The 144,179-nt window shown below is 42.8% G+C and overlaps 1 protein-coding gene and 1 long non-coding RNA gene across 2 annotated transcripts; one reads left to right on the plus strand and one right to left on the minus strand.

Annotated features, from left to right (window-relative positions):
- Positions 1–218: 218 nt before the first annotated feature.
- Positions 219–84,389, minus strand: LOC119655772 (aquaporin AQPAn.G). The gene is made up of 7 exons (XM_038061831.1): positions 84,104–84,389; positions 1,569–1,765; positions 1,309–1,452; positions 1,045–1,254; positions 900–980; positions 586–672; positions 219–515 (listed from the first exon to the last, which is right to left on the minus strand). Exons 1-7 carry the CDS (start codon positions 84,114–84,116, stop codon positions 465–467), a joined length of 783 nt encoding a protein of 260 aa, XP_037917759.1. The 5' UTR covers positions 84,117–84,389; the 3' UTR covers positions 219–464.
- Positions 84,390–98,553: 14,164 nt separating this feature from the next.
- LOC119655777 lies at positions 98,554–99,247 on the plus strand. Its single transcript, XR_005249954.1, has 3 exons — positions 98,554–98,657; positions 98,721–99,055; positions 99,121–99,247. It is a non-coding gene; the product is annotated as an uncharacterized LOC119655777 (long non-coding RNA).
- The last annotated feature ends 44,932 nt before the right edge of the window (positions 99,248–144,179 follow it).

The raw sequence follows: 144,179 nt of genomic DNA on the forward strand, positions 1-144,179 counted from the left end.
TGAGCTTCCTCACAACGATAAAGTAGGTAATCGTCGAGGAAGTTAAATAAAGAAATGATTATTCTAAAAAATGTTTGAGCTCGCTGCATGTAAATGATATCACAGACAACGTGTTCTCTCGAATTTCATGATAATAGTTTCTGTTGTTTCCGATTAGGTAGACATTGAATCGATTTTGATAGGGTTTTTCTTTACACAGAGCCTTAAAAACAGTTACCAATCTTGTAATTTCAATATTATTATTTATTCTTATTATTAACACTAAAACAAATCACTAGATCACTAGTCGCCCTTATCAAACCCCCCGTTTTCGAAGTGTTACAATTTTCATTTTAAAAATTAATAAAAATTCCAACAATACAAACAAACACTTACAAATATAAATTATAAATACTAAAGTCTACATAATATTGCAGTATTTATGTGTACATTAGATTTGATGATATCTGGTTGTGGTTAGTCAGTTATGCCTCTTGTTGAGCCCGGGCATCCCTTCTGAATTTCTCTTCACTCTGCTGAAGACAAAAATAAATGGAAATATTCTCACATCGTATATTCCTGATTTTAAAAATCATATGAAGATACTTGATCGTCGCCTTTGCGTGCCTTGAAGAGTAGCCTGTAAATGATACCCGCACATATACCACCGGCTATCGGTCCCACCCAGTACACCTGCAATAATATATTCAGAGTTAAATAAATATCTTTTTTATAAATTTAATTTTTTTTAAATTTAATTTTTTTTTAAATTTAATTTTTTTTAAATTTAATTTTTTTTTAAATTTAATTTTTTATAAATTTAATTTTTTTTTAAATTTAATTTTTTAAAAATTTATTTCTCAAATTATTAAAGGTTAAAAGTTCCTTTAGTCGCTATGGTTAAAGGAGACCTTGCTTACCCAGTGATTGACCCAGAAGTCCATTATTACAGCTGGTCCAAAACTCCTTGCTGGATTCATACTAGATCCAGTGAATCTTAGCTGTTTTTGGAAAAGTATTAAAATTGAATTTATTAAGTAAGTTGGCTTTTATATTGTTTCTTACCGCTGCCAGATGACCAGTCGTAATTGACAGTCCAATAGCTAGAGCTGCCGAGCCCTTAATGTCTGTACGTTTTCCATCTGAGACACTTTGAACAACGAACACTAGGACGAACGTAATCAAGGCTTCGATAAGGACACCTTGTCCAGTGGTTACGTCAGTTGCAAGGCTTGTGTTGCCAAGCGTTTCGACGAAAGGTTCTGGTCTCGCTGCCTACGGTTAAGGTTGAATTAAAACATTTTACGTGAGTGTAATTTCAATGCTTACCCTTGCAACTGCAGCTCCTGCGATAGCACCAACACATTGGACTATTATGTAGAAGAGACCCTTAAGTATACTCATCTGGCATGTGATAACGAAACTGATTGTTATGGCTGGGTTGATGTGGCAACCACTAATGTGCCCAAGTGCCTGGAAAAAAAGTCGGTTTAGTAGAGAAGAAAAAGCTTGTTCGATAACTCCTTTTGGTAGCTCCATTACAATAAGGTGTACCAATTTATGCGCTTTGTTCCTCCCTTGATACTCACTTGAGCCATTGTTGCAACAACTAAGCCGAATGTGAATCCGATCTGAACCACTGATGGAGTTTCTAGTGGGCCGAATGCTGTCGTGCTGCACACACCAACAAATACCAAAAAGAAGGTCCCTACAAACTCTGCACACAGAGCTCGCCATATGCTAAAGCCGTTTGTCACTTCCTCCACACCAACCATTCGTTGCATACCTGGAAGCGAGAATCAAGCCACGTGATAAAGTGAGTCAGTATATTATCTTTCTCGCTTTAATATAAATGTAGATATGTATTATAGTTCTTCTTTTCGTTGCTATGGACGGCATAAATCGCTACCAATTTATTAAGTATCTGGTATTGGATTTTTAACACGATTATCAGAATCCGTTGGCTAATTTTCTAATAATTATTAATCTATAAGTTCAAAAAGTTAATAATTAAACTCAAAACGAATCAGATGGTCTGGAAACAATACTCTCTCCTGCAAATATTGCAATTTGCGAAATATTAATCAGTTTTTTTTGCATTTTAATTGATAGAACTTAAAGAAATTTTGAAAACATAATCATGGATCAATTAGTATTTGTGCTTGAAAACAGGGGGCACTCAGAGAGAAGTTAGCATTATCATCGGGTACTACTCTCTTGATGTCGGATTTATGCCTAACTATGTTTTGATTAGACAGTCATTTGTATTATTCTTAATTTTTTTAGATATTTTTGGATAGAAAGGATGGTATCGGTGAAAAGGTTGGCGCCATAAAAATACCAAATGGATGGTTTGCTTGTACGGAGATGCTAGCTGTGCAGATGATAAGTTTATTATGATTTTCTTTTTTTAAATTTCGAGTAACTTGTTTCTACTGAAAAGAACATGATGTTTAATATGGCTCGGCAGATTAAAAGCATCAAATTTGCATTTTGTATGGTGTCTGACGTTTACAAGCGCAACTACTTAAGTACTAACACCGAGTCATGGTTACATAACAATTATGTGGCTTTCTGGGTTATTATTTTGCATGCCAGACATAACTTCACCATGATAAATTCTATTTGATCTTTTTTGGTGATAGATTCTGCAACAGGTCGATGAAGGAATGCAATTACTGCCTAATTAACGAAGATGCCATGACATTAACTTGGAAATACTGGTAAGACAATCCCCGATTCAGTACGATAGGGTTGGTTTCGGTGCTGGGGAGAAATAAGCAAGAGTTTTTAATGCAAGGGAGGCTTCAGGACATAAAAAAAGGTAGCTTAAATACGAGAGCTAATGGGTCAGCAAGATATGCATACTACCACCTTGTTCTTTAAGATGTGAACCTGCTAATTTTCTCGCTGTTCAGGTAGACTCTCTCGAATTTTCAATGTTAACTGAGGGGGACTCTTAGAAGCTATGAAGAAAATAGCTGAACATAAAGGACTGGCCTTGATAATCTTTTAAGGCAGTAGTCTCTACGCCCTGTACGCTCCAAAAAAAGAAAATTCTACGGGAATGAACATTCCAAAAACGAAGAGGAGGAAACTAACCAAGCTAAAACTTCAACATCTGCAAGAAAACTTCGTACAAGCAACCAACGTTCCTTCCACATCACAGAACTTTATGTATGTCATTTTGGAGTTCTTCTCGGTGTTTAGTGTTCTTTCGGAAACAGCCAGTTGTGGAAAGTGTCATGAAAAGTGCAGTTGGTGATCTCTCAGGAACGTGAACTAGGATTTAAAATAAATCTTCAGGGCAGTCCAGGAAAGTGCAAATCTGTTGAGATACCATCTTGTCCCTTTGTAAAGAATAGTTGTGAGGTCAACCTAAGACTGTTTTGCTATGAGGTTGCTTGGAATAGATCAGTGGTGTTACTTTGTTTTGTGGAATTATGTACATGCACATGCCAGTTGTCAAAAGTTACTTCTATGAGCTGACTAAGAAGATATGAGAAGCTTCTAGTGTAGTTGCAGATTATTGTATGAACAAAGCTACAGAGGAAAAAGAGAAAACTGTACTCAGGTCAGGCTACTGCAGTTTGAGTTGATGGATCCTGGATGAAGAGATAATTTTCTTTTTTATTTTGTGTTGTAGCTGCTGGAGTGCTGACTGTAAAAGTGACAGACATGTCAGTGAGTAGCATGTTTTGCAAAGCATGCGAAATTTGGGAAAAGGCACTGAAGAATATAAGGACTTCATCGATACCCATTGGCCTAAGTACAATGCTAACTATGAAGGGAGCAGTGAAGGGATGGAGGTGAAAGGCATTCTTGAAATTTTTAAAAGGTCAGTGCCACCTGGACTACACAGCTGATGGTGGCGCAAAAAATCATAAAGCAATTTCTGCGGCTAAATCCGTTAAAAAAAGAAAATGTTAACCATGTTAGCAAAAGAATGGACTCGAGATTTAGGAACTAAGTAAAGCTTCACCCTTCTTTGAAAGGGAAACCAAATTGATTGGAGCGCAGATAGACAGATTGTCCAAATATAATGGAAATGCAATTAAAAGCAACCCTTTTGAGGTAGAGGAAATAAAAAAGGCCATAATGGCCACCTATTACAACAGCAAATCAACTGACAATGACCCTCAGCACTTTTACTGCCCGCAAGATGAAACCTTATGGTGTGGCTGGCAGCGGGCTATGGCAAAAAATAAAGAATACAAGTACCAGGATGTCCTTCCCTATGAAGTTATAGCAAATTGCATCAAAGACACTGTTCAATGACAAAGTGGTAGCTGAAACTGCGTGCAACATTACTCTCTGTCTGTTCTGCCTCTGTGAAGTACCCCACTCTCATGAAGATCATGGAAGAGTTAGGTGTGACTACAGGAAGCCAATGTTTCAGTGCAATGGGAAAGAAAAATGCACAAAGGATTGCAAAGTCAGAAGCCCAAGCAGTAGCTGCAACAAAAGAAGCGAGGATCTCCCTTAGAGAAGCCAGGGGAAGAGCTCAGGAGGAAGCCATTGAAGAGGATGGAGTACTGTGTCCTGAATACTAAGAATTTTGGTTGTTGCGTTTCAGACCGAACGGAGGACTGCAATCGTGTCCGTTAATGTAAACCGTTTTTTTACACGCCAAACGGTTTTGTAACGTAGAGGGGGCAAATGAGGAACTAGGAAGGTCTTTTTTTTAAATCGAAGCCAAAAATAAACAATAAATATTTAATTTGCCAATTTTAGCCTTGATTTACTTCCGAAAATAGACCTCATTTAGACCTTCTACACTGTACTCCCCCCTTCAGGACCAATTCCAATACTCATTTAGAGATTTTCCTGTTTTCGGCTCAACGTCTTGTGTATACAGCCAAACTTCAAACATATATATTCCGGCCGATTTCCGTAAGGAAATATTTCACGCCGTTCATGGTGTATCGTATCCAGACTTATTGCCCGTTTATTTACTGTAAAGTATTCCTGGCCGTCCATGAACAAGGATACCAATTTTTGGGCCAGGAGGGCATCGTATGTCAGAAATGCAAAACTACAAAACATGTGAGGAACGAGGTGGGCGTGTTCACTCGGTTTACCAAGCGCTTCCATACAATCCATTTCGATTTAAATGACCTTCTGGAGAGTCGCACAGTTTCAGATATTGCGTGACAATCATCGATGGGTTCACGCGGCGACCTGAGGCGATATCTCTGAAAGATAGTTGTGCAATTATAACTAACCAAGAAATGCAGTTTGAGTCCTCCCTTTTCCCTTGAACTCTTAATAGTTTGTGGTGCGAATGCTCAGCATATTTTTGGAGATTTTATCACTTCAGCTGATCTGATGACCGTGAACGTAGTGTGCGCCCCTTCGCTCGTGCGGCCAAGAAGAAGTGAAGTAGTTGACCTAACAATCTGTACTTCAAAGTTGTTAGAGTTGATTAGAGACTGGCGAGTGCTAGATGAAGTCCCACTCTCAGATCACCGTTACCTAGAATTTAGTCTGACAATTTCAGGCGAACAGTCTGTAATACAAGGATGGAATTCTAGGAAAACGGGTTGGACAAATTTCAATGATCTTCTTGACCATAAAGTGGAGTTCTCTAGGCTATTAAGGAATTCTTTGGCGATAGAAGATCCACTGGAAACTCCGAATCGCATATTTTAGATTCCTTTGAAGAGGCTTGTTTTATTTTCCGAAGCCAACGCGGTAAAATGGTTCCATGGTTTCCACCACTAAACTTCTTCTAAATCGTGCTTGCAAAAGCAATAAGGAAAAAGACTGGTGAAACTTCGGGAACTCACAGCGTGAATATAGGAGGCTTCTGAAACGTTCGAAACGGGACTCTGTTAGACCATACTGTGAGGAACTGGAAGGTGACTTGCAGGCTGTGCAGAGTCTTTAATAAGGATGAGTCGGCTAGGTTGAGCTCTCTGAGAAAACCGGATGGTACTTTCATGAACTCCAGAGTTGAGTCTAAACAGACTCTCTTGGAGGTACACCATCCGGAAAAACAGGTTTCAGAAGGGGGGAGGAAGAGAATTGGCAGTTTTGGCAAATCCTTTCGACATGAAGTTGTTGCAAGGAGAATTGGGATACTACGAGAGCGGTTGTTACCAATGGAAAGGCGAGAGCTACTATACTATCATTTGGACACTTCAAAGCACCTGAAGGAGGGTATAAAGCACTTCTAAGAAATATTATTCATGGATGTCTTGCTCTGGGCTACATGCCTTTCTCTTGACAGAAGGTTAAGGTGGTCTTCATATCTAAGCCTGGGAAAGATGACTATTTCAATCCAAAGAACTTCAGGCAAATCAGCCTAGCATTAATTTCGCTGAAATGTCTGGTGAGACTTGCTGAGCGTCACATTTCCGAGAAAGTACTAAGGTCGCACCCACTAAATGAAAACCAACATGCTTACCAACATGGAAAGTCATATGAGTCTGGTCTGTGATGCCGCCAGAGAGCATGGTGCTGATAAAACTTTAATTAAGTGGATCTACGCTATGCTAACGCAGAAATTGCTGTGTGCTAAAGTGGGTGCTGATCGCTACCTAAAAACGGAAGGGGGGGGGGGGGGAAGGGATGCTATCGCTACCTCTGTGGAGTATGTTGATCAACTCATTACTATGCGAACTGCAAAATCTGCCAATACACGCTTAAGCTTATGCAGATGACGTGCTTGTGCTAGCTGTTGGTCGAGATCTCGGAACGGTATGTAGAAGTACTCAACACGCCGTTGATTTGATTGACAGTTGGTGCCTCAGCCGTGGGTTTTCAACAAATTCAAATAAAAGCAGAATGGTATTATTTACAAAAAGGAGGAAGCTGAATGGTCTTTGTCTTCCATAGATGAGGGGTGCAACCTTTCAATTCTCTGAAATATCTGTGAGTTATTCTAGACAAGAAGCTTCTTTGGAACAAACATGTAGAGGTAAAGATGAAACGAGCTCTCATAGCTTATGGGCTGTGCAGGTGGACTTTTGAATCTACGTGAAGACTTAGGCCTCAGGTAGTAATGTGGATCTATGTTGCTATCATTGTTATCATCCATAGTGTGGTGGGTTAAGGTGAAACAAAAGAGTTTTCGCTGTAAACTAGCCACACTGCAAAGAACTGTGTGTCTGGGTATCACCGGTGCCATGAGCACGACATCCGATGCAATTTTGAATGAATTACTCAATTTGCAGCCGTTGGATTTGTTTATTCAGAGCACTAGAATGCATTGTAATGATAGCAGCTCATATACTAATTCGATAAGATCTATAGGAAAACAATGGACACGGGGGACAGAGAGCATTGGAATAGTTATTGGGAGAACTGATTCTCAGATCCCTGTACATCTGTTTGGTAAAAGATATGAAGTTATCTTGAAACGAAGAGAAAACTGGGACGAACTAGAAGAATATGTGTTAGGATATATTGACGTCTTCTATATGATGGCTCATAAACAGAAAAGATTTCTGGAGACGGAGTCTACCTCTCGAATAAAAACGAGAAGTGGATTTTTCCCTTGGGAGAATTTACAACGGTATTTCAGGCATAAGTTTATACGATCCTAAAAGTGGAAACCTGGATGATTGACGAGCGGTTGAATGGCAGGCGCATTGCAATTTGTAATCTGATAGTGAAGCTGCATAGAGAGCGTTGAGTAAAATCGTTCAGGAATGTAGAAATCGATTAAACTCTGTTTCAATACGGTGAAACTACTCTGGGTACCCGGTCATTTTGGTGTAGGGGGAAATGAAATTTCGGATGCTTTAGCAAAAGAGGGTTCAATTTCTCCCATGTCCGGACCACAAGCAGCAATTGGGGTTTCAGTAGCATTAGTTAATGCTACCAAAAACTGGGAACAAGCTTCTTATAATGACATGTGGCAGAGCTTTAACACTGCTGAACACACCAAAATTTTCCTGTCAGAATCAAACAAACATACTGCAAAGTTTATCCTTTTGAAAAGCAAGAAGACTTGCAGAAGTATTGTGGGCATTCTGACTGGCCATAATCCACTAGCTGGGCAAATGTTCAGAATAAGAATTCTCCAAGATGATACGTGTCCTACCTGTAATGAGGAAGCGGAATCCACGGAAGATTTTCTATGTGTGTGTCCCGTCTATGGACGTATCAGACATCAGATTTTTGGTGCAGATGTGCTACAACTACAGCGGGTAGCTTCACATCCATCAATGCAAATTCTGCGATACCTAAACGAATCCGGAATATTCCGTTAGACGGGGAAATCGAGTACAATCGACCACAAGGTACTGAATGCTCGGAGGCTTCGCCTCTGCCCGCACCCCAAACACACACACACCTCCCTTTCCCGGAGCAAGGCTCAGCACATCACCCACAGTACAATAGGATGCTTGAAAGATGGCACGAGATGCTAAAGGCCGCTATAATGGCCCGTTGATGACTCTTCCTGATTGCAGGTCCTACCACTCGTTCTACTTGGCCTTCCGAGAGCCAATCACAAAGAATTTGCTGCAAGTGCCGCGAAGCCGATATACGTGGAGAACTTTAGACCCTTCAGCGATCCTGTACCTGACATTAGGTTGAGGTTTAACTGCAAAGGAGTGTTGCTTCTGTTCAAGGATGCAGTGCGGAAGCTGAAGAAACCAACGCCCACCAATCCCGGAAAAAAGTGTTGTTAATTTAAAGTTAGAGTAAAAATAAAGTTTGTAACAATTATGCTGGTATGAACGCCTAATACCTCCATCGATGTGTGCTCGAACATTGCAGAGGTCTGTTGTTCAAACGACCGAATTGGGAGTTACAATTGAGATGCAAAAAATACCTGAAAACATCCTGCAGCATAAGTTGAAAATGATGCACTTCCTCCACATTTTCGCAAGATGCAAACCCGTAAATATAAAAAAGCACTGGGTTCCACCTAGATTCCAGGAAGTCTCCTAAAAGAATGCTCGTCTCTGGTATACTGTTCCACTGAATACCGAAACACCTTTATTACTTCAATGATGGATTGGTCTTGCACTGTGCTCTACGAGGGCGTTCACTAGGCTTCATAATTAATTAAAAAAAGTATCTCGTGTTTGGCCCCCTTATTGACATACACTTTTGAGCAAACACCGAATTGACGGGAGGTGTTCCCCTTCACAGTGATCTAAACTATGGAACTATCAATTATACTTTGTGGCCTGATACCTTCTTAAAACCGAATCGTCGGTAATTAAATTCTCGTAAGTGGAAACTATGGCCAATGTTTTTACCTGTCACACAAACCAATCAATTCCGAAATCGCGCTGAACAACTTGATGTTCTGTTCATATTCCTCTTATCGCATGACAGTAAGGATAAACTTGTATTTACCCTCTCACGGCTCCATTATTGAGTACATGCTCCATTAATTATCATTCATTTTTCACAAAACATTAATAAATGTCTTATCAAAACGAGCACTTAACAACTGTTTTAAAGTAGTCATAAGTCTCAGCGAATGTTACGGCTTGGCTTGATTAAGATTTATTTTGAAAATAGATGAAAAAATGCGAGTGGAATGGCCGCATTAGTCAGCGGAGACACACCGGTATGCATACAGCAATGGATTAACTGATAATTACTCTTTGATTTAATTCATAATTTTCGGGGGTTTATATTCGAGGGTTCTGCACCCTCTGAGTCAAGTACTCGAAAAACGGAAATCTGATTTCGCAAAAAACCGTTTAGCTTATCTGGGTCATGTTAGATTTCACGATTTCCAATTTTGATTAGTCTGATTTTATTCAAAAGTATCTAATTATGAATTATAGTGAGGTATGCGCTGATATATGAAAGGAATTTTTCAAACCTTACTGGAATGACGCCACCCATTTAATTTTTTGGTTTTGCATTTTTTTGATAAAAGATAGATTAGAAAAGATAGATAGATTCATCAGCTTTTGTTCACATTTTTTTTTTGCGAGTTTTGAGTGATAAGGATATAATTCAATTTTCAGTAGGAGTTTACCGTTAGCTTGGTTAATCGGCTAATCGGGCTTTATGAATCATAAATAAATAGCACGAGAAAGCCAGAAACGTCTAGATAAAGGCGTCCAGGCTGACGTTTTATCGAAGAGCTTGTGTGAAATTCCTAACATTGTAGAAGCTGTCCTCGCATTTGATCCGTAAAGATAACTCTGTTGAAAGAATACAGCTTTTGACATGTTTTTGATTAATTATATCGAAAATAAACTGGGAAGTGTTTTTTTTTTACTGCTACCCATGATAAAAGAATTGAATGTAATACTAACGTAAAGTGGGTTCAATCAGAACAGATAAGAAGCGGCTTAATGACGACAACATTCACGGGTTTAGTTTGGCAATCAATTTGTAGGCGATATGAAACAACATTGCTTCCCGTTATAATCAGTGTTTACTTGAGTGAAGATAGAGTGGAAAATATTTTAGGATATCCTGGAAACTATAAGTTCTCCGTTCTATCTTCCATCTTAGGCAGGGTCTGCCTCGTCTTTATTTTCTATCATAGATATTGCCCTTATAGACTTTCCGCGCTGGATCATCCTCATCCATACGGATTAAGTGACCCGCCCACCGTAACCTATTGAGCCGGATTTTACCCACAACCTGACGGTCATGGTATCGCTCATAGATTTCATCGTTATGTAGGCTACGGAAACGTCCATCCTCATGTAGGGGGCCAAAAATTTTTCGGAGGATTCTTCTCTCGAAAGCGGTCAAGAGTTCGTAATTCTTCTTGCTAAGAAACCAAGTCTCCCAGGAATACATGAGGACTGACAAGATAGTACAGTAAGAGCTTTGACCCTATGGTGAGACGTTTCGAGCGAGCTTGAAACATGAGCACAAATATTATCAAGGAAATTGGGTTCGAGGTGAAAATTAGTCTTCTTTTTCTTCAGCCTTTGTCCCGTTCACAAGCGGGGTCGGCTCGTCGTGATCGGCTTCGCCATTTGGCTCTATCTAATGGCTGATCTGGGTGCAATCTCGAGGCTTTCAAATCCCCATCCAGCGTATCAAGCCACCGTTGCTTAGGTGTGCCTTTTGGTCGTTTACCATCGACTTCGATGTTCAGACCAATCTTGGCAAGTGAATTCTCGTTTGCACGAACTGCGTGACCATACCATCGAAGACGCCTCTCTCGCAACTTTTCCACGATCGGTGCAACCCCATAACGATCGCGGATATCCTCATTTCGGATGTGATCTAAACGTGTGACGCCACTAGTCCAATGTAGCATCTTCGTCTCCATTACCGCAAGACGCCGTTCATTGTCTTTTATGGTTGGCCAACACTCAGAACCATAGAGAGCGACTGGATGGACGACATTGCGGTAAATTTTAGATTTGAGACATTCGTTGATACGTCGATCACAAAGGACACCAGTTGTGGAGCGCCACTTCATCCAGGTTGCGTTAATGAGTGAAGCAATTTCATAACACAGTTCTCCATTGGCTGATAGCGTTGACCCGAGGTATTTAAATCGCTCAGTTCTGGGCAGATCACTCCCGCTGACAGTGATTGTGCCTGTTTCATGGGGATCGGTCGTCAAAAATTCAGTTTTGTTTAAATTCAATCTGAGACCGTGTTGCATGAGGCCATCATTCCATTTTTGAACAAGTTGCTCGAGATCATTTTTGCTATCAGATGCCAGGAAAACATCATCTGCATAAAGCAGTGTGTAGGGCGCTGGACGTTGGATATCCCGTGTGACGGTGTCCATAACAAGGACAAAGAGGAGTGGTGAGAGGGCACTTCCTTGATGAACACCAACAGAGACACGAAGCGGTTTTGATACACCTGCCATACTTCGAACTTTACTTTTCGGATCGTGGTAGAGCAATTGAACCCAGCGCACGAGTTCTTCTGGCACGAAGTGTTGTCGTAAAGCATACCAGATGAGTTCGTGTGGTACACGGTCAAACGCTTTCTCTAGATCCAGAAAGGCAATGTAAAGAGGGCGATGCTTCTCACGGTGTTTATCCATGAGTAACCGCGCAGCGTGTATTGCGTCAGTAGTTCCGCAGTTCTTGACAGATCCTGCTTGATTCACGGTTATTTCAACGATTTCGCGAATACGGTTGTCAAGAATGCGTTCAAAAATCTTCATAGTATCGGAAAGTAACCGGATCGGACGGTAATTTGAACATTCTGCTGGGCTACCTTTCTTTTTCCATATTGGAACAGTGGTACTTTCTTGCCAGTCAGATGGTGTTCTTCCTTCCTGAATAACCCGGTTAAAGAATTCCCTGAGCCACAGTGTTGGGTCCCAGCTCTTCGCTTTCCAGAGCTCAGATACGATGTCGTCAGGTCCTGTTGCTTTCCCCGATTTCATTTGTTTTATTGCCTCCTCGACTTCAGTTGCGCTGACTGGTGGAACTGCTCCAAATGTCGGCAATGATTGTGGAAGTGGAGGATGAGCAAATTCTTCCAGGTGAAAATTAGTATTAGTCCTTTATTTTAGTAAAGTCGCTATTCTACACTCCTGCAAGAAATTTCTGTTCAAGAGGAATGATTGCGTTTTCCTCCCTCTCTCTCGGCGGATCTGCTACTGCAAGAAAGCGCTTTCAGTGTCAAAATTGTGATATGTTGCACTGAGTCTTTTTGCGTCCTTGAAATAAGAAATCTAGATGAGAAAAAAATGTGCAGTAAGCGACAAAACAAGGTCATCCATATGTGGCGAAGTGGCCAACGTTAAAAAAAGTATTGTGCATAAAATTCAGGAAACATATCGGTGCATCAGCTGCACTTCTAGGGAAGACTTTTTTGAAGCAGACCCCTCCAGAGAGATCGCAGAACGCGAATGATTCTGCGGGGATCGGAATAGAGGTGACTTTAACAAAATTAAATTAGGTGTTCAATTGGTCGGAAGGAAGTATAATTGTCACCCCGCGGCCAGGTCCCTACGACTCTGCCCGTGGTACACATATGCTTGGTGAAATGGCCTCATCGGCTTAGTGAATTAGGCGTCCTTACTAGAAGACCTTTTAAAAAATGAGAGACTCATACAGGAAAAAACCATTATCGTTATTCCACAAGCTGAAGCCAGAAGTTATGGAAAAACGGCCACATTCGAAAAAAAAAATTCTGTTTCACCAAGACAATGCGCCGATTCACATCTCTGTGGTTGCCATGGTGAAAATCCAAGAATTACGGTTTGAACTGCTTGACCACATTCCTTATTCACCAGATCTAGGTCAAAAAGACTTCTCTCTTTCCCTAAATTAAAAACTCCACTCGGAGATAATGAGTTTTGTCAAATGAGGAGACCATCACCTTCGTGAACAACTACTTTGCAGAGAAAGACGCCAAGTACTATTTGGACGGGTTGAAGAGATGGGAGCATCTCTGTAAAAAGCGTGTAGACTTACAAGGAGACTATGTAGAAAAACAAAAATAAATTTAAAAACAAGTCGGGAAACCGGAAGCTGGGCGCTTCAGGTATGAAAGGTTTTGTTTGTTTCTTGTGTGAGTATATTTGAGTGTAGAACTATCCCATTTGTACGTAGCCCGTTCAGAAAATACATTTAGCATTCAGTACTTTGGGTTGTAAATTTAAACGGTAAAGACAACTTTGAGCTACTGTAATTTTGTTACTGATGGTATGATTTTGATCAAACAGATGCAGATAATATGCTTCATATTATATTTTATACTGCCACCAACTTTTATAACTCTGAGATAAACTTAAGGGGGGTTTTATTCGATTTCCTCAAAAATAGGGTAATATAGTATTATTAACTTAATTTGAACAGATATCGATATGAAGAGCATTTTGAGGCCTGGGCTCTGTATAGAGGCAGCTTCATGATTTTTTTCAGATTTTTCGGTTGGGTAGTTTCTGAGAATGGCTCCGTTAAAGAAATCATCATTGTGCACCCCTCCCACTCCCCGCCTTTTTAACAAATCTCAAAACTAAGACCGGCTTCGAAAAGTACTAATCGAGACCTTTCATTTGAAACCCCACGTGATTATATTTGTTAAAAAAAATTTTACACCCCCCTTTAACATGTATGGAGACTCCCCCTAAATCTCAACGTAGAAGGATATTACTCACTGCATGTCTGGGAGTCCACCTTCTCACCAAATTTCGTGTCAATTGGTATAGCCGTTTCTGAGAAAAGTGCCTGTAACAGACAGACAGACGGACAGACAGACAGACAGGCGCCTATAAAACCGTAATATCGAAAGTTAAAGGCAAACGCTCCCCGCCGATCTCTTCCCCTACTCTGCTTGATGAAATAGTAACGGATCTTTTCCCACAGAATGTGAGTACCGCTAACCTTCCCACTGTTGAGATAGACACCGCCGAAGTTCCCATGGTAAGCGAAAAGGAGGTCCTCGAAGCTGCGGATAAAATTGTTGGAAATAGAGCGCCTGGCTTGGATAGCATCCCCAATAAAGCTCTGAAGGCAGCAGTAAAAATAGCTCCAAATATGTTTGCCGAGGCGTTCACCACATGCCTTAAAGAAGGAGTATTTTCTACACAATGGAAGAAGCAGAAATTAATTCTAGTCCCCAAGCCAAACAAACTTTTGGGTGAAGCTTCGTCCTACAGGCCGATATGCCTTCTAAATAATACTGGCAAACTATTCGAACGAGTAATCTATAACAGATTAATTCGAATTGCCGAAAAGGATGGCGGTCTCTCCGCAAATCAGTTCGGTTTTCGAAAGGGGAGGTCTACAACGGATGCACTTGTCCTAGTAGCTAACACAGCTAAGACCGCACTTGACGAGGGCAAATGTTGTGCAGTGATTACACTTAATGTGAAGAATGCCTTCAATTCCGCTAGATGGAGCAAGATACTTGAGTCCCTAATTAACTTAGGAGTGGCGAAGTACCTGGTGCGTATTGTTGCCGACTTCCTAATCGATAGGACTCTGCGCTGCGAATCAGATGAAGGAATGAAACCAAACGACATGCGGAGTTCCACAAGGGTCTGTCCTAGGGCCACTCTTGTGGATTATATAGATGTATAACGGGGTACTGACCCTAGACCTTCCTACTGGTGTGGCCTCCATTGGTTTCGCGGACGATATTGGTGTGACGGTTGTTGCACACCTTCTCGAGGAAGCCGAGCTCTATGCAAATGAAGCAGTCTATGAGATTAAATCCTGGTTAGAGAATGTTGGTCTACAGCTCGCAGAGCATAAGACGGAAGTAGTACTTATTACCAAGCGGAGAAAGTGCACTTCCATGAAGATCAAAGTTGGAACGTAAACAATTTATTCCAAGCCTGCACTTAAGTACTTAGGTGTAATGATTGACCAGAGGTTGAATTTCAGATTGCATGTGGAGGGTGCAGCAACCAAGGCATATAACATCGGAGCGCTGGTTGCGAGAATGCTACCAAATATAGGTGGCCCAAGGCCGAGCCGTCGACTCCTTATTTCAAGGGTGGTCAGTTCGATCCTACTGTATGCAGCCCCAGTATGGGCAGATGCACTGGAAAATATAATAAATAAGAAAAAGACTGGAGCTGCGTATCGTATAAGTGTACTCCGAACATGTTGCGCATACAGAACAATTTTTAATGAAGCAGCTTGCGTGATAGCAGGAATGATCCCAATTGAGATTCTGGCGAAAGAAATGGCAAGAGAAGTGAGACGAGTCAGAAAAAGGCCGTTGGACTCACAAATCATATGGGATATCCGGAAATGGATCGAGCGACCTCACGGCGAAGTAGGTTTCGACCTAACTCAATTCTTGAGCGGACACGGAGGCTATCGAGCATATCTGTATTGATTTGGGCGTGATGATTCGCCATATTGCCCACAGTGTGCAAACATTCCAGAGGACGCAGAACACGTCTTATTTCACTGCCCCAGATTCGAAACCCAAAGGGCTCCATTAGAAGCTACAACCGGGGAGCACTTTACATCCGAAAATATCATGGAGCTTATGGTGAAAGCCAAGGGGATATGGACCGAAGTTGAAAAAGTGATTGCAGCCATCGGAAAGAGGCTTAGCCCCGCGACGCAATACCAAATGGGAGTCCTGCGGGGAGAGTGGAAGGAGAAGGAGGTGGTTTTAGTGGGTAAGAGTCCCACATAACCGTGTGGCAGGAGCCTGCGGTAGCTTTTGAAGCTTTCCACCTTCCATCGGGGGAAAAAAAAAAAGACAGACAGACATTGAACCGATTTTAATAAGGTTTTGTTTTCTTTCTTTTTCTTAAGACCCGGACGCAGAGAAAGAGTCGGTCACTGAATGCCCATGGCTTTCAAATACTTGTGCTTAACAATGAAAACATAAAGTTGCTGACAAGTAATCGAAAGAGGTAGACAAAAGGGTGACTCCCCTAGATCCAGAGTTTTTAGGACCTGGGTGTACAGAATTTAATAAAATTAAGTCGATTTGATGTCTGGTAGTGAGTGCTTTTACACCAGGATTGAATTTTGTCAGCACGACTCACGGTTTTCCTTGTATTTAATTCAAAGTTTAATTTCAAGAATAATTTATTTAGCGAGCTAGATTCATCAGAAAAATTATTAAAAGTGTCAATAGTCGCTAGTGGTAAGAAACAGACCCGGGAGGAATCCCCAGTTAAAATTTTGTTGCAGGACAAATTAAAAATGTCCAAAATGGAGAAAGGCACCCGATTGTCGTCATAAAATCGCTTTTCAGGTTTGGCTGAGCAGGTCATTGATCCTATGGTGGACGATGGGGAACAAGCGGCCAGAAAAGTATAGGTAGCCCCAATTACGTTCACTGAGATGAAACGAGAGACAATAACCGCACTACTTGCTGAACTGAAAATTGAAACGCCTTTTGAACATTTCCTGCCAGTGTCCCCAAAATTGCTTAATATCAATTTGGGAATGTTCTTTTTCCATCTGAGTTAAAAAAAAAACTCATTGCCCAGAGAAATGCCTGTAGAAGGGATTGGCAAAGGCATAGAGGCGCTAGCTCGAAAATTATATGGAAGCAAATAAATGCACTTATTCAAGAAATACTCATTATCTTTAGAAATAAAAGATGGAATCTAATTTTGAGTAAATGAAAGAAAGGAAGCAAACCCTTCTGGAACATTGCAAAAATTTAAGAAAAAAACCAAAACAAAAATATTTCTCCTTCGAAAGATAATAGCTAAATATATGTTACCATAAAAGGAACAAGTCGGGAAACAACAAACCGAACCATACGCTGCAGGTATGAAAGGTTTTGTGTATTTCTTTTATAAAGACATTTGAGTGTGAATTTGTCCCATTAGTACGTAACACGTAATATACGCATATACAAAGGTGTCTCAAAAGAAATTTTATATTTATTTAACTTACTGCGTGAACGCAACGTATCCAAGGGGGGAGGGAGGATTATGTCAATCGGTAGCCTGCCTCTTGGCAATTCAGTCGCTATGGAGCGTTTCTCGGGAGCACATCACGCGTTGTGCGTGCGCGAGTTTTACAAAAACGGCGATTCGGCAACTGTAGCGCGTAGAAAATTCTGCAGTATTCGAGGTTTTCGCCGCTTAAATGATGCGCCAAGCATTCCTCTCATTCGACATTGGGTTAAAAAGTTTGAAGAGACTGGTACAACGCTGGATAAATCAAAATCCGGGCGACCTAGGTCATCAAGAACGGTAGAAAACGTGGAGAATGTTAGTCAGTCTGTTCGTGACGATTCGAATCTTTCAACTCGGAAGCGCGCAAGTGCTTTAAATGTGCATAGATCATCATTACATCGCATTATGCACAAAGACCTAAAGCTGCACCCCTACAAAATTCAATTGTTGCAAGAATTAAAGCCCCAAGATACCAATCAGAGGCTTAATTTCGTAAATCAGGTGATTGAGCGATTTTCAACGTTTACCAACATTTTGTTTTCGGATGAAGCCCATTTTCATCTCAATGGCCACCTAAATAAGCAGAACTACCGCTACTGGAGTGCAACGAATCCGAAACGCAAATATCAGAAAACCCTACATTCGAATAAATTGACCGTATGGGCTGCGATATCGGCGCGAGGAATTATCGGCCCTTACTTTTTTGAAAAGGAAAGGGAGCGTGCAGTTACAGTGAATTCAGAGCGTTATGTGGAGATGTTAGACAACTTCTTGGTACCTGAACTGCAAGACTTTTCTGGTTATAACCAAAGAACATGGTTCCAATAGGACGCAGCAACTTCACACACGCCATGTGGTCGTGAAATTTTCTCAGGCAAATTGATCTCCCGGAGAGGTGACATAAATTGGCCTCCATGCAGTCCAGATTTAACCCCTATGGGGATATCTTAAATCTAAAGTTTACGCCAATAAATCAACTTCACTGGCGCATTTGAAAGAAAATATCCGTCATGAAATGGCAACCATCCCCTGAGTCCACCTGCCGTTTTGAGACACCTTGTATTATGTGAGAATATCCTTGTACTATGTGAGACCACTTTCGACCCCTCGAAACGCCCCCCCCCCCGCCTTTCCAGCAAATATGAAAATTAAGACCAGTTTCGGAAAGCATTAACCGAGACCTTTCATTTGATACCTCACATGACTATATTTGGTGAAAAGAATTTACACCCCCCTTTTGCATATATGGGGACCGCCCCTTAAATTTGACGTAGAAGGATGTAACTCATTGTATGTGAGCGTTCACAGTTCCCGCCTTTCCACCAAATTTGGTCTCAATCGCTATAACCGCTTCCGAGAAAAATGCCTGTGACGGACAGACAGACAGACCGACAGTAAACCGATTTTAATAAGGTTCTGTTTTTCACAAAACCTTAAAAAGCGAACCATTTAGCGGATACTTTTGCTAAAAACTTTGGTGTTAATGATGTTGCAACGGAACTAAATTTTGGCAGTGTAATTAGAGGATATGGAACAGCGTCGGGCGGTTTTGATAATATGCCAAATATATGCCTGATCTGATGCACATTTTCAATGCATGCATCAGGTTTGCCTATTGCCCGACTTTGTGGAAGTCGGCAAAGATCATACCAATCCTAAAACCTCAAAAGCCATTTCGTCTTTCTAGTAGTTATAGGCCTGTAAGTCTCTTCATAAACATGGGAAAAATATTCGAGAAGGTGATCTATCAGCGTCTATCAGAGTATGTTGATAGTAAAGAAAAGTAACAATTTGGTTTCAGGCAAAGACACTCAACAACCTATCAGTGCGGTCGATCTATGGCTACGGTATCTTTCAACACTGAAAAAACTTTTGATAGGGTGTGGCACAAGGGTTTGCTTTATAAACTTATCTCATTGTATGCATCTCATTAATATGTTCAACAGCGTCCTCAGCGGGAGGTCACTTAAGGTCTCCATTAACAATGCCGTTTTGGAGCTCAAGAATATTGAGGCTGGAGTTCCACAAGGATCAGTCCTATCTCCACTCTTGTATCTCATTTATACTCACGATTTCCTAGGGTCTAAAAATGTACAATTTTTGTAACAGTGTATTCCAAAATTCAGCAAGTCGGCCTAGCAATGCCTTACCTTAATAAATCGCGCCGACGTTGCAGACGAATTTTCACTAGATCTTTCACTTAAACCAATAACAAGGAAGCGAATGTTTTGGCTGTGAGATCTGACAGCCGAACTGCACCACAATATACAAGTGACCGTAATTGTAGTAGTGGCATCATAGCTAGGGTTGCTGGCGATGAGCCTGAATCTGGTCTATGCCAAGGATCCATTTCATCTCAAAAATGTCAAGCGATGACGGTTTTACGGTTTCTTACCAGGGCAGAGGGAAATCGTCAGACGCTGCCTCACCTCTGCCCTGGGAGCAGCGTGATTGTAGCGGCTCACACGCTCGCGACATGACTACGAATTATATTGAGCGCAAATCCGCCTTATTGACCAGGGCTTGACCAGAGCTGAAAATATTTTTTTTGAGAATGATGGGGTCCTAAGTCCGCATCAACTTAATGCTGGACCAGACCAAATGGGGAGCAGCTCACTCCTTCTTTTCTGGTCTGGGCGTCTGATGATTTGCCTCTGCCCTGGTAAGAAACCGTAAAGCCGTCATCGCTTGACATTTTTGAAAAGTTTGGGTGCAAGCCCTAAGCGCGGGGTCCGTGGACCAGGAAAGAGGGAGTAAGTTGCTCCCCATTTGGTCCGGTCCAGCATTAAGTTGATGCGGACTTAAGATCCCATCATTCTCAAAAAAAATAAAACCATTTCATCTGTTGCCTATACGAACCTGCTGAAGTGGTCGCCACAGATTGTGGGGAATTAACTACAGCAGGCTATTGCTGTCAGTTACCCGCACCTGACAATTCGCCTTCTCCTCACTTTATGGATGTGCATTTTATACCTCATTGCCAGGTGTTTTGATAGCTTCCTAATTGAGCACTCTACAAGATTAAACAATTTTTGTACTTTTCTCACCTACCACTCTCAGATGTTGGGGTTGCTTACAGCGATTGAGACCGAAGGTGCCCATATTTCCTCTTTTCAAAACCGGGTTTGGGACCCGTTTATAATTACTGGTTGGGAATGCAACCAGACGATGGGAGGGTGTTAGACAGTTGCTTGACTAGGATTTGATTTAGTCGTGATTTTCAAACCGAAATTCAAGTACAATAGCTTGTCAAAATCATAGCTTAAAAAAAAATAGATAGTGAGAAACGGTCGAGAAACAGAATCACTTTTCTTGCTCAAGGATACCCTTCAAATCTAATTGATTGGAAGATAAATGCTGTGATTGATATTTTGCATTGGATATCCCTGGAACTGCTTGATAAGAATTGTTCAGGACCTTTATTTTCCGGTTTAATCCACCTAAAATTTTAAGGAATGTTGGCTTGCATTATAGAATATTTTCACTTTTGACCACTCATCTGGACCGAAAAAGGGTTCGTACTGAATTAGCTATCTGGCGCTTACCGGTGAAACAAAGTAGAAAAGTTACATTCCCCAAGAATATCATACGAGGCTGGCTTATTTATCTCACACACTTGGTAGATGAGAGGTTTCCTATAATTTGATATAACATGATAAACTTACACACTGGCGAGTGCTAGACGAGGTCTCACTGTCAGATCACCGATATCTAGAATTCAATTTGACTATTGCGGGCGAACAGTCTGCAGTACAAAGACGGAACCCTAGGAAAACGGATTGGGCAAAGTTCAATGAACTTCTTGGCAATAAAGTACAGTTCCCTAGGCGACTAAGGACTCCTTTGGTGCTGGAAGATGAATTGAAAACTCTGAACGGCACACTTTTAGAGTGCTATGAAGAGGCTTGTCCTATTTCCCGAGGCCAAAGCGGTAAAACGGATCCTTGGTGGAACCGAGAACTGCAAAAACTCAGGAAATCAACCAGGCGACTTCTAAATCGTGCTTGCAAAAGTAACAAGAACGAAGACTTATTAAATTTCAGGAACTCACAACGTGAGTATAAGAGGCTCGTGAGGTGCTCGAAACGAGACTCTTTTAGAGCGTACTGTGAGTAACTGGAAGGCGAAAGGGAGACTTCAAGGCTGTGCAGAGTCCTCAAAAAGGATGAGTCGGCCAAGTTGGATTCTCTTAGAAAACCCGACGGTACTTTCACGAGCTCCAGATTGGACTCAGTACAGACCCTCCTGGAAGTACACCAGCCGGGAGAACGGGTGAGAGAAGTGGTAGGGGGAGAGTTGACGGTTCTTGCAACCCCTTGAACACGCAAGTGTTGCAAGAGGAATTGGAACACTGCGAAAGCGGTTGTTACCCATGAAAAGGTGAGAGCTGCCATACTGTCCTTTGAACATTTCAAAGCACCTGGCATGGATGGCATCTATCCGGCAATGCTAAAGGAGGGTATGGAGCATTTAGAGCGACCTCTAAGAAATATTTTTCGAGGATGTCTTGCTCTGGGCTACGTGCCTTCTTCTTGGCAACAGGTTAAGGTAGTCTTCATACCGAAACCTGGGAAAGATGACTATTCTAATCCAAAGAACTTCAGACAGATCAGCTTGACTTCATTCTTGCTGAAGGTTTGGAGAGACTGGTGGAGCGTCACATTCGTGGAAACGAACTTAGGTCACACCCACTTAGTGAAAACCAACATGCTTACCAACGTGGAAAGTCCTGTGAGTCTGCTCTTCATTCTTTGGTCACAAAGATAGAGGATGCAACTTTGAATGGTGAGTACGCGATGGGGGTGTTTGTGGACATTGAAGGGGCTTTTGACAGTGCGCCTTTTCAAAAACTTTGTGATGCCACCAGAGTGCATGGTGTTGATGATGCTTTAATTAAGTGGATCCATGCTATGCTAACGCAAAGATTGCTATGCGCTGAGGTAAGGGTCGATCGCTACCTGACTAGGGAAGCAACGAAGGGCTGCCCCCAAGGAGGTGTGCTTTCGCCACTTCTGTGGAGTATGGTGATCGACTCACTGCTATGCGAACTGCACGATTTGCCAATACACGCTCAAGCTTATGCTGATGACGTGGCTGTACTTGCTGTTGATCGGGATCTTGGAACGGTGTGTAGGAATATACAGCGTGCCGTTGATTTGATAGACAGCTGATCTGGTCTGGTCTGTCAGTTAATCCAAATAAAACCACAATGGTTTTATTCACAAAAAGGAGAAAACTGGATGGACTTTGCCTCCCTCAGATGAGGGGTACTACCCTTCAACTCTCCGAAGAAGTGAAATATCTGGGGGTCACTCTAGATAAAAAACTTCTTTGGAACAAACATGTAGAGGTAAAGATGAAACGAGCTCTCAAAGCTTATGGGCTGTGCAGACGGACCTTTGCCTCGACATGGGGACTCAGGCCTCATGTGGTAATGTGGATATACGTTGCCATTATTAGGCCGATGTTCGTATATGCATCCGTAGTGTGGTGGGTTAAGGTGAGACAAAAGGGTTTTCACCGTAAACTAGCCGCACTGCAAAGAACTGTTTGTCTGGGTATCACTGGTGCCATGAGCACGACATCCGGCGCAGCTCTGAATGCACTACTCAATTTGCAGCCCCTGGATATATTTATTCAAAGCACTGCAATGAGAGTAGCTCATAGGCTAATTCGATTAGATCTATGGGAAAACAACGGATGTGGGGGCACAGAGCATTGGAAGAGTTACTGGGAGGACTGAATCCAGTTCTTACAATGCCTTCCGATTCTCCTGTCCACATACATCTGGTTGGTAGAAGATATGTAGTTACCCTGAAGCATAGAGAGAACTGGGAAGACCCAGAGGAATGCGTGGAGGGATATACGGAAGTCTTCTACACCGATGGCTCAAAAACAGAAGAGGGTTCTGCAGCCGGAGTCTACCTGTCGAATAAAAACGAGAAGTGGGCTTTTCATTTGGGACAATATGCAACGGTTTTTCAAGCCGAAGTTTATGCGATCCTAAGGGTGGCAAACTGGGTGATTGACGAGCGGTTGAAGGGCAGGCGCATCGCAATCTGCAGTGACAGTCAAGCTGCACTGAGGGCATTAAGCAGTCCTTTGATCACCTCGAAAATCGTTCAGGAATGCTGAAACCGTTTGAACTCTATGTCTAGATTCAATACGGTGGAACTACTCTGGGTACCTGGTCACTGTGGCATAGAGGGAAATTAAATCTCGGACGCTTTAGCGAAAGAGGGGTCAATCTCCCCTATGCCGGGACCGGAGCCAGCAATTGGGGTATCAGTAGCATTGGCTAAATCTGTTTTCAAAAACTGGGAACAAGTTTCCTATAATGACAGGTGGCAGAGCCTAAATGCTGCTCGACACACCAAACTTTTCCTGCCAGAACCCAACATACGTACCGCAAAGTTTATCCTGTCGAAAAGCAGGATGACTTGCAGGTGTATTGTGGGCATTCTGACAGGCCATAATTCAGTAGCTGGGCATATGTTCAGAGTAGGAATTACCGAAGGTGATACGTGTCCCTCCTGTAATGAGGAAGCGGAATCCACGGAGCATTTCCTATGTGAATGCCCCGCCTATGGACGCATCAGGCATCAGATCTTTGGTGCCGATGTTCTCGAATTGCGGCGGGTAGCATCACATCCACTGACGGAAATCCTGCGATACGTTAACGAATCCGGAATATTTCGTTAGACGGGGGTGGGGAGTACAATGGGCCAACACGGCCTGAGTGCTCAGAAGCTGTAGCTTCTTCCCCACCATACACGCACACACACACATGATACACTGAAACAGTTGAACACAGTAGCACTTAATTACGTCACTAGGGGGTAGTGAAGTACGTACGACAGTTACCACGGTTATCCGTAACCCCTAATATATACGAGTAGCCCCGATGTAGATATTTACAATGTAATAACTCGCAATCGTCAGCTTTAATATTTCAATCGGTTTCAAAAAGGTGCATCAACGTACTTACGGGGGAATAACAGGTTGACTGAAGTCAAAGGTGAAATAAATTATCTGCACTGCCAATATTAGCAAGGGTGTCTTCAAAAGTGACGTTGAACATAGATTAAAATTATCAATAATTGCATTGAGACAGTTTAATATTATCTGGAAACTTGGGTAATCAGAAAACAATGCAATGCTATGTCGAGGTAATTGTGATTTACAGCAATTTGACTTGTTTTACTCAAAAAAGTATTCGAAACGCACATTAGTATTGGCCAATAGCTGGAGGACCTCGGGGGTTACGTACTTGCCGTTCAGGATTTGGGACAGGGTTAAGTCTACTTCTGATACATATCAAGATAACGAGAATGTTAGTACAAAACAGGTGTGACAGAGGGGCGTCAAGAGAAAGTCCGAGAGAGAGAGTGGGGTAAACATTTTGTAGGTCCTCATATTATCCTTTTTTCATTGAAATTTCTATTCTGGGCCTCAGAGAAAACTCCGGGCTGGGGGATCCTCATTTTTCCACCTCCTTTTCGTTGGGCCTGGTTAGATAGACAGTACAAGGGGCAAGCAGAAAGTTAGGTGTTGACAGTTCATCCTTAGCGGGTGAGTTCTCTTCAGAACGAACTTGGTATTATAACGTATTACTCTATTGATGCAAAGTAACATCTTTGCTTCCATTACCGTGGCGCGCTGTTTATTGTCTTTAGATTCCGGTCGAAACAACGATGGCTTGATAGGCTAGTTGGGGATTTGAAAGTCTCGAGATTGCATCCAGATCAGGCTTTTGATAAAACAAAATGGCGAAACCGATAACGACTATCAGCATCTGAGTAAAGACCCTCGGCACAACCATAACGTCGATCTTTGACCAATGAGTAATTTTGACAGACCGATATATCGTTCGTTTTGAAAGAAATATACTGAGTCCCGGAGTTACACCTGGTGAATGTCAACAGTTGTCACTGGTTCTCTACTTCTAGAAAACCGACCCGAGGTTAAGGCAGAAATTGCTAGGTCACAACATCCATCTATCGAAGTCACTTGGAGGTAACAGTCGAGAAGGTTAGAAAACAAAAAGAACAGAAAAGTGACTGGTGGTTTGGTCTAGGGTAGAGGCAACTCGTCAGACGCTGCTTCACCCCTACCCTGGGAGCAGCTTAATAAAAAGTGATTGTTAGGTGTTAGTTGTTCCATAGATATATTCGGAGGCATGGCATGAGAACGGAACGAGAGTTAAGAGAAATGTGGTCGCAAATATCAGATCGTGTAGTATGGGGAGAAAATTTGGTGATCAGTTATGAAGGGGCTGTAAGGCAGATCGGCAGAAACGTTAGTTTGGGGTATTGACTAGTGTGATCCAGAAGACCGTCCTTTCGTGCTAAAGTAGTCGTGTCGGGAAGACTTCATTGCGATATAAAAATTATTTGAGGGTTTCAGTTTTGTTTCCGAAATCCGAAATCATACTTGCGGTGGTACAGAATTTTTACAAACTGAGGTTTATGTATCTTGAAAACTCTTACCTCAGTGTTTATCCAAAAAGCAAAGCATCGAAGGCGACGCCGTGAAAAGTGCTGGTGAGGAATTTTCTTCAATGAAGAAGGAGTGTATTAGTGGCGCGGGAAATAATAGTGAATTCATATAAGAAGGTGGAAGGTTGCTGATTTGGAAGGAGCTTTTGAAAGAGACATCCAAGACAACAAGACATTTTGGAAAACCGTATGTCATTTTCGATGGGAGGTGAACCATTAAAAGACAATGAAATTTGTTGTTTTCCGAGTGGCTACCTGAAAAATGGCAGGATATTTAATTTTTTTTTTCGTTCCAAAAAATCTTTCAGATTTCTGACGAGGCTATAACCAGGGCTCCTGTTACATTTTTTTTCCAAATTTGTGTATGTTCGACTTTGTATAATTTTAAAAATTAAAGTGAATTTGTAAAACCGAGAGTGTATTAAAGGGGCAGGTTAAGAGGGCATGAAAGTCCTGGGGGTTTAACGTGAGTACCTGCCGTGTAGGCATAATCCCACGGTCTTCGTCGGACATGGATTGATTTTGGGACCACAATCAGAACCCCGCCATGCAAGCACAGCGGTCCTGGTTTATACTGAGTGCAGGCTCAGCATTCATACCAGTGGATGCGAGACCTATCTAACACCTCTACCGCAACTAAGGGGTACGGCGCCCGAGTTGTACAGCGCAACTCCACGTTTGAGCTCCGAGGAGCTCTGCCCGCGATGTAGGCATAACCACAACCACCATGAAACCCCCACTAGGGGGCCAACCGCAAATAACTGGGCCAAGAACACATCCTCCAGGAATTCTCCTGGAGCATATGCTCTCAGAGGGCTGTCCCGGTTCCCATGGTACCAGATAACCTCCGGTGAGGCTTCGTAGCCGAAGCCACTTCAGATGAGTCCCTTGCAGATTCGGGTCTGATCGCCCTCCTCGAGTATGTGGGTACGGAAAGGTTAAGAGGGCAGACCAGTATACAATTTCAAAAAGGTCTATTTTTTTATTAGCTTGAAAAATCTCCGTTTTTTTCCTTTGGAACGCGACCTCTTCGGCCGCTCAATTCAAAATACTTTTACCACTGCTGCGCACGCCGTTGACGTCAAGCCCCAACACTAGAATTGCTCTACAAACTGATGTGGTTACGCCGAGGTACAAGAGAACGGTGAGGTCTACAGGCATCCCAAGCATTTCCTCGATGCTATCATAAAGCCGGGGAAGGTGCATTGGTGGGTTGACCCAAAACAATAATGAGAGTTTCAATTCCATTGTATGGAAGATTGCCCCCAAATCCAAGAACTCTGGAGCTACCATTGTTGAAACTCCCATCTATTTGGCAGCTTCCATTTTCAACAATGACTATACCATCTTGGCAATCGTGGCAGTGGGCTCACACTGTCTGGCAGAGTGCCAGAGGAGGGATGAGGAATGTATCAACTCACCCAACCGCAAAACTGCCCTAGCAAGCAAGGAAGTCCGAACCGCCATCAGGCAAACAAACTCAGCAAGATGAGGGTGGCCTGTATGTTCCTGGAATATAACAATGGTGACAAAACTTCAAAACTTCAATTAATTTTTTTTCCAAAACGCCTTTTTTGAATTTGTGTACACTCTAGCTAAAAAAGCGTAGCAAACTGAATTCAGAAATTTTCCAGGTTTACACTTGAACACTATCTGTCAAACCAAAAATTATTGTCCCGAAAATTCAGTTTGCCTGTACCTGTGAGTTGGGGCTTAAGAATACACTCAAAGTCTTCCCTGTTTGTCGTAAGAGGCGAATAAAAGGGATAGAAATTTGTGGGCTAGCAACCTGCAAATCTGGAAATTTTACTGCTACCGAAATGCCGATAGCATCTTGGATAGGGACTGATCTCACAGGAACGATCTTTGGCTATTGAAAACGGAATATTATTGGTTTCTGGAATGTGCCCACATTGCCCGGCAAAGGTAGCGAGGGTCCTCAGAACGCTCGTTTTTTCCAGCTTGAGCGGGAATTCTAGCGATATAGGCTGGACACTCTGGGCCTAAGCGAAGTAAGATGATGGGATTTTGGAGATTACTTTTCTTCCTCCTGCGGCAAAGTGCTTTTGTACTCTGAAAAGCGAAGTGGTAGCAGACGTAAGTCTGGTGTCCGTTGCTTCCGGCTTCTAGCTCAAAGCGCGCTCTCTTGACCTGGGAGCCGATTTCTGACCGTCTTCCAGCTTCAAGATTTCGCTCCAGGCTAAGGAGCATCATAATTGTATAATGTTACCCACCAACGGAGGCTTCTGATATAGTAGAGAAAGGTGCTTTCTACGAGCAATTAAACGACCACTTCGCGATCAGCAGTAGATGTAGAAGCTGTCTGCTGGATGTGCTTAACAAGAGAGGCACTGACATTGGCCTCAAAGGGGATCAGAATCTGATGGTTGCTTACGTTCGCTCCCGTGTTGCGTATACCACTTCTCGCGGGATTCGGGTGCTGCGAGCCCACAAGTTCAACATCGACCGCTTGTATGATCAAACTGTCGCTCGACAGTGAGAAAGCTATCTTGCTGATCGAACGACAGATACACTGAGTAACCCGCCGGAGAATGTAGATGAGCATTGGGCCACCATCAATATTGTTCTTTTCTCGGATGCTAAGCAGGAGCACGTCCCGAAGGGGTGGCCACGTCATGAAGGGGTGATACAAGATCTAGCTGACTGTAGAATCGTGGAGGCGGATCGATGAACGCAAGGGGTTGAAGGCTCTACTGACAGCTGCGAACGATGGAAAGGGGGGAGGGTGACGCGCTCGAACTCCGATGTCGGACGAAATCCCGAGAATTTCAGCGTAGTGCACACCGTGACAAAAGAGAATTTACTTTTGCGCTGGTCAGAGAAGCGGAACCATGAAAGAGTTAGCAGTTGGTCGTAAATGTTTGGATTGTTCCGTGAAGGACGTCAACGGTCGACTTCTTATCCACGCTGACGAACAACTGAAGAGGTGGAAAGAACGTTTCACCGCGGTCCTAAATCCTATCACATCCGGTGGAATGAAGTTCTCTTGTCGATTAAATAGCTAGTCACTGTCACAAGCGAATACAGACTGTTCCTCCAAGCAGAAGAGAAATCATTTCGTCCATCAATGCACTCAAACGGAGTGAAGCCGCTGGGCTTGACGGTCTCTTCGTAGAGTTATTTATCGATGTACCTTCAGTTAATGCTAATCTTTCCACTCGTACAGAAATCTTAGGAATCCGAGGTTTTTCCCAGAGAGTGGAAAAAGGGGATGATCGTCAAGATCGCAAAGAAGGCGATTCGTTTTGACTGTGACAATTCGAGGGATATCTGCGTGCCGTTGCAAAGTTAATAGCTACAAAAATTTTGGAACACATCAAACAACATCTCAAAGTTTTCGAGATCGACAGAGAGTAAAAGACTGGTTTCCGATCGGGATCCTTCTGCATCAACCACATAAACACCCTACGGATCATTTTGGAACACTGCATAGAATTTAGATCTTCGCTGCACCTGCTCTTCATCGATTTCGGGAATGCTTTCGATAGCGTGAAAAGGAAGTGTATCTGGAGTGTTCTGCGCATTATTCTTCTCCTTATCGGTGACGCTTTGTATACTGCCTTGTCCGGAGGACGTGGAGGAGTTCTTAGTCTGATGTGTCATGGCACTTTCCCCTATTTGCATTAATGGGCAGAGCATCGAAGGCGTCTATCAATTTATATATCTAGGAAGCGTGATTTCATGGCTAGATCCGCTTTCGCTGCCCTGTCTAAAATCTTAACACCAAGGTCAAGTTTAAATTAATGTCCATGTTTTTTTTTTTGACAGTTCGTATATAAGTTGAAAAAAGAACTAGGTGTTTTTCCTTATCCTGTAAATATTTTTATTTTTTACCTAGCTCTTTTCTTAACTTATATACCAAGGTCAAGTTGAAACTGTTCTGCGTTAGTATTGTTTCTGTGTTGCTATATGGGAGTAGCACATAGAAAATGCACTCTTACTCAAAAACTCCAAGCTTTCGTCAATACCTGTCTGCGTCGTGTCATCGGAGTGCGGTGGCCTGATCCTATTTCAAACGAAGAAGTTGGTCGGCGCACACTCCTGCGAATCGTACGCACTGAGAACGGAACTCGGAAAGTGGATAGGTCACACTTTAAGGAGGCGCGACAATTACATTGCGGGTTCTCCATGCAGTGGAATCCTTTCTCCCGCTAGGCGCAGATCAGTAGAGGGGGAGTGCAAGCGTCTCAGGAAGTCATGGGGGGAGCTGGAACGCATTTCAGGTAACCGCGAGGAATGGCACGTAGGTGTGGTTGCCGTATTTGCAGTTTAAGCAGTTTAAAATTTAAATATTTTTCATCTTTATAGACTTGAGGGCACTAATAAGACTTTTAACTATATTTCAGAACCTCGATATGCATGCCAGAGCGTGCAGAAAAGATTTTCTATCAATTTTTCAAATTAATGTAGGGTGATCCATTTTGGTGTTAGAAAATTGATTTCTGGTGCACTATTTTGTATTGAATATTATCAGTAAAATTTTGATTAATTTTTGATCAGGAGTTTAAAACTTATTCAACCCTTAAAATACCTATTACGCGGAAGGTCAGACAGTGGACAAGGAATATTATTATGGCATTATGAGTTGGCGTGAAGCAATTCATGGACAATCGAAGGATGTGTGAACAATCAACTCGTGGATTTTCGACATAACACCCAACGAGTGCCATTCAGCAGCCACAAATTCACCTGATTTCCGTATGTGGATCCCTTTCTTTCTGTTCATCCCTAGATCCTTTTCTTTCTGTCCAATAGAGTCGAAAAAATATTACGATGAACGCGTTTCAGTAACCGACAGAAGGTAGTGGAAAAATCGAAGATGGCTATGAAGGACATACTAAACACAACGCTACCATAAGTCCGTATTTCGGCATGTCTAAGTAGTTTGCTGAATGACGGTGTTTAACTTGAAGAGGTCTTAGGGAACAGGGTTCCAATGCACTGACTGCATATAGCAACGCGATCAGGGAAGCGAAACGGAACAGCTTTAGGGAATTCTGTGAAGGGATTGAACAGATCACAGAAGCAACCAGGCTGTACAAGGCTGTAGCCAAAGACGGGGGAATATCCTCTGTCTGCTTGAAAAAGGAAGATGGAACATTCACCGAGAATGAGGAGGACAGGGTACACCTGCTTCTCAGAACTCACTTCCCGGGGTCCTACCCCTCGGCGGCAGGCGCCAACAATCTGCCTGACACTCCAACAACGAATAAAAGGGGAAGGAAAGAGAGCTGGAAACTAGCAAAAGAGGTATGCTCAGAAGCTAGGCTAAGATGGGCAGTGGGAACTTTTAAACCAATGAAATTTCCCGGAGTAGATGGCATTTTCCCAGCACTTATCCAGAGAGGCCTAGGAATTATCTTAGAGTCTCTTCTGAGGGTGGTAAGGGGGAGCATAGCATTGGGTTACATACCAAGGGCATGGAGACGGGCAAAAGTGGTCTTTATTCCGAAAGTGGGTAAAAAGGATCCTTTTCACCCTAAATCTTTTAGAGCAATCTGCCTAATATCGTTCGTACTGAAAACGGTGGAGAAGGTCATAGACAAATATATTAGAACTAACGTTCTAAAGCGTAATCCCCTACATCACTGTCAACACGCTTACCGGGCAGGACGGTCAACTGAAACTGCTCTGTATCAGCTGACAGAGGTACGGGGGACAGGGTGGAGTACTATCGCCGCTGATGTGAAGTATGGTAGTGGATGAACTCCTGGACGTGTTAACTAATACTGGAATACAAGTCCAGGGCTACGCGGACGACATTGTTCTAATCTGTAGGGGCAAATATGAAGATACCCTATTTGATAGAATCCAAACTGGATTAAGGGTTACTAGTGCCTGGTGCAGGAAGGTGGGACTGCGGATTAACCAAACCAAAACCACCATAGTACCATTCACTAGGAGGCGTTGGATCACCTGAAAGCCATAACATCACATGATATGGAGGTGAAACGAGAAACAGAGGTGAAATATTTGGGAATCACGCTAGACCAAAAATTACTTTGGAAAACACATGTGCGAAACACTTGTCGGAAAGCCACGAGGGCTCTGATGACTTGCAGATCCATAGCAGGAAAAAAATGGGGTTGCAGCCCGAAGATACTACTTTGGATATATACTGCAATAGTAAGGCCAATGATTACCGATGGAGCGGTAATCTGGGCAGAAAGAAGCCAGCTCAGCACACAAGCCAGGGAATTACATAAGCTCCAAAGGCTGGTTTGCGTGTGTATCAGTGGGGCAATGAGGACATGCCCAACGGCATCCCTGGAGGTCCTTCTGGCATTAACCTCTCGTCATCTGCACATACAGATGCACGCAAAGAGATCAATATTCAGGATGGCCGGTAGTATGAGTGAGGCGGGGAGCTGCCTAAATCGAAGGAAGATTGATATCCTTTCTAGGCGGTATCCCGAATTACTGATACCGAGGGACAACATGACAACAAGGTTTCACTTCGATAAGAAGTTTGAAACACGTTGGAATAACAAGGCAAACTGGGAGAGCGTGGCTGCGACATACGGCTTAAACCAGCAACTGATTACTTGGTACACTGACGGATCCCTCACAGCAGAGGGAGCGGGTTCCGGTGTCATTGGTCCAAGGAAAATGTACTTTGAGCCAATGGGCAGGTACACTAGCATATTCTAGGCGGAAATTTACGCCATAGACAAATGTGCTTCCTTTAATCTGCAAAGGAACTATAGGGGGCAGAACATAGCTATTCTCACCGATAGCCTAGCAGCGATCAAGCCACTTAGGTCCAACCAGGTGAACTCTAAACTGGTATGGGAATGCCTTGAGAGACTGAATACACTCGGCTCGTCCAACAAGGTCTGGATACTTTGGGTTCCAGGCCATGCTGGGTTGGAAGGCAATGAGGCAGCGGATGAACTAGCCAAAAAGGGAGCAGGGATGCCTTTACACGGGCCAGAACCCTTCTGTGGAATTGGAAACGGTTTCATGGCTATGAATCTAAGAAACGAAGAGAAACGGTTGAGGTAACTATATTGGGCGGGCCTATCGGGGATGGAGCAGTGCAGGGTGCTTATTAGGGGATACGAACCCATGCGTAATTAAAAAAATACCCAAATTAAGTCGTCAAACAATTTACTTTTCAAAGGGACCTTCGCATGATGCTCAATGGTGGTTAGTGAAGCTTCAGATTTAAGTGATTTTCTGTTTATGTTGTATCTAAATTTCCAATTAGTTTGAAGAAATGAATGCCAGGAATATATATAATTTGGATTTTTCTACTTTTAAAAGATGAATTCACGAACATTTTCAGTTTTTCAAAATTATGCCGTTCCCATCCAGCGCAACACGCTATTGACTCGACCACTGAATCAACATTCGCGATGGAACTCTAATTCGCAATAATTCTTCAAATTGATGCCGAGCAGTATTCTGAACATGCGATGGAATTCATCTTCTTAAATGCCATAATATCTCACTTTTTTAAATCCAATTCAGTAAACAAACCAATTATAATGTCCATGGGTAATTAATGGTGACAATAAGGTGCGCCAATTAACACAACACATGGCCTATGTTTTTCAGGAGAATTAATACATAGTTCGTGTGCTACAGAATTTCTGTGATATATTCCTATAATTATTTCAATGGACACTGTGTTGGGGAGAATTATAATTCATAGGAAAATGATATATCAGCGAACAGAAGATACTGTCAAAGAATGCATTACTGGATTCTAATCGGGTACAAAGTTGCATATACCTGTAGACGATCCCCTTCAGACAGGTAAACTTAGTAGAAACTTTTTTTTCAGAATGGCTTAGGAACATGAAAGTAATTTTAACGATAAGAATAATTTGTCACAATTAGGGGATTTATACATCAAATTGCTTGGACGCAGAATTAATCAATTACACTCCGTAAAGTTGGGCTGCTCAAAACGGAAAGACTTATGTGGTTATTTGGTATTTTGGGGCGTAAGAATGCAATAATCTTGACCCGAAAATCCATAAAGTTATGTAAATATATAAAATGAAATGTGAAACTGAAAAAAAAAGAATATATTTTTTAAAATGAAAGATTGCCTTGGAAGATATTTTTAGTATTTATTGGCTAAAAGTATCTAATCTATGCAAATGCGTATTTCGGGGACCAATTGTCACCTTCTTCAGTGTTTTTTCCTTCCACCAAGGTGGAAAAATTGTTATCCATGTCCATGTTTAGCCTTTTTTCCGGGGGAATTTTCGTGATGTGGAGGCTCTTGTCGAAATCTAGTCTCCTAACGTCATTCACTTCTTTCAAAATATTGGCGTTGTTCAATGACAAATGGTGTGCCTGCTCTATTATATGTCTGGGAATCGCGGACCTTATGTTTTGGAGACTAGAAAAAAGGCAGGACTAGGAAGGACTAGGAGAAGAATAGAAGCTTAACGAAGATATTATAATCACAGGAAAGCTTTAAAAACCCAAAATGTAAAGGAAATTTTTTTAGAAGAAAAAACACTGAAGAAGGATAATTGAGGGGTCCTAAGTCCACAACCACTTATTGTTGGACCGGACCAAAGGCAACTCGTCAGATGCTGCCTCACCTCTGCTCTGGACGAAACCGTTTGTCCTATAATTTTTTTAATGCTTGGGTGCCATGCCCCAAACGAGGGATCCGCGGACCAAAGAGACGTGGGAGTAAGTTGCTCTCCATTTGGTCCGGTCTAACAACAAGTGGGTGTGAATTTAGGATCCCCTACTTATCTTAAACGATTAATTTAGCTTTAGCCAGCTCAGGTTCAAACTATTGGTTTCTATTGGATATAATTCGCACCCTTGGCGTGTATATAAAGGAGCGTTTTCCATCTGATGCCACGCACGGTCACGCTGCTCCCAGGGCAGAGGTGAGGTAGCATCTGACGAGTTGCTTCTGCCTTGGACGAAACCGTTTGTCCTATAACTGAAGAAGGTCCTCGACATACGTATTTGTAAAGATTAGATACTTTTAGATTAGAATACGCTTTGAGAACGAGATCTGTCCCATTTTACACTTTTTGTGCCTAAACACACCAATCTTTCAGCTTGTAGTAGACGTTTCCTTTGATATAGGGCTGTATTCTCGGGGAAAAAAAAAAACTCACTTCCCCTTTCGCATGACAGACAGACTGAGACACAAAATCTTAGACCTCACATAAAAAATTAAAACAAAAGGGAAAGAAATTTTTGAGCATTTTTTTGTCTCTTACATTCTAGTCTGTGCGTCGTTTTCAAAACATCCCTTATTTATGGCGATTCACTTACTGTAAAAGCTGTGTTTTGTCTGTCAAATCAGTTTTAGCAATACTTACCTTTTCTAGTATATTTTGTGAAGCTGTTGACTTCAAAAACAAGTAAGTATCTAACCCTTTCGAGTACAAATAATCATAATCAACATTCAGCTGAGAAACAAATCATGTTTTTCAGAGGAACTTTAGGTGTACTACAGATTATTAACTATTTCGTTACAACCGTTTTACGAGAAAAATATAGAACTATCTCAAATGGCGACTAGCTGGGTAGAAAACAGTGCTGAAATCCAAACTACGACAAGTGGAATAGAAATCGAGAAAAAAGGAGTACTACAGAAGTACAGTTGCCGCGACGATTACCTACCTTGCCCAAGTGAGAGAGCCCAGTAAGCGCGGCATACTAGACAATACTTTCAACGTGCCGAACTATCTCTTACGGATATTGAGGGACTATCTGAGGAACCGCTCCCTGCTGTATGAAGCACTAGAGGGTCAAAGGTGAATGGATGTCACGTCGGGGGTAGCACAGGGATCCATCCTAGGGCCGGACCTCTGGAACGCTACCTATGACGGTCTACTTAAACTCAACATGCCAGAAGAGTCGCGCCTGGTCGGCTATGCAGATGATGTCGCAGCGCTTGTTGCGCACTGTTGAACAGGCGCAAAGCAGACTCGGCATATTGATGCGACGGGTAAGCGGATGGATGACTACTCATGGTTTCAACCTTGCACTGGAAAAAACCGAAGTTGTCTTCCTGACTAAAAAGAGAATTCCGATCCTGTGTCCCATATCGTTCGGCGAGTCGATAGTCGAGTTAAAATCAGCGGTAAAGTACCTCGGGTTGACTCTTAACTCAAAGATGAGCTTTTCTAAGCAAATCAAAACAGCAGCGAACAAGGCTGCAGCTGGAGTCTCGGCGTTAAGTAGGCTAATGGCAAACATTGGGGGTCTTACGTCTAGCAGGCGACGTCTCCTGATGAGTGCAACGCAGTCTGTCCGGCTCTACGGCGCAGAAGTATGGGCTGGTGCTCATAACAAGGAGGTATATCGTAAACGCCTCGCGCAAGTACAGAGACGGGGAGCTTTGTGGGTGGCGTCTGCGTACCGTACTGTCTCTGAACCGGCCGTGATGGTGATCGCGGGAGTGATCCCCGTTGTCCTTCTTGCTAAGGAGCGTCAGGCCATATACAAGCGCAAGGGAGATGAGCCAAGGGAGGTGGTTGTTCGCGAAGAACGGCAACACACTCTAGACGGTGGCAGCTCTCGTGGCAAATTTAAACTAGAGGCAGATGGACTGCGCGGCTCATCGGTAACTTAGGTGCGTGGCTGAATCGGAAGCACGGTGAGACTGACTATTTCCCCCCAAAAAAAAAAGCGCGGCACTTTGGGGAACTACGGGTGATTTGAAGCTAAGCGGTAAGCAAACCCTAAGTTAAAGAGCGACTGTCGTACACCGGCTGAGTAGTCACAGGAGGGGGACAAGGGGAGTAATGTCGTCGTTATGGACAAAGCTAAGTATGACCAGGCTATTTTTCAGAAACTGGAGAGTGGAAACTTTTTTGAATTGCGAAGCAATCCGCTTCCCGAATCTATTAAAACGGTTGATCGAGCGCTGAAGGAAGCTATTGCGATATTCTCAAATATTGGGCGATTCTGAATGCCAAATCCTGCATTTTCAAGAATCAGATGTCAACCGAAAATCTAAAAGGAGGTGGGCGAGATACGAGAAATCATTGTCGATTTGAATTTATCGACGTACCGACGTATTTACGCTAATGAGTAGTTGTGGTATGGTTGATCAATTAGTGTCAGGCCCTTGGGACGACAGGAAGTAAGTACTCAGTTGCTAACTCCCATGAACTAATGCGGAAGCTGCAACGCATTGAGAGGATCGGTGTGGACCAGGTGATGGTATGTTCGACGTGAAGGCATTGTTTCCCAACACGACAGTGAAAGAGTCAATTTTTGGGCTCGAAAGATGCCTGAGCCAGTTTGGTTATTGTCCCGAATGAAGAAGAAAAGTTCGAATTTATGCAAACCTTGCCAGGGTCTGCATGAACGAGAACTATTTTACGTTTAGGGATAGATTCTACAAAACCATTTTGGGGGGTAGTGATGGGGAACTCCCTCTCACTGTTACTCACTGAAAGGTTCAAGTCATCAATCGAAGAAGAAATTGAGTCAAGGGGAATAATGCCTAAAGTATTGTTTAGGTATGTAGACGGCGTATTTGTGATTGTTAGAAGTGACGATATCGATAAGGTCATCTCCTCATCATAAAATCGAGTTTACACTAGAGGTAGAGAGGGATGGTGCTCTACCATTCCTAGACCTGAACATCGTCAACTCTAGCGGGCAGCTTGAGTTCGAAATATACCGGAAGCCAACAGCAACGCAACCAACAACTCCACAACATACATTTTCCCAAAAAATGGCAACCTATAATTGTATAATTCACCGACTGATCAGATACTCTCTTTCGAAGCAACATCAGATGAAGAATGGGTATAATCCTCAGACCTCAAACTCGGAAGGTGACCAGATCACAAAGCAGTACTCGACGGTAATACTCACGAGGGAATTGAAAAGAGCTAAGGAGAGTTGGAAGGAGTCAAAATCAGAGGAGGAGCGAAGTAAAATGCCTGACAATTTTGCTGCTCGATTGGTGACTTCTTGGGAATGGATGTCGAAGCGGAGTTTATTGTCGAAAGTGACTCCGAGGTCCTCCGAGTGGAATTTAGGTACGATAAGGGATGAAAGTAACTTTATATTGATGAAGGGGGTAAGTCGCTCCCGAAATACTATATATATTTACATTTAAAACTAAAAATTGTAGTTTGGAGGAAGCTACCCCTTGTCTATCAATTTAAGGAATGTCCGTTATGAGAGTAGGAGAGGGAAGTGGATGAGGATTTAAGTGAGTAGCACATTGAGTGACACTTTCTGACGTTTAGCGTTAAGCCATTAGCAGAGAACTAGAGTCTCTAGATTATATTGAAGGGGGATACAGGGGAAGGGAAATACAGTCCATCGGCAGAGAGCAAACAGGAACAAGTAAGGAGGGAGGAAGGTCGTTGATAAAAAATGAAAATAATAAAGGACCCAGAACAGATCCCTACGGGACGCGAGGGGAGGGGGAGAATGAGCGGTTGGAAAGGTAAGAGGTAAGCCATAAAACAAGTGGGAACGCTTAGAGACGGGAGTTTGTATTAAATTATCTTGTAATTTACAGTGTGGAAATCTTTAGCAAAGGCAGCATAAATAGTATGCACTTCGTGCCGTGAATTTGGTATTTACAATGACATTTAGCGACGAAGTTGGTAAAGTCGAGGAAGTTGGAGGCGTGGACCCTTTACCCTTAATAAAGCTGAGCAATACGGCTTCGTTATGTGGTGGCCAAATCAGGCGGGCAACCAGTCGCTGACATATCTTTCCAAGATTTTGGAACAGGTGGAAAGGAGGGAAATGGGATGGTAAATCTCGGCGAGCATACGATAGCCACGTTTGTGAATGGGGATGATGAAAGCCCCTTCCTACAAGCCGGGGAATGATTCTCTTCGACGTTTTTGTTGAAAATAATGGATATGGAAAGGGAGTGGGACTAAACAGCAAAAAGAGGTTTGGGAGACCATCTTAGCTAGGGCCGGTATTGGTATTACGTTTGCCAAAGAGGTACTCGACAAGGAGAAGGGTAAGAAGATTAAATCACAAGATAGTTGGGGGGAGTTAGCTGAGGAGCCAGAGAATTTATTGGTGGAGGGGATCGCTGGGCAGGCCAGCAGGAGTTGTTAATGTGGGACCAGAATGTTTTGAGGTTTCTGCGCTTTAGTGAGTCTTCAACATTGGTCAGACATTCGTTTCCGGACTTACGTATTAAGGATTTGATCGCAGCACGCAGAGTTTTGAAAAGACAGGTTTTGAAGACAGGAAATTCTTCCTAGCAGTGTGTTTTTGACGATGTTTTTTGTGAACTTTAATGGTGAATCAGACAGGGTAAGACCGTAAGCACTTAGGAGAGAAGAGGACGTAAAAGGGAAGAAGATCAGATAAAGTGGTATAGAAGGTGTTGAGTGCTTGGTCACACGTTAATGAGGAGAGGAAGGGAACCCAGTTGATTGCTGCCAGGACTGAGTTCAGAACTTTGAAGTTCTCTTTACGAAAGTTAAACTTGGTAGGCTTGTGCACGACAAGGGATATCTGAGTATAGAACTGGAGGGCAGGATGATAGGCGTCAGAGCGATATAAGAGGGGGCATGAGGGGATTGGGATCAAGGCAACGCACAGGAAGGTTAGAAAGGATAAGATCAAGACTGCGATCTAAGTGTTAGGTTAAATTGGAGGGCGGCAGACGTGTCCATGATGATGGATAAAAGAATGGATTTATTAGTGAGGGATTGAAGAAGTAGGAGACCAAGAGAGCATAGGAAGATTAAAGTCGCCAAGGATGAAAGGAAGTGAGGAGATTAAAACGGTTAGAACTTCTGATAATCTGTCGAAGAAATCCTCGGACAGAGAGGAGGGGCTGAGGTGTAGAAAATATACTCAGGATATAATAAAGGGGCATGCGTACGTATGGTGACATAATCGTAGGTGGAGGACGAGAAGGAAATGATGGTTTCGACACGGAGAGAGGACTTAACAGTTATTAGGGCACCTCCACCAGTTATCCTGCCAAACGCAGCACAGTCTCTATCACAACGAAAGACGGAGTAACCTTCAAGGAGATCGGAATCTAAAATCCTGTTGTCGCGCCAGGTTTCAGAAGTGCAGTTGACGTGATGTTGAAATGCTAAGGCAAAAAGTTTGAAACCCGACAGCTTGGTTCTTCCACCTTTTACATTTTGGTAAAACAGTGTAAAGTTTTGAAAATTATTTAAGTTCGGTGAGGCAAGGGGGCGGTCCTCTGATAAGGCTTGGTGAAGACCACCGGTGGCTAAAAGGAAGATTGGACGGTAGCATCGAAGTTGTGGAGATACGTCACTTTAAAGGAAGTGGTGGGGTACGTTAGCCTTGTCACAAACAGTTGTTTCGGTCGCGAGGCAATGCTCAGCAAGGGGCCGCTCGGGCGATATGAGATAGGTAATGCCACAGGTCGGGCTTGCCGTTCAGTGGTGGCGGGCGTCGATGATGTGGTGTAGGAAGCGTGCGGTGACGGTGGTTCTCCTCTTATTATCGTCATTGGTAGTGTACACTTTTTTGCAGCTTCAGCAGGACAACAGAGTCCTTGTGCAAGAACTTTTGCGCACGATCTAACATAGTACATAATGTGAGAGAGACTGGATTGATTATTTTCACCAAGAATGTTGAATGGGGTAGTTGCCAGCTATTGATCCCGAAATAAAATTAATTTTTATTATGTATATGTATATATGTACGCGAGCGATTTAAACTGTTTTTCAGTACATTTGCTATTAACTATAATACATAGTTTACAGTTTAAGCTGAAAAATTTCAGATTTGCTAATCTAACTATCGTCACAGGCAAGAATGTGTCTAATTAGGCATTCAAGGGACAGTATGATCGTCACAGGCTAGAAGGTGTCTAATTAGGCATTCAAGGGACAGTATGATAGGCAAAATACCATATATGAGGATTGGGCGATTAGAACTGCAGCTCGCGTCACCTTAACCTAATATAAGTTTGAAAAGGAATGGAAACCTTCTCTATGTATTTAATATTAAAAAATAACAAATTCGAAATATGCCACGGGATGCAGCCTTAGAAATCCGACTATGGCCCGCCCGCCCGCGGTACTATAGCCCAAATCTACCCGCAAACGGAAGAGGAAGGCTCGGCAAAAGGAAACTTCGGCCACTAAGGAGGGGGGACTACAGGCTGAATCCTGCCTGTCAGAATCTTTTCCTTCATCCTTACCGGGAAGAGGGGAAGAATTTGTGGTGACGTGGCCACTACTGGTTTAACGCCAGTATGTGGAAATGGATCCAAGCGGCCCGGACACGGTGAACCTGGAAAGGCCCCAAGCCGACGGCAGAAGAGAGCACTGCCAAGGAAGATGAAGCACCTTGGGAATGAGGACATGGACGTGGCTGTACCTCTAGGCGCGGTAACGTCCAGAGAAATGGGACGCAAGGAAGCGGAATCTCCGGCGGAAGGCGGGGATAAACTGGAAATCCCGGTAAGATCCACACTGGACGCACTAGACTCTTCTGTCAGCGGTAATGCGCGCAAGAAACGTAAGACCAACACATCTGCTGTGGCCAACGCTTTATTCTGCCCCGCACCAGGGCTTATATCCACGCGTCTCGCGGGGATTAGGAGCAGTGTGCCGGGAGGTGATCAAATCAGCGAGAGAGATCTCAATGAAGCTAGTCCGTATGCGACGTATGCGCAAGCTGCAGCCTCTGACTGCTGCCGTGGGAGTTTCCTCCAAGGATGGCAAAATGTCAGAGGGACAATTTACCATTCTCCGAGGATGAGTCGGCCAAGTTGGATTCTCTTAGAAAAGCCGACGGTTCTTTCACGAGCTCCAGACTGGATTCAGTACAGACCCTCCTGGAAGTACACCACCCGGGAGAACTGGTGAGAGAAGTGATAGGGGGAAAGTTGACGGTTCTTGCAACCCCTTCAACACGGAACTGGAACACTGCGAAAGCGGTTGTTACCCATGAAAAGGTGAGAGCTGCCATACTGTTCTTTGAAAATTTCAAAGCACCTGGCATGGATGGCATCTATCCGGCAATACTAAAGAAATAAAGAAATATTTTTCAAGGATGTCTTGCTCTGGGCTACTTGCCTTCTTCTTGGCAACAGTTTAAGGTAGTCTTCATACCGAAACCTGGGAAAGATGACTATTTTAATCCAAAGAACTTCAGACAGATCAGCTTGACTTCATTCTTGCTGAAAGGTTTGGAGAGACTGGTGGAGCATCACATTCGAGGAAACGCACTTAGGTCACACCCACTTAATGAAAACCAACATGCTTACCAACGTGGAAAGTTCTGTGAGTCTGCTCTTCATTCTTTGGTCACAAAGATAGAGGATGCAACTTTGAATGGTGAGTACGCGATGGGGGTGTTCGTGGACATTGAAGGGGCTTTTGACTGTGCGCCTTTTTAAAAACTTTGTGATGCCGCCAGAGCGCATGGTGTTGATGATGCTTTAATTAAGTGGATCCATGCTATGCTATCGCAAAGATTGCTGTGCGCTGAGGTAGGGGTCGATCGCTACCTGACTACGGAAGCAAGGAAGGGTTGCCCCCAAGGAGGTGTGCTTTCGCCACTTCTGTGGAGTATGCTGATTGACTCACTACTATGCGAACTGCAAAATTTGCCAATACACGCTCAAGCTTATGCTGATGACGTGGCTGTACTTGCTGTTGATCGGGATCTTGCAACGGTGTGTAGGAATATACAACGTGCCGTTGATTTGATAGACCGCTGGTGCCTTAGACATGGTTTGTCAGTTAATCCAAATAAAACCACAATGGTTTTATTCACAAAAAGGAGAAAACTGGATGGATTTTGCCTCCCTGAGATGAGGGGTACTACACTTCAACTCTCCGAAGAAGTGAAATATCTGGGAGTCATTCTAGATGAAAAACTTCTTTGGAACAAACATGTAGAGGTGAAGATGAAACGAGCTCTTACAGCTTATCGACTGTGCAGACGGACCTTTGCCTCGACATGGGGACTCAGGCCTCATGTGGTAATGTGGATATACGTTGCCATCATTAGGCCGTAGTGTGGTGGGTTAAGATGAGACAAAAAGGTTTTCACCGCAAACTAGCCGCACTGCAAAGAACTGTTTGTCTGGGTATCACTGGTGCCATGAGCACGACATCCGGCGCAACTCTGAATGCACTACTCAATTTGCAGCCCCTGGATATATTTATTCAAAGCACTGCAATGAGAGCAGCTCATAGACTAATTTCATTAGATCTTTGGGAAAACAACGGTTGTGGGGGTCACAGAGCACTGGAAGGGTTTCTGGGAGAACTGAATCCAGTTCTTACAATGCCTTCCGATTCTCGTGTCCCCATACATCTGTTTGGTAGAAGATATGAAGTTACCCTGAAGTGTAGAGAGGACTGGGAGGACCCAGAGGAATGCGTGGCGGGATATACGGAAGTCGTCTACACCGATGGCTCAAAAACAGAAGACGGTTCTGGAGCCGGAGTCTACCTCTCGTATAAAAACGAGAACTGGGCTTTTCCTTTGGGACAATATGGAATGGTTTTTCAAGCAGAGGTTTATGCGATCCTAAGGGTGGCAAACTGGGTGATTGACGAGCGGTTGAAGGGCAGGCGCATCGCAATTTGCAGTGACAGTCAAGCCGCATTGAGGGCATTGAGCAGTCAGTGCTTTGATCACTTCGAAAATCGTTCAGGATTGCAGTAAACGTTTGAACTCTATGTCTAGATTCAATACGGTGAAACTACTCTGGGTACCAGGTCACTGTGGCATAGAGGGAAATGACATCTCGGACGCTTTAGCGAAAGAGGGGTCAATCTCCCCTATGCCGGGACCGGAGCCAGCAACTGGGGTATCAGTAGCATTGACTAAGTCTGTTTTCAAAAACTGGTAACAAGCTTCCCATAATGACAGGTGGAAGAGCCTAAATGCTACTCGGACACATCAAACTTTTCCTGCCAGAACCGACCATACGTACCGCAAAGTTTATCCTGTCGAAAAGCAGGATGACTTGCAGGTGTATTGTAGGCATTCTGACTGGCCATAATTCACTAGCTGGGCATATGTTCCGAGTAGGAATTACCGAAGATGATACGTGTCCCTCCTGTAATGAGGAAGCGGAATCTACGGAGCATTTCCTAAGTGAATGCCCCGTCTATGGACGCATCAGGCATCAGATCTTTGGTACCGACGTTCTCCAATTTCGACGGGTAGCATCACATCCAACGAAGCTGGGGATTGACCCACCATTTTTTCAGGAAGACTGTTTTTGAACACCATGTTCTTATCAGACAAGGATGGTCCAAATTGAATTGAATTCAGAAGAATATTGGCAGAAGAGGTTTCCGTCGATCTAAGGGATGGTATACAGTACGGGGAGCCTGCTAGCCTCATCACAGCTGTGATTAATGCATGTTCATGCCAAGGTCAAATCCGAACTTTGATTGCTTCTTTAATGGTGATGGTCACTGTCCACTGAAATTAGGGTAATAGGAGCAATTTGACGATAATCAACTGGTGTAAAAGTGGGTAATTCGCTCCAACGAAAACACAATGTCACATCCTTATCAAGTCATGGCTAATATGCATAGTTCACCGGATTTGTGAAAGCCATGTTGACTGTCGAGAAGTGAATTGATCGAACACTTGTTAAACGTTGCATTATTAACTCATTCTCGAGTGGCTATTAGACGAAGGTTACGCCATGCTCGAAGGGTTAGCCGCTAACCTTTTCTCGTTTTGTTTGGGCCATTTTTGATTGATGGGTCGAATATTGTACAATGGGTGACTATTCTATTGTGCACGTTGTACCCATTGTTAAATTGCCCTGACACTGGACCATGTGAGTGATGTGAGTGATTTGAATGATTCCAACGGTTCCGACCTACCCATATGCCAAAAAAAACGTGATATTGCTTTCAATAAAGTGTTTAAGTGTAACAAATATCGAGTCAATATCAAAAGGCCGCTAAGCGATATGGCGGCTACGATTATGCATGAATGCGTGTGTGGCGATCGCGTCGACATGATCTTTGGATTGTATTCTTTCTCGGATTCAAATCTCGGAGCTCTTGACTCGAGTGCCACTAGGTAAGTGTATCTAGCAACTTGTGATTTCAATAACTATCATATTTTCGGCTTGTCGTAGTCATTACAGCCGTAGGCATTCTATAAGTGATGTTGTTAATTGGTCGTCGCGGCACTAGGTGGCATTTTCAATGCCTTTTGTTTTTCATTTTTTCCAATCGTTTTTGATATTTCATTTCTAGATTTATTTTGTGCAGATTTTGACCTTGACCAAGTTTCCTAAGGCTAATTTAGTCACAGATATTTTCTTTTCGAGATCGAATTAAGCAGATATCGCATGTAACCTCACGCTTTTGATAAAGGTATTTCCATTGTAAATGGCAGCGAAATGACGAGGATTCGCTGGCCCTGCTTTATTGTTTTGAGACACTCATATTTCCAGCCCACATACGGTAGCCGAGACCGCGCTAGGCTACTGTAGCCTGCCGTCCTACACTTGTATCTTTATATTTTTATAAGACTTCATTAGAGAGTCAATCTGGAAATCTTGATTAGAAGATGCAACGTAATGCAAAAGATGTGTTCACTTATCATGGGGCGAACCTTGCGGGCAGATTTAATGTAGGTTGAGCCTTTGCCGCTTCGCTAGTCGGTATTGGGAGTAAACCTCTCCGAAGTGGGCTTTTTCGCTGCTACCGATTCTAGCCTACATCCATCGATTTCTAAGAGAAATTCTACTTTTATTAGCGACATGCACTTGAAACAACAATGATTGTGTGTTTAAGCAAACATCGCTTTTATGACTTTACTGCTTCGTTTTGTTGCCGCAAACACCAATTACATACATAATACTATGCAATTCAAGCAATTGCCAATAAATTTCAGTAAAACAATCTTTTGTTTGTCAGAGATAACTGTGTTTGGTGCTAATACGAATATGATGTGAGCTACTTAAATTTCACTCCTGACTGAATTGGCTCCGAGCGACCAAGCTTATCTTGTGACTGGATCTTATGATATTTGTTTATTTGGCTTTCGGCAGATAAGCTCATCATGATAGTAAAATTCTTCCAGTAGCGATTTTTTTGGAAACTCAATTAATCTAAAAGAATGTTGGAAAAATGATGACTGTTTATTTTTTCAAGTTTTCATTTATAAAAGTTGTTTGCGTTCTACCAATTTGGTTCATGCGCCAAAGTTCTTACCCATACATCTTCCATACATCATCATCATCAACGGCGCAACAACCGGTATCCGGTCTAGGCCTGCCTTAATAAGGATCTCCAGACCTCCCGGTTTTGCGCCGAGGTCCACCAATTCGATACCCCTAAAAGCTGTCTGGCGTCCTGGCCTACGCCATCGCTCCATCTCAGGCAGGGTCTGTCTCGTCTTCTTTTTCTACCATAGATATTGCCCTTATAGACTTTCCGGGTGGGATCATCCTCATCCATACGGATTAAGTGACTCGCCCACCGTAACCTATTAAGTTGGATTTTATTCACAACCGGAGGATTCTTCTCTCGAACGCGGCCAAGACTTCGCAATTTTTCTTGCTAAGAACCCAAGTTTCCGAAGAATACATGAGGACTGGCAAGATCATAGTCTTGTACAGTAACAGCTTTGACCCTATGGTGAGACGTTTCGAGCGGAAAAGTTTTTGTAAGCTAAAATAGGCTCTGTTGGCTGGTAACCGTGCGCGGATTTCATTATCGTAGCTGTTATGGGTTGTGATTTTCGACCCTAGATAGGAGAAATTGTCAACGGTCTCAAAGTTGTATTCTCCTATCCTTATTCTTCTTCCTGTTTGACCAGTGCGGTTTGATGTTGTTGGTTGGTTCGTCTTCGGTGCTGACGTTACCACCATATATTTTGTCTTGCCTTCATTGATGTGCAGCCCAAGATTTCGCGTCAATCGACGCCTGCTCGATCTGGATGAAGGCAGTTTGTACGTCTCGGGTGGTTCTTCCCATGATGTCGATATCGTCAGCATAGGCCAGTAGTTGGGTGGACTTAAAGAGGATCGTACCTCTTGCATTTACCTCAGCATCACGGATCATTTAGAGGTATGCTTCATATAAGGTAGGATTCCATACTGTACCCTGTCAAACCGTCCCGGTATGAACATTTTTGTCGGTTTTTTTACGTAAGAATATTTGGGTGCTCGACGATTGTAGTGTATATGTATGCATTAAATCAGACTATTGGCCTTAATGTGATACTGACGTTGCCTTGACCTGAGTTGCAAACGCAGAGCTGCATGCGACCAGGCGCGTGTCATGGGCTGCGGATAATGACATGACCCACCGGGTCAGCTACGAATATCGCAAGTTAATCTTGTAAATAAGTAGCCGCGAACAAGCAGAACGTTTCCTTTTGTGTTCGTCCTCCCTTACCGATTCTTCCCGTTCAGGGGGAGTAAACCTCCTTAACAAATCCGTAATCCGGGGTGAAGGGATCGACGCGCCTATGGGATGAATGCAGTGACGTTACACTGTATTTCAGCGGCTCCCTTCCAAATACCTTCCCTACCTTTGGAGGTAACCATGAGGCATTGCAGCATTGGGGCTCTGTTGCAGGGTTGACTGCCTCCCCAATACTCGTGGGAACAAAATTGGGGAAAACAATTCAAATTCTTTTAATGGGACCCCAGGGACACGAAGACAGTACCCAACACGGTTAAGGGTCGTTCAACAACATCAGAGCGGCTCTTCGTCCTTGGATGTTTTGGCGGTTATGCCTTCAACCACCAGGGACGGGAGACTTAGGCGTCGTATGGTTTGGACAAACCAACTCGACGAATCTATCGTCCGCGCCTATTACCGTGTCACGGATTTGGAACGGAACCCATCAGGGTACAGACATCGACTACATGACGCGTTCATTACCCGATTTCCGGAGCTAAGTCATGTTCCGGAACAGAACGTCGTCAACCAGTACCGGGTGATCGTGAATAACAACCGAGTTGCCTTACCAACTAGGCAACAAATCTTCCAAGAGGTTTCACTTGAGCTCGGGCTGGAGTCATCAAATTACCGGACTAGTCAAAGGAGTAACACAAGTACTCCACCTGTAAGGCACTCCATGAATCCAGTAGTCAGGAGAAGCTTAGTAACTCGGGATGTCGACCCAATTTATAATGAGGCTTTGACCGCATTCCAGGTCGCATTCACAGAATATACTGAGATTCTTCCAGACGCTAGGCCAAAGATCCCAAAACTGAAGTTTACTTCGGCAAGTACTAACATCATTGCTGCCGTTGACAGAATTTTGGCTGATCTTTTGGCTAGCGAGATTACTGCTACAGAGGTTCACAGCCTGATCTACGTTGCAGCTGCCACGGTTATTCGTCTCCATAATCAACATCTTAGAGCGAATAACAGAGGTATGCGCAGAAGGACTTTACCGTTTTGGGTTTTTCGACTCAACAAAAGAGTCGAAAAGTTGAGAAAGGAGATTGGTCGTGTCACGCAAGCACTCCTTGGAAATCCATCACCAAGAGTGCATAGATGCGTTGCGAACATCATTGGAAACTACCATCTACCATGATATGCCAATCAAAGAAATCCTCGAAGTGCTGAAGCAGAAACTTGCGGTATGCTCCAATCGCATCCGTAGGTATCAGAAAAGCTTTCAACGATGGACAGACAACACCTTGTTCTTCCAGAACCAACGGGGATTCTACAAAAATCTCACCAACTCAGATAGGAAAAGTAACCTCGATCTGGATCGGGCAGAAGACTTCTAGAGAAGTGTTTGGAGCGAATCCAGCCGTTGCAAATTAGAAGCAGCGTGGCTCCCACACCTTATGCGTTCATGCGAGGCCCTCCCCGAAATGACCATGCCTGACGTAACTGAAGTCGACGTTGGAGCAGCCCTTGACAAGGCAGGTAACTGGAAGGCGCCAGGAGTTGACAAGATTCACAACTTCTGGCTGAAGCGGTTCAAGAGCACTCACAGGATATTGGCAAATCAATTTAATCAGATGATTGCCGGTCCTGATTTAGTTCCATCATTTTTCACCAAGGGGATAACTTTCCTCATCCCCAAGGAACAGGGTGCGTCTTGCCCGTCAAAATGTTGATCAATTACTTGTCTTCCTACCATCTACAAGGTCTTCACTTCAGTTCTGTGTGCGAATATTTCAAAACATCTTGATGTTCATAAATTGATAGCTGAGGAGCAAAAAGGATGCGCAAAGAACAGCTTATAATCGATACGGTAGCTGTAAAGCAGGCTATCCACCAAAAACGAAACATCTCCACAGCCTACATCGATTATAAATCAGCCTTTGACTCCATATCACATTCGTGGTTACTACAAGTGTTACGCTTGTATAAAATCAACCCGAATGTTGTTCTTCTACTGAGAACAGCAATGAAGAATTGGAGCACGAAGCTATCGGTATCTTCGCAAACATCAGGAGAGATACCAATCAGGCGTGGCATTTTCTAAGGCGACTCTCTAAGCCCACTGTGGTTTTGTTTGGCTTTGAATCCGCTATCCCATCTTTTGCATGAAAGCAAATACGGGTTCCAAGTCAAGCATGGCATATTGTCGAAATGTACATTAAGCCATTTAATGTACATTGACGACATCAAATTGTGTGCCAAAGACGAAAACCAACTTCGCTCCTTGCTGGACATCACCATCCAGTTCAGTAGGGATATCGGCATGCAGTTGGGTTTGGAGAAATGTCGCATAAAAACAATTGTTCGGGGAAAACACACCGACAACGAAGGATACAGCCAAAATAACATCCGAATTGAGGGCATGGGTTCGGACGACGTCTACAAATACCTCGGCATATTGCAAGCAACAACACCTGCTGTGGCAATAATCAAATCTAAGTTGCTGGGGGAATTTGAACGGCGTCTGGATCTTGTCCTTAAAACTGAGCTGTACGGGAAAAATAAAATCATGGCAATCAACACCTTCGCCATTCCCGTCCTTCTATACACTTTCGGTGTGATACAGTGGAGTAATACTGATTTAGAATCTGCCAATAGACGGGTAAGGGTAGTTCTTGCAAACAACAACATGTACAATAGAGCTACCGAAAAATTGAGGATCACTATTCCACGTCATCAGGGAGGAAGGGGGGTACTTGATTTAAAAACGTTGCACTACAATCAAGTGCATTCTTTTCGTGAGTTTTTCTATGAGAAACAATCCTCTAGCCAAATACATCAGGCTACCGTCATAGCAGATAATAAATTATCTCCTTTGAACTTGAGAAGCAGAGAATGGGATCCCATGTCGAATGTTACTTCAGTCCAACAGAAGATCGACATGTGGAAAGAGAAACCCATTCACGGAGGTCATATCAAAAATTTGTTGTTGTCAGGCATTGACATCGAAGCCTCCAACAAATGGTTGACAAATGGTGTACTTTTCTATGAGACCGAAGCATTCCTAACTTCAATTCAGGATGCTTCGCTCCCAACAAAAAATTATAAACGGTACATTCTTCACGACTCCTCAATCACCAACTCCAGTTGTAGGTTATGCAACTGTGAAGAGGAGACCATCCAGCACATAACATCTGCGTGCGGGATGTTGAGCGGTACCGAGTACACCAATCGTCATAACTCCGTCTGCAAGATTCTCCATCAAAACCTTGCGTTGAAGTATAACTTAGTGACAACCTACCATCCTTACTATAAGTATACTCCGCAGAGAATCTTGGAAAATGATCGGGTCAAACTACTGTGGGATCACACTATTGCCACTGACCACAGACCCGATCTAGTTCTGCTTCTGAAGGAAGAACGAGCGTGCTTTATAATCGATGTAGCCGTACCGTTGGACCGGAACACTGTTGAAAAACAGCACGAAAAAATCCGGAACTACGGCCCCTTGGCAGACGATATGAAGCAGATTTGGCGACTACAAAAGATCGAAGTAGTCCCAGTAGTAATTTCAGCGACGGGATTAGTCCCGCAGAACTTACATAAAGCGCTGAAAACACTCGATCTTAGGGCTGGACTATACATGGAGATGCAAAAAGCGGTTATCCTTGCAACCTGTGCTATAGTCCGAAGAGTCCTGTCCAGTAACAATCTGACCTAATGGGTTTCAGTCTTGATCCGCACTGTCTTCGATATAAGATCCATGTCTCTGTAGTGTAGAACCTGCGCGTCATTGGCTGAAGTGTCTGCGACAATCGGGATGTAGTAATACATTTTCGCATGGTCGCACACACTTTGCGTTAAAACGCATCATCGCTGTGATGCGGGCCTTTGGATGTTGCCTTCAGCCCATCCTTAGGTTGGTCGCCCCTCGGTCCGGTTGGGTGGGAAGAGGGTCCGTGGGCTTTTTTAACTATATATATATTTGCGCAATTATATAATATATTATTATATTAACTTTATATGAGTGCATATCTGTATAGCAAGCCTAGGTGCTATATAGGGGTATTATGATTTTTTTTGAGTTTCATCCTTCCAGTTCCATCCTTTCCACCAAATTTCGCTTTAGTAGGTAAATCATGTCCGAGAAACGTACATACGACAGATAGACTGAGAGATAAACAGACTGACAGACCGATATGGATAGATAGGCAAACAGGCAGATAGGTACTAAACCGATCTTAAAAAAGGTTTATTTCCAACAGTTTAAAATTGGTTCGCCTGGTTGTCAAAGATTGGAGGAATCATATATTATCACTTACTTCGCTTTCTATTTGAATTTGGTGCAAAAACAAAATTATGTACGGATACCATTGAAAGAGAGGTTTTAAAAAAGCAACCTTTAAATGGATTTCAAGCTATGCATTCTATCCCTCCCAAAATATCAATATTCTATTTTCTTAAGATCTCTAAATTGCGGTCTTAACTTGGATTTGTATATAAAGGCTCAGCTAAATCATCATCAACGGCGCAACAACCGGTATCCGGTCTAGGCCTGCCTTAATAAGGAACTCCAGACATCCCGGTTTTGCGCCGAGGTCTACCAATTCGATATCCCTAAAAGCTGTCTGGCGTCCTGACCTACGCCATCGCTCCATTTTAGGCAGGGTCTGCCTCATCTTCTTTTTCTTCCATAGAAATTGCCCTTATAGACTTTCCGGGCTGGATCATCCTCATCCATACAGATTAAGTGACTCCTCCACCGTAACCTATTGAGCCGGATTTTATTCACAACCGGACGGTCATGGTATCGCTCAAAGATTTCGTCATTGTGTAGGCTATGGAATCGTCCATCCTCATGTAGGGGACCAAAAATCCTTCGGAGAATTCCTCTCCCGAACGCGGTCAAGAGTTCGCAATTTTTCTTGCTAAGAACCCAAGTCTCCGTAGAATACATGAGGACTGGCAAGATCATAGTCTTGTACAGTAAGAGCTTTGACCCTATGGTGAGACGTTTCGAGCGGAACACTTTTTGTAAGCTGAAATAGGTTCTGTTGGCTGACAACAACCGTGCGCGGATTTCCTCATCGTAACTGTTATCGGTTGTCATCAAAGTTGTATTCTCTTATCCTTACTCTTCCTTTTTGACCAGTGCGGTTTGATGTTGTTGGTTGGTACTACTGGCCTATGCTGACGATATCGACATCATGGAAAGGACCACCCGAGACGTACAAACTGCCTTCATCCAGATCGAGCAGGCGGCGCGAGATCTTGGGCTGCACATCAATGAAGGCAAGACAAAGTATATGGTGGCAAAGTCAGCATCGAAAACCAACCAACCAACAACATCAGCTAAATCATTAAGTTTAAATACCATTCGGGTTAGAACGACCATTACTACTTCTTGTGATGAACATATATTTTCTTTCAACTGTATCACATCTGTCTGTCTGTCTGTATATGGTGGAGGGATGTATTTACGCTTTCTCTTTTCAAAAAGTACTTTGCCTTTTTGGCTCCGGAATTAATTTTGCCAATAGTGATTTAGTGGCTGAAAATGTAGTCCTTTTGTCTTGAATAGTGACTGGTTTGCGAAATATCGTCAAAAGGTAATTTGGCCTTGTGCAAGGAAGTTTACCTCTATTCTCGATTCCCATGTATTTCTCTTGTTCATTCCTTTTGCAGAGTATAGGCTATCCACAAAGTCTCAGGTTTCAATGAGGCTGTGCTTCATTTTTATTATCACCACACGTAAGTGATACGCCTACAGTAGCGGGATAGATAGAAAACAAACAAAAAAATCCAAGGCGACTGGGATTCGAATCCGGGCAACGAGATCGAAATACTGACTTGTAACCATCTCGACGACGGCACCTATTCTCATAGTAGATTTAATAATTTTGTGGCAACTGTTCACATCCAGGACGACTGGGATTCGAACCCGGGATAACACTTTGTTGAATCTGATGCTCCGCGGACGTTTTTTTGGAGTTCGGCGAAATCCTTCAGCCTCCACAAAGAGACTCATTTGGGCCCGCCCCGAACATCGAACTTGAAGTAGTGTTCCCATCGCTCCAGGACCTTAAAGCAGCTCTCCTATGGTGGGTGAAGCGGCCTTTGGGGAGCGTCCGTCCTAATGAGGAGCTCGCAGGTCTATCGAGGTCCCTAGGGGTGTCGGCTGCAGTTTCCAAACCACGTCTCTGAGCAGACGCAGCATGCTGGAGTCGTTTAATTTGCTCAGATATCCAGCACAAAGTCGGCGAGAAGTCGCAGATTCTCCCAGTGTGCGAAAGCCGAGGAGGACGAAAGGCAAGGTCTACCACCACGACGGCGGCTCTTAGTGCCCGGTGGTCCTGTGACGTTTGAAACCCAGGAATTGGCCTAGCTCCGAGAAAAAAAATAGACTCAAACTGCATTCCCTGGGCCGTGATGATTACGGCTGGTACACCAAAGTGCGGGATCCGTTTTTGAAAGAGGGCCTTGGCACATGATTGTGCCATAATGTCAGTCAGAGGTATTGCTTCAGACCACTGTGTAAACCTGTCGATGATTGTGGGGGAATACTTGTATCCGCGCGAATCTCACAACTTCCTTTTTTATGTGCTTGTTGGGTTTACACTTCTAGCATGCGATGCACTGTCTGCCCCAAAAGTTTACGTCCTTTTTCATGGACGGCCAGAAGTATTTTCCGGTGACTACCCGGTTCATCGTCCTGTTGCCTGGGTGCGCAAGATCGTGTACTACATGGAATACTTCTTTGCGAAAATCGGCCGGAATAAATGGCCTAGGTTCTTTGTTCGAGTCTCGCAGAGTAAGTGGAGAATTTTGGGCGGAAGATGGGAAACTCCTTGAACCTGCATTTGGAGCTTTGCGTCGTCTTTCTGCCTCTCGGCGATTATCGTATAATCAATCGCGGCGGGGACTATGAATTCCGAGATTCATGACAAAGTGTCCGCAAGGATGTTGTCTTTTACAGACACGTGTTGGATATCGGAAGTAAACTGGCTGATTGGGAAGGGGGAAGCACTGTAGTTGTGTTGAACAGTACAATCGAGATGGTGCAAATTCTCAGATTCGGAAGACGAGGCGGTCAAAACGTCATCCATGTAGACGAAACAGAAGTTTAAATTTCGTAGAACAGAATGCAGAAGCCAAATACCACAAGCCGAAGAGTCCGAAAGGTGTGCAGATAACCGCTTTCCATATTTTTTCGGGAGCAACCGGGATTTGATGATACGGCTTGGCCAGATCCAAGGTTATGAAAACACGGCAGTTTGTAAATGAAAGCGTAAAGCTTAAGCTTAAGTACTGAGGAAGAGAGTAAGTAGCTCTCGGAATACGTATTTACTAGCTATTAACTAACTATTGTAGTGAAGCCCATGGTGTTTTACGTAGGCACCTGTCGTGAGACTTAATCCTACGGTCCTCTTAAGACACGGATTGATTTTGTGACCACAATCAGAACCTCGCTTAGCATTCATACTGGTGGATGCAAGAATTACCTAAATCTCTACCGAACTATGGAGTACGGCACCCGTGTTGATACGCAACACCATGTCGAGGTCCGAAGGTCTCTTCTCGCTTGAGCACAACCACAACCACCATGAAACTCCCACTAAGGGGGCCAACCGCAAATAACCGAGCTGTCCTCACATACAACAGGAATTCACCCGAAGTATGTGAGTCCAGGGGCTTTCCCGGTTCCCATGGTACCAGTATACCCCTGGTAAGGTTTCGTGACCAATTTGCCACTTCAGATGAGTCCTCGTGCAGACTCGGGTCTGATCGCCCTGATTAGGCCTTTGGAGCATTCGCCTACTGAATCACGGCCGGCAAACCAAAGCGATTACAGCGTCTCCGGGTGCCACCACTATGGAGGTTCTCCTCGGCCACTTGGTTTTGGTTTGGCCGATAGGGTTGCCACCCCATCTTCCTCGCCGCCACCTCTGAGCACCACTAACTATTGTAGTAGGAGAAAGCTACCTAGTTTTATTTTTTATGGAAAGAATGTCGTTTGCGTAGGTGGAAGTCTTTTTTGACGACTTTAAAGAAGTTGCGGGGTTTACTTTGTTCTGCAGGTTCACCAATAGCCCATAGTGACACAGAAAGTCCGTGGTGCCCTAAAATGGGGGTGCTAATGTTCGCTAAAACGAATCGCCACGAAAACATTCGGCGCGATGCGAGACTCACGTGCACCTGCGTGTAGCCGCAAATTTTGCGGTATTACCGTGTTTGGACGGGGTATGGGGAGAACCGACACCTCCGTATTCGTGGCGACCAGAAAGCAACGTTTACTCAGGGGGTCGAAAATTGTAAGGCGACGTGATACTGCACTTTCGGTAGCCACCGCCGAGGCACACAGGGAACCTAGCTTTTTGTTGGATTGCAATTGCATTCAGTGGTACATTTAGTCGTTTGAGCTCCGAATTTACGATGGTACCAGCAAATTGTCAGGGCCGATGAGGTTCCGGCGTGCGACGCGAACGTCCTTTTCGGGAAGTAGCGAACGAGATCTATCTCCTGAACGCAAAGTACTGACAGTCGTTGTAAGCTTGTAAGTGTCCGTAAATGTCGTTACCATTGACCTGAAATCTTCAACCCCCCTACGTGTGTCTGGAGACACTTCTGCGACCACGGGGCGTGGGTACACTTCCTAGTCACGTCGGTCATGTAGATATTTAGCAGCAGAAACCATAGTTAAGTTTATTATCGGGTTTAGAACCTTTTATCTGTTTACTATAAATGCTTTACAATGGGATCCTCAGAATTGACTATAGGCAAGATATTAGTTACAATTTTAGGCTCCTAGGGGCAAATAGTTAATCAAAATAGGGCTGTTTCCCTATTATATGTTTGGTATGTATAATAAAGAAGATTTATTCATTCTTTGATGTTATCACGAATCGAGTGGGGAACTTTGGTTCAATTGTTGTGAAGAAATTGGTAAAAACTATCAACAAACAATAAATAAATTAAAATCTGCTCTACAGAAGATGGAAGTTAAATAAATAAAGCGGGTGGTGTTAAAGTATGGTTAAAACTTTCATGTTGCTATCATTATCTTCGTCTAATTAAAGATATCAATTGCTATCGCTCTCTTGAATAGTAATGGATTCGCAAATATCGGAAACTACATAAAACTATTTTTCCTAAAAAAGCCCCGGGTAACACATGTTTAGCATTTGTCGGGTTGATAGGAGTGAATATGTTGTGTTGAATTTGCCGATATACAATTGATTTCCTTAGAAATATTGATTGATAATTTGTTGTAGAGTAAACCGCTGCCATAAAACGATAAAATTTCTTTTGATACATATGTTATCATTGTAAGTCGCTGCATATTTTTTTTTTAAATTCTGCAATTCATAACGTGTTATATTGGTTATGAGCGCATTTTCTGAAATTCCGTCATTGTCTGATTAGGTAGTTAATCAGACAATAAATTTCATTTGAACCTATGCTCTTTGATTAGATGGCATCTTTAATATGTTTACGAGTATATTATTGAAAACCAATTCTATGCTTTCCAAAGAGAGATCATGGGGATAATGTGCACTTAATTAATTAAATGTCCACATGAAATCAATAAAAATTGTGATGTTGAATCGAAGTTAGTACAATTAATTGATGCAATTAAAACATTTATGAATACCAAGATCCAAATTATGAAAATTGATGGGTTTAACTGCGTTATTTATTTCGTGTTTTCGATTCTTATCGGGATTTATTTATTTCTTTGGAATGTTTGCAAAATTTTATGAATCTCAAATGTAGGAATGTGTAGGTGGATATTCTAGCTGAATTAGGTAGCGATAAAACAACCTGGGATTAAATGCAATCAAGAAAAGTTATAAAGTACTTCTCGGGCTTTTACATGATAGATTCCACTTTTACTTTTCCCGATAATATCATTAAATTTTATGTGACTTGAAACTGACTTATGAATATTAGAAAGTAGCTTATGTGACTTGAAGGGTTAATATACGTCTTTTTAAGGTTTTGTGTAAAATAAAACCTTATTAAAATCGATTCAATGTCTGTCTGTCCGTCACACACACTTTTCTCCAAAACGGCTGAACCGATCCGAACGAAATTTGGTGGACAGATGGGAACTATGAAATCCCACGCATACAGCGAGTGGAATGAATTTAAAGAGTTTAAAGAGGGGCTCCCCATACATGCAAAGGGGGGATTAAAAAAATTTTTCACTGGATATAGTCGTGTAGGGTATCAAACGAAAAATCTCGGTTGGTACTTGTCCGAAACTGACATTAGTTTCAGCGTGAATTGCAAAGTTCGTGAGAAAGGAGTCAAAATGTAATGAGGTTGACCATTATCAACACAGGGCTTTCCATCAAATGATTAATTTAAATCGCTTTCTAGAAAGTAGAGGGCAATGGAATTTTTAGCTATATTATACGGAGCTGTCGTGCACTCGTCGCTCCTCACATCTTTTCCTTTTTCTTCAGCCTTCAGTTCACAAGCTGGGTTGGCTCGTGGTGATCGGTTTCGTCATTTTATTTTATCAAATGCCTGATCAGGATGTAATCTCGAGACCTTTAAATCCCCATCCAACGTTTCAAGCCACCATTGTTTCGGCCGACTTTTTGGTTGCTTACCATTGCTTTCGATGTTCTGACCAGTACTGGTTATTGAATTCTCGTTAGCGTGAATTACGTGACCACACCATAGAAAACGCCTCTCTTGCAGTTTTTCCATGATCGATGCAAACCCATATCGATCGGAGATATTCTCATTTCAGACGTGATCAAAACGTGTCACGCCACCAGTGCAATGCGACATCTTCGTCCACATTACCGCCAGACCCGTTCATTATCGTTTATAGTCGGCTAACACTCAGAATTATAGAGAGCGGCAAACGGACAACATTGCAGTAAATGTTAGATTTGGGACGTACGCTGATACGTCGATCACAGAAAATACCAATTGTGAAATGCCACTTCATCCAGGTAGCGTTAATGCGTGATGCAATTTCATTACGCAGTTCTCCATTGGCTGATAGCATTGACTCGAGATATTTAAATCGCTGAGTTTTGGCTAACGCAGTAATCTGCCCCTCCAGATATTTAAATCGCTCTGTTCTGGCAATGGCAGTAACCTGCCCAGAACTGAGCGATTTCAATATCTCGGGTCAATGCTATCAGCCAATGGAGAACTACGTTATGCTCCTCACATAGGGAAACACAAAACCTCTTATACCTGAAACGTCAAGCGAAATCGTTGAAATAACCGTGAATCAAGCCGGATTTGTCAAGAACTGCGGAACTACTTACACAATATACGCTGCGCGGTTACTCATGGTGAACCACCGTGAGAAGCATCGCCCTCTTTACATTGCCTTTCTGGATCTAGAGAAAGCGTTTGACCGTGTACCACACGAACTCATCTGGTATGCTTTACGACAACACTTCGTGCCAGAAGAACTCGTGCGCTGGGTTCAATTGTTCTACCACGATCCGAAAAGTAAAGTTCGAAGTATGGCGGGTGTATCAAAACCGCTTCGTGTCTCTGTTGGAGTTCATCAAGGAAGTGCCCTCTCACCACTCGTCTTTGTCCTTGTTATGGACACCGTCACACGGGATATCCAACGTCCAGCGCCCTACACACTGCTTTATGCAGATGATGTTTTCCTAGCATCTGATAGCAAAAATGATCTCGAGCAAATTGTTCAAAAGTGGAATGATCGCCTCATGCAGCACGGTCTCAGATTGAATTTAAACAAAACTGAATTTTTGACAACCGATCCCCATGAAACAGGCACAATCACTGTCAGCGGCAGTGATCTGCCCAGAACTGAGCGATTTAAATACCTCGGGTCAACCCTATCAGCCAATGGAGAGCTGCGTTATGAAATTGCTTCACGCATTAACGCAACCTGGATGAAGTGGCGTTCCGCAACTGATGTCCTTTGTGATCGACGTATCAACGAACGTCTCAAATCTAAAATTTACCGCAATGTCGTCCGTCCAGTCGCTCTCTATGGTTCTGGGTGTTGGCCGACCATAAAAGACAATGAATGGCGTCTTGCGGTAATGGAGACGAAGATGCTACGTTGGACTAGTGGCGTGACACGTTTAGATCACATCCGAAATGAGGATATCCGCGATCGTTATGGGGTTGCACCGATCGTGGAAAAGTTGCGAGAGCGGCGTCTTCGATGGTATGGTCACGCAATACGTGCAAACGAGAATTCACTTGCCAAAATTGGTCTGAACATCGAAGTCGATGGTAAACGACCAAAAGGTAAGCAACGGTGGCTTGATACGCTGGATGGGGATTTGAAAGCCTCGAGATTGCACCCAGATCAGGCATTCGATAGAGCCAAATGGCGAAGCCAATCACGACGAGCCGACCCCGCTTGTGAACGGGACAAAGGCTGAAGAAAAAGAAGAAGAAGTCAAGCTTCCAGTTTCCCGACTTGTCTTATATTTGTTACAGTTATTTTGTAGAAATGTAACAAAATATTTCTACTAGCGCCACCTATGTCCTAAACTGAATAACATGTATCTGTGGTCAGAGTGAAGAAATAAAAAAAAAGGTTCAGTTCGTTCACAGCAACAGTGTGTTTAATTACAGGTTATGTGCCTTCACGTTTTCTATTATAAAATCGAAAAGTCTAGAATTTTGTTAGTGAAACATCTAAAGATGACATCAAATATCATTGCAAGTATTCCCAAACTCAAAGGACGAGAAAATTATGAAGAGTGGGCGTTCGCGGTCGAAAATTTTCTTATTTTGGAGGGAATGGAGGTATGCATCGCAGAAGATTGTTCTTACAATTGATCCAGGATTGTATGTGTATATTAAAGAGGAGTCGAGTGCCGTGGGATTGTGGAATAAGCTCAAAACAATGTATGGAGATACGGGTTTTACCAGACGGATTTGGCTGCTGCGAAATCGCGAAAATTGCAACTCCATGGCTCAATACATAACATCAATCATTGAAATAAGTCAGCGATTGAATAATACTGGCTTTAAAATCACCGAAGAATGGGTTGGATAGCTGCTTTTGGCGGGATTACCTGAAAAAGTCGAGCCAATGATCATGGCCATTGAACATTCGGGTATAACGATAACGACCGACGCCATTAAAACAAAACTCATAGACATTAATGATCAAAGTGAAATTAGCTCCGGGACACAGCAAAGTGCATTTGCTTCTAAAGATTTGGCAGCACGGAAATCACAGTAAATATGGCGGTGGCGAAAGCTCTAATGCCAGTTTGACACAAACGTCAAATACAAGAAAAACAATAAAATGGTACAAGTACCACAAAACTGGTCATTATAAAAACCAGTGTGATTTACAGAAAAAGAAGCAATCGAATGCATTTAGTGTAATATTTCTCAGTGCAAACTTCAGTACCACAGATTTCTACATTGACTCCGGTGCCAGTATGCATATAACAGCAAAAAAACAATGGTTGAAACATATGTCGACGCAGTCTGTTGCCGAAGAGATTGTTATTGCGGACAAATCAAGAGTTTCTGTGGAATATTGTGGAGATATCCAGATTATAACTTTAGTGAACAGTACAGAATATGAGATTCCTATTACTGACGTATTGTACGTGCCTGGAATTGTTATAAACTTGTTGTCAGTTAGTCAGCTTGTCAAAAAGGGGAACAAAGTAATCTTCAATGATAGTTGCTGTAAGATTTATAATCAGAAGAACGAACTAGTGGCGACGGCAGACTTGGTGGAAGTTGTACATAAACTAAACATCAAGCAGGTGGAGTGTTTGTTTACACCAGTCTCGGTGTGTATTTGGCATCGAAGATTTGCGCATTTAAATAGCACTGATCTTGAAAAAATGGAAGAAGGTGCAGTTAAAGGTATGTCATTCACAGAAAGGTCTCCAGTAAACCAAAAAAACTGTGTAGATTGTTGTGAGGGACAGGTCAGTAGCATCAGGATTGAAGAATAGTACGCCGTTTGAAGTCTGGACAGGACAGAAACCTGATGTCAGTCATCTGCGTATATTCGGAAGTAAAGTGATGGTACACATACCGAAAGAAAGAAGACTCAAGTGGGACAAGAAAGCAAAGCAGTGCATCTTGGTGGGCTATTCTGGTGATTTGAAGGGTTATAGAGTGTACAATCCCAACAACAATTGTATAACAACAAGTCGTGATGTTGTTGTGATTGAGAAGGGGATTGAGAAGGAACGAGATGAAGTGGTTCCAGTACATATAAGCCAGGAAAGCATCGATTTTGAAGTAAAGAAGGAAATGCCAGAAGTGAGTGCAGAGACATCAGGTGACACGAATCAGGTGATACCAGATCAAGTGGGAAAAAAGTCACCAGAAGAAACAAGTGTGAAACAAGAAGTTGTACCAGGAGAAAGTAAAAAAGATGGAGAACCTTCGTCAAGTGTAACACAGGGGGATGCTCCAGTCAGTAGTCATAATAGTACTGCAGATGAAGAGTTTGTAGATGTTTTGCACACTGAACAGCCCGTGGGAGTGCCTGAAGAACAAGAGACTTCCTTACCAACCAGAGTTCGAAAGCAGCCGGACAGGTATGGTTTTTCAAATGTTCGTGCGAACAGTGAAATAGATTTTGGTGAAATCACTTTAGAAGAAGCTCTTAATGGAACAATAACTTTGGATCAAAAACAATATATTGAAAAATTATTATTAAAGTTCAATGTAAAGAATTGTAAATCTATAAAAACACTCTATAGAGCCTAAATTAAATTTAGATAAAAGTGAAAATTGTAATACTCAGTATCCTTATCAACAGCTAACTTAACTAGACCAGATATTGTTTTTTTTGGAAATTATTTAAGTCAGTTCAATAACTGTTATGGTGAGAATCATTGGGCATACGCTAAAAGAGTTTTAAAGTATTTAAAAACAACCATAAGCTATTGTTTAAGATATACTGCTGATAGTAATTCTAAATTAAAAGCCTTTGTAAATGCCGACTGGGCAAGTAATGTTTTAGACAGGCGTTCTTATTAAGCTACAGTAGATTTGTCCAGCACTGAAGCTGAGTACATGGGAATATCTGATATTCGTTATCATTTTTTCAGAGATAATATATCGAATAATGTAATAAAATTAGAGTATTTAAATACATCAGAAATGCCGGCAGATTTGCTGACAAAAGGATTGAATACCACTAAGCATTCTACATTTTTAGAATATTCCGATTTATTGGATGTGTAAAATAAAACATTATGTTTTGTATGTTAGATTAGATGTTGTAATTATTTTGTTAAGTGGGAATGTAGAAATGTAACAAAATATTTCCACTAGCGCCACCTATGTCCTAAACTGAACAACATGTATCTGTGGTCAGAGTGAAGAAATAAAAAAAAAGATTCAGTTCGTTCACAGCAACAGTGTGTTTAATTACATATTTATTACAGGTAAAATCATTAAAAAAAAAAAAAACAAAGAAACTATAAAAGTTTGAAATTTATCTTTGAATTAAAGGTGTCAGATTTGCTGATAGAGAAAGATTCATTAAGCTTGTTTGCTTTAAAACACTAAAACTAAAAGTTTTATTGTATTATTATCTTCAATTTATATTATACATCTTATAACTTCATCCACGAATTGTTACAAATTAATTCTCTGTCAAGGTACATGGTTCTGTGAGAAACTATTGATGAACATTTGATGAAGTTGTCCTATCCATTTCATGCCCCGATTCTGGACTTGATTTTTATCATATCGATCAATTATTTATCAATCAATAATCGATTGACTTTGATCACATATATCAATCTTTTGGTGTCTAATACAGAAGAACATGGCTTTTGAATAAAAACTGATAAAATAACGTAATTATTCATTCTTCTGACATGATATGCCAATGAAAGATGCAACATATGTTTCGAGAGGAGCATCAACAATAATGAATGGAACTACATATAGTACGAGTATGTAGATATATATATCGCACTTCTGTAGTACCGAAAACGAAATGTTGTTCAGTCCTAGTTGGCGAAGTTTTTGGGGAGTTAGCTAGAAAGCGAAATCCAATTATGTACAATATTTATAATTGAAGTCGGCTTCTTGTAGCCATTAGATACTCTTTAAGAAGGATTTGATTGAGAATAATGGATAAGATACAACTCAATCAACTACAAAAATATAAATGCCTATTCGTTACGCTTCTGAATGTTTTTTTACATTCAACTTTATCAATTCCAATTTGTTCTAAAGGATTAAATTGAAAAAGAACATATAAATCCCTCAAGAAATATCATTTCAATAAACTTTTCGATAGTGTTTTACTAATGTTAGCATCTATCTTACTTACACACATTCAAAGATATAATATGCATGTCGACTCATTTTCAGATTTTCATTTGAAAGTATTACTTATCAATCATATTGATATTATCATTCTGGAGTATATCATTTGATTCATGTTTACTTTGCGTGTTTATTACGTTTGAAATAATCGTGAAATTTTATATGGTATTCAAAAGAGATATTAAAAAATGCGTAAAGATAAAAAAGAATGGTCGAAGTTATCGTATTGATTTTCCAAGTGCTGCTGGTTTTACCTGTTACAGAGAGTGGGGTGATAACTATTATATTATAGTGATAAAAGAGAACATGCTTTCCAAATTAGCTGATTGAAAGTGCTGCAAACTTTGGAAGATTCTAATTAAATTGGAACTATAGTAGGTCTGCTTTTATGTATATAACAAATGTACATATAGTATATTCCGATTGGTTGTTTATTGTCAAATATGATTACAACGGAAGTAAGAATGACCCTTAAAGAAGTAAGAAACATTGTGTCAAGGTTTAAGCGTTTGAAAAAATACTGCCAAATGTCGGATGGGTAAAATCAGGGTTTTAGTTACATATATATAATCACGGCTCATATTCAAATTGGATTATTGGCGTCATCTATAATTACTATTTTTAAGATGATATTTAATTTCGGCTATTATTTTCGAAAGTTACCTTTCTAAATGCAGGTGTGTAATGCATACGTTGTGGCCTTTTATGGCTTTGTGTAAAACAAATTAAATTAAAATCTGCTACCTATCAGCCTATCTTTCACAGCCAATTCTTTTCGAAAGCGAATGCATCAATTTAAACGAAATTTGCAAATGCATCTCATTCCGACGTTGGCTCATGTAAAGTTAGTAATAATATATAACACAATCTCCGAAATTGTTCGAAAAAAATCCATTAAGTTTATCTTAGAAGTGCAAATTTACAACACTTCGTAAAGAAATGTGTGACGCATAATACTGAAAAGTTTCGTGGAAATCTTACCATTGTTAACGTAAGTTAACGTAAGGGGGAAAATTATTATTTCCTTGTGAATTAACCACATTCTAAGATAGATGCGTAGAGTGTTGTAATGCAACATAAGAAATATTAGATCTGGAATCCAGGAAATATATGACCCCACGTTGGGTGCAATTTGTAATGAATCATAGGAAATTCAGGTGGTCAAATGATGATCCTGTCGTTCCAATATGGTCTAATTGCTAGGATATCTGGCTTTCACCCAGAAGGCCCGGATTCGATTCCTGGTATAGATACCACCAAATGGTCGTTTGCCCATCTGAATTTATGTAGGGTAGGGTAGGTATGGGTATTTCGGAGCCTTGGTACTATATAGTGGCAGTCTTTTGATTTTGTTTAGATTTTGCGTTTGGATAGTTTCTGAGAATGGGTCCGTTAAAGAAATGATCACTTTCGACCCCCGCACTCCTCACCTTAAAGGGAGTTTTGCTGGCTGAATTTCCATGTGATGGCAAAAGCTTTTTTCTTGCAAGATTCTTGGTTCTTTTGTTTTTTCATTCAATTATTGTTTAACGAATTTGGCTGCTTTCTGAGCGCATAAGGGAATTTGCTCCTTAGTAGGAAGTGTGCCTCTTATTTTTTGTTTGTCCTCCTGTGTGCTTAGTGCAGGTTAAAGCTACGAGTGTAAAAGCTATATGGGAGGGGATGTAACGATACCCCCGGATATTTTTTTGATAGATGCCGAGCTGGGGACAACCCAGAAATGTCTAATACAGGCAGATTCCGACACACTACTTCGTTTTGTTATGTTGGATAGAGAATCAATAGATTTTCAACATTGTTCGCGGCTAGGCTCCACGTATACTTGCCTTCACTCTTCTAATTTTAGGTTTCTCGGCTTTACTCCCGGAAATAAGTGTTCCTAAGCCTCAGTTTCCTTTCCCACCCTGTAGAGTAGAGTTTCCTGCCCTACCCATGGTAGAATATCACAGGAGCTAGTCGTTTGTTGTGTTTGTCTCATGGACTTAATGTCTCGTAGGTGATTGCTTTCCAGAAGTCTCTGGAAATACGGGTCTTTGCCGCTATATGCTGAAAGGTATTGCCGTCTGAGACAAACTTGAAACTTTATTGATGCAAGGGACTATTAAGAGGGGGATGTAGGTCAATTGGTCTATAATAAACTTTCCTCCAGAGGCTCATTTCTCCGGTGCCAGAGAAGAAACGATTGTTGAAATGGAACTACTCAACGTAACAGAAGGTGTACTCTTAAAAACAGTCAAACAGTCTGATAAGTTGCGGCGCAGACTTTTCGAGATAACAACGATTTGGGGGAGGGTGACACCGATATAACACTAAAAGCTCACATACGATTAAAGTAGCTACTACCTGCATACCTTTTCAAGATTTTGTGGGCTACAAAACTTTATTAAAATCGGTTCATTGTTTACCTGTCTGCCTGTCTATCTGTCACAGGCGCTTTTTTCAGAAATGTTTATCTACGCATGCAGTAAATTACATTGTTTCATGCAAAAGAGGGCTGCATTTTTTTCACCAAATATGCGCCAAATATGATACCTCCCAAAGAAAGGTTTCAATTCGTGTTTTTGAAGCAGCTTCAATATTGAATGTAAAGGGATGAGTGTCGTGGTTAGCAAGGGGTTACTTATTTCAAGGCTCTAAAAATATGATGGTCAATGCATATGCCGTCAAGGCCTCAAAATACTCTTCGCAAGGATGTCATCTCAAATAAAGTTAATTTATGTTTTTGGATTTACTGTAAACCCTCTTGAGTTTATCTTCGTTCCATAATTTGCAATAATCTAGGTTTTAGTATGGACCACCATATTGGAAAATTTGGTGGAACTGGCAGCGTTTCTTCTAAGAAAGATTTCTTTCTGCAATAGTGCAGAAATGGCGCACGAGTTTAGTTGGAGGACTGATAAGCGGTCGTAGTTCCATCAGGATCATAAGAAGATGAGACTTAAGGTAAAGATTTAGGTCCTTCCGGTATATATGAATTTAGATACAAATCCTTTTTCTGAGCGGTGCGACATTGGAGCAAGTACGACTAGGCTTAAAACGAGAAGCGTGGATGGATATTTAATTTCTGGTGAAAATTGTAAAAGTGAAATTCGGATTGCTTTTCTGTTCTGCATTCGATGTTTTTGTGAGCCTGGTTCTGAAATAATCGATTCCCGAAATTCTGGAAATTTGCTTGGGCCGTGGTGCTTCTGAAGTCACCAGATAATAGATTGTATCGTTCTCTTTCTGGAAAATTCCTGGAAGGGAGTCTGGCTTGGCAATTGGATGCGAAACTAGCTTATCTGATATTTGATAGATCAAACAGTTTCCAATACGCTAGATCCATTGTAATGCGTGGATAAATGTGGGAAACAATGGGGGTGTGGGAGATAGCCAGTTTATCTTTGGAACTTTGATGGATTTGAAGGGCGCTTTTCATGATCTTGCTTTAATCCCGTTGTGATTGACGCGCAGCTAATTGTAAGGAAGTAAAACATGAACCAGGTAGTGTAGCCGGAGGAAACAGGAAAACAGGGATATTCATCGAATAATATGGCTATGATGAGAGGCATCAGGTTGGCGTACGAGGGTCAAAAGTGTGAGAGTGTTAATCCATCAAAACGTGAGCCAGACAACGCCAAAGAGACGCTGCAGCGGACATAGAAGTAGAAGTAAAAATAGACTAGGTTAGGGCTGGAAATCAAATGAATTGATGCTTTAGATACCTTGGGAAGTATTAATGGCAGTACTCTGGGTTTGTGTAGAGTAGGCCTTTCAATGGAACACCCGTGAAGATGAAAGGAACTCAATATGGGACTGTTGTGCTCAACAGAGGATTGCACTTGTTAGATAAAGGTGGATGTTAAACGCTACGAATTAAAGCAGAGGATTTTAATGGGTGAGGATGCGTTCTGTTTGCGCCTGGGGTCCATAGTGGATCTGACATACGCGAGCGTTACAAGAAAAGTTGGTTGCATGGAAAACAAAGGGAAATTAGCCAGTTGAATTATAATTTTGTTACATTACAGCTATTCATTACTTTACTTTTATCCTTTTAAGGTTCTGTTTTCAACAAATTGGTTTACTATCTGTGTATCTGTCGGTCCGTCCATCTGTCCGTCCGTTGGTTTGTCATACCCATTTCCTCAGAAACGGTTACTCCTATTGATGCGAGATTTGGTAGAAGGGTAGGAACTGTGAATCCGCTTGCATTCAGTGAGTAACATTGTTATACGTTGAGCCTAAGGCAGTTCCGAATATAGTCATGTGGGGATTCAAATGAAGGTACTCGATCAGTACTTTTTGAAGCGGATATTAGTTTTGACATAGGTTACAGAGGAGAGTACGGGGATCCGAAATGGGTCAATTATTTCAAGGACTCGTTCTTAGAAAATACTCACTATAAATCATGGTGGTCCGCGTGCAAGGTACCTAGACGTCAAAGTACTCCCGTTACGATATCTGCTCAAATAAAGTTAATTACAGTATATTCTCATATTTTGAATGCAGGGAACACCCTTTCAATTCATCCTAGATTCGTAAAATTTGCAGTAAGATTGGCTTTAAGCATCACATTGGAAAGTTTGGTGGAAATCTTACTATTATTAACAAAGCATGTCAAATTTATCCCTTTTCGCATCAAATTACTACTCCCCTATAAGATAAAATGTAAGTACCAAGTCGAATTGAATATCGAGCATATTCAGGATGTATTTACTACGAGTTATATATAAATGGAACCATGGTGTAATTAAATATTCTTACATAAAAAAACACAAAACCTTTTATACCTGGGCTCCTGGAGGGCACAAAGGCCTTCGCACAAGCAGGCGGCAGATTTGGGACCACTTTAATGCAACACTGCATGTAATCCACAGTTGGTGCCTCTATAATGAACTCACGGTTAGTTGGGGCAGCTACAGGGGCGAAATCGAACTGGTATAAACAGTCAAATATTTAGGAGTACATTTCGACTCCAAGTTAACATGGAAGCACCATATCCAGGAACAATATCAAAAATCCTGCAGATTGCTTTGGTGTTGCAGGACTGTGATAGGTAAAACCTGGGGACTTTCACCAAAATGGATTCATTGGACGTATACATCCATAATAAAACTCATTCTGAAGTATGCATGCATCATCTGGTGGCCGAGACTGAACTGTCTAAATATTACTGCAGCAATGAGTAGTGCGCTGTGTCGTGGCATGGAAAACGGATCGGGCGCAGGGATGTTGTCGGGAAATCCGAATATGGAACTGACCTGACCTCTCGGAAAAATGTCGACTATATTCCAGGCGGAGATATATGCCATTTTATTGGCAGCAGAAAAATGTTTGCGGCTAAAATTGTGGAGTCGCATCATTCGAATCAGTTCCGACACTAAACAACAACGACATATCAAACCATCCACGGCCATCCACTGTCAAGTTTACTCTGAAGGAGGAAATGGCAAGGATTCATGGAGCCGAATGGAGAAATTTGAACTTCAGCCAGCAGGCGAAAATCTTTGTGAAGGAACCCGAGGCCGACAGAGGGGTATTTCTGCTGTCCCTTAAGAAGTAAGAAGTTGGACATGAAAACCTTGGTAGGGCTTTTAACGGGACACTGACCCTTAAACTACGTCATGGAAAAAATCGGAGTGGTAGCCAATATGTAGCCAATACAAGGAGGAAAAAGAGACGGGCCTGCACTTTGTATGCAGCTTCCCGGTCTCCTCAGACCTCAGACGAAGATACTTCTTAAGCGAAGAGTCTGCGCATTCTCTGCCTCTGGAGTATGTTCTCAGATTTGCGAAAGCCTGCGAACGTCGTCAGCGAGAGCTCGATGAATAGGCGGTCTCCGGGGATAATACAATGGGCCTAACAAAGGCCTGAGAGCTTGGAGCTATGGCTCCCCCCCCCCCCCCCACAGTACACTAAACTAACTAACATTAAGCGTCGAGCTTCTGGTTTCTGGTTTCCGACTTGTTTATTTTTCATCAGACCTTATTGACCGGATTAGAAAATTCAAGTTGAGTAGAAAATCTTTTTATCAAAAATGGATTCGCACACTTTTTATGACCCCCATTTTGTTTTCGAAAATTTAATTTCGGATTTGTGATCAGCATCCTCATAAATCATCCCAATCTAATTTTATTGCCGATGAATGAACTTTACGTAAAGATCGCCTGCCATCTTGAGGAAGACATGTTGTTATTTCCTAATCTAATTTCGGACCAATCTCCAGATAAAGCTATTTTTATCAATGTCACTTGCTATATTGAGACTTCCATTTTAGTTTCTTCGGCCTTGCCTATAATTCCTAATCGGCGGTATCGAAAACCCATTTTCACGACTTCATGAATTTTTGTTAAGCCTCTCATGCTTTATCAGGGTTTTTTTTCCAGCTTCCCCCTCACTATGGTCAGGAATCTAATGGCACTTAATAAAATTATGAAATTAATTGAAATTTTCCACTCAGCACAAATATGGTAGGAATGAAAATTCAAGCAGAGCAAGGTTCACACGCATGCACGTTATCGATCGTTAATATCTTTGAAATCAAATTTCGATGAGTGCAAAACGTAGTAATCTCAGAATATTTTCATCTGATAATATTTACCCTAGTAAGTACCGAAATAATTTATGATCTTTTAGAGAAATTTAGAATGGTTTAATGTGATGATAATCAGTAGTCATTTCATGTGACAAGGATTAAGTTTCTTAATAATAAGCATGATTTTGAAAGTTTCGCGGTATGAGGAGACATCTTTTTTTGCCCGAGGAATTTCAGAGGAAGAGGAAGGTTAATCACATTTGTCATGGTTGGGCATTTTGACTATTCCATCGAATTCATTAGAAATGGCGCCCAATGTGGGGACCTACGTTCGAAGTAGAACTGTAGAAAATATCCAATTCCGACACGAATCTCCTTTTATTGCTGGAGAAAGATGATCTGAGTATCTGAACCTTATTTTCCGGCTAGGATCACTAATATCTTTCTAACTTTTTCTTCGCTAGAATACCATAGCAGCTTGCAATTTATATGCTGGGAATGGGACTTTCATCTCGGAGGTAATTGTCTACTAGGATTCTTTTGATATAGAGGCCTTTGCCACTATATTTTGAAAGCTATTGCCGATCGAGAAATACCCTTTCCTAACCTTATGTCAAATGACAAATAAGTTTATGGTTTCGGTGGAAACACGGAAGAAGTCAGTCTATATGTAATATATACATGTATGTTGGCTATTGACTTCAAGGTGCATTCCTACTGAAGAATACTGTGTCGTAACCCTTCAACACATCGTCGAACTCCGCCACTTCCCTGGTTGGAAAGCCCACCGTCAAAATTGCTTTTGAAGCTCAGCTTGCGTATAGCATCGTCTATTGGGAATCCCTAGAGTTGCCTTAGTATCTCGTCTAATTCGTCTCTTACTAGGGTCGCAGCGCTTAGCTGTCCAGCTTAGGGTCCAGAAGGATGAGTTGTGAGAGTATATTAAGGGCATCGATCAGGCAGGACAGTAGAGCTTGCCCACGCTTTTTTAATCCCTGTTAAACTTAGTTCTGTGATACATATTTCTTTCTTAGTGCCGGCCATTACGCAATAAAACCATTCGTTAGGTTAGACCAACCACAAACCACCTCCAATTTCCTAACGAAGGTGATCTTGCAGGAATAGAAAACTATACAGGCCTTCTTAACACTCAGTGCAATGTTTAGTCTACAATTCAACTTAGGACCTATGATTATTACCAGAGGGAAGGAGGGGGGATTCGGGGATCCTTGTCTCGGTGATTTTATTTTGGTTTTCCCAAAATCCACATCTTGCAGCGGATATTCACACCGGGTACTAGTCCTACGAGACATAAGTGAACCTGAGCAAAGGTGCAGTTTAGCAGCATGGAATCAACCGAGCTATTTGAATGTGGCTTTTCCGAAAGGCCTAATTTTTTCTAGTATTTGATGAATGTAATTGATGTACCCAATTTAACTAAGAACGATTTAAATGAGCACATTTTTTTCCCGTCGAAGTCTTTTGTGTTAATCTCTAAAAAGATCGTGCAACCTTGCTCATCACGTCTATAGTAGGATTAGGAGAGGAATAAACTTTCGATTTTAATAGGCTCCAAACATTTTCCACGGGGTTAAGATCTAGAGAATTGCCAGGTCAAGGAAGAATCAGGATGTTATTGGTATTTACCAAATTAAGGCAGGATTTATCATAGTATCATGGCAGGGTGCACCTGTCTGCATATACAGAGTAGAGAATCTGCAATGTCTCAGGTAATTAAAATTAGGGGTCAAAATGTCGACAATGACGTCTGGTATTGGCAGGGGTACTCTCTTCCTTACGTGAAATATGCGGGGCCAAGTCCATGGAGGGAGATACGCATCCACAGCGCCGTTATTATCATTATTCTGTTAAGGGAAAGCCGCACCGCGTCCTTGAAGAACTATTGTGCCCCTGTTACTGGCTATAGTGTACCTATTGATCACAGTATCTCAAGCAGGCCTATAACCGTTAGGAACTTTAGTATGTTCCCTGCTTCTAGATCTTTCAGCCTTACATCTGGTAGTAAGTGTTTTCCCAGATGTCTCGACCTATTTTGCACAAGTGCCGGACACTGTCCCAGGTCGTGTATAGAGATTTCGTCCTCCTCCTCACAAAACCTGCAGGCAGCGTTCATAGGTATTCCTAGCTTCCCTAGGCGGTAGTTCAGCCGACAATGACCAGTGAGAATTCTCACTATGATTCGGAGGTTCTTTTTGGTGAGGTTTAAGCAATCCTTTGTGCGTATGGGTTCGTATCCCCCAATAAGCAACCTGGACTGCTCCATCCCTGGTAGGCCCGCACAAAATAGTTCTCCCAACCGTTCCTCTTCATTTCTTAGATTCATAGCCATGACACCGTTTCACAGAAGGATTCTGGCCCGTGTAAAGGCCTCCCTGCTCCCTTCTTGGCTAGTTCGTCCGCTGCCTCGTTGCCTTCCAACCTAGCATGGCCTGGAACCCAAAGTATCCAGACCTTGTTGGACGAGCCGAGTGTATTCAGTCTCTCAAGGCATTCCCATACCAGTTTAGAGTTCACCTGGTTGGACTTAAGTGCCTTGATCGCTGCTTGGCTATCGTTGAGAATAGAATGTTCTGCCCCCTATACTTCCTTTGCAGATTAAAGGAGGCACATTTGCCTCTGGCCCGGAATATGCTAGTGTACCTGCCCATTGGCTCAAAGTACATTTTCCTTGTACCAATGACACCGGTACCCGCTCCCTCTGCTGTGAGGGATCCGTCAGTGTACCAAGTAATCAGTTGCTGGTTTAAGCCGTATGTCGCAGCCACGCTCTCCCAGTTTGCCTTGTTACTCCAACGTGTTTCAAATTTCTTATCGAAGTGAAACCTCGTTGTCATGTTATACCGCCTAGAAAGAATATCAATCTTCCTTCGATTTAGGCAGCTCCCCGCCTCACTCATACTACCGGCCATCCTGAATATTGATCTCCTTGCCTGCATCTGTATGTGCAGATGGAGAGGGGTTAATCCCAGAAGGACCCCCAGGGATGCCGTTGGGCATGTCCTCATTGCCCCACTGATACACACGCAAGCCAGCGTTTGGAGCTTATGTAATTCCCTGGCTTGTGTGCTGAGTTCGGTTCTTTCTGCCCAGATTACCGCTCCATAGGTAATCATTGGCCTTACTATTGCAGTATATATCCAAAGTAGTATCTTCGGGCTGCAACCTCATTTTTTTCCTGCTATGGATCTGCAAGCTATCAGAGCCCTCGTGGCTTTCTGACAAGTGTTTCGACATGTGTCTTCTAGAGTAGTTTTTGGTCTAGCGTAATTCCCAAATATTTGACCTCTGTTTGTGGTTTCAGCGCCATATCATGTAATGTTATGGCTCTCAGGTGATCAAGCTTACGCCTCTTAGTGAATGGTACTATGGTGGTTTTGGCTGGGTTGATCCCCAGTTCCACCTTCCTGCACCAGGCGCATATCACATAGGGTATCTTCATATTTGCCCCTACAGATTAAAACAAAGTTGACCGCATAACCCTGGACTGCCTATCCAGAATGCCAGGGTGTTTCCCACTCCTTTGCGGCTCAGGGCATCTTGTATCTCTGTGTGCAATGTGTTGTCGAATGCTCCTTCGATATCCAAAAACGCGCACAGTGCAATTTCCTTTGTTTCTATGGCATCCCGTAGTACCTCTGTCAGCTGATACAGAGCAGTTTCAGTTGACCGTCCTGCCCGTCTGACATCACTGTCAGATGTAGGGGATTACGCTTTAGAACGTTAGTTCTAATATAGTTGTCTATATCCTTCTCCACCATTTTGAGTACGAACGATGTGAGGGTGAGGGTGAAAAGGATCCTTTTTACCCGCTTTCGGAATAAAGACCACTTTTGCCCGTCTCCATGCCCTTGGTATGTATCCCAGTACTATGCTTCCCCTTACCACCCTCAGAAGAGATTCTAAGATAATTCCTAGGCCTCTCTGGATAAGTGCTGGGAAAATGTCATCTACTCCGGGAGATTTCAATGGTTTAAAAGTTCCCACTGCTCATCACGTTAACGACCACTTTTAATAAAGAGAGACTCGGGAACGTTTGGGTTCCGCTGTGGTATTTTTAGGACACCATTTGTATTATTTTGGACAGAGGAATGGTCGCTCGTTTCTGTAGCTGTGGCTGTCCCTAGTTTGCTGAAGAGTGGACCAATATGTCAAGTGTTCATTCATCCATTAAGTGTCAATTATGAGTTGCTTCTTTGTAAGTTAAAATTTCTGATATCATTTAATTCATAGTTACTAAATAGATAAATCCTATTGCTACTATTACACTATCATATTCCGCCTTGCAAATTCCCATCCCTTCTGAACTGACAATTTTCCTGTTTTCTTGGTTTTTACCCGTGTTTACGTAGTTACCAGAGTCAATGGTCGTGAGCGTCGCTGTACGCTTCAAGCTTTTGGGAGAAAGCAGCATTAGATACTCCAGTAATTTTCCAGATATGATAAGAAATATTGGGTGATTGGAATTGATTTTGGTAATGAATCATGATGTATAGCTGCCGGCAAAACGGACGGCATCAAAACGTTGGCGGAAGGCTACAACGTGCTAGCAACATAGTTTTTCCGAGATATGTAGTTCTCCGTTGTAGGGACGGCGAATAGATAGTAGATTGCCAGTTGAATTATTCTATACGTAGTTAAGTGGAAGGAAATTTTGATTTCAAACCTTTTGTATTGGAAGCTAATGGAATTGTTGGTTTGGTAGTAGGGAGTGCAGATATACTAACAATGGGACATTATGGGGGATCGTAGTTTTGGTTATCCAAAAAGTTATGCGAAGTATACCCACCAAGAGAACATTATTATTAGATCCATTTTTCCATTTCAATCTGTTCAAATTCGTGTAGAACTCTGGTAGAAAAGGACATTCTTGATATTGTTAGGCGTAGAAATGATAGGAAGGGTTTGTATTCGAAGGCGACGCCTCATAACATTGTGAGGTTGGGGAAACTAATTAGATAATTTTTCATTGTGGACTTCCCCTCTTTTAATTAAGGAGTGGCACAGCTCCACGTGCGGTCAAGTAGGTTCATTTTATCTCTATATAGTCATAGCGATGACGTGTTCGCGGTTTGCGATCTAATGAGCTTAATGACGTGCAAGCTATCGATGATCACTTTTTCTGAGCTGTATTTCCTTATGTGCCGATATGCCTAGCACACTAGACATTTGTCATATTCTACAGCTAGGTATAGTCATGTGTCAACTCCGAAGTGGTCGTTTTGATCCCCAAACCATTCAAGGTCCCTTACAGATTCCTCAAAATATCTACTGTATTATAAAATTTGCAATTCTTGCTTGTAAAGGACGGTGAAATAGATCGGGGTAGTCAATGGACTGGTAGATAAAGAAGGTAAGAAAGGGTGACTATATTTAAGTCATCATTGGATGAGGATGAATAATCGCGTGGACAATAATTACAGACTTTCTAGAGAATGAGGCATCACCAGATGTGATGTGATGGATGAAAGGTCAAAATCTAGATAGAGTCAACAGCTACCGCTATGAGTGTCTAGCTAAGCTCCATCTGAAGTATAATAGTTACGAGGGCAATTTTGCTGAAAGACATTTGAGTACTGCGTGCTCAAAAACCCTGAGTGTAAAAATTTAGGGTACCTATTTAAAAAACAACATCAACATCATAAAATCCAATTTAAAGTATATATGTCTTTCTCAAGGCGGAGAGTGCACTCACGGTATTGTTCTACTTCCCAGGAGACGGCATCTCTGTAGATTCCATCGGAGAAAATTGATGAACTGAAGAAGAGTTCATCAGTTCGGGAATAAGGGAGTGCGGGAAGAGGGTGCTACCACTTCTGATTGGTTGAGAGACCAATGGGCATAAAGAAGTTTGGGGAAGTAAAGAGATTTCAATTTTCAGAATGTGGAGCGGTATCGAAGTGTCGGGGAGTTTTCAAAACCAAATTGACGGTGCGATGGTCGAGTTGGATGAGCGTCAAACCCTTGATTTCCTTGCCACGTTGCCTTGTACTTGGCTTTTGATTATATCCCCGGTTAACAGAAGTTCGGCGCTCCATATATGAATGGTTTATATTTGTATGTAGCTAGTAAGGTAGAGTGTATATGAATTTAATATGTTAGACTATTCTACTGGCATACTCTTCTGCGTTATATAAATTCATACGAAATAAACAATTCTGAATTAAAATTTGTTAGTAATATGTAGTGCGATTCCCTTCCACCTTATAAGTAGCAGGTCTTATAATGTTTGCCGAAAATTTGTAATCCTAGAAATGTGGCTAGGATGGGTTTAGGGCTTCCTGTAAATTTTGAAAATATAGCAATATACTATTAGCAAAGTTATTTGCACAGGAATTAGTATGGGATTTATTTTGAGGCTTTTACATAAAGACATAAGACATTTTATATAAAGACATAATCCTGAGGTCCGGACACTGTATAACGGCAGCTTCATGATTTTTTTTCAGATTTTTCGGTTGGGTAGTTTCCGAGAATGGGTCCGTTAAAGAAATCATCACTTTCGACCCCCCGCAATTCCCGCCATCCCAGGGAATGTCAAAACTAAGACTGGCAGTGAAAAATACTAGTCAAGATGCTTCATTTGATGCCAAACATGACTATATTTGGTGAAAAAATTTGACAGCCCCCATTAGCATGTTTGAGGCGCCGTCTTAATTTTAACGTTTAACTCAGTGCGTATCATAAAATTTCGTGTCAATCGGTATAGCCGTTTCTGAGAAAAAGTGACAGACATTGAACCGATTTTAAAATTGTTATGAACCACACTATTGCGATTTTGAAAAGTTATAGCTTTTTTGAACCACAAACGCGTTTTTTTCGAGACCATGCGAACAGTAAAACTCAAAGAGTTTTCATCCGATCTACCTAAAAATTTAACTGTAATTTCCTCATTTGATGATCTGGTGAATTTAATAATTGATGAAGATAATTTTTTCAATAAATAGCAAACAGGCTCACCATTTTACGAAAGAAAAAACATCATAATCGTGTTTAAGTTTATGACGTTCAAATTTTGGATGGTGATCCATGAAAGTTCCACAGCTCACCGCGGAAGACCAGCAAAAAATCTTGTTTTGTTTTTACGGTCTCAAAATCGCCATTGTCAATAATAAATTTCTTTCTTGCTCGTGGAGAGTTGCTTAATTGATTCGATTATAATTTAAAAATTTGCTCACAGAAAAATCTTGAAAAAACCTTGTTTTGGAAAGCTCCAAGCAGATATAACACCTTAAGTTCGTACTTTTCAATCCGTCACCCTCCTGCTTTGCAACCGATGTCAAACCTGTTTCGTAACACATCGAGACACTATGTTTGACACTCCACACGGCTATATTTGGAGAACAAAATTTTGCGCCCTCTCTTCTCTTGTACGGAGACGCCCTCCCCTCTTTAAGCTCCACACAAAATCATGTATCAAAATCATTATTCACTGCGTGGGATTTTATAGCTTCATATTTCCACCAATTTTAATTTGAATAGGTGGAGCCGTTTCGGAGAAAAGCGCATGTGATGACAAGCAGAGAGTAAACCGAAATTGTTTTTATATAACATATTAAAAAAGTAGCATACTTACACGTCACTGCCTAGACTGTGAATCCTTTAATTTCCAAAGGAACTTCAGGGGGCAGAACTTTGTTATTCTGATTGAAAGCCAAGCAGCGATCAAGGCACTTAGATCCAACCAGGTAAACTCTGAACTGGTATGGGAATGCATTGAGAGACTGAAAACGCTCGGCTCGTTCAATAAATAAGGACAGAACAGAATAATAATACACATGGGCACATTATTTCGATCGAAGAGGTATAATAGTCCTCAGGACGTATTTTTATTTTGGTGACTGTGTTTGATAGAGATTGTTTGGTGAGTTATGTGCCTTATCCATCCAAACAGGCTATGATATACCCACCCTTTATATAGTGGAACTTAAGTAAATGACAAAATAAAAAATTTTGTTTGGGGTTTTGGTGGGTCTCAGTATTACCTTCTTTGCCACAAAAAAAAAATCAAGAATTCACCTTTAAAATTTCAGATCTTGCTTGCTTCTTTATTTTTCTCAAAAAAGAAAAAAATAAAAAAAAAAACAAGAGAACAGCGCTTGCATGGTAACGTGGTTAGAGTAATCTAGGTCATAACAAGTAAGCGTCAAATTTAGGTAAGTTCTCGAAGATAATAAAGATTTCACTTGGCTTATTGGCTCAGGTTTCTATATCATCACACTTAATGCTGTGTAAGCCTCAGAAACGAACTAAAACATCCTTGACCAACAGGATTTGAATTCGGGACAACGAGTTCGAGAGGTTGCTTGATTGAGGGAGTTCTGAGTCCATATCATTTCCCCAAGGGGCAACACATCAGACGCTACCTCACCTTTGACTTGGGAGCACCGTGACCGAAAGGGTTCCCTAAGCCTTCAAACAAAAAATCCACTTCGGGTTGTTTGAAAAATAAGGCTGTAACTTTGCCGCACCTGGGGCTTGGCGAAATCTGCATACACCACCTTTTTCGCTGGTTCCCCCACCACCGATCCCAACAACAGTCGCCCCGGTCAGTACCGGCTTGACAGCCATCCGCCGTTAAGCCCGTCATCGCCCGTACGTACGAAATCATGCTCGAAGATTGGCGAATAACGATCCGCAAATTGGCTGCTGAAATTCCTGAGGCTTCTGAAGGAGCACTTTGAAAGAAAAGCTAGGCTACCACAAGGTGTGTGCAAGCTAGGTGCCGCATATGCTTTCACAAACAGCAGCGCGCCGAATATGATCAAGTGTTTTTGAGTGTTGTTACGGGGGATGAAAAGTGGTGCCATTACGTTACTTTGGAAACAAAACATTATTTGAAATAATTAACACTTACTTTTTTCTATTTGCTATTAAGCTTAATAAATATCACAAGCGAATAGAAAAAAGCAAGTCTTAATTATTTCAAATAACAGGAAGCTGTCAGCAGGAAAATTCATGGCAATGACGTTTTGGGACCGGCGTGGTGTACTGTATACCTAGAGGGACCACAATAAACTCGACAAGTTATTGCGAGACCTTAAAAAATCGTCGTAGGGGAAAACTCACCAAAGGCGTAAGTTTGCACCACGACAATGCGCGTCTGCGTTTTTAGCAACCGAAGGACTTAATAGAGGGATCTGGCTGGGAAGCCATTGCCCATCCCTCTTACAGCCATGATATTGCACGTAGCGATTTCCATCTGTTTGCGAAGTTGGAGGAGCACCTAGGCGGTCAACGATTCGAGACGGACAATGAGTTGCAAGACGAAGTTTCCATGTTTCTCAACGGGTTGGCGGTGGACTTGTTTGAGGTGGGAATGCAAAAGTGGATTACTCATCAAAAAAGATGGCGACTATGTAGAAAAATAGTTTAATGTGCATCAAATAAAAAATTCTTTGTGCCCGGAAAAAATGTCGGAACCTTATTTTCCAAACAACCCTCGTAAATGGAGCGATTACAACCTGTCGCCACTTTCGGTCACGTTCTTCCTAGGGCAGAGGTGAGGCAGCATCTGATGAGCTGTTTCTATCTTGGACGAAACCGTTCGTCAACTTTTGGGAGGTACTTCTAGCCTATGCTTCATAAAAGTAAAACTATCTACATTTCAATTCATCTCATACCTGCAGGTAAGTAAGGCAATACCTTTAGTTTATGACAGGTCGGTAATGAGTTTTATCTATGACAATAGTTCTATAAAAGGGCATGTACCTGTGAAAAGGATACCTATTTTCGAAAACCCAGCAAGGTTCAAATTAGGAAATTGAAATTGAAAATCGTTGTGAGTAAAGTTTACTTAATCGGTGAGAAATTTGTAAAGGTTAACGATGTATTTCTTGTTCCTAGCCTAGTATCGATTTTTTTCTAAATTCGTTGTGAAAACAGTCAACAAAGGTAAGGATCGATTTTCATAATATGATAATTTTCAAAAAGTCGAAATAATTTTCATATTATGTATATTTTTCATGTAGGACCATGGCTTTAACAAAAGATAAGGATTCAGGAATTGCATAGACAAGGAAACAGCACTGCTTTGATCAGCCGCCGACTTGAAGTTTCATGGAAGGTGCTAAAGTGATGGACCACAAGATCTGCAGGACAGCTCGAGAAACTCTGCAAAAGTGCTAGACCGTATGTCTTATCATCGGCGGATAACATAAAAATCTCATTGTTTGTTAAGGGTAAAGTCGGAGTCGGAATTAGGGCTGTGACAAAAATCGTAAATCAATTACCAGAATTTCAACCTTGTGGGAAAAAAGTTGGCAGAAGTGATCCCTGGGAAAAGCATGCCTACGTAAGGCCAACGAAACCACTTTTCACTCAAAAATATATTGATGACCGGAAGGGCAAGGCACAATGAGCTCGCATCCTTTTTCACGGACGAATCCCCAATTGAACTCTACCCAAAACCGAACATGCAAGTAAGGACATGAGATCCAAAGTAGATAAAGCCAGTGCAACGACCTTAAACAAGGGCTTAAAGTTATGGTGGCCAGAGGCATCAGTGTATACGGGAAATCTGAGCCTATTATCAATATCTCCGATATTGATACAGGACGCTGTCATACTGCGAAAGCCAGTCCCCAGAAGACCAAACAGTGTCTTCCTGCAGTTTGGACAGATTGGCCTGGTAACCCAACCGATCTTAATCCCATTGAAAATTTTGTGCGCTACATTAAAGGAGACAGTGCTCAATGAATCTATTCCGAGAAATCGTCAATCTTTGGTTGAACGAGTACAAAACGAGTGGAGTCGTATTAGTGCGGTCGACATCTTCAAACTCTGCGATAGTTTTGGATATTTATCATTATTTTACTTAACATGTAGCCTTAATAAATAAATTGGTAGTGATCCGAAAGCTGATGTATTTTTGACAAATATTTCAAAAAAATAGTCATATCCCTTCTTTCTTGAAAATAATATTCTAGCCAGGTTGCCAGGCTTGATTTGGGTTGCTGTTTAATGCATTCAAATGAAGCAGGATAGGTACTAGAAGTGTGTTAGGGCTACAAAATCTTTTAAGTCCCCAAAGAACATTGACGAAGTGCACGATTTTAATTCGGCCGATAGGTGTAACTCGTAAGTTAAAATAGAATAATCCAGAAGACGAGGCAGACCCTGCCTAAGATGGAGCGATGGCGTAGGCCAGGACGCCAGACAGCTTTTAGGGATATCGAATTGGTGGACCTCGGCGCAAAACCGGGATGTCTGAAGTTTCTTATTAAGGCAGGCCTAGACCGGATACTGGTTGTTGCGCCGTTGATGATGATGATGATGAATCTAGTCAATGTTGGGTTAGTCAAGCATGGAAAGAAACAATAGTCAAACCAAAGGACTGCAGAAATTGAGTCCTTCTTGAACAAATGCTTTTCATCTACGAGAGTGGCGGTGTCAATTTTTTTGATATATGTACTACTGTGATCAAAAAGTAAGGTGAAATTGTCATTTAAAACTCCCGAACTTTAGGAAGGCAAGTTGATTTTTTTTCCTAGGTTGGTAGGATTGTCTATAACCTTTGCCAGGCATCTGTTTGTCAAAAAGGTTTAATTGTCTCCGAGTTACACGTGTTTTTGTAAACAACCAAAAGTGAATTTTTCGATTTTTACAATGGGTGATTTTTTTGAGGAAAGAACTTGGATCAAATTTTGTTTGCGGAACGAATATTCTTATGCTGACACGTTGAAAATGATGCGGAATGCCTTTGGTGATCAAACTATGGCACAAAAAAAAATATTTATAGGTGGTACAACGAGTTCAAAGCGGGCCGAGAACGCATTGAAGACAAACCGCGCTCTGGACGACCATCAACGTCTACCGACGAGGGCCATGTCCAAAAAATCGAAGATTTGATGCTTAGAAACCTCATTGATAGTGTTGGAATATCGTTCGGTTTAGCCCAAACCATTGTGAAGGATGTTTTGTGTCTCAAAAGCGTCAAGTCTTGATTCGTGCCAAAATCGTTCAAGCGTCGTGTTGATGTCTGTGAAACTTTTCTGTCTGACTATCAGGACCACTGGATACGAGACTTGGATTTGGCTCCGTGCGACTCCTGGCTATTCAGCAAACTCAAAAAGCCAATGCGGGAACGCCGTTTTGACACGATTGAGGAGATAAAAACCGAATCGAAAAAGGTCTTGAAGGCTACACCGAAAAAAGACTATTCCCGCTGTTTCCAGGGCTGGAAAAAGCGTTGTCAAAAGTGCGCTTTATTGGACGGGGATTACTGTGAAGGGGATGAAATTGATTTGGAAGAATAGATAAAGAATTTATATTTTATAAACAGATTCACATTACTTTTTGATTACAATAGTATCCCATACTCCCAGTGAACTATTTTAGAAGAAGGAACAAGCTAAACTCAATTCAGGCGCTGATAGTACCATGAATCTATTTTGAATGAACTTAAGGAAGCGACTAGACATAACAATATTTTGAATGGTCAAGTTCAATAAACTTTGTCTACTCCATTTCTTCTTGGCTTTTTTTTCAAACTTCCATCTGATTTCAAAGTTTAATGATTGCAATTGGCGAGAAGCGCTCTCTATCTTTCAAATAATTTATCTTTCGAGTTACGAAAAAAAATGAATGGTTTGATATGTCGATATCCGTATTGCATGTTTCATTGATTATTTACAGCTTTATCTGCTCCACTCCTATCTATTCATAGTGCTCAATATTAAAGCTCCATCGACTGAAGGTCCGTTTGACTTTTGACATTGATTGATCGTGTTTCTTCGGATAATTTTGGAATTATCTAATATTTTGTTTAGATTTTTTCAAATATGGATGCAGTTTTGGAAGCTGACATTTGTAATCCTATTCCCCTTAATTTTTATTCAATACCAAAGTCCTAATTGAGACGTTTTATTTGATATCACACATGACTATGTTTGGAGAAAATTATTGACACCCCTTCCCCCCTTCCTCCTGTGTGCGTCCTTTTGCATGGATGCACCTCTCGTGAACTCAACTTAGAATGAATGAACCAGGGCGTTCAAAGTTTTGACATCTCAACCAAAGTTCTTCGTTTCAATAGAATGTAACAGTTTACGTATAGAGTATGTGTGACAGACAGGTAGACAAACATACCCCTCTAAAAGGTCATTGAAAAACGTGCACTTTGTTATCGAAATTATTCCGATAAATCTTTCGTATTCACTCGTTATTCTAGATAACTCTCTTAATTCTATCTATAATTTGATAAAAACCGAGGTTCAGTTCCATATTTTATCAAGTGTTTTTTCCATGGTGTCCTTTTGTTCCAAATATTTACAATTCAAATACACGACACGCCTCAAGGAAGGACGCCAATCGAAAAACTTCATGTCATTTAAATGCTTACTTCCCGCATGCAAATTCTAATGGGAATACTCCCAAGTGATGATGAAGCATCAGAGGACCCTGAACAATGCAACCGAAATGCAATTACAATGCAAGTGCGATGCATAACACTCATTGCGAACGCATATTTTATTTGCAGGGTCCCATTAAAGACGACAGCGGTTAGTGGTTTATAGTGCGTTACGTGATCACAATATTCTACCAGAAGATTCACTCAGATATGTGCAAAAGCGACTTCCTTGTCATCTTTAGTTTTAAGACAAATCCGCAGATATTTCACGCAGAACACTAACAATGGTTGGACCCTGGTACCAGTTTATGAGCCACGTTTGGGCTGATGTAAATAAGCTAGGCAGGCATGCAACCGACTTCCATTGGAGGACGTAGGCAACCTAGCTGCATTGAGGTCAGCGAGCCTTGCATGATCCTAAATTGAAAGTCAAATATGCAATGCCGACGGGAGCAACTACGAAAATATCTTTAGATTTTTAATTAATGTCGCATGATCGCCAGATTGTTTGTAATTGCAGTTGTTCTCCATTTTAAAGTCGGTCGACAAACATTTCTGATCAAATAAGCGCGGCATGCATGTGGAGGCTGTGCTCGGGGCTTACAATTTTGTTATTTCGATAAATGCGAGATGGGACAAATATTGGTTCAAAAGTTTAAATACAATAAAGATATCTGGAAAGCCACCGTGTGCTCCAGATGCGAGGGTGTTATATTTAGAATCAAGGCATAAGATACTTTCCACCTTTTTGTTTTCACTGGGTTTCATTAACGCTCATTGTTGGGCGTTTTGTTTCTTTAAATTTTTATGACAACCAAAGAACTGAGGTCACACACGGAGGATTACACTAGTATCTATTGGAATATTAGATAGGAAATGGTATATTTTTTGAAAATAGATAGTAACCTTTCAACTGCATTTTGACGACGCTAGACGATCTTCACAAAACTTAACACTATCACTGCGCTGGTCACTGCGCACTGCACCTCTTATCAGAAGAATCTTTAGCACAAAACTCTTTGAAATTTAACTATTATTCTAATTCGCAATAGATACGGTCGATTTATCTTTGATGCAAGCGAAAAGGCGACGAAAACTGGAGTATGTGAGGAACTACTGAATACGAGTATGTGTCGTATGTGGTGTGTGTTGAATGCTGTAACGGACGCGTGCAGGCTGCTCAGAAGTTCAAGTTGGAATACCTGAAATTTAGACGTTCACCTGATATACATCGCGGGCTATGTAGTATCTGAGCAAGAGCATTAGAAGCGGCCGCAGACTGCGATTCAATGAAAGATAATCGTTTTGCTATCGTGCGTACTAAATTATTTTTTTCCAGTTTTTCTTTTTGATGATGTTTTACTTTTTAATATTTTGTCGTCACTCGGACAAATGTCTTGGGCTTGGAGCGATTCGTAATTATAATCAATTAAATGGTAAACCGAGTTTTCAGATGCAATAGAATGTCGTTGGGTATTTCTTCTCGGCGAACTTGACAACTATTGAAAAAGTGCATTAGCTGCATTGGGTAATCTCTGCGCGTGTGTCATAAGTACCAATAATTATTCTGTTGATGTTTTTCCAGATTTTTTTTTGAAAACCTTACATCAACGGCGACAAATCAGCACCCTCTGCATTTGCCCTAGGACGTTCCGACGTATTCGCATTCAAATGCTAATTTCATAAAAGGCACGTATTCTTCGTAACGTGCGAATACAAATAATTATGTGTTATCTCACCAAGAATATTTAATAATTCGTTAAGAGTTTTGTAACACGTAGGGAATAATAAAGGTGCAATAAATAAGCAATTAATTCAACAGGAGTTATTTAATCAAAACAACAAATGATGCTGACTGGATGCGTTGGAATCTTCGAAAGTCACCATGAAATTTCTATAATTATGTTATCGATTCGAGGTCTAGATGTTTCTCGAAAGATTATGATCTGCTTCAATCCATGACGGAATAGCTGGGTTTATTTTTTTATATGTTTCTTGATAAATTATTAAATTAAACTGATAGAGCGTAGATCAGATCAACGAATTTCAAAGAATTTCAATCTGATATACTTTCACCATTAGCAACAATTCAAATTCAAATTTATAAAGATACAAGCATCTTGCATAATCGCAATAGCTTTAAAATAGTTTGAATATCTTTCCCTTTGGCAAATGAGTGCGGAAAGGGTATGAATTCAGTCCTTGTGATACTATCTTGATCTTATAATTATTTACGATCCAACAACTAATCTCATATGATTGCCATAAAACCATATGTAGGCCATAGCATAAGTGACATATCCCCATGACTTCGATGCTATCGTCCAATCTTCCTTTTGGCCACAGGAGGTTTTCGTTAAGCCTTATCAGAGGTCTAAGCTTCGTGAAAATTTCCGGCCCGACCGCCTGTCTCGCCGAACTTGAATGATTCCAATAACTATACGCTATTTTATCAAAATTTAAGGGGTCTAGGGACCAAGCTGTCGGATTTCAAACTGTCTGCTTAAGCATTCCAACATCATGTCATCTGCATTTCTGTAACCTGGCTAGATGACAGGATTTTAGATTCTGAGCTCCTCAAAGGTTACTCTGTCTTTCGTTGTGACAGAGACTGCGTTGTGCTTGGCAAGACAACTGGCGGAGGTGCCCTAATAGCTGTTAAGTCCTCTCTCCGTGCCGAAATCATCTTTTTCTGTTTCCTGTTACCATACGTGTCCTTCCGCCAAACGTATGTCCCTTTATCATATTGTGTGTATATTTTCCCTGCCTAAGCCCGCCTTCTCTGTACGAGGATTTCTTCGACAGATTATCAGAGGCCCTAATCGTTTTGTTTCCCTCACTTCCTTTCATCCTCTGTGGCGATTTTAATTTTCCTATGCTCTCCTGGCTTATTATTCCTAATAACTCGACCCACCCTTCTCTTCCTCTATTCACTTTCATATACACCCGTGGCGCCCTTCAATTTAACCTTTCTAGAAACCACTTAGATCGCACTCTTGACCTTGTCCTCTCTAACCTTCTTGTACGTTATCTTTCCCAATCCCTTCATGCTCCGTCTTACGTTGCCCCTGATGCCCATCATCCTGCTCTCGAGTTCGATGTTCAGATATCCCGACTCCATTCTCCTGTCGATCGCAAGCCTACCAAGTTCAACTTTCGTAAGGCGAACTTCGAAGGTCTGAACTCAACCCTGGCGTCAATCAACTAGGTCCCCCTCCTTTCTTCATTTACGTATGAGCAAGCACTCAACACTTTCTATACCATTTTATCTGATCTTCTTCCTTGTTACGTTCCCTCCTCTCCTAAGTGCTTACGCTCTTACCTCGTCTGGTTCGCCACTAAAATTCACAAAAAACTACGTCAAAAACAGACTGCGAGAAAGAAGTTTCTGTCTTCTAGAAACGTTGCTGACTTAGTTTTTTTCAAATCCCTTCGTTCCTCGCTCAGATCCTTAATACATAAGTCCAGAAACGAATATTTGTCCAGCGTGGAAGACTCACTAAAGCGCGTAAACCTGAAACCTTTCTGGTCCCACATTCGCAACTCCCACTGCCCTGCCCATTTATCCCCTCCGTCCATTAAATTCTTTGGCTTCCCAGCTAACTCCCCCCAACTATGTTGTGATTTACTCTGCCGCTACTTTTCGTCAGTCTATGTTCCCGCCCTTTCTCCGAATCCCTCCCGATAGTGGATGTAGCCTGCCCTGCATCGCCTACCGTTCCCCTATCCCCCTATCCTTGTCGAATACCTCATTGGTAAACTTGATGCCAATGTCGGACCTGGCTACGATGGTTTACCAAACCTTTTTTTGCTCAAAACTGGTAAGTCCATCTCCCTTCCCCTATCTCTTATTTTCAACAAAAGCCTCGAAAAGAATCATTTTCCCAGCTTGTGGAAAGAGGCTCTCATTATCCCCATTCACAAAAGTGGCGATCGTTCGCTTGCCGAGAATTACCGTCCCATTTCCCTCCTCTCCTTCTGTTCCAAAATCCTGGAAAGATATGTCAGCGACTGGTTGTCCGACCACTTTGGCCAACACATAGTGAAAGAGCAACACGGCTTCGTTAAACGTAGGTCCACTGCCTCCAACCTGCTTGACTTTACCAACTTTGTCGCCAAATGTCTAAATTCACGGCAAGAAGTGCATACCATTTACACTGACTTCGCGAAAGCCTTCGACACTGTAAATCACAAGATACTTCTATCCAAACTCTCGTCCTTAAACGTTCCCATACCACTAGTTTTATGGCTTGCCTCTTACCTTTCCAACCGATCCTGCCGCGTCTCTTTTGACGGCTGTACTTCCCGCTCCTTCTCCTCCTCTTCTGGCGTCCCACAGGGGTCTATTCTGGGTTCTTTGCTATTTTTATTTTTTATTAACGACCTTCCTCCCCTCCTTACTTGTCCCTGTTTGCTCTATGCAGACGACCTTAAGCTGTTTTCCGCTATATCGTCGCCTATGGACTGTGTTTCCCTTCAGAATAACCTGGACACTCTGGTTCGTTGGTGCTCGACTAATGGTTTAGCGCTAAACGTCAGAAAGTGTCACTCTATGTGATACTCCCTGAAATCCTCACCCACTTCTTTCTCCTACTCGCTTAACGGACATTCCTTATCCTGCTTAAATTCCACTCAAGACCTCAGACTCACTTTCGACAATAAGCTCCGCTTTGACACCCATTGCCTCGATGTCATCAATCGAGCAGCAAAATTGTCAGGCTTTATTCTTCGCTCCTCCTCTGATTTTGACTCCATCCAACCCTCCTTAGCTCTCTTCAATTCCCTTGTGAGGAATACCCTCGAGTATTGCTCCGTGATCTGGTCACCCTCCCGTAACTGTGATTGTTTTGACCTTGAAAATGTGCAACGTAAATTCACCCGTTCCCTCTTCTTTAAGAAAAGCTTTCCTCGTCTGGATTACCCCCCCCCCCCCCCCGCCTCCGTTTTCCCCCTACAACAGCGTAGATCCTGTCTGGATCTATGCACATTCTTTAAACTTTCCTCGGGTCTGATGGGCTGCTCCACCGCTGACGAGATCACCTGCCGTTCTGCGTCTTATAACACACGTAGCGCAGACATTTTCAACGTGCCCTTCGCAGAACTCGAAGTCTACTTTCATTCCCCGATTCCCAGGTTTTGCCGAAATTATAATGCAAAACAGCTTGGTCCTTTTAACTTTCCTACTTTAAATAGTTTTAAACGTAGGATAAGTTTTTTGCTTTCTCCTCCTCCTGAGGACAATAATTAATTGGAATTTTCTCTGTTTGTTGTCCGTTAATTAAATAAATAAATAAATAAATAGCACGTCAACCACGACTACTTGCTACCACTATTGATTTCAACCTTTAATTGTGTCCACGATTTCTGGGAAAGCTTGGACTTTACTGTTCTACGTCACGTATCCCCCTGGTTATCCGGGGAGAGTGGGTTCTTCTGCATGGGATAACCTGCAATGAAGTTGTTGCCATTTCTCTTCAATTTATGACCTATCCACTGCCACTTTCGCCTTGTCATCTGTTCCTCCACGGGTATGTATGTGGACCACTTGCAGACGAAGTTTTTCATTTAATATTCATCATTATCGTGGCACTACAGTCTGACGTCGGGCCTTGGCCCTCTGGATCGTTGTCCTTCAATTATTTCAGTCACGTGACCACCACGTGACCCTCCAATCCTCCAAATGAAACCGTGCTCTCGGTCTTCCTCGTAGTCTCGCTCTGTCAACACGTTGTCCGTCCATAAACCTTTTAGGTGTTTTTCTGCACAGGCCTCATTTTCATTAGGGAAGGACCGAGAAGGAAGTTTGACTGCTTGACCTCCACAGTCTCATTTGCATCTGCTGATGGGCTGCTACGCAGATATATATAGCTTATATAAAGCTGAATTCGATGTTGAGATTCTCTACGTTGATGCTTGAATGAGGTGTCGTCCTACTTGTTGACTGCACCATTATTTTCGTTTTTGTCTCATTGATGCGTAGCTCAAGAGTATGCAAAAGTTCTTCTGGGTTGGTCAGTTTTCGACACGCCCGGCGCTGTGTTTGATTTCAGTGACCGCACAACGAAATCCGAGGATGTGTGGTGGGACTAGGATCATCAATACCGTGATCAGTTTAGGCTACTTGTATGAGGGCGTTAGGTATCGGATTCAGAAGCTCTTCAAAGTAGGACGCCCACCGTTTGTTGATGCTGTCGGCAACTCTGATGATGTTCCCATTTTTGTTCTTGCAACACTTTTCTTTTTTGGCTCTGGTTGCACGTTGGATATATTGTCGGTAGACCTCGTTTCACGTCGGGTGATATTCTGCATTCATCGTCAAACCAGTCAATTCGCGTACACCGAGATTTGTATTTCAAGACCTTCTTTGCCATTTCCTTGATGGTGCCTTTAAGTTTTTCCCAGAATCTGTGGTGCTGGTGCCGTATAGCATAGGTGATAGTTTTTCCTCTAGGGCGGCTATAAATGTCTGCGTGCCGTAGTATCCCTCAGGAGCTTGTCAGCTTCGGAAATTCTGGTAAGGCTGATTTCCGATTGGTGCACTTCACCAAGTGATGGTTTGAATCGCAGTTTGCTCCTTGATAGGATCGTACATCTAACAAACTGGTCTCCAATCTTTTACCAATGAGGACGTGGTCAATTTGGTTAACGTTATATGCGTCTGGTGATTTCCAGGTCTGTTTGTGAATGTGACGGTGTGGGGAGCTTACGACAAGATTTCTACTGCTAGCGAAATCAATTGATCATTCCTCATGGAGGCTGTGTTCTCCAGTGATTTCCTGATGCCAGATTTTGTTTCCAATTTTCACATTAAAATTCCCCAACAGTATTTTGACAGCGTTTGTTGGGAGTGAGTCGAAGCATGTCTCCAGGCGTGCATCAAATTCGCCTTTCATTGCATCCTCCTTGACTTCAGTGGGGGCGCGCACCCAGCCTTTCGTTGATAGCTTAATTTGTACATATCGACCTTGACGACCCCTGGTTTGTCCAGGGAGCGTACATTCGTACATTCCAGAACCCGCAAGAACAATTCGTTAGACGTCATTTATCCGTCCAATCGAGGCAAATGTTCCAGGTTTTTTAACATGGAGTAGTTTTTACATTGGTGGGTTGTCGGCCCATCGCAAAATCCTATCCAGGGGTGGCCTCGGTGATAGCTGCTTTAGGTCGTTCAAAACATTTGATATTGCTTCAAATCAAAGAACCTCGACGATACGAATTTGGGCCGGATCATAACTTGATGTTGGTGTTGAGATAGTAGCATTTCTAGATTTTGGACAAAATAGTGAAGGCCTGTCGCCCGACATTAACTGTTTTCGACGTGTTTTTTGATGCGTTCCAGGATGACTTTAGCTATTAGTTGGGCTCAATCTCGTTGCTTCGGGTTTGAAATCCAATTGGCCATGATTTTTCTGTGTTCTGCTGCTGCTGTAGGCTTACCACTTGCGCAAAAACCTTGGAAAATCAAATATGAAAAAAATACGATGAAGAGTCTGTGTATATATCATATACTCTATAAAGGAGTATATAAGAGACATTTCTCGGGACTAGCAAATAATAGCGAAGCGAGGCAAATATGCCAAGTAAGATTTTGCCGTTGTCGGTGGTTGTCAATGCCATCCGCGATGTCGTGTTCCATCCAGTGAGGTATCAAAAACTGTCGTGTTGCATCAATTATATCAACGTAGGACTAGAAAGTAAACTGGCTAATCTAGGAGTCACCAAGTATGTCTTTTTAGATAGATAGAGCCACTTTGGTCAATCTGCTTCCAGAGCAGAGATGAGGCAGCGTCTGACGAATTACCTCTGCCCTGGTAAGAAACCGTAAAGCCGTAATCGCCTAATAATTTTGAAAGTTTGTGTTCTAAGCCCTAAACGAGGGGTCTGTCAACCAAAAAAAGGGGGAGTAAGCTGCTCCCCATTCGGCTCGGTCCAGCATCAAGTGGATGCGGACTTAGGACACCGCAATTCTCAAAAAAATCTAAAAGGTGTGTTCAAAGTATGAAAAACTAAGTCAGGTGAATGTAGAACCTCACCAGGAACAAAGTTGAAAAATTAATGCGTTCGACATAAAGAATTTGGGTGACAGAAAAGGCTGTCTTCCACAGGTTCAGTTTGTTGAACCATAATGAATGGGTGGCCCTGAACCTAAGAAATGTTTGCTCTGAACCAAACGAATATGTGGGCCTCAAGAGCCCAAGGGTGAATGGAATATTACTTGATTAGGGGAGTGGGGTTTTTGTGTATGCTGTTGTTTTTGAGAATTTTTGAAATACCCTTTTTTCAACAAAATCTTATTATAGTCGGTTTACTGTTTGCCTGTCTGCCACATACACTTTTCCCAGAAACTGTTACCGGTCCAAAGCGTGTATTAGTTTTGACATTGGATGCAATTGAGGAGTATGCGGGGCTCCGAAAAGGGGTTCTTTACTTCAAGGACTCGTTTTTAGAAACTACCCAATGGAAAAATCGGAACAAAAATTGTGGTGAACTGTGTACATTGTATCGAGACTCCGAAATACTCTTCCTTACAATATGTGCTCAAATAAAGTTAATAAAAGTATATTAGTATATTTTGAAAATTTACTGCGAATCCCCCTTAAGCCCCTAGATCCCTAAAATTTTGCAAAAATATCGGTTTTACTATGAAGCAGCACATTAGAAAGTTTGGTGAAAATCGTACTATTGTTAACATAGCTATAGTAGTCAAATTTACTAAAAAAAGGCAGCTTCTGGGATTTTTTCTAAAAATTTTGGCGATATATTTTTGGATAAATAATGTGCACATGGGGAAATTTTATTCTATTCGACGGCCTCAAATTATCCGCGATCTCCGGAGCTGTCAAAAAAAGCCCCCCCCCCCCCCTGCTGCAGTGTTTATGTTTTTCACAGTGCATGAATTAAAAAACAAAATAAAAAAGTTCTTTAAACTAGAAAGCATTGTCGATACAATTATCCGCCATTATGGAAAAAAATTAAAATTAACAAAATGGTGGATTTTAAAAAATAAAATTTGGAATTTTGTCCAAAATTTTGATGGCAAAATTATAGTTTCCATCCATTTAAAAAACTGGGGAGTCATTGTATGGGGAAAGATACGAGCATGCTAAATACGCAAACAACCTAAGTCGCTCGGGCATTATTTTATCAAGTCAGAATTCCAGAAAATTTGTGAAATTTAGCTGCGGGAAAAACGCGATTAAATATATACGTACTGATTTCATTGTTATAAATCGATAAATATATACTGATTTCATTGTTATAAATCGATATAATTTAATATAAGCAATATGTGAAAAAATCCTCGCATTATTACTTACTCACACATATTTGTGTATGTGGTCCTTAATACTATTATGATTATTTACGACGCCCCCTTAACTCGAACAATAAGTTAGGGACGGCCCCTTAGGGAGCGCACATTTATAAATGATAAGTAGCTAACCTTAGGACGCTGACCATTCCCTAGCCTACACAATGACGAAATCTATCAGCGATACCATGACCGTCCGGTTGTGGATAAAATCCGGGGGGGATGTTGGGATGTATTCAACTAAGCCATATTTCTCTTATTCACCTGCCTTACATTAAGGGATTGAAAAGTAGAGAATAGTGAATAGTCAATAAGTACATGCATATGTATATCTATGGATTTGTGTTGAATCTTTATCATCTTGAATGACACAACAACTCCCTGTCTTGTCTAAGCCTACCTTGGTAAGGAACTGGCAACTTCAGGTCCACTCATTTGATATCCCTAGAAGCCGTCTGGTGCCTTGCATTCCGCCATCGCTTTATGTGATGTAGGATCTGCCGCGTTTCCCCCCCCCCCCCGTCTTCGAGAAAAATGCGTGTGACAGACAGACAGACAGACTATAAACCGATTTTAATACAGTTTTGTGTTTCCACAAGGACGGGGGGGGGGGGTCCCCAGACATGCAAAAAGGAGGTATAAAATTGTTTTCCTTCAAATATGGTTAAGTGGGCTATCAAATTAAAGGTCTCGGTTAGTTCTTTTTGAAGCCGGTCTTAGTTTGGGCATTTGTTGAAAAGGTGGGGAGTGCGGGGGGTTGAAAGTGATCATTTCTTTAAGGGGGCCATTCTCAGAAACTACCAAACCGAAAAATCTGAAAAATAATTTATAATTGACTGGAAAACCTCCCTTAAATTCATCCTAGCACCACAAAATTTTGCAGTGATATAGGCTATAATATAGAGCATGATCTTACTAAGTTTGGTGGAAATCGCACTACGTTAAAGTTGTTGCTTCTTTGAAAATTGAAGACTATGAATGTCAATATCACCCGAAAGTGGATACTCTCACATAATATATGAATATATTACGTACAACATTCTAAGAAATACACAAAACCTTTCATACCTGAAGCGTCCAGCTTCCGGTTTCCCGACTTGTTCTTATATAGATATTGCTCTTACAGATATTTTGGGTAGGATCGTCCTCATCCATACGAAGTAGGTGACCTGCTCACCACAGTCTTTTTGGTGTTGACATTGAAGAACAAAACGCTTCGATTCTCTTTCTTTTATTGAGAAACCAAAGCGCAAGCTGAGCAAATCTGAGGCACCACAATGAAAAGGAAGAAGTGTCTGTGATCCTTGTATTCCACAAAGATATGTAGACGATTGGAAGGTCATTGTCAAAGGTAATGGTACAGGAATAAGATGGTAGATTACTATTGAAGTATCGAATGGTGCTAAAAACACTAAAATCTACAAATGTGAATGTTTGCCAGATGAAGGTCTGAACAAATTTTCCGTAAATTTTATATTTTGTATTTTCTTTTTAAGGTTTACCGTAAAACAAAACCTAATTAAAATCGGTTTTTTGTCTGTCTGTCTTTTTTTTTGCCGATGAAAGGTGGAAAACTTCAAAAGTTACACTAAAGCCACCTCCTTCTCCTTGCGCTCTCCCCGCGGGTCTCCTATTTGGTATTACGTCGCTGGGCTGGATCAGAATTTATTCTGCGCCCGTGTTAACATTCGTGTTTCTCTCGCGTTCTGTCTTTCGGCGGACTTCTTCCTGCCTACGCTTCTTACCGATGGCTGCAATCACCTTTTCGACTTCGGCCCATATCCCCATTGCTTTCACTATATGTTCCATTATATTTTCGGGTGTAAACTGCTCCCGGGTTGTAGCTTCCAATGCAGCCCTTTGGGCTGCGAATTTCGGGCAATGGAAAAAAACGTGTTCTGCGTCCTTTGCAATATTTGGGTACTTTGGGCAATATGGCGAATCATCTATACAGATATGTTCGATAGCTTGGTGTCCGCTCAAGAACTGCGTTAAGTCGAAATCTACCTCTCCGTGGAATCGCTCGATCCATTTCCGGATATCCCATATGATTTTGTGGGTCCAGGGGCCTTTTTTTGGATCGTCCCACTTCTCCTGCCATTCCGCGACAGTTTCAGTTCGTGCGAACTGCCGCCGACGGGCAGGTGATTCTCCGGTGAGATACGCTCCATCGTAAAGTCGTTGTCTTTCTTTCGCCAGAATCTCAATCGGGGCTATTCCTGCTATCATGCAAGCTGCTTCATTGGATGTTGTTCAGTAAGTGCAACATGAGTACAATTATGCGATACGCCCATACTAGCGCTGCATACAGTAGGATCGAACTAACCACCTTCGAAATAAGGAGTCGACGGCTCGGCCTTGGACCACCTATAATTGGTAGCATTCTCGCAATCAGCGCTCCGGTGTTGTATGCCTTGGTTGCTGCACCCTCCACATGCAATCTGAAGTTTAACCTCTGGTCAATCATTGCGCCTAAGTATTTAATGGCTGGCTTGGAATGAATTGTTTGCGTTCCAACTTCGATCTCCATGGAAATGCACTTGCTCTCTGTCTCTCCGTCTGTCTGTCTGTCTGTCTGTCCATCTGTCCATATGTCCGTATGTCCGTCTGTCCGTCTTTTTTTTTTTATACGTTGGAAGGTGGAAAGGTTCAAAACCTACCGCTGGCTCCTGCCATACGGTTATGTGAGACTTTTACTCACTAAAACCACCTCCTTCTCCTTCGCTTACCCCGTGGGACTGCCATTTCGGTATTACATCGCGAGGCAGGATCACTTATGAACTGCGGCTTCTGTCGTTATTTGTCACTTTCCTCCGGAGCTCCTTCCTTCTCAGCAGATTGTGGATCGCCTTCATTAATTTTTCAACCGCCCTCCAAGATGTTTCAGATATTCTCGGGTGTCAACCGTGCCTCGGCGTCAATTTCCGCCTCCGCTCTGTGTGCAGCGAACCGCGGGCAGTTAAAAACAGCATGCTCCGCATCTTCCGGAATCATCACGCATGTTGTGCAATACGGGGAGTCATCACGCCCGAAGCGATAAAGGTATGCACGGTACCCTCCGTGTCCGCTTAGTAGTTGAGGTAGGTGGTAACTAACCTCACCGTGTCTTCGCTTGATCCATTTAGAGACATCTGGAATAATCCTGTGTGTCCAGCGTCCTTTAGGTGAATCATGCCACCTTTTTATGCCATTCCAAAATAGAATCACTTCGTGCCAATTGCCGACGATTGGTATAAGATTCACCGATTGCATATGATGCGTCATACAGGCGTCGACCCTCATTTGTCAAGATGTCGATGGGGATCATGCCGGCTATCACACAAGCTGCTTCATCTCAAGTTGTACGGTAAGCGCATGACGTACGTAATGCGCTCAATCGGTATGGGGCTGCGATTTTTCTTCTGTTTGCTTCCACCTTCAAAGACGATGCCCAGACTGGAGCTGCATAAAGCAAGATGGAGCTAACAACTCTCTCAGGAGCCGACGGCTTTGCTTAGGACCACCTATATTTGGCAACATTCTTGCCAACAATGTAGCCACTCCGGAAGCCTTGGTTGCTAAATTTTCAAGATGAGACTTGAATTTCAGTCTTTGGTCAACCACGAAGTATTTAAGCTTTTGAGACTGTATTATGTGGTCTCCAATCCTGAACTTTATCGACGTCTGCTTCCTTCGCTTTGTAATCAAAACTACCTCGGTTTTATGCTCCGCGAGTGTCAGACCAGCTTCCTCCAGCCAAGACCTGATTTCAAAAATTGCCTCGTTTGTGAGTACCTCGATCTCATCAATGTCTTGTGCGACGATAGTTGCTCCGATATCGTCTGCGAAGCCAATGATTGTCACTCCTTTGGGTAGTTGCAATTTTAGAATTCCGTCATACATTATTATCCACAGGAGAGGACCGAGGACTGATCCTTGTGGAACCCCGCAGGTTGTTGTATACGTTTTAGGTCCATCGTCCGAATCGTAACACAATATCCTCTCCCGAAGAAATTCCTTGACTATGTGCACCAGATGTTTAGGAGCGCCCAATTTGGTTAAAGCCGCAATTATTTTGTTCCATTTTGCCGTATTAAAGGCATTCTTCACATCGAGAGTAACTACCGAGCAAGATTTATTGGCCTCAATTGCTTTTTCCGCAATTTCCGTCACCGTGCTGATGGCATTGACAGTAGATCTTGCCGTTCGGAATCCGAACTGCCTGTCTGAGAGACCACCCTCCCTTTCTGTGAATGGTACAAGCCTATTGAAGATGACCCGTTCGAAAAGTTTGCCGATGTCGTTTAACAAGCATATAAGTCTATAAGACGAAGGATCACCCAAAGGTTTATTTGGCTTCGGGATTAGCACAAGCTTCTGTTTCCGCCACTCTTCCGGGAAAATCCCATCTTTGAGGCACGTAGTAAATGTTTCAGAAAACCACCTTGGAACTGTCTTGACGGCCACTGTCAGTGCTTTATTCGGAATGCCGTCTAAACCTGGGGTTTTATTTTCGGCAATTTTCTTCGCGGCTTCCAGGACTTCCTTCGTGGTTACCTCGGGAATTTCACCGGGATCTACCTGGACAGTGGGTAGGTTTGACTCACTTGTCACGTCTGTCCGTCTGTCCGTCTGTCCGTCTGTCCGTCTGTCCGTCTGTCCGTCTGTCCGTCTGTCCGTCTGTCTGTCTGTCCGTCTGTCTGTCTGTCCGTCTGTCCGTTTGCCCGTTTGTCCGCCTGCTGGTCTCTCCGTCTGTCCGTATGTCCGTCTGTCTATCCGAAACATGATTTTTTCTCGGAAACGGTTACAGCAATTGACATCAAATTTGGTGGAAAGGTGAATACTATCAACACTCACGGATGCAGTGAGTTACATCCTTTTATGTCGAATTTAATTTACATGCAAAATGGGTGTGTACATTTTTTTCCACCAAATATAGTCATGCGGGGTATCAAATGAAAGGTCGCAGTTAGCATTTTCCGAAGCTGGTCTTAGTTTTTTCATTTGTTGGAAAGGTGGGGAGCGCGGGGGCTCGAAAGTGATTATTTAATTACCGGGCTACGTGGCCACGTACTAATGGGAGAAATGCAGACAAAAATTCCTTTTCGGACCGGCTATACACAGCTAGCTATTTCGGGGTAATTTCCAACTGACTGAGAGCTCGTCGTGAAGTTGATCTTATTTTGCGATCGGATGTTGATCTGCCAATGGATCCAAGATGTATCCGGCACTTCTGCCCAGCGTGAACTTGATATGGATTAGTACATAAGGATAATAAGCTGGAAGGGTGTTGATTTCCTTTTTTTGTCCTGCCGATCTTGGAGAAGTATTAACCAGAAACGTTACTCTCCGATCAATGTTCATTCATAGGTTATTTTTCTGAAATATCACGACAACGAAGGCATACTCTCGGTTCGCGCTAATGGGGCTTTGTATCTACTTGTATATATAGGCCGCATTTGAATTGACTACGACCCTCTAACTAGGTACGAAATCTCCTTTTTTGGATGAAGTAAGTTTCATGGACCAGACCAGACCTTCAATTTCTCAGCAGATCCTCGATTTTTGAAAGTTTCATCAGTCTTTGCTGCTTCGTCGCTGGTGACAGAATTGATTTGAGATTCTCAGAGATTTCAAAGGTGACTATTTTTTACTTTACTAACTTTCTTGTGCCCTTTTAATAACGGACTTACATCTATTTGAAATGGTATATTTTGATATTGCACTCTTAATAACCATGAAAGTTTTACATCAAAGAAAGTGTTTACGCTTCTTGGTTTCAAGACGAATGAACTAAAATTGGTTAAAAGTTGTGCATTCATTTCATCCGTAAAATTTAATTAGCACCGGAATTACCTTCTATACCATAGATACCATATATGAGTATGGATAATTTATTCATATTGCCCATTTTAAATGATGCTGTACTTTACGGGTTAAGCCTACAGGTGCCTGTTTTGCAATCAATGTACCACATCGGCAAGCAGGTATTCTTACTACTTTAGTTTCTTAAGAAAAAACGTGGTTTTTACGATCCATAGCATTGTGAAACATGAGAGGGAATTCATATAGATTCATTCACAAGCTGCTGAGACGAATGGCATGAACAGCGTTCTTTGCAGTTAAAAGCCTTCTTAAACATGTTAGTGTAATTGTACACTACTTCTAATTGTAAGTGATGATGAGCACCATAAAACTATATAAAAACAATAATATAAAATATTTTTTTAATAGAAAAGATGCCGGCAAGACATGGATGGTTTCAAGATGACTTTTTTTTATTGCATTACACACGACTTTTGACAAAAACTGGACGGAGTTGCGTCTAATTTTATTCAGACAGAATGGATTGCATAAGTGAGTGATTAATAACGATTTTGGAGGAGCCCAGTGGTTTCATTCTTATTGTACAGGAAAATGTTATATGAATGTATGTATCTCAGTAGAACGACATTCGTTGTAGAATGCTGGAAAAAAAACTTTTTCAATAATGACGAGAAAAAGGAGTTAACTGAAAGAGTGGAGGCACTTCTGCTGAATCAATTAACAAAACTATATTTTTACAAAGAGTAATTGTATTATATTATTTTTTTCAAAAATTCCCATTGGTTAATTGTTGTTTACTTGCAAGTAGGTTTTAGGTTTCCACTAATGAATACGATGAACGAGGGATGACTGAGTTTCGGACTGTGACGGACGTTTATGAAAAAAATCCCTGTTATTATTTTTAATGATAGTTTTATTTCTTATTGTTCATATATATCGAAACCTAAATTACACTTTTTATAATTTCCTTTGTAATTTTAGTGGAGGAGGGTGGGGCAAGACGGGGTGCTTAACGTCTAAGGGGCAATAAAACTAAAACCATTGCACTTAGATAGTTTCTTTAATTTTTATAATCTTGTCTGGTAAGTAGTCTTTAAAGTTTCTATCATTAGAGGAACAATTATAGCATAATTATTATTTGCGAAGTACAAAAGTGATAAAAGTCGCACCACGCCGTCTGGTCACGGGTGAGGGTAATTTGGGGTACACCCATACAGCTTTATTATGATCATCATCCGCACCAGCGCAGGAGTAATGGGCCAAATTGCCATATATAAAATACCTAGCGCAGCTTTCATTAGAATCCAAAGAAAGATCACTGCAGTGCAGTTACGTGTTACCTTACCTTATTAAAATCGCTTTACTGTCTGTTTGTCTATCTTTTTTTTTTTTTTTTGTGAGGAGGTGGAAATCTTCAAAAGACACTGGTCTGGACACACCAGCGTGTGGGATTTTTACCCACTAAAACCACCCCCGACTCCCTCCCTGCCCCGCGGAACCACCATAAGGTATTACATGACGGGGCGGAGTCAGCTCACTCTAGCTTACTCCCATTTCTTCTATACGCGGCGCACGTGACCGCGTTTTTCTCCTTTCCTCTGCCTTTCGCAATTTATCTTGAATTGATGCGATCATGGAGTTGACCGCATCCCAATTCTCTTGATGTGCTAGCATTTTCGGTACCAGATTTTCTGGTACCAGCACCTCTCCTAGAGTCTCCTCTAGGTTCCTCCTTTCTTCCACAAATCTCGGACAGTGGAAGAATACATGCTCTGGATCCTCTGGGACTCCATCGCAATTTGGACAGTCGGGTGAGGTCTCCAATTTAAACCTGTGAAGGTATTGGAGATATCCTCCATGTCCCGTGAGAAACTGGGTGAGATTATAATAAACCTCACCGTGTCGTCTCCCCAACCACTCCTTGATGGCAGGAATGAGCCTGTGAGTCCACCGACCCTTTCCCGAGCGTTCCCACCGCTCTTGCCATCTATTTATGGATCTCTCCCTCTCAGCCTTCTTCGTCTGCAATAAGGGAGAGATTGGCTTCACATAGTATATATTCGCCATTTCATCTGCCAAGATGTCAATCGGCATCATTCCAGAGATGACGAATGCTGCATCATCTGAGACAGTCCTGAAGGCAGAGCATACCCTCAGAGCTGTCCTCCTGTAGACTGCATTTAGTTTGCTAGTGTTAACTGACATCCGCAACGCCTCGCTCCAAACTGGGGTCGCATAGAGCATGATTGAGGTCACCACCCTGGCTATAAGCAACCTAGAGGTATGCCGTGGCCCTCCCACGTTCGGCATCATCCTGGCCAGGGCCATACTGGCAGTGGATGATTTATCACAAACATACTGTAAGTGTTGCTTATAGCTGAGCTTCCTGTCTATCACCACCCCCAAGTATTTGATGGCCGGCTTAGAAGTGGTGATATGATTCCCGACTCTAACACAGGCGTAATTTCTCTTCCGGCGCTTCATGATGAGGACCGCTTCCGTTTTTTCCTCCGCAAGCGTCAGACCAGAGCTCTCCAACCAGCATTTGACAGCACTGATTGCCTCGCTTGAGTATAACTCAGCATCTTCGAGATGCTTTGCGACAACAACCAGTGCAATGTCGTCAGCGTAACCCACCACTGTGGCTTCCTCCGGGAGGGGAAGATTAAGTACATCGTTGTACATTATGTTCCACAGTAGTGGGCCCAATATGGAGCCCTGCGGGACACCCGCGGAAACGACGTACTCCTGCGGTCCGTCATCAGTGTCGTACCAGAGCCTCCTTTCAGTTAAATAACTATCGACAATTGCGGCGAGGTAGGCGGGAATACCAACCTTCGCTAGGGATTTCCGGATTAGATTCCAATTGGCCGAATTGAATGCATTTTTCACGTCCAGGGTTACTACCACGCAATATTTGCTGGTACTACCCTTTCCGTGGATTGCATCTTCGGCCAAGCCAGTAACCAATTTGATGGCATCAATGGTTGATCTGGCTTTACGGAATCCATACTGCCGATCTGAAAGGCCGCCTTGGCTCTCAACTACTGGGAGTAATCTATTATAGATTACCCGCTCTAGCATTTTCCCCACCGTGTCCAAAAGACATATGGGTCGGTATGAGGATGGTTCACCTGGTGGTTTACCAGGCTTAGGCAGAAGCACCAACTTCTGCCGCTTCCATACCGCTGGAAATATTCCCTCGGACATGCACGCTTCGAACAACTCAGCAAACATGTCCGGCCTGGCTTTCACGGCAAGCTTAAGGGCCTTATTCGGTACTCCGTCCAGACCCGGTGCTTTATTGTCTCCTATTCTGCCGCAGATCTCCAGGAGCTCGTCTCTGGTGACTGGCGGGATTGCGCACCTCCTAGGCATGGACGTGTCACATGCTTTGGCGATGCATTGAGCCAGATGGATAGCTCTTTCCGTAGAGGCGCCTGCTATATCAGGTTGATCCAACCACACCTCTAAGAAGCTCTGCTCATCCAAAGATTTTGCAGACCAGCCTGAAATCTTTTTCGGTTTCGGGCATGATAGCTCTTTGCCCTGAGGTTCGACACATGTCTCAAAGAAAACTGCCTGGTGATCGCTATGGGTGTAGCGTTCGCTGACGCACCAGGACATACCACGCGCCAGCGAAGGGCTGACAAAGGTCAGGTCTCCAACCGAGCCTGATCCCCCTTTCTGGAAGGTGTTTACAGCACCTTCGTTAGCCAAAACTATGTCCATCTGCGCAAAAGCTTCTAATAAACTGCGCCCCCTAGCATTTGATTCCCTACTACCCCACTCTAGGGCCCAAGCATTGAAATCACCAGCAATCACCTTTGGACTTCGTTCCTTCGCGTCGAGAACAAGATTATCAAGCATTTGCTCGAATTCAGACAGTGTCAAACTTGGCGGGGCGTAGCAGCTGTATACATATACACCACTTATTTTCGCCCACACGAAGCCACTGCCTGCCTGACTTCCAGTACATTGTATGGCCTGTCGACCACAAGCCCATATCGCCGCTCCACCAGTCGAATCTTTGACCCATATGCCACCGTGACGGTGTCTATACGGTTCGCTTATGATGGCGATTTCCATCTCAGATTCGAACGTGGCCTGCTCAAGTAAATCCTGAGCGACCCTGCAATGATTCAGGTTTATTTGAATAAACCTCATTTTCTCATTGCAGTGAGCGCCTTCCTAAATTCTGGACATTTACCACTTCCGGCAATGTGCCGGTTATCCTGTCCCTCTTTTACTTCGCACAATAGGCACTTGGGGTCCCTATTGCACTCTCTGGCAATATGGCCTTTCTCCCCACACCTTCTGCATCGATCGGATCGATCAATGCTGCTGGTGCAAGCCTTCGCGAAGTGTCCAAACATGAGGCATTTAAAGCACCTCTTCAGTGAAATTTGTTCCCTTAAACGGCAGACAACCCATCCAATCCGAACCCTTCCGGCAGCCAATAACATCTGTGCTGCCTCCGCTGGTACTCGTATTGTGGCTGTTTGAGTACCACCATAGGCTTTTCGTAAGCCCACAATAGACTCCTCGGTGAGTTCTTTTAACTTGAATTGCTTCTTCAGAGCAATACAAATTTCTTCTTTCGATGTTACTTCATCGAGATCCTTACATTGAAGGTAGATCTCATGTTTTTGGGCACGCACTGCGGCATTCTCCCCAAGCGAGTTTTTCACTTGAGTGCGAAAGTCATCAGTTTTGCCCACGCTGGATCTTTTCAGCTCGAACATGAGATCCCCTTTCTGGGTTCTTCGGATTCGGTTTACATTTCCGCTCAGATCTTTTAGGTCGGGATCCGCTTTGACCTTTTTGAGTATCTCCGCGTAGGACAGATTGCCCTTACTGGAGATAACAATCACATCTGGACGAGTTCGCACTTTTGCCTTTCGTTCCGCTTTTTTGTTGGTAACTTTAGTCCATCCATCGTTTTCGCTGGTCTTAGGCTTCGCAACGCTGGTCGAGTTTCCTAGATTCGCTGTACGGTTTCCTCCTTCTGACCTGTTGGTGTTGGTTTTCCGGATGTCCTGTCCGCCTTTTTTTCTCTTAGGCGCCTGCTGATTACTTAAAGGATTCCCCTCTTTTTCACGTACTCGCTTATTTCGCTGGGATTCGATGGTAGTACGGTTAGGCGTCACTTGGGTCGCTTGTGATACTGTTGGCACAGCGGGGTTCGGCGTGTTCTTATTAATCTTTTCCTCCATCTGTGATCTATTATAGAGAACTCTAATAGCCCTCACCATATTCTTTATGGCTTGGTGCACGTTGTGCTTGTCCTTGATAAACTCGGACAGCTCAACTATTTTTGCCCCAAGCTGGGTGAAGGGTAATTCCTCCGGATCGGGACTCTGCTCCCTATAAGTCCCGGCAGGGTTACTCCTTTTACATGGTCCTTCACTTTTGGCCTGTACTTTATCCTTCATCGTCTTTGGCATTGGTGGAGATCTCAAAGTTGATGAGCTTCTTTTGAATGGATCTCTTCCTTGTTCCTGGAGCACCTCCTGCTGTCGAGCATCTTGAACATGTGCGGTGGGTGTTGTCACGGTTTTTGTTGTCCAAAAAGCTGCTTTTAGTTCATCTTTGTTTGGTCTTGTTATTGGTGTTCTCGGTAAAGTCGTACTTCGCTTGAATACTTCCTTCTCCAGATCCAAATCACTTGTAGCATTATATGCCAAGGTGGCCAAGTTGTCCACCACCGAGGCACTGCGGTCGAGGGATATCGACGACCGGGAGCCCGCTTGCTCACTCCCAAAAGCCGCCGGTGCTGGGGTTCCGAGCCCCTGCACCGTAAGTTTCCTCCTTCTCTCGTCTTCCATGGTGGTTTTATGTTCTGGGTATCCTTCCCATAGCCATTTTGGTCCGCGCACCAGAGATGAGCAAACACTAGCCCATGCACAATCAAAAAAGAAAAGTGCATGAACACATATTTACACATCAATAGGTATGCCCCTATCCGCCAGCTGGGGTCGGGCCTGATGGGAGATCTGGCCACTCCTCACAGGTCTGTTTGTCTATCTGTTTGTCGGTCTGTCTGTCACACCTATTTTTCTCGGAAACGGTTATAACGACTGACACCAAATTTGGTGGAAAGGTGGCAACTATGAACGCTCATGCATAGAGTGAGTTACAATATTCTACATAGAATTTGAGTAAGGGTGGGATAAATTTTTTTTTCAGCAAAGTTAGTAATTTCCGAAGCCGGTCTTAGTTTTGACATTTATTTGAAAGGTAAGGAGAGCGGGGGGTTGAATATGATCACTTTTTCACGGACCTATTCTCTGAAACTACCCACCCGAAAAATCTGAACAAAATCGAGAAGTTGCCACTATATGGTGCCTAGGCTTCGAAATACCCTCGATACCAATATCTGTTTAAAAAAAGTTAATAATTGTATTGTAATTGTATGTTACTCTAATTTTTATTAATTGAGTGCAAACCACCCTTAAGTTCATCCTAGAATCACGAAAGCAATGTAGACTATTACATAGAGTATCATTCTAGCAAGTTTGGTGAAAATCGTACCGTTACTAACAAAGTTATAGTTGGTCAAAGTTGTCGTTTCTGTGCGAATTCAAAATATTGTATGCCAGTATCATGCGAAAGTGGATATTCTCACATAATATTGGGTTGGGGAAAAAGAAATGTCGTATTTTGTCAATAGATGGCGACACTTAAACATATTTTGTGTTGTACCTATTGCATCGGGTCATACTAGTGTGTGCTCTGTGCTTCTAAAACATCCGGTAGTAAATATCATTATTGATTTTAACTCTCCATCTCAGGCAGATACTGCCTCGTCTTCTTTTTCTACCATAAATATTGCCCTTATAGCCTTTCCGGGCTAGATCACCCTCATGCATCTGTGAGCTGCGGTTATTACCATTTCCCCTTTATAGGTGTTACGGAGGGCTTTGTTCCAAATGGCTTCAGTATCCACTCTGACCTGATTGTCAGAAGGGATTGTTGGTGATGTTGTAATTCGAGCCCGGAGCAGCATGTGAACGTGTTGGAAAACTCTCACCTTTTCTAATAGAACAAATTTATACAGTTATTTCTTGTTACCCTGTATAACTTGGTCATTAATAGTGCGATTTTCACCAAATATTTCCGTATGATACTGTCCTATATCATTGATGATCCTAAGATGAATTGACATTGAGTTTGCTGTAAAATTATAAAATACGCAATACTAGCTGAAGAAAAAGAAAGAATATTATTAATTCTTTTTGATAAGATTTCGGGATGAAGGACATTTCAAGGCCAAGATATTGGATAAAAGCAACACGATAATGTTTTAGTTTTTTTTAATACAATAAGTCTTTGAAATCAATTACTACTTGTTATATCCCACACTCCTGCCTTTTATAATTAACATATGTCAAAACCAGCTGGTTCAGAAATTACTAATGGAGATCTTTCATTTTAAACCCTACATGACCATAGTTGGAGTACAAAAAGATGTCCGCCCTTGCTGTCACATCCCGGCTTTACGCAGACGTCTACCATTTCAATGTCTCTAAAAGCTGCCTGACGTTCTGGCCTAACCCATCGCACTATCAGAGGCAGGATCCGCCGCGTCTTCTTTTTCTACCATAAATATTGTCCGGAATCATCCTCATCCATAGGAATTAAGTGACTCGCCACCTGCAATATATTTTGCATACAACCAGACGGTATCGCTCATAGATTTTCTCGTTATATACCAAACATTGCTCGAAGCATTTTTTTCTCGAAAGCGGCCAAGAGCTCCCAATTTATACAGCAACAACTTTGACCCTATGATGGGACCTTTCGAGTGGAAGTTTAAGGTTTTGTGTAAAAGAAGGTATGCACATTTGTGTAAAATAAAACTTTACTACGATTTGATGTTTGCCTATCTACCTGTGTTTTTTTTGCGTTGAAAGGTGGAAAGGTTCAAAACGTACCGCGGACTTCTACATTCGGTTATGTGAGAATATCACGCACTAAAACCACCTCCTTCTCTCCGCTTACCTCGCGGACTGCCGTTTCCTTGTTACGTCGCGTAGCAGGATCACAAACTACGGCCCGTCTCGTCAGTTGCTGTTTCTGTCCGACGCCCTTCCGTTGTAGGTTGTGGATCGCTTTCAGAATCTAGCATGTAGTCGACGAAATTCTCGGGTGCCAAGCGCATCCCGGCGTCAATTTCTGCCTCAACTCTCGAAGTGAATTATGCACGGTACCCTTCGAATCGAATTAGTTTGTAGCTAACTTAACCGTGCCTCCGTTTGATCTATTTTGAGACATCTGGAATAATCATGTGAGTCCAGCGTTTCTCCTAATTGCTTCTAGCTTCCATGGCAATGCCCAGACTGGAGCTGTATAAAGCAAGATGGAGCCAAAACCCTCGTAATAAGGAGCCGAGAGCTTTGCGTGACTTACAGGTATTTAAGCGCTGGTTGCGAACTTATGATGTGTTCGCCAATTCCGATCTTTATCGATGTTTGCTTTCTTCACTTGATGATAGTAACTAGCTCTTCTTCTTCTTATAACCAAGATCTAATTTTAAAAATAGCATAGTTAGGGAGGAGCTCGATCTCCCCAATATCTTGTGCCACGATAGTCATTCGAATGTCATTTGAGAAGCCAACAACTGTCACCCGTTTGGGAAGTTGCAACTTCAAAATCCCGTCATATTATTACCCGCGGGGGAGGACCGAGGACCAATTCTTTTGGAATCTCACATGTTGTTCTGTACATCTTAGATCCATGGTCCGAATCGTAGCACAACAGTATCTCGTGAAGAAACTGTTTGTGTATCCGCACAAGATATTTGGATAAAGTCACAATTATTTAGCTTAAACATATCTTGTGTTGTACCTATTGCATCGGGTCATACTATATGGCGATTTGAAGACGACAATCTGTGCTACAAGTGTCTCTTTGACAGTGTTGTGATCGTACGTTTCAGTCTCAAGTTATAACTCCGGTTTCCCGTTTTATTTTCAAGGTTTTTGGGATAGTTCTCCCTTTTTGGTCGTCTCTGGTCACTCACAATGGACGTTTGACCATCGACTAATCGCATTTAGTCATTGCATGGTTTCTGTGGATATAATGGATCGCTGAACTGATCACATCCTTTATAATAGGGGATGGATAATAAGTAATGGGTGTAGCCAATTGGAGTCGATTGAAGTCATAAAGCAAAAATCAGCGTGTGAACCAAGAGACAGAGTTACATTCTTTCATTAATAGAATGAACATGTCCGCTCCGCTAGTAGTTTGTAAAAGGACAACGAGCTAAGATTCAAACTCATCATATATAATACTTTTAAAGCAATACGGAAACAATGCAGGGTTATGTTAGTGAATGATCATCTTCTTTTTCTTTAGCGATCGGTTTCGCCATTTTGGTCTGTCAAAGGTCTGATCTGGATACAGTAGCAAGGCTTTCAAATTACATCAAGCGTATCCACCATTCTTTCGGCCGGTCTTTTGGTCGTTTACCATTGACTTCGATGTTCAGACCAATTTTTGCAAGTAAGTTTTCATTAGCGCGGATGTCCTCATTTCGGATGTGATCAAGGCGTTTTACGCCACTAATCCCAGCAACATCTTCGTTTCCACTGCCACGAGACGCAGTTCCTTGGCTTTTATAGTCGCCCAACACCCAAAACCATAGAGAGCAACAGGGAGGATGATGCTGCGGTAAATTTTAGATTTGAGACGTTCGTTGATGCGTTGATCACAAAGAACACCAGTTGTGGAACGCCACTTCATCCAGGTTGCGCTTATGTGTGAAGCGATTTCATAATGCAGTTCTCTATTTGATCGTTCAGTTTTGGGCTGGTCATTGCCGCTGACAGTGATTGTACCTGTTTCATGGGGATCGATCGACAAAAATCCTGTTTCATTCAGATTCGATCTGACACTGTGTTGCAGGTGATCATTCATCATAAGACGTCAGGAAAACGTCATCTGCATAAAGCAGCAAAATCTAAATACAAGAGCCTCGAATGGAAACACTCTTACTTTAAAAGCAAAGAAATCAAGGCTGCTATTGGTGGGAAAATTATGTTTTCCTTTTTTGGGGCACAAATGATCCTCCACTGGAAGTGTACATGAAGAATTCGGAAACCAGTTGCTGAAAGCTTCGGTTATTATAGTATTGCCTGGAACGTTTGTATTGATTGAGTTCATGCTCAAAAATAAACAAATTCCAATTTCCTTTCAGTCAATGAATTTTTTATTATCGTTTACCGAATACGTATTCCGGCGGCCACTTTTGTTAAGCTATGTGGATGACGTTTTGGCCACTGTGAAAAAAGGGGATAAACAAGATATACTTGACCAAATCAACAAGTGGCACTCCAATATGGAATTCTCGCTTTCACATATATTTAGGAAGCCAACGAGTACACGATCCATGGTCCATAGACTTTTGTCAATACCGCTTACGAAAGAAAGGTTTGGAAAAGAAAAATCATACATTGTGGATCCAGCCATTAAAAATGGATTTCGGCCAACTCTAACCTATAGTTTAATAAGGAAGGTGCAGGATATAAAGGAACGGAATCTTCGGATAAGAGCGGACGAAGGAGGACACACAACGGGCCAGCATAACATGCTCGATGGAAATGCTTCCAGCCTTGTGACGAATCTTGGCCAAAGAAGATATGGAGACCGTAGGATCAACCAGGATTCACACGCTCAAAATGCTATTAAGCAATGAAACGGATCCGAAAAAGTAGGAGGAGAAAACTGACATCTACAGGATGTCTTGTGTAGGGCAAAACAAACGGCCAGTCAGCACTCGGGCCAAGGACCATATCAATTTTGCAATCGCACGGTACATTTGGAACATGATCAGAAAATGGAGAGGGTAACGGTGCTCAAAGAGGTCAAACACAATAAATTGGACCCCTACGAAAGTTCATTGGAAAAGAGCTTCAGGAGCGCTGTTTGAATATAGACGCGGGTAATGACCACCACCCCTACATTTAGGTATTCTAGAGTCTGTGGCGAACAGCTAGCCTATTGAGCCATTTTTGCACTAACTCTTTGTGATTGTGATAATAATACCTAAATATAAAAAAATTGTGATATTTTGAAATCGAGTTGTATCTGTTTGAGTGTCTTGCTGTTAGGTATGGTTTTTACATGTTTTTCCTCATGGTATCAGTGGCCGCTCCGAGGAGCCTATTTAGCGTTCTGGTGCCCCGTTTTGATGCCTCAAACTCCTAAGACCGTGATTGCTGTTAAGAGAGCAGGGAGGCAGAGCCTCAGATCTAGCAGCATTCACGAAGGAAAGCATCTCTCCCACCCTGCAGCTAGAAATCTCACTGAGGGTCCCCAAAGAATGGTTTACCCAGTGTCCGTAGCCTGACTCTACCTAGACCTGGGCAATCGCAGAGAAAGTGTATGAGAGTTCCACTTCCTTCTCCGCAGCTTCGGCAATGCGAATTGAAGGGTATGTCGAGCTTGGCAACATGGTCCCCTATGGGCAAGTGGAGGAGCTCTTGTGATCGGGCTATGTTATAAGCTCTCCTTGAATTGGCACAGCTTGTAAGCCTTCGCCATCTTAGGCCAACGGCTGCTAGGTAGTGCGAGTAGACTCCGTTCCCGACGTTCGCCTGCGAAACACCAACTGTATTCAGCGGAAGGCTGCCAAGAGCAGAACCTCGCCTGACCAATCCGTCAGCCCGTTCATTTCCTCTATGTTCCTATGCCCGGCTCGGTCAGAATGGCTATGTTAGGCTTGGGGCTCGAATTTCGCTCCAGCCATCGACGGACTTCCAATATCACCAGTACTTATGCTTAGAATACATTGGCGAAACCTGGGAGACCATACGACTTGGATACGACTCCACAGGACGTGCACGTGCACTGATCCTTTCGAAATTTGGTAGACACTTTCCCTGTGTAATTCATGATGTAACACTGTCGAGTTCTTTTTAAGTTTGGTTTTATTTTTTATTTCGCCGTAGCAAATTTTCCTATTTTTTAAGCGAGAATTTTAAAAACAGACAAGAATTCCTACCGATTTGATACCGAAACTGTTCCACTTTGAGGTGCTGTAACTTTTTGAGGGAGATGACCGCTATAGTTTTTCAAAAGCGTTAGAGCGAAGGGAGATTTTTCTTCCTCCTTACTAACATTGACCAAAAACATATATAATAGAAGTTGCCATATCTCTAGTAGTTTTGCAATGGGAGGAATGTTCATTATCTGTCAGTATATATTTACACAATTCTGTCCTGCGCTGTAGGATTGTGATTTTTTTTTAGTTTTTTTGGTTGGATAGGTTCTGAGAACGAGACTTGTTTCAATCTTTTGGGGCTCACATTTTTAACCCTTCTTCCATTATGCTTCATTCAATATGTAAAATTGGACCAGGAAAAGTACTAATTGAGCCCTTTCATTTGATACTCCACACGGATATATTCAGGGAAAAAATGTGCATCTCTCTTTCCCATGTATTAGGACCCCCCTTAAAATCAATAGAAAATACCGCCACTTACCATATGTAAGGGGAATTCACAGACCACACCTTCTTACTAAATTTCGCAACAGTAAGTTCAGCTATTCCCCAGTAAATCGGGTTTGACAGGGAGGCAGGTAGACAGACGCGCAGACATTGAATTGATTTTAATAAGGTTTTGTTTCACATAAAACCTTAAGAAAAACTTTGCCAGGTATTTCATTCAAAATTCGAGATTCTCAGACTTAAAGCTACTCGAAATTGTATTCGTCCTTAAAATTAAAAGCATTTATTTACATGAAATATCATTACTTTAGTATATCAAACGAGTGACATATTTTGTGTTCTCGTAACTAGAATTGTTTCTTTTAAGGCTTTGTGTATGCACTTTTCTCCCAAGCGAAAATTTGGTAAATATACATAAGCAGGGAAGTATGATATGTGAAATATTTTTCCTACTCGCTAGTGTTGAATTTTATTTCGGGAACCACTTATTCCCTTCATCAGTGCTAACAGGTCCTAGGACTTGAAAAGAGTTCTTTAATTGCGTACATTACTCATTTATTTTCTGAGAATATGAGCCTCAACGCAGGTAGAAATAATCAAAATTAATTGCAATGCAACTTTTTTTTTCAGCAACTATACAAAAACTACCCTTAAAAATATGATATTATCTTCGTTGGTTGGTTTATATCCTTCGTAATTTTATAAAGAGTTATACTTTCAGTTTCTATATTGATCGGTTTATTAATTTTTGAGTTAGACATCCCGCAAATGTGAAAAAAGTAGTTTAGAGAAAATCGCGTTTGGAAAAAAATTGACTGAAAAGTTACCAAAATACAGTTACAACAAATACAATTGCGCTCCTAGCAAGCTACGTCAAAACTGAAGTATTTATAACGCTATTTATTTTCACGGTATGAACCGATTACCTCTTAGACTTGTGCTTGAGAGCTTTTACTCGATAAGTGGTTGGTGAGCGGGAAACCAACCGATTATCGGGTACAAGCTCTCAAGCAGGAGTCTAGGAGGTAATCGGTTGATAAAATCTAAAGAACACGAATTCAAAATTTTTGCAGCGTATTTTGGGATATTAATGGGGGGGGGGGGCAAGTTTAATGGGATAAAAAAAAATCAATTTCGGAAGCCTCCTAATGTGATTCCTCTTACAGTGAACACTGGTACTTTTAAAAATTGTTTCCTTTCCTTTCTGCTCAAAAACGGTATTTTATTTTCTTCCGCAAGGACATTCAGTCCCTTTATGCATTAGTTAATGTATGCATAGTATATGTGTGATTTCACAAAACGAAATACATGCATTAATTTAATGAAGAATTGACCACTCCTGAATGGATATAAAAAGCCTTACGCATTCTGGCGTACCAAATGTGTTTTCATCACGGAAGCCTTCCCTTTCGAGTATTGCGCTGGCCTCTAAATCCACCTCATTCTAATTAATTGTTGGTGTCTGGTGCAGGTATGCGAATAAGAAGGTATGCGAACTAATGGAAGTTGACGTAATAGGAAGAACTGAAGTGATAGGCAAATGGATTGCTTTTGCGAACAGCAACTGATATCACTATCTCGCGTCTAGCGAATAGCTTCGTTGTGTCTAATTCCCGAGCCTCGTAACTATTATTATAAAATACTATTTAAAATCGCATTCGTTTAATTGCAGTTATAAACAAGGGTAGAGGTGGCGGTTCCCACATCTCACTACAGTCCAGTTTGTGTATTCTACACGAATCTGATTTATGTGTCTTGAATGAATAGAATTTATGGGAATGCGGAATTGTAGTATGTGCACTGTCTGCAGTCTACTGCGATTTTTATGGCGTCTGGCAAGTGTTGCATTAGAAACGTTCTAGCTCCTTTTGAATTGTAATCACCTTTTTGTTGCGGTCTTTCATGTCCTACTTTGTACGACTACGTATGAGGTCGATTCTATGGATTTAAAATTTCGAAGAGGAGGTTACCTTGACCTCACATTACGAAGTCTGTGTATTTACATATTATACACTTAAAGTATCAAAACTGTTTCCTCCATTGCTAGTTCTGACGGGCCATCAATGAAGGGTGGTTTAGGACTTGTCGATTCATTCTGGTGTCAAGTCCTTTATGTCATTTCATGTCATTATTTCTTAAGGCTGGTGGCTGGTAGGATAATAATCAATCGTTCGACCAATAACTACAGGGGGGGGGGGGGGGATTCTCATCCAATCCGGCCATATGCTCAGAGCATCGTCTGTTACTTTGTTAATGCGTGTTATGTAAATCCTTGATAGGACTCTTTATCTCCCTGCCTCAACAATCAAGCCCGACTCCTCGTTGTCCTTTTTGGTTTCCTGTACCTTTTAAGGTTTTAGGTAAGGTAAAACATTATTAAAGTCAGCTCATTGTGTACATCGTTTTAAACGGACTTTGCTTTATGTATGGGAGGTATCTTAATCTTACGGATAGCGCAGGAGCAATTTTATTCCCTGATGTACGCTTGCGGCGTATCAAATGAAAGACCTCAACAAGTACTTTCTCATATAAAAATTAGATTTGGCATCCGTTGAAAATAGGAGAGTATTGGCGACTACTACTAGCTATGTGGAACTGTCGAGCACTCAGGTTCATCATAGAACGAAACACGAAACCTAAAGCGTTTAGCTTCCGGTTCCTCAACTTGTTTGAATATGGATGAAATAAAGGGACAATAACATCTTTTCTCAAACATCAGGCTGTTAGTGAGGTCACTGTGACTTTTGACCTGGGGTAGGGTGGCCTTTGGGATTTTCTTTGCTATAGAAAGCTAGAAATGAGTGAAACGATGCCGGACTTTTGGCGCCGGCTTGATGCTCTGGAGGACGCCATTTCGGGCACGGAGGGATGCATCCTGGTAGGCGGTGATTTTTCTGCCAGGGCTCTTGAATGGGACATGCCTCAGCCAGACTCCAAAGGGAAATGGATTCTGGAAATGGTGATCACCAGTACATCGCGATCGAATTGGCTGACGCTACTTGCCGACGTACACCAAATCGATCCTCCCCTTGCGTACAGAATGTCACGAGGGTGAACATTGCGAAGTTCGTCGAAGCTCACAGGCAGAGTCGCGTTGAAGCGCGCTTCGGGGGTGGTAACGCTGCAGCTGACACTATCGTCAACTCAATGATGAACCTGATAACGATAGCGTGTAAGGCTTCCATGCCCCGGAGGGGACCCAACCGTGACAAACCTTCAATGCACTAGTGGGCAACAGAAATTGTCGACTTACGAGGGGAGTGTCATAAGCTCCGCCGTTTGGCACAATGTTTACACGCTAGCGATGAGGTATGCGCCATAAAGGCACAGTATGGATCAGCAAAAAGCAAAAGCAACAGCAAAGTTCGTGGCTGGCAGAACCTTGTCAAAGAGGTAACTGAGGACCCGTGCGGACTTGACTATCAACGGAAGCCCTGCCCCGATTGTAATGCAGGCGTAATTTCCCTTCCGGCGTTTAGTGATAACAACCGCTTCCGTCTTTTCCTCCGCGAGTGCCAGTCCAGTACTTTCTAACCAAGTCTTAACAACACTGATTGTTTCACTTGAACATAACTCAGCATCCTCCAGACCACAACCAGTGTTATATCATCGGCGTAACCCACCACCGTGGCCTGTGCCAGCGGAGCGCTTCGATGGAGCTTAAATATTATGGGGCGGACCTTCACAGTCCACTTCGCCAATTTTTGATTGGTTTTTGGGTTAGCTCTCCCCTCTCGGTCCTTTCGGGATAGTTTGGGCCATCGAAACCCAAATTAATCATTTCAGGCTTACGTAAGATAGCAACTCCCCCACTTTACATTGAAGCAAATTACCAATCTTAACCCACTTAGTCGCAAGAGGTGAAATTCCGGTACCTTTTCTTTGGTGGTATGTACCACTCCGTTTTAGTTAGATTTCAGCAAAGTCCCCATCTTGCAGCCCAGAGTCAAATATGCTCCAACGCGCCTTCCATAATCTCAATCATACTAAAGTCGTTGCCATCACCTCCTCGCAGATTCACTACTGCTTTTGATGTTTGGTAGTACCGTTTTTTGGCAGTCCTAATGGCATTGTCAGGTAATTCTTTAATGGGAACCAAGAATTATGCTTATAGCAGATTCTGAAAGATGTCTTCTTCCGAGCCCCGATTTTTGATTCCAGTTCATCGGTCGTGCCAATGTTACCATTAGGTGCGAGTTTGCCTTAACAACTTAATCAAATTTCTTCCAGTTGATCCCTCATATATGGCTGTCATTGCCTATCCCCGGATCAACCACGCCTACACGCCATCGTACATGGTTTACTACAACACGCTTCAATTCCTTCCTGTTCTACGTGAACGATCCGCCCGTTGGCCAATCTGGGAGAGTGAGTTCCACTGCCTAGCGTAGCCAGCAATGAAATTATAACCTCTTTTCAATGTATAACCTATCCATTGTCACTCCCGCTTCTGATCACATCGGCTGAACGTCCACCTGAAACTCTCCCATGTCCTGAAATATGACTGTCAGAAAAGGAAGTTACACCTCCAAACGTGTGGACCATTATTCGTTGTTGTAAGAATTATTGCGGTTTTATTTGAATTTCTTCGTATATTTGTCTGTATGTCTATCATCAGTCATTTCATCTTTTTTCAAGAGAAGAAAATTTTCAAAACACGCCGAAACATATACTTCAGTTTGGCGGGTTTTTACTTTGACTTGCTCATCTAGCTCGATAACAGACCGACTGAAGATCAGATATTTCACTGATCCACCCCCAATTGAGCCTTCTACTGGGGAAGGTATAATGTCTCGGTATCAATGAGTCACATGTATCCGGGATATACTCCGTGGTATGGATGGCTCTAAGGGTGTGCACAAAATTTGTATTTAAACTGATGGAGCAAAATAAACAGTTCAGTTCGATCGGAAATAAGCCACCTTTTTCTTCTTCTCTAGTGAGGCTGCTAGAGACGATCGAGCTTGGTACCTGAGTTGGTGTATCACCAAATCAAGAACCCTTTCCCCATTGGTGTTTCACCAAAGGGTCAACATTTATTAATTGGTCGGTTGGTGTTTCACCAAACGACACTCCCAGCAACTACATCGGTTGGTTGGTGTTTCACAAAACAAAATTAGGGAAGAAAATTGCGACAAAAGAGTCGCAACATTTATTGGTGACCTCGACGTGATACGGCGAAATGGATTTGTGGACCCAGAAGCAGGAGGCGATTGGGAAGCAGATAGAATCGCTCGTGTCCAACTGCCGGAAAGATGAAGCCTCGAGAAAAACATTGAACCATTTTCGGGAGCGACAACAAAAGCTATTGGAACTGTGGGAGCTGTTCGAGCTAGGCGACAGCCAAATACGAGAGCAGTTCGGGGATGATCAAACCCATCCATACTTTGCAAAGTGGTACTACCATCTCATGAGGGAGGCCTTTCAAAAATACTCGGCGGAGTTTGCGGAAAATATTGAAATGCTGCAGGCTCAGTCGGAACACAAGACGATGGAGCAGCAACCAGCGGCCATCTCTCGTGAGGAAGCCGGATTGCAGAAACAGGTTCTGACAGGTTATGACCCAGTCAGTCATAGGAGCATTAAAACGAGTGCTTCAAAATGCGCTTCTGGTGGAGCAATGTCGGCAATACTATGAGTTGCAGGGCACAACCATTCAGCGCTATTGGGATCAGATCGAAGACATCCGCAACAACATCTGGGAGGCATCAGAGGATCCAGCGGCAACAGGATACAATCTGGAGGCATATATTCAGCTAGAGCAGCAAGTCCGAAATACGCTCGTAATGATTGCAGAGGCAATTGATTCATTATCCACACAGCACGTTGTCTGCATAACCGACCAGGCGCGACTCTTCGGGCATATCGAGCCTCAGCAGACTATCGTAGGAAGTGTTCCAGAGGTCCGGCCCTAGGATGGATCGCTGTGCTACTCCCGACGTAATTTCCATCCTCCTTTGACCCTCTAGCGTCTCATAGAGCAGGGAGCGGTCTTTCAGATACTCCCTCAATATCCGCAAGAGATTGCTTGGCACGTGAAAGGAGTTCTCTAGTGTGTCTAGCATATCTGTCCATCTTACGGAAGTGAAGGCATTTCTGACATCAAGCGTTATGAGAAGCACTATCCGTCGAGATCGGCGGCTGTGTGCTCCGGCTCGATTAAATGCATCTACGACCTCCATAACAGCATCCACTGTAGATTGCCCTGTTCTAAACCCGAACTGCCTTGGGGATAAGTCCCCGGCAGCACGGATTGCTTCAGCGAGTCTACCCCTGATGAGCTTCTCGAGCACTTTTCCGGCCGTGTTAAGCATACACAGCGGTCGGTATGCAGACGGGAGCTCCGGGTCTCCTTTACCCTTACTGATCAACGCGAGTCTGGCCACTTTCCAACGACAAGGAAAAATGCCCTCCCTCAAGCACGCGTTCACTTCAAGCAGCAACTCTGGCCATTGGCGGAACACCAGTTTGTAAACCTCCGCCGGGATGCCATCAGGACCTGGCGCCTTCCTTTTTTTCATAGTGAGAACAGCTTCTTCGAACTCTCTCATTGTGAAAAGGGGACAGTCCACGACGCTTTCCGCGCTATTTACATCATCCCGTACAGAGTGTCTGGGAAACAATGCCCGCAATGGTCGGTGCTCAGTATGCAGGGCTTCCGCAGATTCCAGATTTTCTCAATTTTCCGAGTGACGAGCTTATAGCCAAGGCCCCACGGGTCCTCATTCACCTCATTAACAAGGTTCTGCCTGCCGCGAGCTTTGCTTTTATTCATAGCGCTGCGGAGTCTCCTTTTTGCTGATCTATATTGTGCCTTTATGGCACATGCCTCCTCGTTGACGTGCAAACGTTGTGCCAAACGGCGAAGCTTATGACACTCCTTCCGTAGGTCGGCAATTTCTGCCGTCCACCAGTACATAGAAGGCTTGTCGCGCCTTGGGCATGAAAGCCTCACACGCCGTCGTTATCAGATTCATCACTGAATTTACGACGGTGTCAGCTGCGACACTACCACCCCTCGGGGTGCCCCCCAGCGCGGCCTTACCTGCTCCAAGAGCTTCGACGAACATTCCGATGTTCACCCTCGCGACGTTCCACACGCAGGGGGAACGTCGTGTTGGTGCTCGCCGGCAAGTAGCGTCAAACACTTCGAACGCAATGTACTGATGATCACTTGCCGAGCAGTCTTCTAGGGTTCGCCACCCGTCCACCGATGATGCCAGAGATTCCAACGCAAAAGTGATGTCAGGAATGCTTCCTTCACAACCTGGGCGCCGAAACGTTGGTGTGGATCCGGTGTTTAAAACTACGAGCCCGGTTCTCGCCGCCATTTCCAGAATCCGTTTCTCTTTGGAGTCTGATTAAGGCATGCCCCATTCAAGAGCCCTGGCATTAAAATCACCGCCAACCAGGATTTGTCCCTCCGTGCTCGAAACGGCGTCCTCCAGAGCATCAAGCCGGCGCCGAAAGTCCGGAATCGTCTCATTCGGCGTTAGGTAAACGCTAAAAAACGTTATCCCTAAACACCGGATCCAGACAAACCCGTCCCCCCGGCCTTCGGCAAGAGCACGAAGTTGAACGTTGTTCCGAACCAAGATGGCAGCTGTGCCCGATAAGTCGAGATACCATGAGGACGGATCCTTGTTTCGGTATTGCTCGCTAATCAGCACTAGATCAGCATTTACTTCCGCAGCGAAGTGGTTGATCATAGAGAACCCAATGGGAGCTATGCTAACAGCGCATTTCTTTAGGACGATGGAGGGGATTTTGTCAAGTCCAACTGATTTTTTATTTTTTGAGTTGGCGATGGACGCCATGGCGGAGTTTTGACTGACAAAGCGAATAGGGAACGTACTTTCACGCCGACTTGGGATGAAGGGATTTTAGGTAGGTTGAGAAAAATAGAAGAAAGGGAGGGATAGAAGTTGTGAGATTTTTTCGCTTACCTCGTTGTCAAAACGTGGTTCATGGAAGTGAAGGGTGCAGTGGTGTGGTTGAAGGAAGTGGTCAGGAAGGACGTTTACCTTTTCGGTGAAGGAGATGTCTTGGGGTAGGATTGCGTTTTGTTGGACTGATTCCGCGATAAGAGCTTCACGTTCCCTGTTCGGCACTTAGGGCTTAGGGCTATTTACTACCACAAGAACCCCGCCTACCTTCTTGAAACTGGGTAGTATAAAAGTACGTGTCCTCCTGAAATGCATCCATAAATTTACTTCTTTTTCTGGACAACTACTCTTCATATTTTCAACATAATTAACAGTTTAACAGTTTGTTCATAGAATTCGCGAAGTTTCATGTCGTATTCGCTGATGTCGGTCAATCATATCCCTAGAAATAGAAAGCAATGATGACATAGCTTTTAATTTATCTAGAATGCCTAGTTTACCAGACAGTTTAATGCATTTGGTTGCATGGTTGGTGGTTGCATTTAACTTCACATACGAAGCGGTCTACCTTGAAAAGGGACTTACCAAAGAAACCATTGAATTGGAGAATTTGACCACATTTTATCGTTGTTCCCAGAAAGAACGAATGGGGACCGGTTCATGGTACATTTCTAATTTTTCTGAATGTTAATATAAATTCCAGGAAATCTTCCATTTCCGGTATTCTCGGAGTAATACATACCTCCTGGTTTATTCAAAGTCGAACCATTGGGTGCATTAGTGAGTAATGTATCTTCAGGAACTGCATTATTCATTTCGTAGAATTAGATACTTGATTACCATACAATCGTTAGTAATTTGACCGCATAAAAACCTTAAGATTGCGACTTATGTTATGCATGCAAATCTTAATTGATTGAAAGATAATTAGATAAGTAGTTTTTATACGGTAAAGTTTTAGTTAAAATGTCAGAGCCCCTAACGAACTGTTTAGATGGATTTATGTGGGAGTACCCCCCCTTCCCAGAAGATTAAAGTCAGTTACTGTCTATTTTGGTTTTTGCGTTAGCTCGGTTTTTAGTGAAAGCTAAATTTAAACTAAAATGAAAATTGCACTTTTGATACGCCACTTGATTGCTTGATGAGCAACTCGACCGTTTCTCAGTAAATGGCAATCAATCAAAAATTGGAACGCATTAGAACTAATGGCCTGAGTGGCAAAAAACTGAAGAGATTTCTACCAGAAAAAAAATTCTGGAGAATATTCTTCCATTGCTCCTTACTTATTTCAATTTAGAAATAATTGCTACTCACCACAAGATGACTGCGATTGCATTATGAAATAGAGAATCACGAATCTACTGGGTTTATGGCTGAATCCCAGCGATTACGGGCAGGCAAACCGTTCTATAATTATTTCCACGGAATATGTGTCTGGCTAAGGTAAATAGACGTTTTTATCCATTTGCGTGGCGACCAACTTCGAAATTACAGACGTTCAAAGAATAAAGCATTCCATTCCATTCAATAATAAAAAAATTGACGTCACTAATATCTGGAACGGGGTACATATGCGTCTATGTACATTTCGCTATTATTATATAAGTCAATAACTCCATTCGACATCATAAAATTAAATCAGAAAGTGTTATTTGTCTCCTATTCGATTCGATTCGAACGCGGAGACATTTTTTGTACGTTGCCGACACTTTCTGCCGTTTTTATAGACCCCCACGGGGAGCAGATAAATTCCCCGCTCGGAAATTCCTGCAAATTGGCTTATCATGGCGCTGTAAATTTTAAAGCGAAATACTCGTAGGTGCTGCAACCTTCATATTATCAGTTCCTAATTTGCCGAATTAACAACATCGGGAAACTTGAAAATTTTCCATGAGAAGACTTAGAACTGATTGTTTCGGAAATAGAAATCAGAGGGTGTATCTACTGACGTCAGAATGAGACATCACTTGATTAGGAAAATATCGTTTTATTGATCCTGGAATTGTCTGTATTTGCGGGAAAAGCTAACAACACTTTTATAGAAATAATAATTTAATTTCGGCTTTTATTTTTAATGTTTCTGTCGGCATAAACCCATGACGTGCCTATCAAAGTGGAATTTCGGTTTAGCCATTGATTCTGAAGTGGTGGGTGAAATTCTATTTTCCAAGGACTGCGAAGATCACTTCATACGGGTTCCGTACATAGATGATTTCATCATCATCATCAACGGCGCAACAACCGGTATCCGGTCTAGGCCTGCCTTAATAAGGAACTCCAGACATCCCGAGGTCCACCAATTCGATATCCCTAAAAGCTGTCTGGTGTCCTGACCTACGCCATCGCTCCATCTAAGGCAGGGTCTGTCTCGTCTTCTTTTTCTACCATAGATATTGCCCTTATAGACTTTCCGGGTGGGATCATCATCATCCGTACGGATTAAGTGACCCGCCCACCGTAACCTATTGAGCCAGATTTTATCCACAACCGGACGGTCATGGTATCGCTCATAGATTTCGTCATTGTGTAGGCTACGGAATCGTCCATCCTCATGTAGGGGACCAAAAATTCTTCGGAGGATTTTTCTCTCGAACAGGGCCAAGAGTTCGCAATTTTTCTTGTTAAGAACCCAAGCTTCCGAGGAATACATGAGGACTGGCAAGATAATAGTCTTGTACAGTAAGAGCTTTGACCCTATGGTGAGACGTTTCTAGCGGAACAGTTTTTGTAACCTGAAATAGGCTCTATTGGCTGACAATAACCGTGCGCGGATTTCATCATCGTAGCTGTTATCGGTTGTGATTTTCGACCCTAGATAGGAGAAATTGTCAATGTTCTCAAAGTTGTATTATCCTATCCTTATTCTTCCTGTTTGACCAGTGCGGTATGATGTTGTTGGTTGGTTCGTCTTCGGTGCTGATGTTACCACCATATATTTTGTCTTGCCTTCATTGATGTGCAGCCCAAGATCTCGCGCCAGTCACCGCCTGCTCGATCTGGATGAAGGCAGTTTGTACGTCTCGGGTGGTTCTTCCTATGATGTTGATATCGTCAGCATAGGCCAGTAGTTGTGTGGACTTGAAGAGGATCGTACCTGTTGCATTTACCTCAGCATCACGGATCACTTTCTCCAGGGTTAGGTTAAAGAGGACGCATGATAGGGCATCCCCTTGTCGTAGACCGTTGTTGATGTCGAATGGTCTTCAGAGTGATCCTACTGCTTTTATCTGACCTCGCACATTGGTCAGGGTCAGCCTAGTCAGTCTTATTAATTTCGTCGGGATACCGAATTCTCTCATGGCCGTGTACAGTTTTACCCTGACTATGCTATCATAGGCGGCTCTAAAGTCGATGAACAGATGGTGCAACAGTTGTCCATATTCCAACAGTTTTTCCATCGCTTGCGGCAGAGAGAAAATCTGATCTGTTGCTGATTTGCCTGGAGCGAAGCCCCTATGGTATGGGTCAATGGTGTTCTGGGCGGCCTAGCAAAATAGTGGAGAATATCTTATAGATGGTACTCAGAAACGTGATACCTCTATAATTGCTGCACTGTGTGATATCTCCCTTTTTATGTATGAGACAGATAATGCCTCGTTACCAATCGTCAGGCATTGATTCGCTGTCCCATACCTTGAGCACAAGTTGATGAACCACTTGGTGTAACTGGTCGCCTCTATATTTAACCAATTCGGCTGTAATTCCATCGGCTCCTGGCGACTTATGATTTTTTAGCCGATGAATTGCACGGACTGTTTCTCCTAAACTTGGTGGTGGCAGTATTTGTCCGTCGTCTTCAGTTGGTGGGACCTCCAACTCGCCGATGTTCTGGTTGTTCAGTAGCTCATCAAAGTACTCAACCCATCACTCCAATATGCTCATTCTGTCGGAAATCAGATTTCCCTCTTTGTCTCGGCAGGATGAGCATCGAGGTGTATAAGGCTTCATCCTGCTGACTTGTTGGTAAAACTTGCGCGCTTGGTGCAGTTGCTCCCTGTACTTTTCTAGTACACAAACTTGTTGGTTCTCCCGGGCTTACTTTTTCCGTCTGTGAAGTCGCTTCTCCGCTCGACGGAGTTCGTGATAAGTCTCCGCACGTGCCCGCGTTCTTTGAGAATGCAACATTACTCGGTATACGGCATTCTTCCGTTCCGTTGCTAGCTTACATTCATCGTCAAACCAGCCGTTCCGACTCCTTTTGCGGCTGGGGCCAAGTATGTTTGTGGCCGTATCCATGGTAACGTTCTTCAGGTGATTGTGAAGATCATTTGTTGATGCTTCATCTCCAGGTCCTCTGTTGACGGCAGTTATTGCGGCATCCATTTCCCTCTTATAGATGTCGCGGAGGGTTGTGTTGTGGATGGCTTCAGTGTTCGCTCTCACCTGATTATCAGAGGGGATTCTATTCTGTTATTCGAGCTCGGAGCACCATGCCACCGAGATAGTGATCCGAGTCTATATTGGCCCCCTATATATCCCGACATTCATCAAGGCTGAGAGGTGGCGGCGTTCGATCAACACGTGGTCAACTTAGTTGAAAGTGGTCCCGTCTGGAGAGGCCCAAGTATGTTTGTGGACCGCTCCCGCTCCCCATCAGCTTTATCTCTGTACAGGGAGCGCACGTTCCATGAGAAAATGCGCAAATCATTACTCCGTTGTCGTTGCCGGGTTCGTCGTTGTATAATCCGTCCAGTCCGAGGCTCCTTTCGTGGCTCCGTAACATCGGTTTTCCGTGTAGGGTTGTCAGCCCTACCTAATCCCCAACCTGGAAGACCAGTTGGTACAGTTTGTCCCGTTTTTAGACGCGGGAGACTCGCCTTCATCCTTCTCCGTCTGCAGCTTTTCGTGACGAAAGAGCTCCCAGCGGTCACCACGCGGAGGTGGAGATAGGGTTTGGTAGTAGAGCTGATGGTGTTGGTTCAGCAGGCATTTCCCAGGTTTTATGCTCCATCGTGGGTACCAATCCACGTTTCGCCCGGAGACCTATACTACCCTTTGACCACCGCTATGGATGATTTCCCTTTTGAATATTCAAACTCCAGGATTACTCCAGCGGTTGTCACTCTCTTCAGCTAAACTTTGTTGTCTTTAAGACGAAGAAATGACATAAAGTACTATACGAATATATAGTTCACACATATACACATGTTATAAATATAAAATGAACTTTGAGTGAATACAGTTACCAAAATGGGATCCCTTAAATTTTGGCTAATTCCATATCACACTCGTTACGTTTACGACACATTGTACTCGACGAGTAAAATGAGTATCGTGCGAGTTGGATTTTTATAGTCGTCCGTGCTCCTTATTTTTCAAGCATGAGAACGAAGCGATCCTTTTCGAACTTGGCGTTGGAATAATCTTGAAGTCAATCGACAGATCCAGATCAATTAGAGGGTTTTTATTTCTGTCAGGAGTCACTGCACGATTTGCTCTTTCCAGGATTGAACACGTCACACAGGTCTCCGCAGATTATTTGTATCGTATTCTAGCGGTCTCGTCCACAGTTTCCTATGGTAGATCTGTGTTTCTCACAAAAGTCCCAAAAAACACGTTCGTTAATCTGCCTCCTTATTTCCGCATCCTGCCAGGCCTTATGACACTCTTTTTTGAGCCTGACTTTCGACAAAGTTAAAGGTACTCCTGGTAGTTGCATAAGGCTCTTCATATTCTCTGCCAAGAAGGTAGTTTTCCCAACGTTGAACGGTGGCCGAATAGTAAGAGTAGCTCATGTTGAAGTTGGATGTGGCCTCACTGATAATACATATAGACTTGACAAGCAAGTGAATCTGTGGTCACTGGTTTTAGCTTTTGAAAATAGGGGAGGCCAGTGTTTATTGGCATTCGGTTTCTCAATTTAGCGGTGGACGTGGCAGAGTGCTCTCATTTAAGGCTCTTATTGAAATCAGCTTATTGTTTGTATATCTGTCACATGAACTTTACTCTAAAACGGTTTCATCTATTCAAACGAAATTCGATAGACACATCGGATATGAAATTACTTGGCTCTAAGTTCATCTTAGTTTCGATATCGGTTGCAAAATAGGGAGTATGGAGTCAAAATGAGTGAGTGTCGCAGGACACATTTTCGGAAACTACCCAAATGAAAAATCTGAAGGAAGAAATCACGATGATACAGGTGAATAACAAAATTACTCTAATTTTGTGTTGAAGATTTCCCTGAAAATGTTAGAGCCACGTAAAACACTATTATAAATCTGTTACCAATGACTTCCTGGTTTGAGAAATTGGCGATCTCGAAACCATTAATAGCCCCACAAAACAAAGAGGTCTTCCAAGCGACCAGAGGAGCGCAGAGTAGAACCTTCTCGTGAAGAATCAAGCAAGCTTTTTCACTTTTACTCTATTTTCGGCTAAAACCACATCCTTCATTGTTCGTGGTATAGAAGAGATCTAAACCACACGGGAAATTGCTGAGGACCTGGAGCATTTCATAGAGGTCACTTTTAACCTATCTTCAACACAATCTTGAGGTAATAATCACCGACAAATTATCCTGAAACTGTGTCGATTCTCCGGGCAGTCCCAGCAGTTCGTGTTTTCAACACAATAATCAACCTTCCGGCTTCAAATCATGCAGGTTATCACCTTTAGATTCTATGTTTTCCCATATAAACAGTTGCTACTTGACATTCACAAATTCCTGTAAGTCAGCTTGAAGGTTTCCTCGCGCACTAATTTTTGTCGCGCGGTGAATACAATTCCTATATGAAACTGGGCTGCATTACTGCCATAGACCCTTATTTACCAATTTCAACATTTTTCGTGTCGATATAATTAATCAACAATATATTTTACCGGAAGCACTAAAATACTAATCTCCGACAAGTTCCTTAACACGCAACCCTTCCCACCCCCTTAAATCCTTCGTGGGGACTATACCTGGGGCCTCTCTAGCTACAATGTAACTTCTTCCTCTCTTACTTTGACCATTTCCTAAGTAACATCAATGTGAACTCGAACCCTAGAACGTTTTTGCTCGCGGAAACTGTTCTTGGCATTAGTGATCACCATCCGATTATTCGTAATATTGAACTTTCCGGCAGAGTCATACCCGCACCGCCATTAACATTACCTGACTTTAGGAACGCGAACAGGGGGCTCATTAACCAATTTCCAATTGGGTCAGGGCTTTGAAGCGCATTAGAGCACTTCATTCAGGATGGGAACGGTAGACGACAGGACTATAGTGAGACCTTTAGCTACGACAACCTAGCGCTCTAACCACTGAAAAGAGTGGAGACACAAAAGAGTCTAATCCTGGAGGAAAAGGAAAGAAACCAAATTTTTTTTTCAAAAACAAAAGGTGCAGGGGAACGTCTTCTTCTTTTTCTCCAGCTTTTGTCACGGTTAACAACCGGGGTCGGCTCGTCATGATCGGTTTCGCCATTTGGTTCTACCAAAAGCCTGATCTGGATGCAATCGCGAGGTTTTCAAATCCCCATGCAGCGTATAAAGCCACCGTTGTTTCGGCCGGCCTTTTGGTCGCTTACCATCGAGCTTGATGTTCAGATCAAACTTGGCAAGTGAATTCTCGTTAGCGCAAATTACGTGACCATACCATTGAAGACCCCTGTCTCGCAATTTTTTCACGATCGTTTGTGGATATCCTCATTTCAAATGTAGTCACTACATATCAAGCCACTAGTCCAACATAGCATCTTTGTCTCCATTATCGCAAGACGCCGTTCATTGTCTTTTATAGTCGGCCAATACTCAGAACCATAGAGAACGATGAGAGAAAGTGCTATTAAAAATCGAAAGGTTCTCAAGATAAAAAGTACACTGGTCTGGGATAAGAAGGAAATCAGACTTTTTGTTAACTGTCTGATAAAATCTCGTGTGCTTCGGCTCAGTATTTGACACGATTGAAGAAGAATTGTTTCTGTATAATAAATCTTTCCGTGAATTTTATTTTATCATAAAAAAAAAGAAAAATCGGAATCTAAAATTCAAGCCAACTATCCCCAGCCTCCCCTACTTTATTTACTAACCATTATACGATATTTATTTCTTGTAGATAAGAAAAGTATCTTAAACTTATCGCTCTAGCACTAATGTAATTTATAAACTATATGGAATCGGTGGGCTCCTAAAGTATTTATCTTTACTTAATTAAAATAAGTCGGGAAACCGGAAGCTAAACGCTTCAGGTACGAAAGGTTTTGTATATTTCTTAGTACGTAGCACGTAATATATCCATATAATTATGTGAGAGTATCCACTTTCGGGTGATATTGACATTCATAGTCTTCAATTTTCAAAGAAGCAACAAATTTGAGGTATTATAACTTTGTCAGTAATAGTGCGATTTCCACCAAACTTGGTAAGATCATGCTCTATATATTGTGTTTACACAAAACCTTAAAAAAACGATACTTAATTCTCTAAACTTATGGATTAGGAAAAACAAAAGTAAATACGAAAAGTTAAAAAAGGGAAGATTGAACATATTTGTTCAATGCTAGCTAAACATTATTATTTTACATTTGGCTTGGTTCTAATATTTAAGTCTAAACTACCCAATGCAAAAATCTGAAAAAAATACGGTGGTTTCCTTATACGAAATCTAGGCCTCAAAAAAAGTCCTATTCCGATATTTGCTCAAATAAACTTACAAATAGTATAATACCAACCTTTTGATGTTGCCTAGAAACCCCCCTTAAGTTCATCCCAGGAGTACCAAATACCAACTGATCAAACATTTGCTATATACATCATCGATATGAGGCGACTGGAACTGTCTTTCTACGGTTGTCATAAATCGGCAGCACGTTCCAAGCATTACACCTCGTCTTACCAAAAAAAAAGTTTAGACCCCTATGCTGTTCTGCAACATCTACTTTTCGGACGACATGAATTGGTGACAGCCTGGAACTATGGAGCTACAGTGGTGGTCAATTCTCAGGTACTAGTCCCGTATAGTAGCACAGACAAAAAACAGCCTCAGCTTGATGATGATATTGAGAAATTCGCATTTTCAGATTTTGTCCAAATCAACGAGATGAGGTGTGTGAAAAAAGATAACATTGTCTATTGAATCCTGCCATGTTCTGTAGTCAAGGCAACATGCAGAACGTCACCGCAACTGTTACGTTACACCGTTTGAGTGGGTTGATATTAAATACTTTCCTTCGAACCGCTCAACCGTCCACCGGCTGGTTAGCAAGATGGTTTTCCTCCTATTTCCTGGGACAGCTAAGTCTTACACGACTGTTCAGACTAAAGTCGAGAAGGGAAGAATTCTTCTCCTTAAAATGGCCTTGAGACCGTCAATGGCCGAGGTTGTCTACCAAACGCATTTTCACACCAAATCTGGTTTGATTTTGGTGTGGGGCTTCAAGGTGGGTTCTTCGTACATGGGAAGGGGGTGCATAATTTCTTTCTTCAAATGTGTCTCTGTGGGATATCAAATCAGTACTTTCAGGAGCAACTTGCAGAATATTTTTTTTTTGCTTGAATTACAGTCGCAAGCTACCACTTGTTCCCTTCATAGGTGCTAACAAGTCCTTGGTGTGAACGAGTCCCTTGTTAGTACTAATGAAAAGAACAAGTGGTTCCCGAAATATCGGTATTTGCAAGCTTAATGAATATTACCAGCGAAGTGAAAAAGCAAGTCTAATTATTTCAAGTAAAACGTAGTAAGAGAGCCTGGAGTTGATGAATTAATGCTCGCTTTTCTGATTGTTAGGACCTTGTGTCTGCATTTCCAGCCCTTTCCAATAAAACACTTCCTTTGCCGATCGTATGTTTGCAGCTCCTCTAATAGGTCGTATTAATATGTTTCCATCCCAAGATTTTTTCTTTAAGGCCAACGCCTGATTGTAGCTAAAGTATTGGAGGACGCTAAATGTTGGTACCCTAACTGGAAAGACCGACGTACTCGCAAGAGCCCTTCGGAAAAGGCGCATTGATATCTGCGCTCTGCAAGAAACCCGATGGTCTGGTGCCAAAAGCTGTGACATTGAACGCAAATGCGGTAAAAATGGCTATAAGCTTCTTTATTTTGGTAATCCACGCACTCAATATGGTGTTGGCATTGTATTCTCAGGGGGTTTCCGTGATGCCATTAAAGAAGTCGAACGATTTGATGATCGGCTGATGAAGCTCACCATTATATCAGCTGATCGCACTATTCAATGAGACCATCGCACCTCAACATCGGCCGTTGATTGCCGTCCTGCTAATTAAGCCACTGATAAAATGCACTGGCTCGCGGCGCATCAAATGGTGGCGATTTAGTGAGAAGAAAAAAGAAACGATCTCACTCATACGATTGCCAACCATTACGAATGTGGAAGAATCATGGAACCAAATGAAAGACACGATTCACAAAGCGGCCTCTGCAACCCTCGGGGTCACCCAGCCGGGTAAGCGGTACATCAACCGAGATACTTGACTTTGGAATGATGATGTTGAAATGAAGGTCCGTGAAAAAAAAACGCCTCTACCACAAATTTCTCGACGATAAAACGCCTGCTAATTGGCAAATTTATAAGAATGCCAACCGGAAAGCAAAGAAAGCGGTCGCTGTCACCCGAGTAAACCATTAAAAAAATCTTTACGATAAACTGGGTACTCGGGATGGCGAGAGATATCTATACCGACATGCTAAAATCCGTAATGAACATGCACAGGATATCGAGCACTTCTGTTGCGTTAATGACAAGAACGGTACTTTGCATACCAGCCGTCAACTCGCAACGGGTAGATGGTGAGAATACTTTGAGCAGATTTCAACTGAAGAATTTGCTCATCCTCCACTTCCACAATCATTGCCGACATTTGGAGCAGTTCCTCCTGTCAGCGCAACTTGGTGCTCTGAGGTGGCGGGGAGGAAGACGGGGCGGCAACCCTGTCGTCTGAACCAAAATCAAGTGGCCGAAGAGAACCTCCACGTGATAGCACCGGGAACCGCTGTATCGCATTGGCTTGCCGACCGTGATGCAGTAGGCGAATGCTCCAAAGCCTAGCAAGGGCGATCAGACCCGAGTCTGCACGGGGACTCATTTGAAGTGGCTTCGGTCACGAAGCCTTACCAGGGGTATACTGGTACCACGGGAACCGAGGTAGCCCCTGGACTCTTATACTTCAGGAGAATTCCTGTCGTATCTGAGAGTACAGCTCGGTTGGTTGCGGTTGGCCCCCTTGTGGGAGTTTCATGGTGGCTGTGGTTGTGCTCAAGCGAGAAGAGACCTTCGGGCCTCGACGTGCTGTTGCGTATCAACACGGGTGCCGTACTCCATAGTTCGGTAGAGATTTAGGTAATTCTTGCATCCACCAGTATGAATGCTAAGCCATGCACTTGGTATAGACTGGTACCGTTGCGCTTGTCTCAGCGGGGCTCTGATTGTGGTCACAAAATCAATCCGTGCCTGAAGAGGGCCGTAGGATTAAGTCTCACGACAGATGCCTACGTAAAGCACCATGGGGTTCACTGTCAGCGCAACTGGCGATTCGTCGGTGAGCACTCTGATGACCCTTGGGGTAGGGTCTACCGGATTTGCAGAGGGCAGCGTAGTCACGACGTAGCTGGCATCATGGTGAACGGAGAACCGATGCTGATTTGGCGTGGCAGTGTTTGTGCTCTGCAAGGTGAACTTTTTCCGAGATCCGAGCCTTCGGTGTCTCCGGACGGTCACGCTCAGGGAGGGGAAGAAGTTCCGCCCCTGGCGAGTTGTGAGCTCGGGGAGAGCGTGGCGAGGCTCAGGTCTCGGAAGTCACTTGGCTGGGATGGGATGACAGGCGAGATGTGCAAAGCCATCTGGCAGGCCGTCCCATCTCATGTCCAGTGTCTGTTTGAGTGTTGTTTTCGGGAGGGCTATTTCCCTGCATTCTGGAAGACTGCCAGAGTGGTTGTGCTCCTTAAGTCGCCAGAGAAGGATAAGAGTAGTCCTCGGTCGTATAGGGCGATATCTCTTCTCCCGGCCTTTGGCAAGGTCCTGGAGAGGATTATGGTTCAGCGACTGGCGGTGAAATCATCCCATCTGACGTCTGACAGGCAGTATGGCTTCCGCACTGGGAGGTCCACCGATGACGCCTTGATGCATGTTAGGAACTTTGTTGTCCGTTGTCCTCGCAAATACGTCCTTGGAATATTTGTTGATTTCAAAGGCGCATTTGACTACCTAAGTTGGTCCTCTGTGTTGTCCAAAATTCGTGAGTGTGACTGCCGGGAATTGGCTCTGTGAAAGAGCTACTTCCACGGGAGAAAGGCATTCGTCCAAGGTGTCAATGAGCGTGTGTGGGTGAATGTTGAGCACGGCTGCCCGCAGGGATCTATCGCAGGTCCATTTATATGGAATCTGATGATGGACGAACTGTCGGGTGAGCTTTCTTCCGTGGCTGAATGTGTTGCCTACGCGGATGATCTCCTCATTCTTGTTGAGGGGAGCACTCGCCTTGAGCTCGAGCAGCAGGCTGTCGAACACATGCGAATCGTTAACGCGTGGTCCAGTAAAGTCGGTGTCGCGATCTCAACGGAGAAGACCGTCGGGATGATGCTTAAAGCCATCCTACGTCGTCCGCCTTGCGTAAAGTTGACCCGAGGGTCTTTAAAGATCCGGCAGAAAGTGACCTACTTGAGAGTCACGATCGCGGAACGCGCACCTGCGCGAGCTCTGGCTACGCTTGACTAAATTGGTGTGTATGATGAGACGAGTGATGACGTGTGAGTGGGGTCTAAGCAGGAGAGCTGCTAGATCCATTTATGTGAGGCTCTTCCTTGCGTGTTCCACGTATGGGTCCCCTATGTTGTATGACTTGGCACTGACGGTGAAGGGCAGGCAGTTGCTTTACGCTTGCCAGCGAGTGCCTTTATGTCGTACGGTCTCGACCGACGCCATGCAGGTATTGTTGGGTGTTCCTCCTCTTGATCTGGAGGTAGTCCGGCGTGCCATGGCTTACAGGATCAGGAGGGGCGTACCTTTGCTGCAAACAGACTTAGTAGCTGGGGATCAGGTGGAGGGGTTAGGGCCGCTTGCGGTCAAGAAGTTGTTAGACGAGAGTGTAACATCTAAGTGGCGGCTTAGATGGAACGAATGTGGGAAAGGTTGGGTCACGTATAAGTACGTTAGGAATGTGTCTGCCAGAGGAAGCTCCGTTGTGGACTTCGGGCTTGAGATGGGCTTCCTCCTGGCTGGGCATGGTAGCTTGAATGAGTTCCTCTTCAAGCGCAACCTTGCCTCCAGTCAGGGCTGTGTTTTGTGTGGGGCTGACTCGGAGGACTGGTTACATGTTCTCTGTGTCTGTCCAGCGTACAGTGACATTCGTAATCTAGACGACATAGGCGTTCACATATTGAACGGTATCTACGATGTTAGCCAATGCCTTGGTAGCAGTGGGACGCTTAAACGCGCTAATGCATTCGCGGGTGCTGCCTTTCGGCGAAGGAGGGAGCTCCTCGACGCTGCTTCGCTTGCGGTTGATGGGTGAATGGCCTAGTGGCCGTGGTAGTCAGCCACCAGTTTTGTGTTTTTGGTGTTAGTGTTGTCTTGTGATGTCCTTTGTGTTGTGTTGTACGCAGAGCGGTAGTTAGCTGGTTAAAGGTTCCGTTGCGGTTCTCTGCCTCGGGCTGATTCCAGTTAACCCGTTGGGGAGTTCCGTCCCCACGTACTCGAGGAGGGCGATCAGACCCGAGTCTGCAAGGAACTCATCTGAAGTGGCTCTGCCACGAAGCCTCACCGGAGGTTATCTGGTACCATGGGAATCGGGATGGCCCTATGAAAGTATATGCTCCGTGAGAAATCCTGGAGGATGTAATCTCGGCCCGGTTATTTGCGGTTGGCCCCTAATGGGAGTTTCATGGTAGTTGTGGTTATGCCTACATCGCGGGCAGAGCTCCTCGGAGCTCAAGCGTGAAGTTGCGCTGTACAACTCGGGTGCCGTACCCCTTAGTTGCGGTAGAGGTGTTAGATAGGCCTCGCATCCACTGGTATGAATGCTGAGCCTGCACTCAGTATAAACCAGGACTGCTGTGCTTGCATGGCGGTGCTCTGATTGTAGTCCCAAAATCAATCCGTGTCCGAAGAGGACCGTGGGATTTCATGGCGGGTACTCACGTTAAACCAAGTGGCTGATGAGAACCTCCAGAAGAAAGCAACAGGACCTGACGACATCGCATCTGAGTTCTGGAAAGCAAAGAGTTGGCACCCAACATTGTGGCTCAGTGAATTCTTTAATCGAGTTATTCAGGAAGGTAGAACACCATCTGACTGGCAAGAAAGTACTACTGTTCCAATATGGAAAAAGAAAGGTAGTCCAGCAGAATGTTCAAATTACCGGCCGATCCGGTTACTTTCCCATACCATGAAGATTTTTGAACACATTCTTGACAACCGTAATCGCGAAATCGTTGAAATAACCGTGAATCAAGCCGGATTTGTCAATAACTGCGGAACTACTGACCCAATACACGCTGCGCGGTTACTCATGGAGAAACACAGAGAGAAGCATCGCCCTCTTTACATTGCCTTTCTGGATCTAGAGAAAGCGTTTGACCGTGTGCCACACGAACTCATCTGGTATGCTTTACGACAATACTTAGTGCCAGAAGAACTCGTGCGCTGGGTTCAATTGCTCTACCACGATCCGAAAAGTAAAGTTCGAAGTATGGCGGGTGTTTCAAAACCGCTTCGTGGCTCTGTTAGTGTTCATCAACGAAGCGCCCTCGCATCACTTCTCTTTGTTCTTGTTATGGACGCTGTCACACGGGATATTCAACGTCCAGCGCCCTACACACTGCTTTATGCAGATGATGTTTTCCTAGCATCTGATAGCAAAAATGATCTCGAGCAACTTGTCCAAAAATGGAATGATCGCCTCATGCAACACGGTCTCAGATTGAATCTAAACAAAACTGAATTTTTGACGGTCGATCCCCATGAAACAGACACAATCACTGTCAGCGGTAGTGATTTGCCTAGAACTGAGCGATTTAAATACCTCGGGTCAACGCTATCAGCCAATGGAGAACTGCGTTATGAAATTGCTTCACGCATTAACGCAAGTTGGATGAAGTGGCGTTCCACAACTGGTGTTGTTTGTGATCGACGTATCAACGAACATTTTAAATCTAAAGTTTACCGCAATGTCGTCCGTCCTGTCGCTCTCTATGGTTCTGAGTGTTGGCCAACTATAAAACACAATGAACGACGTCTTGTGGTAATGGAGACGAAGATGCTACGTTGGACTAGTGGCATGATACGTTTTGATCACATCTGAATTGAGGATATCCGCGATCGTTATGGGGTTGCACCGATCGTGGAAAAGTTGCAAGAGAGGCCTCTTCGATGGTGTGGTCATGTAATTCGTGGTAACGAGAATTCATTTGTCAAGTTTGGTCTGAACATTGAAGTCGGTGGTAAACGACCAAAAGGCAGGCCGAAACAATGGTGGCCATAAGATTGCACCCAGATCAGGCATTTGATAGAGCCAAATGGCGAAACCGATCACGACGAGCCGACCCCACTTGGGAACGGGAAAAAGGCTGAAGAAAAAGAAGAAGAAGAAGTGGTAAAATAACATGTAGTACCAAAGATTCATGGGAATGGCATGGGGAAGGATAAAACCTTTTTAGCCAATTTTCTTGTCTGGCATTTATATCCACATAACAACCGTAATGACCTATTTCTTACTAAGTGGCATGAAAAGGTCACCAATGTATGCTTTTTTCTACCCAAGATTTTCCCGCACGCTCAAGGTGCAATGTAAATTTTTCAATTGTAGTTAAATGGATTTAACGCTAAGGTTTTGGGTCCTAGTACGCGCCTCGACATTTTGAACCTCCATTTTGGTACGGAAGCTACTTTCACTCCTCACAAATCTCAGTCTAATATCAAAACTCTTTACAGTAGCTTACCTGTGTAGATACGAGTATATTCGTAGATCTTTATCTTGGAAAATATGAAGTTTCAATGTTGTTTGATAAGAAATTCGCGAATGCAATCAATTACTGTTCGTGCCTCCAAACTCGCTGCATCAATCAGGCATGGATCCCTGAGACGTTGATGTATGAAATTCATAAAGCGCTTAAATATGCCCATCATTTGTCGAATTATGAGGAAGGTAGTCTGTCGGGTTATACAAATTTTCGGAAAATCTGCGTATCAATCAATCCGTTTGAAGCCGTTGGGGATCAGGTAAATGAGAGGGTCCTCTTCTGCTAATATTTCATAAATTTTCAATGCCATCCGACTATTTGTTCAAATAGAGTTTACATCATCGGGAGAATAGGCGAGAGTGTAACTGTCTTGAACTTTTAAATATTTCGAGTTCAATATCATCGTGTTGAATGAGATCATTTGTTGGACGCATCAACCAGTTGGCAGAGACAAATTTTTCCAATACAATTTTGATATAAAGTTTATTTATAGGCTCAGAAGTAACAGAAGATCGGAACCGGCTAGAAACAGGTTTCCCTTTGATGAGAGTTTTTGCACTTACGCATGAGCAAGCAGAATTACACAAGAATACTCGTATTCTGCGCTTGAACTTCATTTGGGAATCCACTTTGAATGCGAATATAAACAAAGTTGTATCAATTGATACGCCCCTGATGATAAGAAATAGGAATTGAAACATTCCTTAGCACTCTGCAAACTTACTGCGCAAGTATCTGATTCGGAAAGAATGGGTTGATAAACCGCCACAGATAACTGCTAATTGGCGCGTAACCAGCCCCATATCGTTGGGTAAAAGAAAGCATTGCGTTCGTCTCGACATTGTTGTGGTGATGAATGATTTGATAAATGGAATTAATACTGTTCCACTTGTTACCGCCGGTTGATATCATCAGAAACAGTGTAGGTGTCTACATGATGGCATTAACAACAAAAATACCAGCGACATCACACAGTCAACAACAATAATAACATTTTTCAGCGTGGAATTCTCGCAAGTATGAGGAAAACGTTGATGCTGAACATTGTTTTAATTTTGGATAATCGTGCCTCAAAAATCAACATGAAGCGTGGTAGACTTGGTGTTACTGTTTCGGCTTATTTGTACTAGTTCCGCGTTGTTTATTAAAAGGAGTAAACAGTTTTTTTCATATACATCTAACTACTTATTTTCAGCCAGACCAATTTTCTACTAATGCTCCCTGCAACTTTACGGGTTATGCGATGGTTTTCCAAACTACGAGGGTAGTTCAATAAGTCCTTAGAATGACCAACGGATGGCGCGCGAATCGCGCTAAATCATCTGTTTTTAGGCAGCGCCACTCCCGACTAGATATAGAGTGCAGTCACAGTCCACATCTTCTGAGTTTACGTGTTTTTATAATCAATTGAAAAAAAAAATGCTTGTTAAAGAAAAATGGAAAAAAACGAGTTCAGAGCAGTAATAAAAAATTTTCATTTAAAGGGCTTAACTCCATATGAGATAAAAATGAATTAGACTCGGTTCATGACACATCTGCCCCCGCCTTAGCAACGCTTTATAATTGGGTAAATGAATTTAAGCGTGGTCAATCAACAAGTGACGAACCACGTTCAGGAAAGCCCGTAGAAGTGACTACTCCCGAAATTATCAATAAAATCCACGATATGGTGTTGAAGGATAGAAGATTAAAAGTGCGCGAGTTAGCTGTGGCCACAGGGATATCAATAGGTACAGTTTTTTCAATTATACATGAAAAATTAGGCATGAGAAAGCTATCAGCAAGATGGGTGCCGCGTTTGCTCTCAGCTGAGAATAAACGAAATGGAGCGGGCACTTCTGAGGCTCTTTTGGCACGCATAAGTCGGAATCCTGAGGAATTTTTTCCTCGGTTTGTGACTGTGGATACACCACTACACTCCTGAGACGAAGGAACAGTCAAAACAGTCGATCGGCACGGGTGAACCAGCTCCAAAGAGGGCGAAGACCGTAAAGTCAGCTGGTAAGGTTATGGCTACAGTTTTTTTGGGATGCCCGTGGAATTATCCTTATTGACTATTTGGAAAAGGGTAAAACAATTACTGGTGAGTATTATGTATCATTATTAGGGCAGCTGAAAGAAGAAATTAAAAAAAATTCACCACATTTGGCGAAAAAAAATTCTTTTTCATCACGACAACGCCCGAGTTCACACGTGTTTCGTTTCAATGACTAAAATTGAAGAATTAAACTTTGAATTGGTCGAACACCCACCGTATTCACCAGATTTAGCCCCCAGTGATTTTTTCTTATTTCCAAACTTGAAAAAATGGCTCGGTGGACAGAGATTTACGGACAACGAAGACGTCATTGCCTCTGTAAGTGCTTATTTTGAGGAACTTCCGAAAACACACTTTTCTGAAGGATTAAAAAAACTAGAAAAACGATTGACCAAGTGAATAGAGCTCCAAGGAGATTATGTTGAAAAATAAAAAAAAAAAAATTACTGAAAAAAATTGTTTTTACACTTTATTCTAAAGACTTATTGAACTACCCTCGTAGATAATAAGATAACTAACTCCGTATTCGGTAGACGTGCAGATAAGAGGGAAAATGTTCTGTAGTATGCTGAGAATGGCCTGTGTAGAGGTTACAAAGGCCTAATATTGTGTATGGATTCAGGTTCCTTGTTCTTCAAAGGTTATTGCAAAACTAGGGTGACACCCCAATCAAAACCATTGTGGTTATATAAAAGGCGGATCCAGACTAAACAGATGCGACAATATTTGATAATGGTCAAATTTGACTTCTACTAAATAAAGCCTTATTTTTAAAAGTAGTGTTAACAGCTAATCTAGTGGTGTTTCGATATGTTTGTAATATAACAAAATGTCGTGGAAGGATATAAATATTGCAACTACCCCTGTAAATGCAAAGGAACTAAAGGAGGTGGTCCTGTTCAGATGGATGGCTAAACATGGATTCTCCCTAGCTCTGGAGAAAACTGAAGTCGTTGGACTGACCAAGGAGAGAGTTCCCACAGTCCTCCCTATTCATATTGGTGAAACCATGGTTTTGTCGAAGCTGGCGGTGAAATACCTTGGCATCATGATAGACACGAAGCTGAGCTTATTCGAGCAGATTCACAACACCGTAGACAAAGCTGAGGCTAGAGTGTTCGTGGTGGGGTTTGCCGACTGATGTAGTGATCCGGAACCGTTTCCCACATTACCTCAAGCCAGGTCTATCCAGTAGTGGATTCAGGAAGCCTTAGCTACCTGGCATCTCTCCTTTCCATCTCCTTTTTTTTCGTCTTAAGAATGTACCACTCGGTTTCACATGTCTTCGCTCAGCAGCATGGCCTCAATTATGGTGTCCGGATACTCAAGACACTCTTCCATCGAAACGTGATGGTGATGGCGTTCCCACCTTCAGCAAAAGAAAAAGCTGTGGCTGGTGTCATCGATCACGTCTTTGCAATAAATACAGTTTGGTAACCGTGTATTTTCGATTGTGTGCATGCAGGATTGAAAATGCTCGCGTCCGCTAAGCAGCTGCGTTAGGTAATAGTCAGTCACACCATGTTTTCGATTGAACCATGGTTGCACGTCTTTTATGAAATGCACGGTTTATCTACTTCTCGATTCTGTTTCCCAAGATTGCTGCCAAGCCCAGAGAGTACGGGCTCACTCTTCATGAGCGGCAGCTTTCTTATTCCCCTCAACCTTCCTGAGGTATATAAGCCCAGACTCGGCAGCATGGAGAGCGATCGGAACAACTCCCGCAATCACCATTACAGCCAGCTCCAAGAAGGTATGGTAGGCGGATGCAACTCGCAGAGTTCCTCGTCTCTGTCAGCCCATATTTTATTACCGCAAGGGAGGACAGACTGAATCAAGCAATGCCTGTTGGATAAGGAACCTCCGACGAGTCAAATTCATTCAACCACCCTACCTGCAATCAAATTGCGACTATTATTGATGTTGCTAGTCCCCATAAAAGCAACATTGAACGAAGATACGTGGAGAAGAAGCCACTGGCTCGGGAAATCATAAAAATTTGGCAGCAGGTATTGTGCTTAAATAACTCCGCCATGCTATTAATATAGCATGCCGGTCCCAAGCCCAGGTGAAGGAGGAGGGTTTAAGGCAACGTTTTTTGTACTATCCTCAGTAAAACAAATATAAAATGCTGAGATCAAATAGAATGCTGAGATAAATAAAGTATAGTTAGAGTTATTCCACTATGCTAAATCCCACCTGTTCTCTCTTGGTGATATGCGCCGCGACAGGCTGACCAAGAAAATGCATCCAATATGGTTAGAGAGAATGCTAGGGCGTCCACTTCAGTCGACGCGGCAGGACGGGCTCCGGTCCTGTCGAGAAATAGGCAAGGGTTTTTGACGCATGAACGGCATCAGGACGTAAATGACCCAGTCCGAGCAAAACAAATACGTGTCTGCACACTAAACATTGGCACCCTAACTGGAAAGATCGAGGAACTTGTAAGAGCCCTTCGGAAAAGGCGCATTAATATCTGTGCTCAGCAAGAAACCCGATGGTCTGGTGCCAAAAGCTGCGACATTGAACGCGAACGCGGCAAAAATGGCTACAAACTTCTCTATTTTGGTAACCCACACACTCAATATGGTGTTGACATTGCCATCTCAGAGGGTTTCCGTGATGCCATTAAAGAAGTCGAACGATTTGATGATCGGCTGATGAAGCTCATCATTATATCAGCTGATTGCACTATTCACTTCATCACCGCGTATCCACCACAGACAGGTCGACCTGATGCCGAGAAAGATGCCTTCTGGCAACTTCTCGATGAAAAGACTTGTCACGTGCCTGCTGACGATTACATAATCATTGCCGGCGACCTTAATGGCCATGTGGGTGAAAAGGCAGACGATAACAGGTGCCATGGGGGAAAGGGGTTCAGAGCGCGCAATGAGGGTGGCGAGCGTATAATAGATTTTGCGGATACCCATGACCTCGTATTTATGAATATATGGTTCATCAAACGATTATCTCATCTTCCTACAGTTTATAGTGCGAATAGTAAAACGCAAATCGACTATATTCTCATAAAACGCTCACATCATACCACCGTAGCTGATTACAAAGCCGTTCCCTATGAGACCATCGCACCTTAACATCGGCCGTTGATTGTCGTCCTGCGAATAAAACCACTGGTAAAGAGATTTCGTGAGAAGAAAGAAGAAATGATCTTATTTACGCGATTACCAACCATTACGAATGTGGAAGAATCGAGGAACCAAATTAAAGACACGATCCACATAGCAGCGTCTGCAACCCTCGGGGTCACCAAGCAAAATTGGAAACTCGGGATGGCGAGAGAGATCTGTATCGTAAACCAACGCACACAGGATATCGAATGCTTCCGTTGGTTCAATGGCAAGAACGGACCGTCGGGCCTCAACGAATAGATGGCGAGAATATTTCGAGCAGATTTAAACTGAAGAATTTATTCATCTTCCATTTCTACAATGCTTGCCGACATTTGGACCAGTTCCGTCTGTCAGCGCAACTCGGATAATATTTTCCCATTGCTCCTTTTGCGAGGTGCTCAGAGGTGGCGGCGAGGAAGATGAGACGGCAACCCTATCGGCCAAACCAAAACCACGTGGCCGAGGAGAACCTCCATAGTGGTGGCACCGGGAGACGCTGTAATTACTTTGGTTTGCCAGCCGTGATTCAATAGGGCGATCAGACCCGAGTCTGCACGGGGACTCATCTGAAGTGGCAAATTGGTCACGAAACCTTACCAGGGGTATACTGGTACCATGGGAACCGGGAAAGCCCCTGGACTCACATACTTCGGGTGAACTCCTGTTGTATGTGAGGACAGCTCGGTTATTTGCGGTTGGCCCCCCTAGTGGGAGTTTCATGGTGGTTGTGGTTGTGCTCAAGCGAGAAGAGACCTTCGGGCCTCGACGTGGTGTTGCGTATCAACACGGGTGCCGTACTCCATAGTTCGGTAGAGATTTAGGTAATTCTTGCATCCACCAGTATGAATGCTAAGCCATGCACTTGGTATAGACTGGTACCGTTGTGACTTGTCTCAGCGGGGCTCTGATTGTGGTCACAAAATCAATCCGTGTCTGAAGAGGACCGTAGGATTAAGTCTCACGACAGGTGCCTACGTAAAACACTATGGGCTTCACTGTCAGCGCAACTGGTTTTTATAAAAAATCAATAAACGGTTTGGAATCTGTATTTCAAGGTGGACAAAATAAGAAAGAAGTCCAATAATTGCTTTAAATGAAAAAAAGTGTCAAAAAACGTCAAATTTATCTGGTATGTGCTCCTTTATTTTTTTATCACCTTTGCTAGTCTTTTTGGAACACTGCTAACTAAGTTTTTTAGAGAATTTCTAGAAATTTTTATCCACTTTTCTTGCACGCTCCCCCAGAAGGAAATTCTAGAATGACCCGCTACCAACATCCATAAAACGAGTAGAGAAAGCCCTAAAAAATGCTCTCTAGTGGTTGATAACCCAGCCCAGCTCCAAATGCCAAACCCCTCTTTACCCAGAATCCGATGCCAACCAAAAAGACACAAAGCAGGCAACAAGATGAGGGAGATTATTGCCGCTTCAACTGTCCTACTTACAACATTGCGAAGTAGTTGGTTAAGGAATGTCAAAAATTAGGATCTACCAACGGGAAATAATCTGTCAAAAATTCGAAAGAATTGATTGAAAGATTGAGTGTAGTGGGGGCTTTAACGAATAATGAATGCCTAGTGTCATTTGATGTCAAAGCTTTATTTCCCAGCCTTTAAAAGAGTAAGTAATAAAATTTGAAGAGTGGCTACTACGGTTTGGTTCGACACCAGAATGGAGAAGAAAGGCAAAACAATATGCGAGGTTTGCTTCCCTCTGCATGAACGAAAATTATTTCACATTTAGGGAAAAATACTTCAAGACAACCTCAGGTGTAGCGATGGGCAATGCTCTCCCCCCACTCTTAAATGAAGTCTTTATGGTATTATTGGAGGAGAAAATGGAGCAGGAGAGATTACTGCCAAATATATGGTTGAGGTACGTGGATGACATTTTGGCAGTCATTCACTCATGAGATTGAAGTTAATAAGCAATTGCCTTTCTTAGATATATTAATCAAACGTCACAACGGACAACTTTCGTTTTATATTTACAGGAAACTTACCAGTACCCGGCGGACAATCCCCGCCACTTCATTTCATAGTTACCAGCATAAAATAATAGCCTATGGTACGATGATCCACCACCTTCTGACAATCCCACTTACAGAAGACCATGAGGTAGAAAAAAAATACATAATCAAAGAATGGGTATATCAGCACCACCATAGGTACGATGATCCGGAGATACTCACGAAGGATAGAACGTAGTTACCTCACTAAACTGTATAGTCAACAATCTTCTTCAAGCACATTAAAAAGATCAAGTGTCACCTTCCCTAATCTGTCGAAGTATATAAAAAGCATATTAAAAAGTTCGACATAAAACTGGTAGGATCAAGTCGTATCTACCAGTTGAAATCTCAGCTTGCTAGAAAAAAGGGCCGAAAAACGGTAGAGGAGATGAGCGGCATTTATAAAATCGCTTGGTCAGATTGTCCGAAGGTGTATATCGGACAAAAGATAAGGTTAGTAACCACTAGATTTAGGTAATCTACGAAGGAGGCAGAGTTGGCTATCAAGTACTTCCAAAAACACACAAAATCAATGGTGATTAAGTATATGGTGGAATTAACCAGCTGGACGCCTACGAAAGTTTATTTATTAGCAAACAGCCGGTAGATACTAGATTGAATTCAGATCCGATTACCGAATGCTGGCTGCACGCAGTGGAGGCTTCTTTTTGGAGAAGTAACTCCTCATTCTTCCTTCAATTAGCTTTCTTTGCACTGTACGTGACGAAGTGTTCAAATTGGTGGCTTCGTTTATTCCTCTTGAGGAGTTTTCTGACTTTTTTTAAGCTTCTATCAAAATTGTTTGGTCATCCACCGCAGAAGTCGTCCTTTTTCGGCCAGACAATTTCTTAAAGCTTTCGATGTTCTGCCTAATTTATATTTTTCCACTGTTTTTCTTGCTCCAGAAATGGAAATTTTATATTTCGCTGTCAAGTTTTTATATCCTTGGGTACCAACACGATCATTTACAAGCGAATCTTTCGCTTCCTTCGACAACGGTTCATTGCGAAAACCTACAAGTCCAAAGATCCTAAATATAATTTTATGGAGATTAATCTAATAAATGAGATATTACCATAATCACGGCGGCCCGGTCTGATTATGCTTCAGGTTAAAGTTGCATAATTCGGCAAGTCCTCACACGACCTCCGTGTGGTGGCCGCTGGAAACCGTCTTCGGACAGGCTGAGAGTGTGTAGGGCCGGGCTGGGAGTAGGCTCATCTAACTGAAGAGGATCTGCTTGTCTGGTGGTCATGGGTTAGGGGCAAGTAGATCTGGCGGGGGGATGGACTGAAGTAACAGCCCAGGGATCGTCCTCCCTGCACCAGAGAAGGTGCTAATAGGACCCCAAGCCTAGGTGGAACAGCATACGCCGAGGGCTGCGTGGCCAATGGGAAGCTTGGTCTTTAGTATGCGAACTCTGAATACCTTGGGCACCTTTAGTTTCAAATAAGACCCTTACCCTGGTGGCCGGGCCAGCCAGGGTGGACATTCTTCCCGGACTACTCGTGGGACCAAGACATGGACTCAATTATCAAAAAAAAACAAAAACGGCGATAGAAGAGGAGGCGATGATGCCAGGCGCATCATCGGAGGACGAGTTGCTGGCCTCCAGCCAGGAGACAGTGGCCGTCGAGAGCAATACACTCAGTGCCAGCCGTAGCACCGTTGTGCTGAAACCACCCGCAGGGACCTAACGGAGCGAGGTGGCAAGATTGCTAAGAATAAGGAGGCCGGTACTGTCGACGAGCGGGATGAAAAAGACCTCGCTAAATACCAGGCGATTGTTGATGGATACAATAGCAAACGCCTGGCTGATGAGCAGAAGACAAAGCCCATCGCTCTAAAACGCAATCGATCTCAAGACGAGGTCGAGCAAGATAAGAAGCGGAGCAGAGGGGGCAAGAGCGCAGACGCTTAGCAACATCCGAAAAAAATTGCACAGGAACCGTCAGCCGACGGGCCACGTACTGCGAAGTCTTTCAGCGACGTGGCCAGGAGCCACTTACGTGTGGCGTTGGCGGATGGCAATTCTGCTAGCGGCAAACTAGCGCTGGAGGTGTGGACCCGTGTTGAGAATAGGCTGTCGGGCATGGTCTATGAGCATCTCCTGGACACCCGGGACTCACTTTGATTCATCTCAGGTGGTCCGTGGGTTCCACGTAATAGCTTGCATGGACCAGTCTTCTAAGGACTTTCTCGGTTCGTGTGTCGCTAAGATCAGCGACGTCTGGAAGGGCATTAAGCTCAAGATCATCCCTTACCACGAGATTCCCAGGAGACCGGCCGCTCACATCTGATTGCCGAAGATCCGCATGGAGCAGGACAAGCTCGTCCATTTCCTGCGCCTTCACAACCCCGGGATTCCCATGGACGACTGGGTTGTTATCAAGGAGGAGGAACCTCAGATAAACAACCAGCCTGTACTACTCCGCATA

Source organism: Hermetia illucens, chromosome 1 (genome assembly GCF_905115235.1).
Source record: "Hermetia illucens chromosome 1, iHerIll2.2.curated.20191125, whole genome shotgun sequence".
Classification (NCBI taxonomy): Eukaryota; Metazoa; Arthropoda; class Insecta; order Diptera; family Stratiomyidae; genus Hermetia; species Hermetia illucens.

Bases quoted from the DNA above. Each gene is read 5' to 3' on its own strand.
- LOC119655772 (XM_038061831.1), bottom strand. The intron at 1,453-1,568 runs GTGAGTATCAAG...CTTTTTTTCCAG, and splicing joins TTGTTGCAACAATGGCTCAA to GCACTTGGGCACATTAGTGG. The intron at 673-899 runs GTAAGCAAGGTC...ATATTATTGCAG, and splicing joins ACTTCTGGGTCAATCACTGG to GTGTACTGGGTGGGACCGAT.